Consider the following 107,270-nt stretch of genomic DNA (forward strand, 5'->3'; position numbering starts at 1 on the left):
TGTAGGTGTTCGCTTCAAATCCAGTGGGTGACTCATCGTTACAGCGCGTTCTCTCCCAGCTGCTCACCTCCTGCAGGAGGAAACTTTATATGCACAAGGCGTTTTATCTTTTTCTTCTAATCACCCGAAGACTAAAGGAGCATAGTTACTCGGTCAGAAAAAAAAAGTACAACCCTCAAAGGAAAATGCATTAGACCTTTGTCTTGAAGGTGATTGGGGCCGGGTGTAGAGGGGCTCGCGGTGGCTCCAGGTTTTCTTGCAATTGCCTGTGTGTTTATATCAGAGCCCCCAAGGGTCTGATCATTGCTGTTGAGCTGTCCTGTATTTTTTCTGCCCACCAGGCTCTCTGCTTTCCCCAGATTTCTGAATGTTTACCGCCAAGGAGGGCATGAGGCTGCCCTCTGTTATTCTCCAGAGCACAGATTTCTCTTTGACTGGTCCCCCCCTCTGCACAGCCCTCCTGCAGACCAAAGATGCAGATGGGCAAATTGAGAAAGGGATGGCTAAGCAGCTCTCTGGGGTCATGAGCTACAGCCAAGGGAGAGTTGAGACTCCTCAAAACATACAAGAAGTGGTAGGGCCAAGGGTAGGACTTTGGCTGCAGAGTCGGACTGCCCTGCCTGGAATCCTGGGTCTTCTGCTTAGTAGCTGTGTGACCCTCAGTCTCTAGAAAGTGAACACAATCATAGTTCCTCTCGCAGGGGGTTGCTGAGAGGCTTAAATGACTTAGTGCAGGTAGATCAGTTAGACTGTTGCCTGGCACAAAGTGAGTTCTAGCCACGGTTGTTATTTCAACTATTGTACTAAGCAGTTCCCGCTTTAAATGCCCCAGAGTGCCCAATGGCGCCCATCACCCTAGATCAGCAATAAGGAGACCTCGTCGGGGGAAATGAAGCCTCTCCCCCCCGCCTCTCAGAGCCTTCGTGAAGGGAGCTGGTCTCTGAAGGTGATTGCTCCTGGGTGCTGATGGAGCCGTGCTTGTGTTTTCCTCCGGGTGAAAAACTGAAAAGATCTCCTCTCCCAGGACTCACGGTTGGTCATGCCTCACTTGTGTTGGTATCTCATCAAGTCCTGGGGGGCTCACTGGACACTGTGGGGGGCTGTCAAAGCAGACCTGCAGCCGGAGCACTCACACTTTGAAGCAGTGTGGGAACAGTTGGATAATGTAAAAGGCAGCGTCTGATCAGGCCTCCCCATCGTATGGTGGGGATGGGAGCGCCCGGGTGCTCAGGGCAGAAAAAGATCAGCGCAAACAGCTCGGCCCTGGAACCGTAACACCTGCCCTACAGACCGCTCTTCTCAGGGCTAACAGGCTCCTCTCTTCCCTTTTCTTTCTCTTCCTCCTCTTCTTCTTCTTCGAGAATTTATTTGAAATATGTTTCCGAGGAAGACCCAGCATATTGAGGTGGTATCCAATATGATGTCACAGTGGATTTCACAGTGTGGTCCTCAAGTTCCTGCTGGAAAATGATCTGGTGTGCTCATTAAAGCTGCTGAGGGGCTTCCCTGGTGGCGCAGTGGTTGAGAGTCTGCCTGCCGATGCAGGGGACGCGGGTTCGTGCCCCGGTCCGGGAAGATCCCACATGCCGCGGAGCGGCTAGGCCCGTGAGTCATGGCCGCTGAGCCTGCGCGTCCGGAGCCTGTGCTCCGCAGTGGGAGGGGCCACAGCAGTGAGAGGCCCCCGTACCGCAAAAAAAAAAAAAAAAAAAAAAAAGCTGCTGATTCCCAGGACTATGAATTTTTAAGAAACTGCTCAGATGCTTTTTATGCACAGTTTAGTGTGAGAACTGGTGACTTGGAAATGGTTTAATCTAGTGTCTTGATATTGCAGATGGGGAAACTGAGGCCAGGGAAGGGAAGCAGCTGTCCCAAAGTCACCCAGCTAGCTAGCGGTAGTTGCAGAAGTCCGTAGGAGAGGAAACTCGGGAGTGTTCTCACCGCAGAGAGGACTTCAGGCCCTCCGGATGAGAGACCTTCCCAGACAAGCAAATACAGAGTTCTGTTTCCTCTCCAGCTGGCATCCAGTCCTGGCCACAGCCATAGGAGACTTATTGCCATATTTTACAACAGACGTAAATTCTGTGTTTCCAAATAAAACTCAAATCCAGTATATGCCCAATGAAAATAAATTAATTTTAATGAGGATCTCACAGTGTTTATGGATTTTGCATGTTTCATTTAGTATTTTCATGCTATTTTTCCTTGAGTGTTGATATTGAATTGATGAAGTGGGTTTTTTTAAGATAGGAAAGAAAAGACCATAAATATAACTGTATTTCCCAGCCTTTTATATTAGACAAGAAGTACTAATGCTAACACAAAACTATGTAAAGTAGCAACGAGTAGATCATGACAGAGTTGGGAAATGTCAGGGATAAAGGGGGAGGGTGGGGAAAGCATAGCTACAATACAGGTGTCTGTATCTTACCTCCAAGTCATGATGCTTTAGAGACTCGTGCGTTTGTCATCAAATTGGAAGTAATTCAAGGTCAGAGTCTGTGACTGTTGTCTTCTTTATACTGTCCTGCAACACTAAGCTCAGCCTCATGGAAACACTCAAAATATGTTGCCCGATGAATGGAAGAGGGAGTTGAGGTGAAGGTGAAATAGTGGGAGAGGAGATATATGAAGGTGAGAAAGGAAAATGAAATCAAGGCGTGGAGGAAGCCTTTATAGGATTGGTGTGTTTGGAAGGGGATCGGTGTCACAGAGAAGAGTGGCATGGTTTGGCAGGCAGGCCACAATGAGTCCAAGGAAGCAGAGATGCTAGTAGGACAGATGCGGAGAACTGGAGTGATGGAATTTAAGGCTGAGGCCCATGAGAAGCTACCTATCCAGCTTTACATTGAAAGCATCTCAGATGGCTGGCTGGCTGGCTGGCTGTTCTCATTTCATTCATTCATGTTTTATTTATTCACCAATTCATTCAATGACTCCAAAAAAGAGTTGTTGCTTTCTAATAATACCGGTAATAATGACTACCAATTATGGACTGCCTACTCTGTGCCATTCCCCCTTCACACAGCAGAGGAGCTGGGGCTCAGAGAAGCTGGGTGACTAGCCCAAGGTCACACAGCTGGGATTCAAATCCAAGCCTGCTCCCTGCCAGCTCTCCTCTGAGTCACTATAAAGTTGTTTAAAGTGAGCCCTTATTCAGGCAGGTTCAGGTGCAGCTGCTACGAACTCTTCCCGCTGACTCTTCCCTCACTTCCTCCAGAGGCTCTGGCTCTGCCCAGCTCTGCCTCCTACTTGCTGTGTGATGTTGGCCAAGTCCCTTCGTCTCTAGGGGTCGTCTCTTCATCAGCAAAATGCGGGGACTGAGTAGGTGATTCCCAAACTTCCTTGTTGCTCTAGCATTCCACGCGTCTGTTACTGGACCCTCATGCATCTCAGCTGGGCGAACATTTATGAAACCTCACATTCCTCTCATGACCTCCACGGTCTCCTCTAGGCTGTTGCTTTGTGTGGTAGAATCAGCCCTCACCCACCTGATACACATTATTCTTAGTAGAAGAATCCTTGACTTTCTTCAATGTAGCAGTGCGCGCATCTCAAAGGCTACATTCCCAGCTTTACTTAAAGCAAGAGGCACCTCTTGCCTAAGCTTTGACCAATGAGATGGAAGTGGGTCGGGCTTTCAGGGGAGTCCATTTCACCTCCCTCTTCTTCCTTCCTGCTGAAAGACAGAAAGACAGCTTTGATGACTGGAGCCCCAGCAGCCACCCGGGGACAAAGGCAACTCTGAGGATTGAATGGTGGCACAGAAAAGAGAGGGAGAGTGTGGGCTCAGGGGACCATGACCCACCAGACCAGCCCTGGACTTCCGACCTCCAGACTTCTTTTAGGGGAGAGAAAAGTAAGCCTTTACAAATTTAAGTCTCTGTCTTCAGATTTTATTTTGCTATATGCCCGCAAACTCTCACAGATATACCTACAAACTCTTCATTCTTTCTCTCTTTCCCTCTAGCTGTAATATTTCCCTTAAGTTGTAGTGTTAAATTTGCTACATCCTGCTGGACAAATTCATGACCTGCTGGCCCCTCCAAATCCATATGTACAATGCCGGATTCATAATCATCCCTAGAAACTTTTTCTCCTGTTCCCTTTTGCGGTAAGTGGCAGGGCCACCTTTTTCTGTCACTAGTGTTCAAAAGCCTCCATTCCTCTTAATCAGTTATCAAATCCTATAGTTTCTCCACTCATTGGTCTAATGTTTTGAGGGCATATTATCTCAAGAGATGCTTGGCACTGGGGTACGATGGTAAGCCAAACAGGTATTAATCTATTCTCGTGATGCTTACAATCAAGGGCAAACATTTATCTGTTCTCATGACGCTTATAATCAAGGCAGGCGTCAGTTGGAAAAATAAAACACAAACAAGCAAGTGTTACACACACAGAAAAAGGTGCTGAGGACACACAGGGAGGGCCAGGGAAGGCTTCGACTGAGCTGAAACCCAAAGGATGAGTGGGACCTTGGGTATGGGGGCCCAAGGAAGGAAGGGCAGAGGACAGTCCATGAGCTGAAAGAAGGCTGTTGGCTGAAGCACCAGGAGCCTTGAGGGATCCAAGAGGCAAAGGCAGGGTGCAGGCATATCAATGACTTTTTTTTTTTTTTCGGTACGCGGACCTCTCACTGTCGTGGCCTCTCCCGTTGCGGAGCACAGGCTCCGGACGCGCAGGCTCAGCGGCCATGGCTCACGGGCCCAGCTGCTCTGCGGCATGTGGGATCTTCCCGGACCAGGGTACGAACCCGTGTCCCCTGCATCAGCAGGCGGACTCTCAACCACTGCACCACCAGGGAAGCCCTGCCAGCATTTATTAAACACCCATTGTGTCTAAGTTATTACATATTCCAAAGGCTACCTGTATGATAATGTATGAGATGTATAATAATACACTGAAGATGCAAAAAGTACTTTTAAACGAAAATGAAAAATAATTTGATAAATAGAAAAGAGGACTTTACTAGGACATTTTAAAAATTATGGAATTAGTATAGATATTACTGCCTGATAGGTAAAATTGTGTGATGTTAATTTAGCAAGTTAGTAGTCATAAATTCAAAGTCATAGTTTGCTATGTATTGATTAAAATGTTATAGTACAAACATAATCTTGGCACTGCCTGGCAGTAAACAAATGTATCCTGTGGAGATTCAATATCTCATGTGTAAATATTATTAGATCTATATTTAATGTATCAAAACTTATTATAGATTTTCATATTCACTGCTATTACATTTTAATAAACTTTTTTTTTCTTAGTTTGGAATAAACTTCAATTTCCAGAAAAGTTGCAAAGATAGTACAAAGAGTTTCCATATTTACTTCATCTAGTGATATTACCATAATCATGATATATTTGTCAAACCAAGAAATTATCATTGACTGCAATGTCATTTTCTTGAATGACCATCTGTAAAAACCTCCTGTCCTTCAAGATTCTGCTCCAAGTCAACTCTTTCCCTGAGGTGTTGCCGGCTTTCCCATCCCAAAGCCATCTTTGCTCCTGTGTCTCTGAGCTCTGTACCTGCTCCTTACCAGGAACTTGTCACTCTCTGCATTTGAGCACAAGGCTTATCACCCAAAACACCTTGATGGGAGGATCCTAGCTTCTCTTCTGCACCCAACAGGTCTCACTGTGCCCCATTGAGAGCAAGGGGCTCAGCAAATGGCAACTGAAGGAACAGATGAATGAAACTCAAATAAGCTTGCAAACAGCATCCAGGGTCACACTTTGCAAACTTTCTCTGAAGTCAAGAAAAATGGCACATCTGCACAGCGACCCTGGTGAGATGCAGGGTGATTTCGGAAACAGATGATCTGGGTTCAAATCCCAGCTCTACCACATACTACCTGTATGACCATGAGCATTTTACCTCACCTCTCTGTGCCTCAGTTGCCTCATCTGTAAAATGGGGATAATAATATACCTATCTGGTGAGGTAAGTGAGTTAACTCACATGGACACTTAGGAAAGTGCCTATTACAGAGGAATTACTCAATAAAATCTTCATCATCGCCCTGTCACGATGACTTAGAAGGACTCTCCCTTTGTGAGAAATGCCTTCTGTGACCCAGTGACCTACAAAATGGCACCTGGGGACAGAGCCCTGGGCAGCACGACTCCCCACAAGCTGTTCATCGGGGGCGCCTCCCAGCAACTCTGTAACTTGACGAAATAAACCTGGCAGGTCTTTCATCTTGTTTCATAGACTTCCAGTTTGTGCTGTTTCAGCCTGTGGACTGAACTCCTGAAGGGCAGAGACCATAAGAGCACCAGCCAGTACTATACAATCGTTAACACACACCAGGCACTCACTGTTCAGAGCATTCACCAAAAAAATTTCATGAGGCAACTAGGACACAGAGAGGTCAGGTGACCTGTCCAGGGGCACACAGCCAGCATGTCAACCCAGGTCATCTGGCTCCAGGGGCTCTGGGCTTTACCAGGCCCCTCCACCTCCCCTCTGCGTCTCTAACACCTGGAGCATAATAGGCACTCAATACATGTTTGCTGAATGAAGGAATCCCAGTGGAAGGGAAGCCTTCCAGTATTTTCTCTATACAGGATTTCTGACTGGCTTACTCTCTCACTGACCCTTTTTTTAAACTCTCCAATAGCAGCTGGAGAGTGAGCCTGCCGTTTTCAGGAAACCCTGCTCGGCTGCTCGAGGGAGTCACCCGCGATCGCCCCACCAAGGTCCACCCCCAGCCCTCTTCTCACTTCCTCTTTCTTAGAAAGAGGATTTTAACTGGAGTTTGTTTTCAATAACTTTTTATTCTATCAAAGTTGTGTGTATTCATTGTGGAAACTTTGGCTGCTGCAAAAGTGCATGAGAAAGAGAATTTTTTTTTTTTTTTTTGGCAGTACGCGGGCCTCTCACTGTCGTGGCCTCTCTCGTTGCGGAGCACAGGCTCCGGACGCGCAGACTCAGCGGCCATGGCTCACGGGCCCAGCCGCTCCGCGGCATGTGGGATCTTCCCGGACCGGGACACGAACCCGCGTCGCCTGCATCGGCAGGCGGACTCTCAACCACTGCGCCACCAGGGAAGCCCGAGAAAGAGAATTTTAAATGGAGAATATTTTTGCTCTTTATTCAAAATCTTCTTCAATGTTAAATGATCCTTAGGGCAAGAAAATGAAAAGAACCCTAGTGATTAGATATTATGCATTATGGGGAGAGAACATCTTTCCTGGTCTGCCTCAGTCTTGTTTAGCTTCTCAGGGTCCTGACGATCGCCTTAGCCTCCCCTGCTCCTGTCCTGAACAGTAACTTCATCCACAAGGTCTGTACAGAGTTCCAGAAAATGCCCTGCTTCTCCCATAGTCTCCAAGGAGAGAGAGGCGAACTGCCTGGCTTACAGGAGAGCATGTAGAAAAATCTATATATTCTGCCTTATGGAGCAAGTTTTTGAAGGTCTCTTACCTTTTTCTTTTTTTCAGTATCCTTTTTCCTACCTACAAAAAAATGGTCCTGGTCATGTACACCTAAATATAGTCAGTCAGCTTTGCAACTAAGTTTCAAAAGACATTTATGCAGCAAGAATATCAGACCTAAAATTAGGATTTTTCTATGTTTTGGTTCCTAATAGTTCTGCCTTGGTTAATGAAAACTTACCCACTCTGTTCTTTTTTTAAAAAAACTTATACTACAAAGGTAATAGATATTTACTGCAGAACATTTAGAAAAGACTTTAAATGCACAAAGAAGGATGTGAAAAGCATCGGTAAATCCACCATCCTGAGAACCTGGATGGTTCTGGAGCTCTGACTCTCTGCATGGATAAATGAGTGGAATGGAAAAGAAAAGCATACCTAGTAGTAAATAACTGTATACTTGGCTGGGCCCGGATGCCCTTCATCTGGTTGCCACGCTCTGATTCCCCTTGGAAACTGCTTCCCCCGCATCCTCTTCTCCTCCACCAACCAACTAACCAACCAACCAACTAGTCAACCACCCACCTACCCATCCACCCATCCACCCAAGCAACCAGTGCATGCACACACATGCACAGACTTCAGCTTGTGGCCAGAGAAAGAAATGTCCATCGCAGTCAGTCCCAATCCCCATTTTCATGGGGTTAGACATAAAACCCAGATGGTCTAAAATACTTCCTTCTGGGGGACTTTTCTTAATTTGATGCAAGGAAAGAGATTCCCTTCTACTCTGATGGACAAGATGGAAAGATGAGCTCCCTGGAGCTACTAGCTGCAATCGTTATAGCCCTGTGGAGAAAGTTGGTCTCAGAATGAAGGATAGAGAGAAAACTGGAAGCCTGGTTGTGTTGCAGTCCCCGGGCTGGCGTCCCTCTTTCCAGACACTCCTGGCACTGGCTGTCTTCCTGCCTTTCCCCAGTTTGGGTCCAGGAGTCCCTAAGTTTCTTGGTCTGGGCCAGTTTGAGTGGGACATTTTCTTACTGGAAACAACAGTCTTGTTTAAACAAACACACCAACATTTAAGAAAAAAATAAATTAGGAGAAGTATGTTTATTAAGGGTAATTTTTTTGTTTATTCAAAGGAAAGCATTGGGCCTTGCCCTGTCCACACCTCATGTCACCGCTCTGGATCTGGCCAGAGACATAGGTGGCCTGCCCCCTCCCTCAGGTGGCCCTGTCAGCTCTGACAGGAGTCGGGTATATGCCCTGTGCTGTGGGGACACTAGTCCTAGCCCAGGGTCTGCTGTTCATGCTGTCTCCCTGGAGCTGGTGTCCCTCACCTGACAGGGAGGGTGTGCAACTCTGGCGAAGAGAAAGCATTAGCTCTTCGGTATCTTTCCCGCCCTCCCACCATTAGGCCAGGCTGACCACCACTCCCTGTGCATCCAGGGGCCAATAGAGGCAGGCTGTGGACATCTCGGCTCCACTGTGGAATCACCCAGAGCCCCTCATCCCACTCCCATCCCTTTCTAGCCCACTTCTAACTCCTGCCTCTAATCTGTGTCCCAGGCTTTGACTCCTCTCCTGCCTTTTTTTTTTTTTTTTTTTTTTGCGGTACGCGGGCCTCTCACTGTTGTGGCCTCGCCCGTTGCGGAGCACAGGCTCCGGACGCGCAGGCTCAGCGGCCATGGCCCACGGGCCCAGCCGCTCCGCGGCACGTGGGATCTTCCCGGACCGGGGCACGAACCCGCGTCCCCTGCATCGGCAGGCGGACTCTCAACCACTGCGCCACCAGGGAAGCCCTCTCCTGCCCTTTTTTGATCTTCACAACGAATCCTGGTTTCTCCTGTTTAACCAGAGAACTCCCTAAGAATTTTTTCTCACATTCTCCCCCAACCCCCAGCCCACTAAGTTCTCCTTGCTCACTTCCCAGCCCCACTGAGAACACAAATCCTGACATTAATCCCTGTGGCTGCTTCCTCAGGTATATCTATCCCAACTCCCTGAAGATGGAAGTTGGGTCGTATAAGCACAGAGGAAGAATGGAGGTCCATCTGGAATGAACAGGGGCGGGGATACATTCACACCAGGTAAAAAGTCATCAGTCACCACTTGGAACGAGATGGAGACATTTCTGTCCAGATTCATGGAAGTGTGAAATAAATGGGTCTCCTACTTTACTATCTCGCCCCGTCAACTGGCTTGGCTGCCTTCACCGACATCCGGCGCTGGCTGGAGAACATCTCGGCAAGAACGTATAGCACCTCTTATCTAGTTAATCTGTCTTCCTGCCCAGAGAAGAAACAACCCATATCTTGTGCTTGTATCATCACCTTAAATAGATTATTTACTCTTTGATTAATAAAACCTGTATTTCTTTTCTCCATGGACCCTCCAGAGGGCAAAGAAGAGAAGCCCAGAGCTGAGGCAGAAAGAACTGTGGAGAGGATCTTAATGATCTGCTGGGCTACTTCCCCAGGATTACTTCACCCTCCAAATTGGGGCCACTTTATCTCCTCCAGCTCCACTTGCTTGTTCAATTATGATTGTTCTCTGCCTCCTTCCAGAATAGATTTAAGGTAGCTAAAAATAAAACACACATACAATAGGACAATTTCAAATAAAGATAAAAAGTGATATCAGAATCCGCTAGATGGAAGGTGAGAAAAAACAAACTGGGAAACTTGGAGAGAAAATGGTGATGGAAATTGAGTAATTCTTTGGGTTCTGCTCTCTCTGCTGATAAAGACTGACTAGGTACCAGAGTAAGGGTAGTACAGTGACGTTTAGCTCAGTAGGCGATTGGTTTTTGCATGATTATTGAGCATCTACTAGTGCAAAACACCGTTTGGGATACACTTGCCTGAGACTTTTCAACTCCTATCCTCAAGGTGTTCACAACCAATCCAGTCCCGTCATAACCTTATGTACTGACAATAGTCATAAACTTCTATGTGTCTGACCCACCCACAATCTGTTCTGTGCCACGGCTCATGCCTCATGAAGTGGGTGAAACCAGTTCTACCACCTACCAAAAATTATTGGACCAGGGATGTATGTCTAAGGCAAAGACAGCCATAGGGGCACTGGCTTCAAGAGATGTCATATATTCCTGAGGACACTTGATGTGAGACCACCTAACATATTTCCTCTGTAATGCTTAGGGCTACACCAATTTGGGCAGATCGTATTTTCCAAAGATGCCTACAGCATATCTCTTATCTCACTTGTCTTCTCACAATGTGACCTTGGCAACCCTCCCACTGAGGGGTAGAGTGTATGTCCTCTCCACCTTGAACTCTTTACTGTCTCAGAGTATGACAGAAGTGATGGAATGTGACTTCTGAGTCCAGCTTAGTTGCGGCATGCACGTGGGATCTAGTTCCCTGAACAGGGATCGAGCGTGGGCCCCCTGCATTGGGAGTGTGGAGTCTTAACCACTGCACCACCAGGGAAGTCCCGATGCTTGGCTATTCTGAAAGCCAGGATGACTGTGACTGTGAAAGAGGTGATATTTCATGCTATTTTAAATTCTTTCAAATTCTAACATCAACACCCATTCTTAAATTGATTTTATTTGTTTATTTTTGGCTGCATTGGGTCTGCTTTGCTGCGCGCAGGCATTCTCTAGTTGCGGTGAGCAGGGGCTACTCTTTGTTGCAGTGCGCAGGCTTCTCATTGTGGTGGCTTCTCTTGTTGTGGAGCACGGGCTGTGGCACGCGGGCTTCAGTAGTTGTAGCACGTGGGCTCAGAAGTTGTGGCTCACAGGCTTAGTTGCTCTGCAAAATGTGGGATCTTCCCAGACCAGGGCTTGAACCCATGTCCCGGGCATTGGCAGGCAGATTCTTAACCACTCCGCCACCAGGGAAGCCCCCAACACCCGTTCTTGAGAGTATCTGGGCACGTCTCTCCATTGCAACCTTCAAGAGCATACCTGCTATCCTGCTGACCTCAGCTTCAGCAAGTGGGAACTTCATTTTTTTCCCCAGATGACCAAACCCTTACCAGTACCTGGGTCCAGAAACTAGGCTTTTTCCTTTTCACCCCTATTCTAAGACCTGGCCTTTTTTCTCAGCATGATACACCATTTCCACTGGCTCTGGGGTCTTGCCTTTACTGCCATGCTGCAGCTTCTGTTATTTATCTCAGGCAGTGCCCATCTTCAGGCCTCCTTGACAATGATTAACACCTTCTGAAACATTTTCCTATTGCTTGTAGTGGGGGGAGGCAGTGTCAAACAGCGGTCTTAAGAATGTGCTTTGCAGTTGGGGAGACCTGAAAAGTATACTGTGAGCATTAAAATGAGATGACATATTGTTTATCACCTATGGCCAGGATTGCTACTCCATCAAACGCCCAATATTCTTTCACTGCTTTGTGAAACAGAACTCTCACTGTTGGGTGTGATAGGTTCCAACCATAGAGACTACACTTCCCCGCTGCCTTCCAGATGGGTTGGCCAACGAGATGCAGGCCGAGTTGTTTCATTGGGCTGGTGGGGAAAAGTGGCTGACCTAGTTTGGAGCCTCACCCTCGCCCTGGTTCCCTCACTCCCCTTCTTGTGAATATCATGCTGGAGCTGGGGCAACCATCTTCGATCACATGCTGACCCCGTGGATGGAAGCTCAGCACTGATGGACATGGGGGAGAGTCAGCAGAAGCCCGGGTCCCAGATGACCATGGAGTTACGATACCAACTTACCTCTCTACTCCTTCATGTGTGAGAGAAAAACCATCTTGTCAAAAACAATTTTATTAGAGGCTGAACTTAATCCATATCTGATACACATAATAAATGCTAGTCGAAATTATTGTTCTCTCTAAGCATCATTTCCCTAACTCTGTGAAACTGTGGAAACTGTGTGCTCTTTGGGGCCAAGTCATCTCCAGGCAGATCGGTCCATCACTTCAGTTGCTCGGTCATTCCAGTTAAAATAAGAAGGAAATTTACACTGCAGCAGACTCTAGAGGCCTATCGATGCCATAACTGACCAGGTTTACTTTATTTATTTATTTATTTAAACAGTTGGTAGTGTTTAAAAAAAATATATATATATTCTTTTAATTTGGCTGCACCGGGTCTTAGTTGCAGCACACAGGATCATTGTTGCCACATGTGGGATCTTTAGTTGCGGCATGTGAACTCTTAGTTGCGGCATGTGGGATCTAGTTCCTTGACCAGGGATCGACCCCGGGCCCCCTGCATTGGGAGTGTTGTCTCTTAGCAACTGGACCACCAGAGAAGTACCTGACTAGTTTTACTTTAATTGGGACCATGAGGAGGAATCTTTCTGCTCATCATTTGTCAATGTACTGACTAGTTTTTGTGACCTGCAAGAATGCATCCCCATTCAAAGAAGTCTTCGTGTTTTCTACGGCACGAACCTGCCAGTCGGCCTTGCTGTAATTGTTACAATGTCAAGGTGTGGAAAATGAGATTAGAATTAAAGGCATGAAGAAAAGTGAGTAATCAGGAAAAAGAGAAGGTTTTATCTCTAAGATTTTTCCATTTTTACTAAAAATATTTTTAAAAATTACATTCCCATAGACAATTAAAATTTTATTCCTCAACTTAAAAACACTTTGTAAGAAAGAAAAAGATAAGAATGGGTAATAATACCTTTTTGATATGCAGATAATCCAATTAATTTTTCGTCTCGACCATTTTGCATAAAGCAGGTTCAATGCCATGAGAATTTTTTGCATTGATATTGCTTCATTTATTTTAAAGACGTATATGGATCAAAAGAGTACGACTATGAAGGTAACAATCCTTTTTAATAGTCATGGAAGTTAAGTTAAAAGGATTTTCCTTTAGAAAGATGCATAATTCACCTCTTTATACTAAGTCATCAACATTTTAGCAAACAAATATCTTATTTTCAAATAAACATTTATTCTAAATATTGGTATACATTAATTACCTGCATATTAACGTAGAAGGTATTCTTTCCTCCTATCTTGTAGAGCTTTTACAATTAAATTTAGAAATGCTTTTCAGTCTATCACTGCTGAATGAGCAATTTGGCATATAAACATATACCAAAAACCATGCAGCTGAGAATAGAATAATATATATATATACATGTATACCTGACATTTATGAAGCCATAAGTCATAAAGAAAAAATATTATTATATATATCATTCTCAGCATGCAAGGTAGGAGAAAAAACCTGAAACCTTCAATCACTCTTAAAACTTTGATAGTTTTGCAAATCAGTTGCAGTCATCAGCAATGGGACCATTTCTTGTATGAGGCTTACAAGGTAGAATTTATACGTTGGTGGGACAAAAACCAAGTGATAAATATGACATCTGATGATCTTAGTGACCTCCTGAGGAAATACTTTACGTTGCTTGAAAAATGAGACCATCTAACACAGTATTTTTTTTACATTAATCTCACTTTTAACTTTAAAAGCAAGATATACACATACTAAATTGTTGCTGATCTATCAGATTGTTTTTTAACTTGTTGAATCACTACAATTCTTGTTCTTTCTGAAAGCTGACATTTATTAAACATGCAGTTTTCCCATGTTCCTTATGTTATTTATAATTTCAGGGGTTTCACCTAAGTCAGACTAATACAGTGATTACTCTCAACTGATCTTTTTTTTTTTTAACATCTTTGTTGGAGTATAATTGCTTTACAATGTTGTGTTAGTTTCTGCTGTATAAAAAAGTGAATCAACTATACGTATACATATATCCCCACATCTCCTCCCTCTTGCGTCTCCATCCCACACTCCCTATCCCACCCCTTTAGGTGGTCACAAAGCACCGAGCTGATCTCCCTGTGCTATGCGGCTGCTTCCCCCTAGCTATCTATTTTATATTTGGTAGTATATATAAGTACATGCCACTCTCTCACTTCGTCACACCTTATGCTTCCCCTTCCCCGTGTCCTCAAGCCCATTCTCCACATCTGCGTTTTTATTCCTGTCCTGCCCCTAGGTTCTTCAGAACTTTTTTTTTTTTGGTTCCATATGTGTTAGCATAGAGCATTTATTTTTCTCTTTCTGACTTACTTCACTCTGTATGACAGCCTCTAGGTCCATCCACCTCACTACAAATAACTCAATTTTGTTTCTTTTTATGGCTGTAATATAATATTATATATATATATATTATATATACAATGTTCCATTTATATATGTGCCACATCTTCTTTATACATTCATCTGTCGATGGATACTTAGGTTGCTTCCATGTCCTGGCTGTTGTAAACAGAGCTGCAATGAACATTGTGGTACATGACTCTGAATTATGGTTTTCTCAGGGTATATACCCAGTAGTGGGAATTGCTGGGTCGTATGGTAGTTCTATTTTTAGTTTTTTAAGGAACCTCCATATTGTTCTCCATAGTGGCTGTATCAATTTACATTCCCACCAACAGTGCAAGAGGGTTCCCTTTTCTCCACACCCTCTCCAGCATTTACTGTTTCTAGAGTTTTTGATGATGGCCATTCTGACTGGTGTGAGATGCTACCTCATTGTAGTTTTGATTTGCATTTCTCTAATGATTAGTGATGTTGAGCATCCTTTATGTGTTTGTTGGCCATCTGTATATCTTCTTTAGAGAAATGTCTATTTGGGTCTTCTGCCCATTTTTGGATTGGGTTGTTTGTTTTTTTGATATTGAGCTGCATAAGTTGCTTGTATGTTTTGGAGATTAATCCTTTGTCAGTTGCTTCATTTACAAATATTTTCTCCCATTCTGAGGGTTGTCTTTTGGTCTTGTTTATGGTTTCCTTTGCTGTGCAAAAGGTTTTAAGTTTCATTAGGTCCCATTTGTTTATTTTTGTTTTTATTTCCATTTCTCTAGGAGGTGGGTCAAAAGGGACCTTGCTGTGATTTATGTCATAGAGTGTTCTACCTATGTTTTCCTTTAAGATGTTATAGTGTCTGGCCTTACATTTAGGTCTTTAATTCATTTTGAGTTTATTTTTGTGTATTGTGTTAGGGAGTGTTCTAATTTCATTCTTTTACATGTAGCTGTCCAGTTTTCCCAGCATCACTTATTGAAGAAGCTGTCTTTTCTCCACTGTATATCCTTGCCTCCTTTATCAAAAATAAGGTGACCATATGTGTGTGGGTTTTCCTCTGGGCTTTCTATCCTGTTCCATTGATCTATATTTCTGTTTTTGTGCCAGTACCATACTGTCTTGATTACTGTAGCTTTGTAGTATAGTCCAAAGACATGAAGCCTGATTCCTCCAGCTCTGTTTTTCTTTCTCAAGATTGCTTTGGCTCTTTGGGGTCTTCTGTGTTTCCACACAAATTGTGAAATTTTTTGGTCTACTTCTGTGAAAAATGCCATTGGTAGTTTAACAGGGATTGCATTAAATCTGTAGGTTGCTTTGGGTAGTAAAGTCATTTTCATAATGTTGATTCTTCCAATCCAAGAACATGGTATATATCTCCATCTGTTGGTATCATCTTTAATTTCTTTCATCAGTGTCTTATAGTTTTCTGCCTACAGGTCTTTTGTCTCCTTAGGTAGGTTTATTCCTAGGTATTTTATTCTTTTTGTTGCAATGGTAAATGGGGGTGTTTCCTTAAATTCTCTTTCAGATTTTTCATCATTAGTGTATAAGAATACAGGAGATTTCTGTGCATTAATTTTGTACCCTGCTACTTTACCAAATTCATTGATTAGCTCTAGTAGTTTTCTGGTTACATCTTTAGGATTCTCCATGTATAGTATCATGTCATCTGCAAACTGTGACAGCTTTATTTCTTCTTTTCTGATTTGGATTCCTTTTACTTCTCTGATTGCTGTGTGTAAAACTTCCAAAACTGTGTTGAATAATAGTGGTGAGAGTGGACAACCTGGTCTTGTTCCTGATCTTAGTGGAAATGGTTTCAGTTTTTCACCATTGAGAATGATGTTGGCTGTGGGTTTGTCGTATATGGCCTTTATTATGTTGAGGAAAGTTCCCTCTATGCCTACTTTCTGGAGGGTTTTTTAACATAAGTGGGTGTTGAATTTTGTCAAAAGCTTTTCCTGCATCTATGGAGATGGTCATATGGTTTTTCTCCTTCAATCTGTTAATATAGTTTATCACATTGATTGATTTGCGTATATTAAAGAATCCTTGCATTCCTGGGATAAACCCCACTTGATCATGGTATATGATCCTTTAAATGTGCTTTTGGATTTTGTTTGCTAGTATTTTGTTGAGGATTTTTGCATCAATGTTCATCAGTGATATTGGCCTGTAGTTTTCTTTCTTTGTGACATCTTTGTCTGGTTTTGGTATCCGAGTGATGGTGGCCTCATAGAATGAAATTGGGAATGTTCCTTTCTCTGATTTATTTTGGAAGAGTTTGAGAAGGATAGGTGTTAGCTTCTCTAAATGTATGATCGAATTCGCCTGTGAAGCCATCTTGTCCTGGGCTTTTGTTTGTTGGAAGATTTTTAATCACAGTCTCAATTTCAGTACTTGTGATTGGTCTGTTCATATTTTCTATTTCTTCCTGGCTCAGTCTCTGAAGATCGTACTTTTCTAAGAATTTGTCCATTTCTTCCAGGTTGTCCATTTTATTGGCATAGAGTTGCTTGTAGTAATCTCTCATGATCCTTTGTATTTCTGCAGTGTCAGTTGTTACTTCTCCTTTTTCCATTCTAATTCTATTGATCTGAATCTTCTCCCTTTTTTTCTTGATGAGTCCGGCTAATGGTTTATCAACTTTGTTTATCTGCTCAAATAACCAGCTTTTAGTTTTAGTGATCTTTGCTATCGTTTCCTTCATTTCTGTTTCATTTATTTCTGATCTGATCTTTCTGATTTCTTTCCTTCTGCTAACTTTTTTTTGTTATTGTTGTTGTTCTTCTTTCTCTAATTGCTTTAGGTGTAAGGTTAGGTTGTTTATTTGAGATGTTTCTTGTTTCTTGAGGTAGGATTGTGTTGCTATAAACTTCCCTCTTAGAACTGCTTTTCCTGTATCCCATAGGTTTTGGGTCATTGTGTTTTCATTGTCATTTGTTTCTAGGTATTTTTTTGATTTCCTCTTTGATTTCTTCAGTGATCTCTTGGTTATTAAGTAGTGTATTGTTTAGCCTCCTCATGTTTGTATTTTTTACAGACTTTTTCCTGTAACTGATATCTAGTCTCATAGCATTGTAGTTGGAAAAGATACTTGATACGATTTCAATATTCTTAAATTTACCAAGGCTTGATTTATGATCCAAGAGATAATCTATCCTGGAGAATGTTCCATGAGCACTTGAGAAGAAAGTGTATTCTGTTGTTTTTGGATGGAATGTCCTATAAATATCAATTAAGTCCATCTTGTTTAATGTATCATTTAAAGCTTGTGTTTCCTTATTTATTTTTATTTTGGATGATCTGTCCATTGGTGAAAGTGGGGTGTTAAACTCCCCTACTATGTGTTACTGTCGATTTCCCCTTTCATGGCTGTTAGCATTTGCCTTAGGTATTGAGGTGCTCCTACGTTGGATGCATAAATATTTACAATTGTTATATCTTCTTCTTGGATTGATCCCTTGATCATTATGTAGTGTCCTTCTTTGTCTCTTTTAATAGTCTTTATTTTAAAGTCTATTTTGTCTGATATGAGAACTGCTACTCCAGGTTTCTTTTGATTTCCATTTGCACAGAATATCTTTTTCCATCTCCTCACATTCAGTCTGTATGTGTCCCTAGGTCTGAAGTGGGTCTCTTGTAGACAGCATCTATATAGGTCTTGTTTTTGTATCCATTCAGCCAGTCTACGTCTTTTGGCTGGAGCATTTAATCCATCTACGTTTAAGGTAGTTATCAATATGTATGTTCCTATTACCATTTCCTTAACTGTTTTGGGTTTGTTATTGTAGATCTTTTCCTTCTCTTCTGTTTCCTGCCTAGAGAAGTTCCTTTAGCATTTGTTATAAAGCTGGCTTGTGGTGCTGAATTCTCTTAGCTTTTGCTTACCTGTAAAGCTGTTAATTTCTCTGTCCAATCTGAATGAGATCCTTGCTGTGTAGAGTAATCTTGGTTGTAGGTTTTTCCCTTTCATCACTTTAAATATGTCCTGCCACTCCCTTCTGGCTTTCACCGTTTCTGCTGAAATATCAGCTATTAATCTTATGGAGATTCCCTTGTATGTTATTTGTTGTTTTTCCCTTGCTGCTTTTAATACGTTTTCTTTGTATTTAAGTTTTGATGGTTTGATTAGTATGTGTCTTGGCATGTTTCTCCTTGGATTTATCCTCTATGGGACTCTCTGTGCTTCCTGGACTTGACTACTTCTTTCCCCATATTAGGAAAGTTTTCAACTATAATCTCTTCAAATATTTTCTCAGTCCCTTTCTTTTTCTCTTCTTCTTCTGGCACCCCTATAATTCGAATGTTGGGGCATTTAATGTTGTCCCAGAAGTCTCTAAGACTGTCCTCAATTCTTTTCATTCTTTTTTCTTTATTCTGCTCTGTGGTATTTATTTCCACTATTTTATCTTCCAGGTCACTTATCCGTTCTTCTGCCTCAGTTATTCTGCTATTGATTCCTTCTAGAGAATTTTAAATTTCATTTATTGTGCTGTTCATGATTGCTTGTTTACTCTTTCGTTCTTCTAGGTCCTTGTTAAATGTTTCTTGTATAATCTCCATTCTATTTCCAAGATTTTGTATCATCTTTACTATCATTACTCTGAATCCTTTTTCAGGTACACTGCCTATTTCCTCTTCATTTTTGGGTCTGGTGGGTTTTACCTTGCTTCTTCATCTGCTGTGTGTTTATCTGTCTTCTCATTTTGCTTAACTTACTGTGTTTGGGGTCTCCTTTTCACAGCCTGCAGGTTCCCATTGTTTTTGATGTCTGCCCCCAGTGGCTAAGGTTGGTTCAGTGGGTTGTGCAGGCTTCCTGGTTGAGGGGTCTGGTGCCTGTGTTCTGGTGGATGAGGCTGGATCTTGTCTTTCTGGTGGGGAGGACCGCGTCTGGTGGTGTGTTTTGGGGTGTCTGTGAACTTATTATGTTTTTAGGCAGCCTCTCTGATAATGGGTATGGTTTTGTTCCTGTCTCACTAGTTGTTTGGCATAGGGTGTCCAGCACTCTAGCTTCCTGGTTGTTGGGTGGAGCTGGGTCTTAACGTTGAGATGGAGATCTCTGGGAGACCTTTTGCCATTTGATATTACATGGAGCTGGGAGGTCTCTTGTGGACCAACGTCCAGTACTCAGCTCTCCCATCTCAGAGGCACAGGCCTGACACCCGGCCGGAGCACCAAAACCCTGTCAGCCACACGGCTCAGAAGCAAAGGGAGAAAAAAAGAAAGAAAGAAATAAAATAAAAAGAAATAAACTTATTAATTTTTTTAATTATTAAAAATAAAAAAAATTTAAAGTAATTTTAAAAAAAGAAAGAAAAAGAAGAGAGCAACCAGAACAAAAAAAAAAATCCACCACCAATGATAACAAGCACTAAAAACTATACGAAAAAATAAATAAATGGACAGACAGAACCCTAGGACAAATGGTAAAAGCAAATCTATACAGACAAAATCACACAAAGAAGCATACATATACACACTCACAAAAAGAGAAAAAGTTAAAAAATATATATCTATATATTAAAAAAAAAGAAGAGAGCAACCAAATCAATAAACAAATCTACCAATGATAATAAACTCTAAATATTAAACTAAGATAAACATAAACCCAGAAACCAGTCAGTCACATACAGCAAACCCCAAGTCTACAGTTGCTCCCAAAGTCCACTGCCTCAGTTTTGGGATAATTCCTTGTCTATTCAGGTATTCCACAGATGCAGGGTACATCAAGGTGATTGTGGAGATTTAATCTGCTACTTCTGAGGCTGCTGGGAGAGATTTCCCTTTCTCTTCTTTGTTTGCACAGCTCCTGGGGTTCAGCTTTGGCTTGGCCCCGCCCCTGCGTGTAGGTCGCATGAGGGCGTCTGTTCTTCGCTCAGACAGGATGGGGTTAAAGGAGCAGCTGATTCGGGGTCTCTGGCTCACTCAGGCCGGGGCGAGTGAGGGGGTATGGATGTGGGGCGAGCCTGCAGCAGCCGAGGCCAACATGACGATGCACCAGCCTGAGGCGCGCTGTGTGTTCTCCCGGGGAAGTTGTCCCTGGATCACGGGACCCTGGCAGTGGTGGGCTGCGCAGGCTCCAGGGAGGGGAGGTGTGGAGAGTGACCTGTGCTCGCACACAGGCTTCTTGGTGGCGGCAGCAGCAGCCTTAGCGTCTCATGCCCGTCTCTGGGGTCCGCGCTGATAGCCACGGCTCGCGCCCGTCTCTGGAGCTCCTTTAGACTGTTCTCTGAATCCCCTCTCCTTGCGCACTAGGAAACAATGGTCTCTTGCCTCTTCGGCGGGTCCAGACTCTTTCCCGGACTCCCTCCCGGCTAGCCGCGGCGCACTAATCCCCTGCAGGCTGTGTTCACGCCGCCAACCCCAGTCCTCTCCCTGGGATCCGACCTCCGAGGCCCAAGCCTCAGCTCCCAGCCCCGCCTTCCCCGGCAGGTAAGCAGACAAGCCTCCCAGGCTGGTGAGTGCCGGTCGGCACCGATCCTCTGTGTGGGAATCTCTCTGCTTTGCCCTCTGCAGCCCTGTTGCTGTGCTCTCCTCCACGGCTCCGAAGCTTTCCCCCTCCGCCACCCGCCGTCTCCGCCCGTGAAGGGGCTCGTAGTGTGTGGAAACCTTTCCTCCTTCACAGCTCCTTCCCACTGGTGCAGGGCCCATCCATATTCTTTGTCTTTGTCTCTTTTTTCTTTTGCTCTACCCAGGTATGTGGGGAGTTTCTTGCCTTTTGGGAAGTCTGAGGTGTTCTTCCAGCGTTCAGTAGGTGTTCTGTAGGAGTCGTTCCACATGTAGATGTATTTCTGATGTATCTGTGGGGAGGAAGGTGATCTCTATGTCTTACTCGTCCGCCGTCTTGAATGTTCAGTCAACTGATCTTTACACTGGAAAAGATGTCACCTACTGTTTGTAGTATCTAGAGATCATTATCTTATTCCTTTCCATGCAGACCAAAGAAGTGAAAAATGTGATGAATAGGCTTTTTGTAAAAGTCTAGTTATTTATTTATAACCTATCAAAGGTCAATGATAATAATATGATGGCAATGAAGGAGGATGATTAACTGAGCCTTCTGCACCTGGAGACCAGTTGGCACAGGACTCCATCCACCTTTGGTTGTCTTAAGCAGTTCAACATATATTTCTAATCTTGTACAGCAATGACATTAAAGTCCTTATGTTACTGTAAGTACTTTGGTTTAAGAATTTAACTTCTTAAAATATCATTTTAGAAAGGGCTTAGAGTATCCATAGAGGTGATTTAAAAAGTTTTATTTTATATAATTGTATGGATTGCTGTCTCATGAACATGACGTATTATTTAGAAAAGGTAAGAGGGCAAAAAACAATACAAACCCCACCAGATATCTACAAAAGGACTAAGAGGAAAATAAAATTTGGCTACTAGACAAGACAGTATCAAGGCAAGGTGAAAGAGCTGTTCAAAAAAATAAATAATTCAGGCAATTGGGTGTTTGGTTTTAGCAATTATTAATAACCAATTTGACTACTTCCACACCATACTAATATACGGTGATCTTTTGGTTATTGTAAGAGTAAAGAAATGTAATCTATGAATGAAGCTACTCTGGACCACCTATTGTAGATATTAAATAGACAGGCCAGAATTCATCCTGAGTGTGAAAAAGCAGCATGTGTAAATTTAATTCAGTAGAAAATGTCAATGTTTTCCTCACAGTGAGAATTTCAGCCATGTCTTCCCAGTGTGAGCCATGTCTTATTGCTCTACTATATTCAGAATATGTACTAATTCTGACAGAAGTTGAAACTAATGTGTACACTTTATGTTTACTCAACATAAGGGCCTTCTTACAGAGATGGTGAAAACTGATAGTTTAAACAACCAAAACAAATGAATAGACAAAAGTATTTTTTAAAGCACCCGTTTACATTGCTAGAGCTACAAGGGTGATCAGAAGCATCTGTCACCCCATGGATGTCAAGATTGATCCATGCTATGTGTTCGCTGTTTGGATGACAATGACCTTCCCGAGAGAGGAGTCACATCGCTGAGTTAAGACTGAGATTTTCACATATTTATTACAACAAGTTTCCTGAGGAGTTCAACAAGGCAATGTTGCTAACTTAGCTTACTTAATATGTACAAAAATACGATAAAATTTACACATTTGAAAATATCCTAAAGTTAGATTTTTCTCTGATTGGCTACCCAATTAGGGCAAATTATTAAGATTTTTACGAACAGTAATCTGAAACATAAAAATTAAGATTAGGTTTAAATACAATTCTTGGAATGATCATAATCTATGATGCCTCTTGACTGGACAGTAATAAAAAGATACAGAGCACTGAACTTTGGCTGTTTTGACTCATACTAATGTCATATATCTTGCCAGAGTAAACTCTTTTTTTAAAGTGCTTCGCACATGATGCAACTATAGAGGTTAGTACATTTTTCAGATATAAACACAATGACATACTGCTGAAGCTTGCTTCTTCTGGAATTTGAAGTCATTTCAAATACCGAATGAGAATATATGTACCATATCATAAACTATCACTTCATCAGAGTGAGACTCCAAGACCTCCTATCCTTCTCTGAGCCGCTAAAGTCCATTATTTGATAGGGTTGGATGACGCTTACGGGCCTAAAAGTTCAGCAAAAATCTTAGCTACCTAGAGAAAGAAGAGACTCTTTACAGAGTCAAAATGTGGATGAGAAACAAGGTAACAAAACAGCCAGAAACGATGATTTGGGAAGTAGGGATTTTGGCATAAATATCTTGAGAGTCACTATGGACCACAAGTTGAATATGAATATGCAAAACGGCAAGGAAAACAAAAATGCCATATCAGGATGTGCTAAAGAGAATACAACAGACAGCTCTGTTGTGCTTCTGTACCATGAAGACTGTCTTTTGCCAAAGCTCTTTGCAACCCCGGGATGGCATAAGAGCAGTGGTTAAACACAGCCAGATAGTTCTATCTTTCACTGCGGTGGAAAGACCTCCCTGGCTTGGAATTCTGCCTTTAAACTTGTGGGCATAGTTCAGAAGGCAAGTGCTGGTTAAAGGGATTCTGAAAAAAAGGACTGTTTTCGTTATGCATTAAAGCAGCCTTTCAAACACAAGACCCCAAATAACAGCAGCAAATATTTGGTGAACCTCAACCCCTCCTCCGTTTATATGCGGGGAGTAAGATACAGTTCTCATTCTTGGTTTCTTTCCTGGAATAAAACATTAGGTGCCGTGGAAGAGCTGAGGGCTCCTAATTTCCTAGATTGCTTTAAAGGTCAGAATTGGAAAATTAAGGATTAAATGGTGATTGATTTTACGTGAGTGGGAGTGATAACTAGGCCCTTCTGCATTTTGCACCATTGCTTCTAGCAGGAGGATGTCAACAAATATCACGTAGAATGTCATCTCTGATGACCGGTGGTGGCCTCCTGGGAGCTGCGTTGAGGACACGAGCCCTGGTCAGGCTGGCAGGAAAGATCCTGAGTATGACGAAGGGTACCTGCCTCGGGCACAGACAGAGCCTATTGCTGGTCTGTTTGTTCCAAACAACCTTAAAGATCTCAGAGACACAGAAGGTGGCAGAGGAGGCCCAGCTGAACACATCTATCCATACATCACACGCGAGGGAGTTGTGGTGAGGGCAGGGATGAGCCGTGGGGAAATGTGAACAAGCAGCTGATTTTCTCTGAGAAGGAAAACAGGTGCTCTTTCACTGAGAATTCCATTCCTCCCTCACCTGGCTAACTCAGGGTCAACACGTCCCCAAACAGCATCCCTTCAGGACTGTGGGCTCTCACACTGTGTCTCATGGCAGGTGGAAATGAGCTTACCCACCCCCTGGGATGGGGTCCACATTGAAACACTTGCTTTGTTTGCTGTCTATTCCATGACATAACTCACCTTGAGCAAAGTTCCCACTGAATGTAATTGACCTATCAGAGAACTTAACTCATGAGAGGAAATTATCCAAAGCTAGCTAGGTCGCAAGTTGACCCAGAAGGAAACCATAGACAGCTTCCTGATTTGTACCCTGAGGAATGAAGCAGAAAGGTAACAAGGGCTTGAGAGCGTGGCCAGGGTGATGGTACAGTCATCTAGAGGTTGGCTGGGCGGAGGAAACACCCACTGATAAGCGCTGACTGCATCTTATGGTTCCTCCACCCTCAGCGATGGATGGCAGCCACGCCTTTGCCCAGCACTTCTCAATCGAGCATTCTTCCAAGTACAGGTGATGCACTGGGCGTTGGAAGAGTGGGCGCTGGAAGCAACAGCAAAAGGTTCTTGTGTTTACATTGATTTGAAATTAATTAAATTCGGATCCTCTTCATCCTCTGCTGGCAGGCCCAGCAGGCTCCCTCCGGGGCTGCCTTCTCTTGGAAAACATTAGCACCATTCAGTTTCAGGATTCATTGTCACTGCAAAAAACAGAACAATAGTATATTTCCAAGAAGCTACTGAGAGCTGGTCACTCGGCTATGGAGGTGACTCAGGATAACATAGCAGTCAGGGAGCCGACGGTGTCCAGATTACAATTTCTGAAACAAAGGTCAGTTCAGTTTGGATTTTATATCTGAACCCTGAGGAGGAAATCTAGGAAAGCCAAGAAGTAATCCCTAGCTCTAGTTGTAATATCTTCCCCAGGGCTGATGTGGAGAGAACCAGATGGAGCCGGGGTTCCCCCTTTAAAGAAATCGGGTCCCATTCTCTATGGATAGATGACAAACCGCCTTTTCTTTTTCCTTAAAAAAAAAATTTCGATATGTTATTTTCTCTCAAGGGTCTGTAGTCCTGGCGTATTTTCAAAAGCCCATTTTTCTTCCCAGGCACAGAGGATCTGGAAGTGCCTTCTCAGTGTCATTTAGAATTCAATCATCAGGCATCTTCAGGTGTGAGTAGACATAAATTATGGACATGGTGTGTGGACATAACCATGCTAGCGGGCTAATTTCTGCTTTTGTTTCTCACTTGGCTCTCTCAGCCACGGGTCTGGCTCTATAGCTCTTTCCCAGTGAGACCATGTCTCCACCCAAGTCTCGTGGAAAGCAGACTACTTGACCTCCCGCACCTCCACCCACTTTGTAAAAATTTTGTGTCCTTTCACCCAAATTCTAGCATGTCTCCACTCGAAGTGACCTGTGTTTCCAAGGAAGTGCCTGAATGACGATCAACAGGACCTGGTGTCTCCTTAGCTCAGAGGCTCGTAGAGGCTGCAATAGACCATGTTTTTCTGACTCCTACTTCAGTTCTCGCCTGCTCAGTGACACACCAGGTGTTTCCAAAAGGTCTCTGAAACAACTTGATAGATGATAGAGAGCCAGCTAGCTAGCTAGATGATAAAGAGCTAGCTAGATAGCTAGATGATAAAGAGCTAGCTAGATAGCTAGATGATAGAGAGCCAGCTAGCTAGATGATAGAGATCCAGCTAGCTAGATGATAGAGAGCTAGCTAGCTAGATGATAGAGAGCTAGCTAGCTAGATGATAGAGAGCTAGCTAGCTAGATGATAGAGAGCTAGCTAGCTAGCTAGATGATAGAGAGCCAGCTAGCTAGCTAACTAGCTAGATGATAGAGAGCCAGCCAGCTAGCTAGATGATAGAGAGCTAGCTAGCTAGCTAGATGATAGAGAGCTAGCTAGCTAGCTAGCTAGATCTAGCCAAGAAAGAGGAGGAGAGACATTGTGTATGTGTTTGTGTGTCTGTGTCTGTGTTGTGAAGACAGGGGGAAGAAGCTGTGACCAGGAAGGCTGACCAATGGGAAAGAAAGGGGAAAGCAGACATGGACAAAAGGACAACTTGTATAGGAAAACTTATTTAATGGAAACCTGACTGCAAATGAAGACATTCTTTATCTGAAGAACGAACGTAACAACCTGTTTCATAAGTCACACTGAACAGCTCTTAAACTGGGCAAGGAGGCTTCCTTTCTTGGAAATTGGGTGGTAGCAAGATAATATTTCTGAGATCCAGGAGTTCATCTCTATGGAGCATAAGTCCCTGAAGTGCATGTTTTCCTTCTGTGGCTTTATCTTGACATTTCAGCTACTCTAAGCAGACCAAAATACAAGGCTGTACAGCAATGGGCACAATTCCTCGTTTGTCCACAACGTTAATCTGTGTCCAGCAGTTAAAATAGACATGATTTTTAAAGTTAATTATTATAAGACCAGTCCATATTCATTGTTGAAAAAATACAAAATACAAATAAGCCAAATAAAAATACTAACAACCTCACTACAGTTAACATTTTGGTATTCTTCCAAACTTTTTTCTGTGATAATGATATATATTCTTTTTGTACAAAAATGGAATTATGTTATGCATATTGTTCTGTAATCTGCTTTTCTCACTCTCATTCATATATAGACGTCTTTTCTGGCTAATAAATACACCATATCTTTTTAATTGGCTATAGAGCACACCATTGTCTCACATTGTCTCACCAAGAACATTATTTTTAGGCATCTCCTTATTGTTAAACATTTAAGCTATTTCCAATTTATAATTTTTATTTATTATAAAAATTGCTACATTTTTGCATGCTTCCAGTTGTTACCTTTGCATAAATATCTAGAAGAGGAATTGCTAGGTTAAAATGTATGCAATTTTAAAGCTTGACCAGCCCATTATCCAATTACCCCCCTTCCCTAGAAATTTACCTTCTCTTGACACTTTCCTTTAGGGAAATATCCTTTCCCCAACATTCTAATACTGGATATTATTATTTTTAGCTTTTGTAAATTCAATAGGTGAAAATAATCTAATATTTACCTTAACATATTCTTGGGTTACTTTTTTTTGTTACTAGGAAGACTAAAGTTTTTTTCAGAGCTCTGTTGGTAATTTTAATTTCTTCTTTTGCCAAACTGCTTATTAATATTCTTTGCCCATATGGGACATTATCTTTTTATTGATTTATGTATTAATAATAATTCCTTGTTCATCATACATATTGCATATACTTTCCCCCAATTTGTCATTTTCCTCCTAATTTTATATTGTGTTTTTGGAAGTATAAAAAATTTGAGTTTTTAATGTAGTTAAATCTATCCTTTTCTGATATGGTTTCTGACTGTGTGTCATGTTTTCAACCAGACCTCACCTTACAGTTATAATATTTATCTTTAATTTTTCTGGATTTTCTTTCTTTCTTTTTCACATATAAACTTATCCGGAGTCTATTTTAATCTAAAGTGTGAGGTCGAGTTCTAAATTTTCCCTCCCAATGTTAGTCAGTTGTTTTAAGACTATTTACTGAATAATCCACTTGCTATGAATTGCTACTTTTATAATATATTAAATGTTTACATATACTTGAGGCTGTTTTGAATATACTATTCTATGCCAGTAATACTTATTTGGTTCTGGGTATACACAGTTTTAATTATTGGAGCATGTTCCCTGCAAATCCACCTCCCCACACACAATTGTTCTTTTTCCTTCTTTTAGAATTACCCTATCTGCGCACAATTATTCTCCCAGATGAAATGCTCATTGGGATCTTTAAAAGACTAAGTTGAATTTAAAAGGATAATTTTCACACTGTTGAGTCTTTCATTCAGAAACAGTACGTCTCTCTCCATTTGTTTATATATTTGATGTCCCTCCATAAAAATTGGAACAATTTCTTTTTATATTATCCATACATTTTTTGATTAAGTTTTTGCCTAGGTATTTCTCTTCTTGGGCTGCTTCTATGGTTGAGCCAAATGCTGGCGTGTGCTCATGGTGGCTTTTTGAGCCCAGGGTCAGGTGGGCAGAGCTTAAGTCAGGGCTCAGCCACTTTCTCGCTGTGTGACCTTGAGCAAGTTCACATTTCTTAGCCCATCTCATCTGCAAAACATGCATAATAATGCCATGTGCCTTAGAAGGCTGTTGGAAAAAAATCAATGAGAAAATGTAGGCGAAGCTCTATGCCACGGGCCCGACCTCCAGACACATGAACGGGCATTCTGATTTTGCTAGATTCTATGCTAGTAAATGTTCAGTTAAACACAAGCTTGAACATTGCTTCAAATATCCACAGCCTTTAAGAAACCATCTTCCAAAACAAACTTTCAGTTTCTGAGGACAGTGTAACCTCAATGCGGTTTGTTTAGAACACTCTACAAACATTATGAAGGCTTAGAGTGTGACACTGCCCACCAACCAGAACCCATTCATTTAAAGCATCAAAGAGCACAGGACCTCATGCATGATACGTGTGGAACTTATGTGCTTATAGATCTGGCCACTGACAACGTGCTAGGCCCGCCACACCAGAGACAGTCCCAGTGTGGGTACGAGTTGCTTCAGCAGTGGGTCAGCAGGTCATTCCTAGTGTCGCAACTCTCACACGCGATTTTCACCGGTGGTGTGATGGCCAACGTGCCTGTTAGTAAGTCAGCAACCCGGGACCTGGCTCCCCACCCATGCCCGAGCCTGGAGGCATTATTCTCCCTCACGCTCGTTCCTTTATTGAGTTAGATGTGTTCCCTGCTATCTTTGTGGCGATTTATCATCTCTGTGAAGTGATCGAATCAGCCCTGATGTTTCCAGCTCTGGCAAATGCTAGAATTCCCTGGTAAAAATATCTTGGCAAACTGCCACAGAATTGCAACAAATAAAATCAGTGATCCCGCTTCAAACCTCTGTTGTTTGCCTTGATGTTAATTCATACGGCTTTGGTCACTTATCTGTGACAGCAGCATGAGTGAGTGATTTTTCTCAGAGGGTTATGTGTAGATATTTTAAGAATGTGGGGTAGCTTTCCAAAAAGCTGTATAGTAACAAGCCTCCAAACTGTAAAAAACCAATTGAATTGATTAAAAAGCATCATCTGATGATTTTTAAGAAAGCATTTAAGTGGAACGCCACCAGTTAAATGAGGAGGTGCAATTGTAACACCTGGTTTCATAACTGCCCCTTGGTTGCAGTCAGGATCAGATAAGCCATCTTTGTCCTTCTGACCAGTTTACCTTGTAACAATCCCTCTTTCTGACCACAGCTAATGTTGCCTGCCTCCCAAGATGTAATAAACCTATGCTAAACCTTTCTCTAATGATGATGCTCTCTAACTTGGTTTGGGGAGGAGTGCAAAGTTCAGTTTAGCACAAAGTCACGGAACAGTTAGATCATGCTCTCTTCCGCGTCATCAGTAGAACGTCCCTTCTCCTTCCCGTAAGAGGCCTGCCCAGGTGGAATTATAGAGACGAGAATCTGGCTGCCATCAGAGCCAGGCCCAGAATTGGTCCAAGACACATAGATCATGCCCACGGTGTAGACACAATCTGGGCTAGTATTCAAACGAGGCTGTGGTGTATTGAATTTAGTGCATCTTCTCTCACCCACCACAGACAGGCATAGACACACACATATACACACACCCCTACATGTTAACCATGTCATTTGAGGTTAGCATCCTGCAGGATTATAAACTGACTTTGTATCCCTCATGATACTTAGCTCGGATTTGAGGGAAATCAGTTGGCACTTAATATACTTAATATTTAATACTTGTTGACTTTTAAATGACTAGAGGGACTGGAGAGAAAAAGAGGAAGGAAACTCATAAAGTAATTGGAAGCGGCCACAGAGATTTACTGGAGTGGAGAGGCCAGAACGGTTCACACAAAACTGCTGTTTTCTTGCAATTCATGGTTCAGTCTTGTCAATGTCTGCACTGCATCAGCCACCGAAGACTTTCATAGTTGGCCTCATGGTGGATGGCTTTCTTGCTACTAAGGGTTCTTTTTAAAAGTTTCTAATTTGTCTTTTCATTTATGGAATATCTCTTTTATTTTAACTAATTAGTCAAAGAAAATGAAAATCCAATTTTAAACTCTTCTCTAGATTGAGCTTCATCAAAAACTTGCTGTGCAAACTTGGACAAATCACTTAACCTCTCTGATTTCCAGGTTTACTCAGATGGATTGCTTCATTTTTAGCTGGTTGTCTTGGCATGATGTGGACAATGCCAGGCACATATTAGGCACTCAATAAGTATATTTGAAAAATTACACTGACGATCATACTTTCTCCAAAAAAACACAAAGAGAAGGGAAGAAACAGGGAGAAATTCAAAAAATTCTCTATTAAGTTAACCTGCATTTTCCTGAAAAATACTAAAGTGATACATTTTTATAATATTATTGAGCTCAGACATGAATCATAAAATGAACAATGGAGGGCTTCCCTGGTGGCGCAGTGGTTGAGAATCTGCCTGCTGATGCAGGGGACATGGGTTCGAGGCCTGGTCTGGGAGGATCCCACATGCCGCGGAGCAATTAGGCCCGTGAGCCACAATTACTGAGCCTGCGCGTCTGGAGCCTGAGCTCCGCAACAAGAGATGCCGCGATAGTGAGAGGCCCGCGCACCGCGATGAAGAGTGGCCCCTGCTTGTCACAACCAGAGAAAGCCCTCGCACAGAAACGAAAACCCAACACAGCAAAAATAAATAAATTAATAAAAATACATTGGTGTCTGAGTCTCACACCCGAGATTCTTAAAAAAAAAAATGAACAATGGAATTATTACAAAAGCAGAACAGGTATACTGTTACTTACCTTCTTTGACTTGGTTAATTTCCTAGGTAGTAGTAGCTAGGTATCTGGTATCTAGAATAAGTGTCTTATTATTGTTGTTATTACTGTACTTTCAAATTTATAAATTGACTTGGATGAAATCTAATTCTCCCCCAATCTTTCCCAATGCTGTTACTCAACATAAAATCATCACTGTGGCCAACAGGCATAAAGGGAAAGAAGACGTGCGCTTGGCTAATATTTGCAATTCCTTTTCTGTGGTTATTCACCTAAGCTTGCAGAGGCAGAAACACCACGCTTTCAGGAAATTGTCTAGTTATAAAGGCCTCAGGAAGAAGGAAGAGACTGCCCAGACTGTAAGCACCAAGATGAAAGGAATTCCATCTTGTTTTTGCCACTGTCGAGTGGCATTAGAGAAGGTATTGTAAGGATGGGGGTAGACAATAAGGGAGTGAATTCTTTCAAGACAATTTAAACAATAATAAAACCAACAAAATGGATCTGTTTTTTGTTATCAACACACGCTGGCAAGGCTGAACAATGTCGGTGATGAAATTCTCTTCAACTCTAGGGCAGACCTCAGCTCCACCCTGACCACCCCTTGGACACTGTTCCACTGACACTGTTCCCGGTACCCCATACGTTGCCTGGCACATAACATGTACGAATTATAGGGAAAAATGCTAAGGTGGGAAATAAGGATATAGAATTCCCCTTCCCCCACCATTCCTTTGCTGTCTTTTCCCACTGATTTTTTTGAAAACATGAAAACCATACTTTAAACTTCCCATGGTACTTTGCACATCCCTGGCCCTTATTAAAATCCTGTGCTAAATTTCAGATTCCACAGCTCAAGGAAAATGTCCACTCAGTGAGGACAAGGCAAAGTAATGAGGAACTGCTGGCTAATGGGATGTGTGGGAAAAGTCCGGAAAGACCTGAGATTATGGACCTGAACAAGAGAAGGTGAAGGGTTGAAGTCTGCACACAGTGTAGTGCATTAAGTGTAGGATGGTGACCGGATCACCTCGTTTTTCCCAGGATCAGAGTGGACTTTATGGATAACAGAGGCTCAATGTCACAGTGTCTTTCTAACATCAAGAAGTAAATGGATTCCAGGAGTCTTAGTTCCCCATCCTCCTGCTAGTCCAAGCAGGATGGGGAAGTGTGTTTTCCACTATGTTCAATCTGCAGTGACTGTTATATACTTTCTGAAGCATTAGAGTCACCCGTATACTGCTTAGACAGTAGAGGAAGGATGATTCACAGAGGTCAAAACCACTGGGGAACTTTGGACGTAATGATGTGTCAAAATAGGTTAACCGATTGTAACGAAGGTCCCGCTCTGGTGGGGGGTGTCAACAGCGGGGAGGGTTGTGCATGTGGGAGCCAGGGGTATGGGGGACTTCTATGTACTTTCTGCTCGATTTTGCTGTGAATCTAAAACTGCTCTAAAATAGAAAATCTTTAAAAAAAAAAAAAGTCAGTTGGAGAGGATGGGGAGAATTATTGCCAGAGCATAAAAGAATTCATTTCATTTGTGTGGTGCTTTAAAACTTACAAAGTTTTTTTCTCTCTTGGGATCCTGTGAAACTAGAAGGACAGGTGGCATTATATCCATTTTACAAGATGAGGAAACTGAAGCTTACAGAGTTAAAGTGACTTGTCTTAGTACAAAGAATAAATGATCATCCAAGTCGGGTCTTGAAACCAGTCTTCTGATTCTAAGCCCAGTGACCATTGCACTCACCACCTGTATCTCTAATGATTCACAAGCTTTCAGAAAAAAAATCTTCTATCTGTCCTGGATTCAAGGTTCAAAGTAAATGTTTCATCAATTATCAATGTAATTAAGACAATAAGAGAAAGAAATGTAAATAAAATCACGACAGAAAAGATTATCCAAACTACAAGATAATCCAAACTACATACCCTTTCAAAAATTCCGGACGGCTGAGAGGACTATTCTGAAATCACCAGCATATTACCTGCGCTGGTAATGGATGGGGAACCTAAAGGCTCCAGATCATTACTAGGGGATGAAACAAATTCATAATTTCTCAGGATTGGTAAGCGCCAAAAAGAAGTCCCCAGGGAAACCAGGAGCAAAAAGAATGCTCCACATACTAGATGTGCCTGGACCTTAGGACACAGGCTCATTCACCCAAAAGGCAATAAGTTTATGTATATCAATTCTAACTTTTTATAATAATTAAAAATAACTGATACTTATTGAGAGTTAATTTTGTACCAGGATTTGTTCTAAGTGCTTTGTACTTTTCTGAGTTTTTAGTGAATAAAAATTAAATTTGCTCTGCAATATCATGATACCCTTTGAAGTAATCAGACAGTGTCATCAGCACCAAAGACTGGGGACTTGCCACTCTTGGTTCTATAACCCTGGTCCTGGCTTCATCAAGAGGGAATGAGGTGACAGCTTGACAGTTGTCCTGTGAATTAAAACCAGACCAACAGAGGAATGTAGACATTCCCTTTAAAATCAATAATTTAGCATGAAGCAGCTCTCCGAACAGGTTAAGGCTTTTTGCCTTAGAAGCGGAAATGTGGTAGAGCTTACTTCAGAGACCAGCCTCTCGGTATTTCAAAAACATGATTTCTAAGACGCTTTTAGCACCATACAATTCTCTAACGTTAAGCTTCTTCTATGTTGCCAATAATTTCAAGGAACAAGAGCAGGTATATAAACACCAATGACATCTCACATCTTTTGAGGGTGCACATCAGAGATGCAGTAATAAGATATTTATAAGGTTTTGGGGGGTGATCTGAGCCCTAAACTGGACACACACAGATGTTCATTTTTAGGTAAAAATGCAAAGGAAATAATTCCTTCGTAATGTCCTCTGTGATACTCCCACGAGCATTCTTTTTTTTCTTTCATCTTCTTGTTAATGCCTGATAGCTCCTTTAAATAGGATAGACTCTTTTCTGAACCAGTGGTGAATTCTAACATGCAAGTACCCGCAGAGGTAACAATGACTGACATCAACAATAAGGTGCATATCCTGCATCAGAGCGGAGGCTCACCTCAGTAAGATTATGGTGGCACGACTTCTCAGGTAAGGCTTAGGGGAGGAAGCAGAACAAGGGTCTGGAAGACAAACAGCTGACTGCCCCAATCACTGTCTAATAATCAGTCTTTCCTCGCATCGCTCTGGCTTCAGGAACTGCTTGTGACAAGTGACTGCGCTCTGGAAACATTTAAGGTGACAGGGCCTCTGGTTAACTTGGAAAGAGAGACGGTGGGTGGTCTTTATCCTGCTTTGAAAATGTCTTCTGTTTATTCCGACAGAAGTGTAATATCTCAGTTACAGGCTCAGTCAAGTTCCCTACTCGTCGGTCATCTCGGAGTCACCCCATCAGCAATTCTGTGCCCCCCAAATCACAGCAGTGCTCTGTGGAGCAAGTCCCTGACTTACTGAATCATCAATCCTATTTCCTGCGAGCATGTCCCAGGTCCTGACCAAAGGATTCTCTGATCAAAAACACCCAGACACGGTAATTTCTATCCTCACAAAAGATAATATAATTTAAACAAGACTGTGGAAGGCTAAAGGACGCACAGGCCCCAGTGCGCTAAAATTTTCTATTAAGCAGAGCCACCTAGTGGTAGAATGGAGTATGGGTTTTTTAAAAATTCTCATTTAATTTCTCTCATATAACAATCCAATTCAGGCGGGGTTTTCTTTTGTTTTGTTATGTTCATTTTACTCACTCTTGTTTACAGTTACCCCTTTGAGATTGTCACCTCCATCTGTTTTCCTTACCAAACATCTACTCATCCAAGGTCAACAAACCTACAGTTTGTCATAATCAGAAAGTTTTAGGACTAAAACAGAAGCCGACTCAACAGTGTCTCTTTAGAAGGGCAAAAAAATGTCACTACTAATTTATTTCTAAAGATAAAGAGTCACTAGGATATTTAATTTGTACCTTTCTATTTTCCACAACTCACACTTTCGTTTCTCCATACACCCATGAAAACTGTCACATAAAATTTATAGGCACAGGGACTTTCCTGGTGGCCCAGTGGTAAAGAATCCACCTTCCAATGCAGGGGACATGGGTTCCATCCCTGGTCAGGGAACTAAGATCCCACATGTCGCGGGGTAGCTAAGCCCGCACGCCACAACTACTGAGCTGGCGCCCTGAACTACAGAAGAGAAAACCCGCACACCACAACTAGAGAGAAGCCCGCGTACCACAACAAAGAGCCCACGTGCCAGCAACTAAGACCCGATGCGGCCAAAAATAATAAAATAAATAAATGAATAATAAAGAAATCTTAAAAAGAAATTTATAGGCACAGAGAAGGTGAGCAAAAGTCCTCAACTGTGGTCTCCAATCTCCTCCCCCCAACCATATATAATCTGTGGTAGAAATTAGAAGTACCTTGGGTTGCTGTGGTTTGGTTCCTTTTCTTCCTCTAAAGTAGGTAAACACTCATAGTTGGCTAGGACAGAATAAAAGCAAGCTCATTGTTAGTCACTAAAATTCTGTTTTTTATCTACAAAACTCGTGCAGTTGAGTATCACATTTCTCTGATCTGTATGGTTAGTTGTGCAGAAATGGCCTCACCAGGGAGTTTCAGAGGTTAAAAGATTAATGACGGCAAGGCTCTTGAAATGGAAAAAGCACTAACAGCACAGATACAAGACTTCAACGTGCCTCTGGCCCCGTTGGAAAGGGCACAATTCATCACTGCTTGGTTATTCAGTCCCTGAGGAACACCACTGGGGCTCCAAAGGCTAGAGTCTGCATGGATCAGAGTAGACACAGGAATAAAACGGCTTCACCCAAGGTCCTGATGTGTCTGCAGAATGATTTCAGTCTGGAGGCACAACAGGAAAGAAGCAGGTAAAGTGGGGAACAGTCGACCTTGTTAAAGTCATCAGAATTCTCTCCTATTACACGACTGCTGTTTCCAAGGGGGAGAAAAATCCACTGGATCTATCACCTGTGTCAAAGCCACTCTCTGCTTTAGCTGTCAAATGGAAATGCCTTCTTCCAGATTTCTGGTTTTAGTGAGTGTAACAGGATCATGATTTTATATTACAATTATCTGAGTCACAAAAGGAAATACACCAAAATATTAAGAGAGATTGGTTCTGGGTGGTGGAACACTTTTCTTTTTTTTTTTTTTTTTTGCATTTTCCAAATTCTACTGTGTACGTATATTATTTTTATAAACTAAAAACAACAAAATGAAACTACTTTAAGGACTATCTCAATGACCCACCCCATCCTCAAATGCTTTACAGAACCATTCTTCCCTCAATATTGGACTATGAAAAACTGTTCAAAATTGTACAATTTAGTTAAATGGTTCTCATCTTCTGGAAAGCTCATCTCGATGAGCCTCTGGTACAAAAATTCTAACACCAAGCCTCTGGATTTGAGAACTCCATTGTAGATTGTTGACTCTGACAGCTCCCAGGGTATTTTCTTTAAGATAAATGTTAAAAATACAAGTGATAGGATAATATAAATAGTAGATTGTAGTAGTTTAGCATGAGCATTAAAATAATTTATTGATTTTTTAAAGGAATCAAAAATAGAAAAAACAGCTGTCATCATTTTTACATCTAAATGTTGATTTAATGAAAAGTAAGGGACATATACTACAATTACTGCCAGATATCAATTGGAAACTAAGTTATAATTGGATATTTATATTACTATCTCTATTAGTGCTGTCCAGTAGAACTTTCTACAGTGAAGGGAGTGTTCTAGATTTGCACTGTCTGATATAATAGCTGTTAGCCACAGGTGGCTACTGAGCCCTCAAGATGTGGCTGGAATGAGTAAGGAACAAAATTTTAAATTTCATTTAATTTTGTAAATTTTAAGTTAAATAGACATATATGGCTAGTGCCTACTAGACAGACAGATCTATGTAAACCATATTTGATAAAGTTTTATATTTATATACAGATTAAAATCACAGATCTCTAGATTCTATAATATATCAGATAATGCCAGATGGTAACTTTTTCCAGATAGTTTGGTTTCAAGAGATTTCCTTGCTCGAAAATAAGATCATTTTCAAGAAGAAAAAGACCATTTGAAAAACTTGTGCAAAAATACAAAAGAGGGCTTCCCTGGTGGCGCGGTGGTTGGGAGTCCGCCTGCCGATGCAGGGGACACGGGTTTGTGCCCCGGTCCGGGAAGATCCCACGTGCCGCGGAGCGGCTGGGCCCGTGAGCCATGGCCGCTGAGCCTGCGCGTCTGGAGCCTGTGCTCCGCAATGGGAGAGGCCACAACAGTGAGAGGCCCATGTACCGCAAAAAAAAAAAAAAAAAAAAAAATACAAAAGAGTAGCAACCATTGATGCAATAATTAAACTGCATATTTAAGGATGGTCAGACACCCTGCTTACTTCGTGCATGTGCCAGATGTAATGTGGGTGGGCTCACAGGGTCCCTCTAGGACTCATGGCATAGTTACAAATTGGGGGCAGCCTTCTCTTACCACAGAGCACAAAAAAACCCACCTTAGGTTATTCCACACCACATACCATTTCTATTCATGCTGTTCATCCACTTATCAAGCTCTTCCATTTCTATTTCCATCACAGAGGGTGTGTCTTCCTCAAAAATAGGGCTGGAGAGAGAAAATAAAGAGCTTGTTGGAAAAAACAAAACCAACATGTGTGATGTGCTGAATTTCGTTTGAGGAGCGCCTAGGATGTTGACCGTTGGCTGTGAGGAAGACGAACTTGATTCAGTGTCTTACACTCCAGGGTAGGCTGGGGGTTTGCCCTATTCAAGAGGACCAAACTCTAATAGGAAAAAAGGCAAAAACGAAAATAAACCGTCATCCATTACTGATGATGGGCTGAAAGGCAGCCCAGGAGACTCTGCTCCTCCGGAAGGTACCAAGCCCGAGACTCCTCCGGGGAGTTGCCACATTTAGCATTTTAGCCTTGCTCAATTTCACTTCCCTTTCTTTGGGGGTTTTTCATCAGTGCTCCAGGTCCAGAGGCCACGGTCAACAGCCTACTTTCATCACCTCGCCCTTCCATTCCCAGGCTTTCCTGCCTTGAAGAAATGGAGCCCTTGTGCTAAAAAATCCACCGTCCTCCCTAGCCGGGGCTCAGCGCGCAGTTCAGGGGAGAAGCCCAGGTTAATGTAGGTGGGGTTGGGGGAGGGGACCACCTGCTCTGACCGCTGTGCTGCGTAGGCGCCACCCTGCAGAGGAAGCCAGCCTAGTGTCCAAATAACCGGGGGGGGGGGCGGGGGGGTGACAGAGGTGGTGGTGACATCGCCCCAGGCCACTCCTCCGGGTGTCATCCTCTCTTCCTCTCTCTCCTCCACCCCCTCCCGCCACCTCCATTCCTCTTCTCGCCCCCTCTCCCCACCACGCACTGCTTCTCAACATACAAACCTCAGGCTTCTACCAGGGCTCCCCTCCCTTAATAACCAGCTAAAGTCTCTTCCCTGGAGATAAAATTTTTAATCAGAATAAATGAACGGATGTCCTTGAAATACACCCAGCGTCAGCATACTCAACCAACAATGCATTTGGAATCAGTGGCAGTCAGAAAAAAAGTTCTTTTCTGAACAAAGGACCTTGCCCTCCTCTCAGATCTCCCCTGGGGTGAGGTGTGGGCACTCGGGCACATCCTCCTGGGGCTGGGGAAGCCAAAGGTCCCCGGAAGGGGTGTCGAACCCCAAACTCTTGAAAAGCCGGCTCTCTAGTCTGTTCATCCCCCGACATCCTGGCCCATCCCGAGCTGGACTGGAGGCAGTGGGGAACTTACAGTTTCATGTTTTCACTTCCCAGGTCATCTAAAAGAGAGTAAATATAAAAGTCATGTTAACTTTCAGTGTGTGTAACCACTTTTTATTTCCAACAGCTGAAATCTCCTCTACAAAGAGAGGAAATTACTTCAAGTAGATAACGTTTTGAAAGGAGCAGTAGTTAACCTCTATGTCAAACAAGGGCAGACTGCCATATTGAAATGAGGTCCCATCCACGTGAAATCTGTTCTTTTAGATCTGGTGGCCCGCTGAGAGCGCTCACTTCACAGTGGATGTCCATCCCTCTTGACTATTTTTATCCATAGGAAGAGGAAAACAGTGGTAAGATGGAGAAAGGAGGAGTTGAAAAGAGGGCTTGTTCTTGGGCTGCCAGATGTGACAGTTCAGACCACTGCTGTCTCATCTCCTTGCAACACACTGTCCCTTTGTCCCGGAGTAGGACGTGGGTTATCAATCACCAGCTCCCCCTGGAACTCTCCTCTCGCCCTGCTCTTTGCGTGGGTGGATCTCTCACAACCTTCTGGTCTCAGTGAAACCAAGTCCCCCCTAAAACAGAAGGTCCCCTACCAAGTTTATGATTAATCTCTCTATCCAAATCTTCATTCCCCTTCTTGTTCCCTCTGACCTCAGTCCTGTGCTAACTGAACACTAACCAACCAGAGTCAGATGACTAAAACTGCTGTTATCGATAACATCGTTAATGCACTAAAATTGCTGTTGTAGATCTCATCATTAAAGCACAAACTCAGGTTGTTTCTCCAGGGCAAGGGGTGCTCACAGACCCCCAGCCATGGACCACCTCGTCAGAGAATCGTAAACCAGAAACGTCCTGACTCCCAGAATCACGATTAAGAAATGTCACAGAGGGCTTCCCTGGTGGCGCAGTGGTTGAGAGTCCGCCTGACGATGCAGGGGACACGGGTTCGTGCCCCGGTCCGGGAAGATCCCACATGCCGCGGAGCGGCGGGGCCCGTGAGCCATGGCCGCTGATCCTCCGCGTCCGGAGCCTGTGCTCCGCAACGGGAGAGGCCACAACAGTGAGAGGCCCGCGTACCACAAAAAAAAAAAAAAAAAAAAAAAGAAAAAGAAATGTCACAAGACGATGATTAATCGCAGCTTCTTTGTTCTTCTTTAAAAACACCCCTAACTCAGTGATCAAGTTGGACTGGATCTGAGGCTTGTCTCCCACCCCCTTGCTTGGCGCCCTGCAAAAAATCCTTCCTTTGCTGCAAACTCTGGCTTCCTTTGCTCTTTCAGAGCCTGGCTTCCTGCACCCTGGGCACTCGAGCCCTTTTCCCAGTTACATCAGCTTATACTCTTTCCTCAGAGAGGCCTCCCCTACCTCCTCTGTCTGAAGTAAGGCCCATCTTTCCTACTGCTTCCCAGCTCAGATCCTCGTGTGCTCCTCCATAGCGTCTGCCACAATTTGTCATTGATCAGTTTCTCTGTTTAACTTTTTTGTCTGTCACTCCCACTAGACCATAGCTGCCAAAGGGCGGGGATCATGTCTGCCTTGTTCATGGTGGCATGCCCCAGCCCTACCCCATCCAGTTTGCACGGTACCTGACAAACACCCCGTAAATATTTATAGAATAAATGAATAGGTCTTAATCTGGATTGTCCAGCCCTGGGGTTAAATTTGTGCCCAATGTTTTGGATTTAACATTCTCATAATAGTGAAACTTCCAACAAGCCTGCTTTTTGTTGCTGTTAGTTGAAGTGAGTCAGGTAACAGTTTGCAAAATGGCTTGAATGCTGACCAGACTCCAGATGAACACAGGCAAGAATTAGAGCCCAGGGCTCAGACTCTGTTTTGTTTGGCAGGGGAACCAATGCACCCAGAGAAACGAGGCAATGATGGCCAGCGAGTGGATAGCACAGCCCCACTGCACCTTCTATGATGTGAAAACCACTGGGAAGCAAACCGCTTTGTAGAGGTCCACTGAATAGTCAAATGGTCTCGATCCTTAGCCATCAGAGGCCGCCTTTGTCTGGCAGGCAGAGGTGCAGGTCCTCAGCGAGGGAACACAACCAGCAGGCACCTGGAACTGAGCTCCTGGCAGCCGGGAGCTGCTGTAATTTCCTGTGGGTTGGCAAGCTTTAATGGCACAGCTAACCCAGGAAAGTTGGGCACAGATGTCAGTTTCATGCCATCACTGCTTCCCTTCGAGGGGCTGTAGGTTGTGTCCTCCTGCCTCTCGGTAGGAATCTGAAGCTTCCTGCAGGTGCCTGACTCCTCAGACACTTCAGTTGGGAAAAGGGAAGTATGTTCATCTCATTTTATATCCATGCATTTTTCATCTAAAATGTACAGGCTATTTCCTTAAGGGATTTTACTATAAATAAAGCCCCTATACAGCTGAACCTCCCTTACAGGTGACCCATAAAAATGCCCCTGTTTTGTCCCTCTCGCCCTCCCCTCCCTCTTTCCCTGCTTAATAACCCCTTACAGCCCCACCGTGGGGGGGGGATTTATCTTTCTAATCTGGGTGCCCGCAGGCTTCGCGGTGAGTCAAAGCTAGCCCTGCATGCGGATGACAGAAAAGTTTAAAAACCCATTACAAAAGTGCTCCAGATGCACCAAACGCGAAGCTCCTGTAATCAGTATTCAAAGAGAGCAAAAAGCCTCCTGTGGCCTCGTCTCCCCTGCTCCACGGCCATTACCCCTGCCCCAGTCGCCATGGCAACGGGAAAACATCTGGGAGAGCGCCCAGGAGCCGAGCATTAAACTGGGAGGGAGACCAATTACCCGTCCTCAGCGATCAGGCCCTGCCCGCTCCACTCCACCTGGCTTCTGTCTCTTTATTAATAACCACCTACTCCTTCTGCACCGGGAGGCAGACGCAGGTCTCACACAACCCACGACCCGCACTTGATTCCATTTTCCCTCCCACAGCCCTGCCACTTCCTGTCGGCCTCCACACTCCCTCCGCCTCCTTCAGTTCCCCCCTGACACCCACTTAGCCCCACGAAGCCCCCTGCCGGCTAGACTCCCGGGTGCACTTGACGGTAGGATTGCAGGGTAGAGGTGGGGACGGGGGACCCAGCAGGACGCCGGCTCTCTTATCTGGTCTCTGTGCTGAACAGTGAGCAAAAGAGTCTTTCTGGAGCTTGAGCCCAGCCAGGTGTCCTGTAGTTAAAACCTGTTTAAAGGGATGCTTTACTGCCAGCTGTTTCCCCTGCAGCTCTTTCCCAGAGATGCAGCACATCAGGACACCTAATAAATGTTAAATAATAACAACTGCAAATCTAATGCCTGCAAGTCTAGGGAAAAGAACAATAGCACATTAAGTCACTACACAGCCTTCCCTTTCCTGGACAAGGAACGGACAGGCCCAAAGAAAAAAGGTAATTTCCAAACAGGTGAAGTGTTCTTTCTACAAATATTGGCCAAGTGCTCCCCAGTTGTCAAATTTAAAGACATTTCTTGGTGTGGAAGAATAGAGCAGGCTCTATTCACCTGAGGACAGAAACAACGTGTCTATTCCTAACCTGAGACATCACCCATGCCCTCCCACAAAACATTCCTTTGGGAACTTTCCAAGCAAAATGCTGGTCTGACGCAGTATGACAGTTTTATTTTTCCTGGAAAAATAAATTAAAAATATATTTAAATCAAATTCCGTTAATTTAAATATATTCTCCTTTTATTGACTTGCATTATAATGCTAAATATGAATGGGGGGACTTCAGTGGGCAGTGGTTGTGAACATTTTCTCTGTCAGTCTGTCTGAAGAGAGAGTCATCAGTTAACCATCTGAATCTATATTAAAGGAGTGGCAAGTAAAAGAAAATATTCCAATAAAGCGCTCTTTACCAAAAACTTTGGTGATAAGCAGTTGCTTTGAAATTCTAAGTTTTCCATTTGTGTTTTCTTAAAGTGAGGCATATTTAAAGTAAAAACGATATGCCAATTTGTATTAAGAATAATGTGCAAATTTACTTTTACCTCTGAGAATAAGTGTTCTCTAAAAAACGTTCTCACATTCTTTCATCAACTCATTCCTGCAACACATTTATTGAGCAGCTAATATATGTGTTGGGCTAGGCATTCTGTTAGATAAAAGGGATAATAATAATTAGCTGACACAATATGCTGGGTACTGTTTTTTCTAAGTGCTTTAAACAGATGAATCCACTTAATTCACGCAACAGCTCTATGAGGTAGGTGCTGAGTTTGCCCATTTGACAGATGAGGAAACTGAAGCAGGGGTCATAGAGCTAGGAAAGGCAAAAGCCAACTAGGCAGAGTATTCCAAAGTCTGTCCTTGCCACACTATTCAACAAGATAAATAAGACAAGTTCTTAGTTCTCTCGGACCTTAAAGAGAACATAACCTCGTAAGAAAGAGAGACCAAAAAAAGGCAAGTCACCAACTTATGCCAGTGTAAATACTGTGCACAATAAGTGTGAACAGTCAAGAGGTGGTGATTAATTTTGCCTGGGGTGTGATTACTCAGCTCTTCATAAAATCTTTAGAACTGGGCATTGAAGAAGGGGGTGGCAGTTTGCCAAGCAACCAAGAAGGAAATTCCAGACAGAAGACATAGCATCAATCAGGCATGGAGGCATCAGGAAAGGGAACAGCAAATACTGCCTGGACTGTGTCTGAGGTCAGTTCTCACTTGTGAATGGCTTTTGAATTTTGAGATTCTCCAAATAAAATTCAGTGAAAAGTCCCTTTCTGGATTTAGAGCCTCAGAGCATGACCATTTGACTAATCAACCCCGACCTCTCCCTGACCCCATGACTACATTAGGTAAGATCAGCTACAGGTTAGGGTTTGGGCAGGAAATTCTTACTTTCCCTACTTAAAAAAAAAAAACGGGTCCAGGCAGCTCTGTTTGCTTTTTCTCTTTCTCTAGCTTACAAAGGAGCTCCCACGTGATGACTGTTATTAGGTCACCCTGAAATTGCAAGCAGTGGAGAAACATATGTATATCTTCTACTTTCTTGGAATCTATTACCCTGCCATGAAAGGTAATGCTCTTCTCTGCTTCCTTCCCAACTCGCATTTGCCCTACCTGCTGGCATAATGGAAAATGACTATTTACAGCTCCACGAGAGCTTAAAGCCTCTCCTGGTACTAGGATGGTGAGGGGGCCCGCAGGCCAAGGGCATGATCTCAAAGCCAGAGGTGCCCTGTTAGTGGATGTGAAGTACACAGAGTGAGTTTTGTATGCACATATAAATATGTATCTTGTCACCCTTGAGTGACTTTTGGAATCCCTAAAGGCTTCCACTTGAAAATCTAATTGGGGCTTCCCTGGTGGCGCAGTGGTTGAGAGTCCACCTGCTGACGCAGGGAACACGGGTTCGTGCCCCGGTCCGGGAGGATCCCACATGCCGAGGAGCGACTGGGCCCGTGAGCCACGGCCGCTGAGCCGGCGCGTCCGGAGTCTGTGCTCCGCAACGGGAGAGGGCACAACAGTGAGAGGCCCGCGTACCACAAAAACAAACAAACAAACAAACAAATCTAATTGGAGTCACTTTTACCAGCACAAGCCAAAAGAAACCAAGTCTGCTTTGGACTCAGAACTATCCCGACACCTAGTATTTGATAGTCCTGGCATTGGAAGTGAATCCTCTCAGAGTGTATCTCTGACCCCGGGGATGTTCTATCAGATTAGTTTTCCATTGATGATAGTTATCTTTAGCCAATCAGGGATTTCATTGTAAAAGTTAGCATAGATTTAATAGAAATAAGAACCATGCTTCACCCAGGCCTTTTCAAGATTAAATGGGGATGGGGCATAGGACAGAAAACAGTATCTGTGACAAAGCACAGATGGAAGAATCCTCTTCTTGTGGCGGTGAGCCCAAGGACTCCAGCCTTCCCACCCTGTCCGCAATCTGACCCACATCTTCACCAGCCTAACTGTTTCCTCCAATGGTTGGGAAATGTTACGTTGACCTATTGGCCAAAATTACACAGTGCCCTCATCTAGATTAGATACAGAGATGGCAGCTGTGTATTTTAATTTTCAATTTAGGCTGAAAGCATTCTCTCTCTCTCTTTTTTTTTAAATAGGAAGGAATATGACATTTATAAACTCTGGAAAACTTCATTGAAACAAGTCATTCATCACGTATTATTTTACGTAGTTGCTTCACTTAAAAACCTCTCGGTTTCTTTTCCCACACCATCCCAACTCCAGGCAGGTGTTAGGATAATACTCACTTGTCTGTAAAGCACTCTGAGATCCTCGGCTAGAAGGCTCTGTGTGGAAGCAAAAAGTATTGTGTTTTATCATTTATTCATTAACATATGAGGCAGTTGTCTGGAAATGGGAACAGGCAAAATATTTACCTTGTTTATTCCTTTTTCTTTTACGGTATATTACAAAGAGTATCACGGGTAAAAGTAGGACGGCCAATAAAATCACTGGGATCAACCCCATTAATATAAACTGTAATTGGCCTGCATCTTCACTAATAAGGGTAGGACTCATACTGACAGTGAATATTTCTGTGGTCACCGCAGCAAATATGCTCGGAACCGTAGCCTCTTCATCACTGCTTCCCAATTCTGTTGACAGTTCTGTTTCTTCCATTTCTGTGGGAACACACACAAAATTGAGATTGTCATGGAGACAAAGTTAATATGGTATGTTTTCAATGATTTGAAATTTATCCGACATGCATCCAGTGATAAACTTGATCCGCTGGCTTTGGTCTTCCAGTTCAGTGTGACACAGAATACTATTGATCGAACATAAATGGAGCTCAACCTGGGAGTATATTGAACATGGATCAGAGCCCAGAGATAAACCTCCCACAAAGGCTGGCAGTTTAGATGCACTTAAGCCAAGGGCGTTGAGAAGCTCTGTTGTGTCAAGGGCGATATTCCAGGATATCCTATAGGGTATTTTAATAACATTTCTGAATAAATCTAAATTCCCTTTTACTGAGAGTTAAGCACTTGCCATGTAACACTTTTAGGTAAAAGGATTGCACTGTGTGCTAATTTTTTTTTTTTTAATAAAAGTTTACCTACCAATGGAAAAGAATTCTTTGAAATCAGGGTGACTGATCAGATGTCAGTGTAGGCCTCAGTTCTGCAGAGAACTAAGTCGTCTCTGAAATGATCCTACAGAAATCCTCCTGGACTCTAAATAAAAGTATAATGTGTATCTCATTTGTACAGTGAAATTCTCAAGGGGAAGTTCCCTTAGAAACTAAGGAAACTACACCAATATTTAAATTTATTGAATAACATGCATCTTTAGAACTTTCCCTATTAATAAGCTATATGCATGTTTATTCTGTTGGGACTTCAGATTGCGTTCGGAAACATCCATGGTTCATCACAGGATAGGAAAAGACTAGTAGCTAGATGATTATTTGAAAAATCTTTCCTCACCCGGCTCTGTAGTGACCATGGTGAGGAGAGCCCAGGTTTTCTTCCCATCGTGGTACAGTGTTGCCTATCATTCAGGTGGGGTCCAATGAGAAAACCAGCATATGAGCTGAGGCTACAGACAACTTATCCAATGGGATAATTTATGTGAAACTTCCTTCTAAGGTGAAAGTTACTCTGCAAAGGAAGATGTCCACTTCCTGAAGCCATGTTCAAGCACATTAGGCCACCACCCAGAGGGTGACCGACTGGGCATGGCAGGGTCAATTCAGTCCTTAGCTCTCCACATGACCGCATGACAATGATTTATAAAAGTATTCCTTTGATCACAGTCTAACTTTTCAGTTATAGAAACACTTCAATTTCTCCGAAGGCCAGGGGATCCACTTGGTAATCATATCTGTCAATGCCACCCCAAACCCTCAGAATCAATTACAAACTGCAGAGTCTAAGTAACTGGTGTTCTTCTCGTGTATATACTGAAAGCAGGATTAAAAAATATCTACCACTTATTGACCTCTGCCTTCAGGGTTAAGTGACTTTGCCCTATATTTATGTCTTTGAAATAAGGTAAGTCAATAACGTATTCACACATTTGTTAAAAGCTTTGATATATCACATATCACTCTGGACCAGGAAAAGATATTTGTCCACCAGGACAATCTCCTCCTTAAAATCACCCTGCTTGCAGAACTACTGGGACCAAACAGCATTCTTCACTGGTAACCCAGGCCAGCAAAGACTGGATACATTTGGGGGGGACAGGTGGGCAGTGGGAGCAGTGGCACACACACAAATGCAGTTGGTGACAATGGCCCTATTCCTTGAAGTCAGTGCTGATGGACCTTCCTCCAATAACCAGACCTCCTTTTTATTTCTTCTGTTTATTTACTTCTGCTACTGCTATAGCTGCTGCTATGATTTCAAGTTACCTTTTCAGATAACTTATTAAGAGCCAAGCCCTGTGCTCTGCCTTGTACCCAGATTATCTCATTTTGTCCCCACCATTTTTTCAGATAGAAACCGGGCAGGGAGCTTATACAACTAGCACACAACCACAAAGCTATCACAGGGGAGTGAAGATTTAAACCCAGGAGGGATGATTGCAGAACCTGAGCTTGGAACCTCACACAATATTTTCCTTCCCATCAGGCAGGAATGGAATGATTACGAATCATGAAGTGGTAACCAAGAGAGGGAAACTTGTGTTCTTGCCCCTCAGCCTACAGGAAGGTGGATTTCTGGCACAAAGGCAATGAGGGGCTCTCATTGGCCTCTTGCTAAGCTCCTCAGCCCAGGCAGCTGTGAGCAGAGCTGCCCAGAACAACAGGATCTTTCCAGCCTCTCCACGGAAGGCGAACAATTTCCCAGTAGAATACTCAGAGCTCTGAGTCACACTTGACCTGTTGCCCCAGAAGAGGAGAAAATGGGAAAGGAAATAAGCTAGCAAGAATAATGAGGGTGTTTGGACAATCAGGCATGAAAGAGAAATGGAGAGAAGCACACAGATGGTCCCGGGTTGTGCACATTTATTTCTCAGCACAAGGGACAATGCTGGTCACAGGTGGCTCTTAGTGGCATTTTGGAGTGAAAAGGACTGGAAATTTTCTCCACAATATCCCTCTTACACACACCCTAACATATGTTTTCCATGTTAACCATCATTTAGTCTCTCTGATTCTCTAGTGACTATTTAAATAAATGAGAGTCAAGGGTTCTCTGCGTGTGTTTTATTTTTCTTTATTCTGCAAGCCTTCATCTCCAGACGCTCCTGTGCCATCCTTCCTCACATCCCTCCGTTCCCAAACAAGACCATAATAGCTCCAAATAACAAATAACAGTCATGTATCAGATGCTGATAGTACATGCTAGGTACTAGGATAAACATGCACCGTCTAACTATCTTCACAACAAGTTCATTGTTCACAGTACAAATAAAGAAACTGAGTCTCAAGTGTCTCGCCCTGTGGTACAACCCTGATATTTACACTGTCGGCTCTACCGATACACAGAGTTCTTTTTAAATTTTATTGAAGTACAGTTGATTTGCAATGTTTTTCATTTCTGCTGTACAGCAAAGTGACTCAGATATAGATAGATATATAGATAGATAGATAGATATACACACACACACGTATAATATATATATATTCTTTTCATATTCTTTTCCATTATGGTTTATCACAGGATATTCAGTATAGTTCCTTGTGCTATACAGTGACCTGGGAAGAGCCTCTCTCGCCTCCAACCCTCCCTTTCCTTTTGTTGTTTATCCATCCTATATATAATAGTTTGCATCTGCTAATCCCAAGATCCCAATACTTCCCTCCCCCACTCTCCTCCCCCTTGGCAACCACAAGTCTGTTCTCTACGTCTGTGAGTCTGTTTCTGTTTTGTAGATAAGTCCATCTGTGCCGTATTTTAGATTCCACATATAAGTGATGTCATGTGATATTTGTCTTTTTCTGACTTATTTCGCTTAATATGATAATCTCTACGTCCATCTATGTTGCTGCAAATGGCATTTCATTCTTTTTTATGGCTGAGTAGTATTCCATTGTATATATATGCCGCACTGTCTTTATCTATTCATCTGTTGATGGACGTTGAGGTTGCTTCCATATCTTGGCTATTGTGAATAGTGCTGCTGTGAACATAGGCGTGCATGTGATATGTAGGGTTTTGAAGCTGCGTTCCCTTGAGCATAGGTGCCAGTGACAGTGAGGGTTCTAGTCACTTAGTGGTTATGGAAATTTGGGCTCAATGTTCTAATCTGTACAACTAAGGAATGAGACCCAAGATCCCATCTATTTCCACATCTCTATGTTGATTCTAAAGCATTTATCTTGTTTTTAATTAGACTTTTTGAACAGGCACTACACACATGGCACTAAGCTCAGAGAGGACATTTCACTACACCCTTTCCCCAGCCACTCAGTTTTCCTCCCCAGAGGTAACCACTGTTTCTGCCAGAAAACTCTCTGCATGTACAAGTGTAAGTATCATTTCCTGTTTCCTTTTTTAACACAAATGGTAGCAAAATTTATATACTGTACTGACCCTTGCTTTTTTCACTTAAAATTAGATCTTGAAGATTATTCCTTGTCTGTATACAGAGAGCTGCCTTTTCCTTCCATTATTTGTATATATCACAACCTATTCCTATTGATGGGGACTTAGGTAATTTCTTTTGTATTTGTAGGTTATTTCTTTTGTGTTTCCCATGATGCTGCCACAGTGGTCCCTGCACACCTGTCAGCTTGCACATCTGCAGTGTATCTCCAGACTAGGGAGAGGAGGTTGGGTGCAGCACCAAACTGCTCTTGGGGGTTCTGCCCTCACAACTGCTCCAAGACAACTCCAGCCAGTCCCAGCGCAATGAGAATCGGCAGAAACTGAGTTGGAGAAGGGCTGGGTACGCAGAGGGTCTGTGATGGAAAAGTTGAAAATGTTGGGGGTCAGCCCAAGAGTCTGTGCCAAGAGCATCAAATGTCATCAAAGGGTGAGCCGGAAAACCAGGGCAGGCCAGGCATCTCTAACCAGGAGTGAGTCGCCAGGGGGACAGGAATCCCAGCTGTGAAAATGCTGTGTGTTCCACAAAGGCCCACGCTCATGCCTGGCGTTGGTAGTTTGCTATTTCCTCCGTCCTCTGCCCACTCTGTTTCCCCATCTCTAGACTGATCTATTCTCTGTTGCCCAGGAGACTAATCTTTCCGGTATAACTTCTTCATTTTGTCTTCTTATCTAAATGTGGACATATTTCATGGAAACAGGGGTGCAGCCAGGGGTTGGGGGGTGGTACAACTGAAGAAGCTGCAGAAATAGAAAGAGGACCAAGCGTGAGAGTGGAGAGATGGGCGGCAGCCAGCGAAGTGCACAAGAGAAGAAGCAGAAGAAAGAAGGAGGACCATTGTCGAAAGCAGAAGGGCTGTGTGAAGGGCAGCGGGCGTGGCTTTGAACCCCCCCTGCACTGGTGTAGGGGCTTGAGGGCGGGTCTGCCGGGACCCCTCTTCCCTCCAGGGGCCTTAGTCACGCTCTCTCCAGTGACCCCAGTGCAAACCTCCCGGGATTCTCCCTTTCACTCTCTCCCTCTCTGCTCAGATAATGGAGCATTAATAGCAGATAATGGGAGTGGTCATGTGAGCGATGAAATTAAGCTGCAATACTTCCCTTTACTTTTTTCTTATTTTATTTTTTTGCGGTATGTGGGCCTCTCACTGTTGTGGCTTCTCCCGTTGTGGAGCACAGGCTCCGGACGCGCAGGCTCAGCGGCCATGGCTCACGGGCCTAGCTGCTCCGCGGCATATGGGATCTTCCTGGACAGGGGCACAAACCCGTGTCCCCTGCATCGGCAGGCGGACTCTCAACCACTGCGCCACCAGGGAAGCCCTTCCCTTTACTTTTAATCCTAAAATCCTAAAATGGCCAGATAATTAACTGCACAGTGTAGAGAGTCACTTAGAAACGACTATTGACAATATCCATGCAAACACAGCTGGGATGTGTATTTCACACATCTGGTGGGTACCCTGGGAGGGATCCTCATAAGTGGGAAAAGAGGGAAAATGCTTGAGGTGAGCCTGGCAGCCCAGCAACTGGGTGGGCACCGCGCCCCTTTGTCACCACTCCGAGCATCATCCCCCAGTGGAAGTGACTCTGTTTCTCGGTGAAGCAAACTAGCTGACTTCTCCTTTTGAAAATGGAACAAATGTGCGACCAAGCTCTAGTCCTTAAAGTTAAAATAAAAGTCTTATATAGCAACTGCAAGGTTGCCACACTGATATTACAATGTAAACTAAAACAATGAGGAGAGAATGTGATTAAACTCAGAATATCGGGAAGCATGTTGGACCTCAATCAGACGCTCCATTCTTTCACTTGTTATGTCGACTCCATACACAGACTGTTGAAACTATCTTATAATTCAGGCAGTGAAACGAAGAAAACATGGCAGGCGTCAGGTATTCAAATGCTGTCCTGCTCGGTGGAGAAACTGGATTTAATATGGATTTCAAGATGCTCAAGAAACCAAACCCAAGAAGCCTGCCCACTTTCCATTCACCCGTACCTCTGTCTACAGCAAAGAGATTCATGTTAGAAGGAAGAGCAAACCAAACCAAGAAGTCCTCCAGTGCTTTTCAGCCTTGGCCGTACACTAGGGTCACCTGGGGCCCTTTCCAGCCTCCCAATGCCCAGGGCACACACCCAAACCATTACATCCGAATACCTGGCGTGAACCCAGGCCTCAGTATCTTTTACAGAGTCCAGTGTGCAGCCAAGGCTGAGAACCAGGGCTCCAGACCCTGCCCGCTCCTGGCCCTCCCCTGTCTACCCCTCTTTCTCTCTGTTCCTTCTTGGTGAACTGGAGGAGAATCAGGCCAGGGATTTGGATCCCAGCTCCCAGCAGCTGCCCACTCTATCACAAGAACACAATCGTTTAAAAATCATCACTGAAGGGGCTTCCCTGGTGGCGCAGTGGTTGAGAGTCCGCCTGCCGATGCAGGGGACACAGGTTCGTGCCCCGGTCCAGGAAGATCCCACATGCTGCGGAGCGGCTGGGCCCGTGAGCCATGGCCGCTGAGCTTGCGCGTCCGGAGCCCGTGCTCCGCAACGGGAAAGGCCACAACAGTGAGAGGCCCGCGTACTGCAAAAAAAAAAAATCATCACTGAAGTCTTGAACCCCTGAGAGCCTCTGGCCAGGATATATTGAGAGACAGCTGTGACAATCGTGCCTTATTATTCGAATAAGTTTGAATAAGGGACTTATTAATAACAGAGATTGTGCTGGAACTTAAAAACCACGTCTCCAGCAAAGGTCACTGCTGGCAGAGAGGCTTGGAGGTCTGAACCAGCAGTCCACCCACATTGGTGTGTTCCAGAATCATCGGGAGGGCTCATCCCACACACATGGCTGGGCGCCACCCCCAGAGCTTCTGATTTAGCAGGTCTGGGATGAGGCCAAGAACTTTCACTTCTAACAAAATGCTGATGCTGCTGGTCTGGGGGCCATACCTGGAGAACCATGGGTTTGAGTGGCCCAAACAATCTCATGGAGTTGTGTTTAATTATCAGTCATACCTATTGCTGTTTACAGCACTTACTGTGCACCAGCATCATCTGGTATTTTAAGCTCCACCCAGATCAGTTACTTGAGGACATCCGAGGTTGTGGCCCTGAGCAACGGAATGTTTTTAAAGCTCCCTAGATGAGTCCATTAAGTATTTATGCTGGGTTGAAAATTACTGAGTTAAATCATAATTCAATTGACTTTAATTTGCTGTTATTCATGAACATAGTCCTATTAGCTTTAAAAATGACTGGGGAATCCTACACAGAAAGAAGCCTTTGGGAGCAAAATTAATAAGGTGTATTTTGGCATTGAAATTGGAAGGAAAGAGTAAAACTCTCACTATTTGCAGATCACATGACACTTTATATAGAAAACCCTAAAGTCTCCACCCCCAGACTATTAGAACTAATAAATGAATTCAGCAAAGTTGCAGGATACAAGATTAATATACAGAAATCTGTTACATTTCTATACATTAATAATGAACTATCAGAAAGAGAAAGTTTTTAAAAATGCTGTTTAAAATTGCATCAGAAAGAAGAAAATACCTCAGAATAAACTTAACCAAGGAGGTGAAAGACCTATACTCTGAAAACTATAACACATTGATGAGGGAAATAGAAGATGATACAAAGAAATGGAAAGATATCCCATGCTCTTGGATGGGAAGAATCAATACTGCCTAAAGCAATCTACAGGTTTAATGCAATCCCTCTCAAAATACCCATGACATTTTTCACAGAACTAGAACAACTAATCCTACAATTCATACGGAACCATAAAAGACCCAGAATTGCCAAAGCAATCCTGAAGAGAAAGAACAAAGCTGGAAGCATAACCCTCCCAGACTTCAGACTATACTACAAAGCCAGAATAATAGAAACATGGTATTGGAACAAAAACAGACACGTAGATCCATGGAAGAGAATAGAGAGCCTAGAAATAAACCCAAGCACCTACAGTCAATTAATCTAAGAGGAGACAGGAATATACAATGGAGAAAAGACAGTCTCTTCAATAAATGGTGCTGGGAAAACTGGACAGCTACATGTAAAAGAATAAAATTAAAACATCCCCTCACATCATATACAAAAGTAAAGTCAAAATGGTTTAAAGACCTAAATGTAAGACCTGAAACCATAAAAGTCCTAGGAGAGAACACAGGCAGAATACTGTTTGACATAAATTGTAGCAATATATTTTTAGATCTGTCTCCTAATACAAAAGAAATAAAAGCGAAAATAAACAAATGGGACCTAATTACAAAAAGCTTTTGCACAGCAAAGGAAACCATCTACAAAACGAAAACACAACCTACGGAATGGGAGAAAATATTTGAAAATGATATGGATGACAAGTGGTTAATATCCAAAATACATAAACAGCTCATACAACTCAATATCAAAAAACAAATAACCCAGTCCAAAAATGGGCAGAGGACCTGAACAGACATTTTTCCAAAGGAGACATAGACATGGCCAACAGGCACATGAAAAGATGCTCAGTATCACTATTAGAGAAATGCAAATCAAAATCACAATGAGATATCACCTCACACCTGTCAGATGGCCATCATCAAAAAGTCTACAAATAACAAATGTTGAAGAGGGTGTAGAGAAAAGGGAACCCTCCTACACTATTGGTGAGAATGTAAATTGGTACAGTCACTGTGTAAAACAGTCTGGAGGTTCCTCAAAAAACTAAAAATAGGGCTTCCCTGGTGGCGCAGTGGTTGAGAGTCCGCCTGCCGATGCAGGGAACACGGGTTCGTGCCCCGGTCCGGGAGGATCCCACATGCCGCAGAGTGGCTGGGCCCGTGAGCCATGGCCGCTGAGCCTGCGCGTCCGGAGCCTGTGCTCCGCAATGGGAGAGGCCGCAACAGTGAGAGGTCCGCGTACAGCAAAAAAAAAAAATCTAAAAATAGAACTACCACATGATCCAGCAAGTCCACTCCTGGGTATGTATCCAGAAAAAATGAAAATCCTAATTCAAAAAGATACATGTACCCCAATCTTCACAGCAGCACTGTTTACAATAGCCAAGATAGGGAAGCAACCCAAGTGTCCATCAACAGATAAATGGATGAAGAAGATGTGGTAAATATTGGGGGGGCCAAAAGGTTCATTCAGTTTTTTCCTCAAGATGGCTCCAGCAACACTTGGTCGTCTTTAACTTCATTCAAAACAGTTTTGTTAGATTGTATAGTGACAGCTGTCCTATCAGCATGCATTTTAAAAAAGACTTACCAAAATTGGTGAATTTTTGTGTAGCCATTTTAATATTGAAGATGGAAGAAAAAAAGCAACATTTTCAGCATATTATGCTTTATTATTTCAAGAAAGGGAAAAATGCAACTGAAACGCACAAAAAGATTTGTGCGGTGTATGCAGAAAGTGCTGTGACTGATCAAACGTGTCAAAAGTGGTTTGCAAAGTTTCATGCCAGAGATTTCTTGCTGGACGATGCTCCACAGTTGGGTAGAACAGCTGAAGTTGATAGTGATCAAATCAAAACAATGATTAACAACAATCAACGTTATACCACGCAGGAGATAGCTGATATACTCAAAATATCCAAATCAAGCATTGAAAATCATTTGCACCAGCTTGGTTATGTGAATTCCTTTGATGTTTGGGTTCCACATAAGTTAAGCGAAGAAAACCTTCTTGACCATATTTCCGCATGCGATTCTCTACTGAAAAGTAATGAAAACGTTCTGTTTTTAAAACAAATTGTGATGGGCAATGAAAAGTGGATACTGAACAATAACATGGAACGGAAGAGATCGTGGGGCAAGCGAAATGAACCACCACGAACCACACCAAAGGCCAATCTTCATCCAAAGAAGGTGATGTTGTGTGTATAGAGGGACTGGAAGGGAGTCCTCTATTATGAACTCCTTCTGGAAAACCAAATGATTAATTCCAGTAAGTGCTACTCCCAATTAGACCAACTGAAAGCAGCACTCCATGAAAAGCATCCAGAATTAGTCAACAGAAAAGGCAAAATCTTCCATCAGGATAATGCAAGACCAGGTGATGTAATGATGACCAGGTGAAAACTGTTACAGCTTGGCTGGGAAGTTCTGATTCATCCACCTATTCATCAGACATTGCACCTTCGAATTTCCATTTATTTCAGTCTTTACAAAATTCTTTGAATGGAAAAAATTTCAATTCCCTGAAAGACTGTAAAAGGCACCAGGAACAGTTCTTTGCTCAAAAAGATAAAAAGTTTTGGGAAGATGGAATTATGAAGTTGCCTGAAAAATGGCAGAAAGTAGTGGAACAAAAGGGTGAATACATTGTTTAATAAAGTTCTTGGTGAAAATGAAAAATGTGTCTTTTATTTTTACTTAAAAAACTGAAGGCAGTTTTTGGCCCATCCAATATATACAATGGAATACTACTCAGCCATAAAAAAGAATGAAATTCTGCCATTTGCAGCAACATGGAATCACCTAGGCAATATTATGCTTAGTGAATATAAGTCAGACAAAGACAAATACTGTATGAGATCACTTATATGTGGAATCTAAAAAATAATACAAATGAATCTATATGAAAAACAGAAACAGACTCACAGATACAGAAAACAAACTAGTGGTTACCAGCAAGGAGAAGGCAGGGGGGAGGGGCAAATTAGGGATATGGGACTAAGAGATGAAAACCACTATGTATAAAACAGATAAGCAGCAAAGATATATTGTACAACATGGGGAATTATAGCCATTATCTTGTAATAACTTGTAATGGAGAATAATTATAAAAATACTGAATCATTATGCTGTACACCTGAAACTAATATAATAATGTAAATCAACTATACTTTAACAACAACAACAACAAAAATAGGTGCATGTACCTGTCAAGCAGTCTATCTCTTCAACTCTGACATTTTTTTTTGCGGTATGTGGGCCTCTCACTGTTGTGGCCCCTCCCGTTGCAGAGCACAGGCTCCGGACGCACAGGCTCAGCGGCCATGGCTCACAGGCCCAGCCGCTCCGCGGCATGTGGGATCTTCCCGGACCGGGGCACGAACCCGATCCCCTGCATCGGCAGGTGGACTCTCAACCACTGCGCCACCAGGGAAGCCCTGACATCTTTTTACAAAAATCAGTTGTTCAGTATCTGTGACATCTGACTGTGATGCGGCCAGGGGTAAAACCGGAATACAACAGGAACAAACAAACCAGACTCCCCAGGCCCAAGCTGGGCTGCAGGAGGATGACTGTGCTGATGCAGGGGGTACTAACGCCGAGTGGATGGACCACCTCCTCGGTGCTGGGGTGCTGGCGTGGACCAGACGGTGCCACCGGGACACCATCCTGCATAAGGCACAGGGGGAGCTCTGAAGGGTTCTGCCCTTTCTCTAGTTTACTTGGTTTTGAAACAGTACTATGAGCTGTTAATTACCTGAAATGATTTCCTCCTTGTACTATTTGCTTATTGTCTGTGTCCTCCTTTGTTCTGCTCTGTATCTATCTCCAGCCCCGGGAACCGTGTCTGCTGTATGGTTGCTGTTCACTGAACAGCTATTTAGGAAAAAGGCCAGATGAGCCGGAGGTAAAGTGCTAGACAGGCCTGTCGCCTTTTTATCAAGAGACTGATATCTTCCTCCCTCAATCAACCTAACCCCCTTCCAGGAACACACACAGTGTGTTCTTAATCACAGAGAGAAAAGGGATCTACGGTGGTTGTCTCAAAAACTTATCTGAATTTTAAAGAAAACACTGGGAAATGAGAGGAATTGTTTAGAGAAAAGATAAGAATCTCTAATGATGAAATTTCACGTTTCTAGCTTTTTGGGTTTTCTTTTTGTTTGCTGGTTTTGGTTTTGGTTTTGGAATCAGGTGTGTCACAGGGTTCCTCACGTATATAGTCCAGGCACCTGAACTCTCTCTGGGGTGCAGGACTAGTGGGGGTGGACTGTTATTTCCTCTGTAAGCTCTGTTGTACTAGGCATCTGACCATCTTTATTAAGTGAATATGTTCACTTAGTATGTTTTTTTCTGACATTATAAATTAGTTGGGTGAACAGGCTCAGTGCAAAATCAGCGAAGGTTAGTGGCAGATTGTAAGCACTGAAGGGCAGTCTAGGTAAAGTAGTGCCTGTGTTTCGTACACCCTTCCCCTTCAGCCATCAGACGACGAAAGGTGACAATGCCTTATGTAGAAAGATCATTAAGAAATGCCTCTTTTGCTTATTTTGAGCAGGGTCATCTGATAAAAGGCTTTTATACAATAGTCTGCTCTGGAAAGCACCTGTGAAGCACCATTGCCTTGAGAAGCACCCTGCAATTGCAATTTACTATCAGATTACAACATGCCTATCATATGATATCACTCATATGTGGAATCTAATTTTTAAAAATGATACAAACGCACTTATTTACAAAACAGAAACAGACGTACAGATATTGAAAACAAACTTATGGTTACCAAAGGGGAAACGTGGTAGGGAGGGAGAAATCAGGAGATTGGGATTAACATACACACACTACTATATATGAAGTAGATAACCAACAAGGACCTACTGTATAGCACAGGGAACTCTACTCAATACTCTGTAATAACATATATGGGAAAAGAATCTTAAAAAGACTGGATATATGTTTATGTATAACTGAATCACTTTGCTGTACATCTGAAATTGACACAACATTTTAAATCAACTATACTCCCATAACATTAAAAAAAAAGAAAAGAAAGGAAAACATGTCCCACCATGGAGGCCCACATGCTCAGATGCATTTTTCATTTTATACTTTTTATTTGGTGTCTTTTTCAGAGAAAGCTTGCTTGTTTCGAAGCAGACTTGCCCAGACCCTAAGGCTGTCTCTGGTTTGAAGTTACTCACCTGGAGAAACTGCATTTTTGACCATCTGAGTACCTTTTCAAACACTGGAATCCTATCCTGGCCTGTCAGTACCTGGCAGTTTTAAGAAATGTATATATTTTTATGACACAGAATACACTTTTAACATTTAAAATTTCTTCCTACCATCAGTGGGATGATAGATACAAAAATACTTTATTTTTTTTAATTTTTATTTTATATTGGAGTATAGTTGATTTACAGTGTTGTGTTAGTTTCAGGTGTAGAGCAAAGTGGTTCAGTTATACATACACATACATCTATTCTTTTTCAGATTCTTTCCCATATAGGTTATTACAGAGTATTGAGTACAGTTCCCTGTGCTATACAGTAGGTCCTTGTTATTTTATACATAGGAGTGTGAAAAATACTTTAAAATGAAAAAAGAAAGATTATTAAGTGATAGAAAAGTATTCAGGTTAGTAATGATAATTACTACTTTTATTATATTTCTACCTCTCTTTTGAAGCCAATTTCAAAATTACAATGTAAAAGAGTAACGTGAAAACAAATGTTCCTCGACCTGCCCTGCCCTCCCTGGCTGCTGTGTCAGCCTCCCTCTGGGTGGATAAATGAGGGGAACTCTGGTGCAGGTCACACAGGTCTCTGTGCTGGCCTGGCCTCCTTGCTCAGGTCAGCACAAGCTCAGTGTTACCAGAAGCCACTGCAGGAGAGACAAACCAAAACCTAAATGGTAGATGCATACTTGTGATCATCAGAGAAGAGGAAGGCAGGGGAAGGAGATGTGGGGCCCAGGAGCTGCAGGAGGGAAGGGGGGAGGGTATAACCAAAAGTTCTCCGTGCCAGCCTTTGGGGCAGCAGAGGGCCAGAGTGTGTTTGCTGTTGGAAGTTGTCTTACAGGAGGCTCAAGAAGGAAGCAAGATCGTGAGGTCTTCCAAGTGGCATCTGAGTGGAGAAAACGGTGGATGGGATTTTCTAGGGTCAGCAGAGCCACTTAGCAAGTCTCTAAGGCTGGCCTGGCTTGTGATGCTATTCTACCTCCAAAGAGAATCAATCCTGCCCTTGCATCCAAGATCCTTGCCCATCCATCTAAGTCCTCAGAATTTCAGTATCGCAGCTTGAGCTTCTGGGCTATTCTCACTCTCTTTTGTGAACCTCTTTTCTGCATTTATTAATACAATCCCATGACTTTTTTCCCAGTTAGTTTTTTAAAAATTTATTTATTTATTTATTTGTTTTATTTTTGTCTGTGTGGGGTTTTGATTGCTGCGTACGGGCTTTCTCTAGTTGCGGTGAGCTGAGCGGGGGCTACTCTTGGTTGCAGTGTGCGGGCTTCTCATTGCAGTTGCTTTCCTTGTTGCGGAGCACGGGCTCTAGGCGCATGGACTTCAGTAGTTGTGGTGCACAGGCTCAGCTGCTCTGTGGCACGTGGGATCTTCCCGGACCAGGGATCGAACCCGTGTCCCCTGCATTGGCAGGCGGATTCTTAACCACTGCGCCACCATGGAAGTCCCTCTCATTTAGTTTTTGATGTGACAAATTACATGAATAGATTCTCTAAAGTTGATCCACTCTTGGATTCCTAGTTTTAGTCTACTTAATCACCAGGGGTTGGTTTGTTTGTTTGTTTATTTTTTAGTGATAATTCCTTGTTATTTGAATGACTGATCTAGGACTCAACTTAGATATTCTAATATTTGTTAACTGGCTACATAGCCAAAATGTGTCTGGTCTTAGTGAGGCACCAATACAGCAATGGTCTTTGCCCGCCAAAAGATCATCATAATCATAAATAGAGTTACTAGACAAAATACAGGACACCTGTTAAATTTGAATATCAGGTAAACAACAAATAATGTTTTAGTATAAATGTGTCCCATGCAATATTTTATGTATACTTACATTAAATTGCATGGGATGTACAATAGTTATACTAAAAAATTTTTGTTTATTGGAAATTTACATTTATCTGAGTGTTTTATATCATTTGCTAAATCTGGCCATCTGAATCATAGACAAATAAATAAGCATAATTTTTAGAAAAGAAGAAATAGATGTTAAAATTAATAAACAATGTTGTCAGGGGAAAAAATGTCAACAAACCCTCCTAACAAGTAGACTCCTGTTTCTGAATGCCACAGTGGGGTAGGGAAATAAGAAATAATAAAGATTGTTTTAATTCATATAAAATAAAGAAACATAGAAAAAAATTCAGATTGCACCAAAAAAACTAGATTCGCTGGTTTTGTTTTAAGGAAGCAAACGCAAAACACCACAACCCATGAGATCCTGCTGGGGTGGATAGCTCTCCTTTCCAACCACCTCCTCTAATTTCTCAGGAAATGCTTCTATGCTGTCTTAGGCACCAGAGGCAGACTTTTCTATTCTCTTCATGTTACATAACTTTTTTTTTCAAGTTTTCAAATCAGCTCTTACTGGCTTGAAATTTCATGTCTATGAAACTAATATTCCCCTTTTTTTTTTCAAAAATACTTCCCCAGGGACTTCCCTGGTGGTTCAGTGGTAAGGACTCTGTGCTTCCATCGCAGGGGCACATGTTCGATCCCTGGTCGGGGAACTAAGATCCAGCATGCCGCGGGGCACGGCCAAATAAATAAATACAAAAATAAATATGTAAAAAAAAAAAAAGTACTTCCCCAAAATGTCTGTAACTACCTGGCTTTTCTGCGAATTGTCATGCTGCTCAATGCCTATCTACTGGGTCTGAACTTCCTCTACATTCTGAGAGGGAGACGGACAGAAGGCTCTCTCGGAACTACTCATAGGTACAGCCACATAGCTTTCTCTACAGGAGAGGGAGCTATAGATGTTCCCTGTTTGGTTTGAGGAGCCAGAACTGAACTATTCACACACAAAATGGTTTGGGAGACTTTTAACATTTCAGAACAAAATAAAACTAGATTAACGAAAAGTCATATTTATCCAGGTATCACCACAGTTTCATTGCATTATTGAAATGATTATAATTTTGTCACAAACACAAGTAAGTCTTGGGCTATAGAATAAATTTCATGTCATTCATTCCTTTAGTCAGTGAGTTGTGTGCCTGTCATGTACCAGGAACTATTCTAGAGACGTAAGGGTGAATGAGACCAGGCCCCAACCTCCCTGGGAAGTGACTGGTAAGTAGGGACAATGGCATACAAATCAATAATTACATTACAGTTTCATAAAAGCCATAATATGTTTGGGCACAGAGCATCATGAGGATATGGGAGGGGAAGGCATTCATTGCATCCGGGGTGGAGGATTCAGGAGAACTTCCCAGAGGAGGTGACCACTGAGTTGAATCTCAGGAGTTCGTCAAGCAACGATGGCAAGGAAGGCACTGCAGCTGAAGCACGGCTATAGAAAGCTCCGTGGCCCGACAGAGGTTGGCACATTCAAGTACTTATATCATAGGATGCATGGTGGGAAGTGTCTAGTAGGACAGGAACACAGCACAAGCTTACAAGGGGCCTCGTAATGAGGCTGAGGGGGCTGGAATCTATCCGAAGGAAATCAAAAACCACTGAAGGGGTGAAAACAAGAGAAAAATAATCACAGTTTTGTTAGAGAACCATCACTCTGGAGGTTATGTGAAATTGGGTTGGAGAAGAGACTAAAGGCAAAGAGACTAGTTAAGAAGTTAATGAAGTAACCTAGGTGAGAGTTAAGAAGGGCCTAAACCAGTAGGGAGCAGAGAAAGAGTTCCGTTTTGGCCAAGCTGAGCCCAGGGCTCCTGGGACGTCTCCAAGGAAGACTGATGATGATGAATATGTAGGGCTGGAGCTAAACAGACATCCCTGATTGGAATGATTTGGGGAACCATCAGCCTAGGAGGGAGATAAAAACGATGAAAGTGTGTCACGACCCTGAGATGATGTAAGGAGTGAGAAAAGAAAAGATAAATACAAAAGGAACAGGTGGAAGAGAAAGATTCATAACTCCAAACGGGAAAGGAACAATCAGAGTCCTAGGAGACCAAGAAGAAAATGGCCTCATAAGACCCAAGGAAGAGGAGGGTTTCAATAATTGATTATGTTAAGTGCTACAGAGAAAAACAGAAGATAAAGATGGAAATGGGTCCTTCGGGTTCGGCTATTAGAAGGCACTGGTGACCCAGACAGAGCAATTTGAGTGCGGTGCTTGACATGGCAGCCAGATCGCAGGGGCTTGAGAAGTGAACGGAGAGTGAAAATGAAGATGTGTTGGCTGTCTTTCAAAGAGACTGGGAGTTATAGAAAAGAAAGAGGGAGGAGAGCTCACGGGGACTCAGGAGAGTTGGAAAAGAGCTCACAGGCTCTCTCACTTTTCATTATGAACGTATACCTACCAAAGGGAATAGAGACGAATGTAACAAATAACAGGGGACCCACCCTAATTATCTTCTATTTCCCCATAATGACTAGAGCAGAGGTTGGCAAACTTTTTCCTAACAGGCCAGAGAGTAACTGTTTTAGAGCTTGTGGGCCAAGAGGCAAAATACTGGCTATTATCTGTTTTTATATAACCATTAAAAATATAAAAACCATTCTTAGCTCAAGCGTTGGAAAAAAGCAGGAAGCTGGCTGAGTTTGGTCCATGATTCTTGGTTTGCTGACCCTGGACCACCATGTATTTTTCTGAAAGAAACATAACATTGTAAACACAGCTGAAGCCCTCCTTCCCCCAATCTCTTTCAAGTTACCCGCTCTCCTCAATTAACACGGATCAGTCCCACACTTTCCAAATACACCCGTGTCCCTAAGCAATAGAAGCAGAATTTGGAGTGTTTTAAAAACTTTAAATAAATGTAATTATTCTGTACTTATTAATCTTCCACTGGTTTTTTGGTCAACATTACATTTGAGACTGATTTATCTTAATACATTTGGCTGTAGTTCATTAAGTGTACCTGCTCTATGATATCTCATTCTGTGACTATACCAAGTTTCATGTATTTTTCTTTTGTTAATAGATATTTAGATTGTTTCTATTTTTACAAACAATGCTACAATCCACATCCTTGGCCATGACTCTTTGCGGTCGTACATTTGTGAGTGATCTGACAGTGAACTGTTGTAGTTGTAGGGTATGAACATCTCCAGTTGACTAAATATTTCCAGATTGTTCTCCAGAATGGTTGTATCGAAAAAGATTCCTTTTCCAATAACCTCATATAGTTAGTAACCTGAAAAATTTGCCCAGTATGCAGCACCTAGAAATACTGGATGAAATAGAAGAAACAACTTCTTAAATGTATAAAGAAATAACAAAAAAGCAAGGAAATCCCAAGGGCCCAGAAAATATGGAGAAAGAAAAAAAAAAACTTGTAGAGGAAATTTAAATTCAGAGCCATACCTACCCACCTATGGGGACTTGCCCGAATCCCACAGGATATGAGAAGCTATATAGTACTCTCAGGCATTCCTGTCCACCTACTGGGTCAAAAGTGAAAGCTAAAACACCAGTTCATGGCTTTAAAAAAGAAAGAAAGGAAAAAGAAAAGCGGCTGCAATGATTCTGGCAAAGTTCAAAGTCAGCTGCTCTTCCCCCAGGCTGACCTCACCATCATCCTGACACTGTGGACCCCGGACCCACGGCCTGGTTTTGAATTTGGTTTTGTCTACTTCGTTCTCCTTGGCAGTCACTTTGGTCTCTTGGGTCACCTGCTTCTGGTTACCGGCTTGCCTCTGATGGCCTGCACCTCTAATGAGGTTTTGGTACCTCACACAGCGCTTGGAGGTTAATCACTGAGGTCTCCCTCTCCCCAACCCGAGGCTGGGGTTTCAGCCTGAGGTCCAAGCACCCGCTCTCCTCAAGCCCAGAGCACACCCCTATCTGAGTTTCTTCCAAACCCTATTTTGTGGTGACAGGACTGAGGCTGCCCTGGGAAAGTATTTACAGTAGCTTGGTGACAGGATCAGAAAATCTGGGGTTCTGTTAAATAGGGTGGGCCAAGCTCTGTGTGCTGGGTTTTGCCCTAATTCCCCCAAGATTTTCATCATGATGGGAGGTGACAGATACAAGAAGCAACAAGATTCGATCTACATAAACTTCAGATAAAAATGATCAAATAGTGAATAGTATGTTTAAAGACATAAAAGAAGGAATAAATAAGGAAAAATAAAACCAAGACTCTCTCTATATATTGTACAATATTCTAGGATTTTCTAGAAATGAAAAATATGGCAACTTAAGTTCAAAGCCCAATGCATGGGTTCAGCAGCAGGAGACACTAGAGGACTGCACGGATCTGCCCTCCCATGGGCGGTGCCTGGTTCCTGTTTCTCCACATCTTTGCCAACAGTTGAGGGTGGAGCAAACTATATACACAGGTAGGCAAATTGCAGGTTGCACTGTTTCTTTACAGAACTGAGCCTATCCCAGCCAAAGTCCTGCCCTCTCCTGGTTTCCTGGGTCAGCCTTTTAGACACAGAAGAACTTTAAGCCTTAATAAAACCCTCTCTGCTTGTTTGTTTTTTTTCTTTTCTTTTTGGCCCTGAGGGCTGTTTGGTCCTTGGGGTCAGTTCTTAGCAGGGCTCTCCCATGGCAGTGACTCTGCCTGACAGAAGGCTGGGCTTTCTCTCCCTGGTTCCCACACCCCAAAGCCTCTTACCCAGTGACTTCAACATTCTGTTTTTCCTGCTTCTGGTCTTAACTATGCTAATCCCCAGATTCTCTGTCGCTCACTCTGTACCTTTCAGCCTCTCCCTTCCCCTCCACAGGCCAAAGTTTAACCCAACTCCACTATCCCTTTTCCTGTCAGCCAGTCTCTGACCCAATCAAACAAATACAGCTCCTTTATGAACATGTGATCAACTTACAGCCCAGCCAAGAGTTTGTGTGATACACCTACACAGTCAGGAAGGCACCAGAGACATACTTTTCCAAACCTAAAACTAGACACAGAGCCTGAAAACCCAGAGGTAATACAGTGTATTGTTAGAGCGTGGACTCCTGAGGCTGAATCTTACTTAGATCCACTACTTAGCTGTGTGACCTTGGGCAAGTCAGTTAACCCCTCTGTGCCTGTTTTCTCATCTGTAAAATAGTAGCCACTGTATAAGATTTGTTATGAGAATTAAATGAGTTGGTCCTGTGTTCAGAACAGGCATATACTGAGCAGTATCTATGTTGGCCATCATCATTTTTACTACTTGAAATTGGGACTGTCCCAGGAAATAGCAGGTGGCAGTCACATTCACTGAAATAAGAACAGTATCAGAAAGTGCAGTTTCATCTTTGCAACCTGTATTTTCTTCTCTTCTTTCTCTCCTTCTGAAGGTTCGTCCAATAATTATATGATCCTTACTGTTCTGAAACAGCCCAGAAAAATCTCCTAGTCCTCTCTGTCAAATTCCATGTTTAGCTCTGGTCACCAAAACAGTTACAGAGGCCTTATTTCTGCCTTGTGACTTTTTGCTCTTTTTTCTACAGACCGTTCTGCTTTTAGCAGCTAATAAATCCCGTGCTTTTGGTATCTGGAAGTTGCTTTTAGCTTTCTGATAGTGTTAAGCTGACACTGAGAGGGCACAGGGTAAGGAATGAGGTGGCCCTTCATTCCACGGGCAGAATGTTGCCTTGAGTCTGAACTTTCTTAGCATCCTACACTGGCCAACATACCTAGGCCCAGAGCTTTTCTTTAATTATTCTCATCTGTTTTGTCAAAATCCCAGAAAAGCTATTTTCTCATTTCTCTCACTTCTAAGTGGATTATTTCACTTGTGATAGTAATCAGTTCTGCACCAGACTCTATCTACATAAAGCAAAAAAGATGCTGACTCAACCATAATGATGCTGGTCTCAGGTAACTGCAGTTATTAAATAATGTTGCCTATTTGTGGTTAATAAAGGCTTGACTTGAGATAAACCTGGATTATGCTTGCAAAGGAGAATCAGGCTGTTCGGTAGATCGGATTCTTTTACCAAACATCTCCAAGGTATTTTTTGAAGAATTCAAAGAAATAGATACAACTGTGACACCTTTAAACGAACTCACGTCCTAAAGTCTTAGGCACCATTAGCTCAAAAGGATATACCTTATTTAATTTTACCATATATATTCAGTCCTTAATTTAGAACAGCCTTTCCCTTGGCTAATCTCAAAGTAGTAAGCTTTGATTATACAGCTGCTTGCAAGTGGGCAGTTTTGCACTTTCAGGCACTGGGAATGGAGACAGGTGAGTGTGTGAGGTGATTCAGATAATCCCTGTGCCCCCCTGAAATGCAGCTTTGCATCTTCCACTTCTCCTGACATCCTAACACTACCTGCTCTCAGGAGCTCATCAGTCTTCAGTGATCAGTCTCATATCCATTCTAGGACGATTTTAGTATTTATCAAGAATAACTGAGTTCCTAATTTATGATGACCCCTTACAAGATTTGGGGAAATCAAAGATGAACAAAAGGGGATTTTCTTTTCCCTGGAGGTGCTCACAGCCTGGTGGGAGGCATGGACACAGACACAGTTATGATTCCAGGTGGTTAGCTGGGTTTACAGAAGTTTAGGTCTCTGGGGGCACAACAGGCAGCGTGCCAGGGAAGGGGCAGTGAGAGAGACACCAAAGAAGAGGTAACATTCAGTCTGAGCATAGGCATAGGCATAGGCATTCATTCAGTAGAAAAAAAATGGAACTTGTCATCACTTGTGGCCAGAGCCCCAGAGGCCTGGAGCATACACTCTGTACCGTGACTGAGGGGCTGCAGCTGGGGAGCAGAAGGGAGACAGAAGGAGATACCGTGGAAAGGAGGTTGCAGTGAGACACTAGGGGCCATAAATGAGGAGCCACCGGAGCTCTTTCAGGGGAAGAGTCACTGATCAGATACAGGTCTCAGAGGGACACCTTTCACTGAGTCCTTTGCACCTCCTGAATTGCAGACACTTTGAGTCAATCATCTTCAGATGCTCAAGAAACTACTCAGGCAGGTTAAATGTCATTCTCAGGAGCGTGTTTGAGGCAAGTGTGGTGGCTGTGAGAGTTAAAAGAGGTGAAGAGGGGTAGCTGGGCCCTGCTCCCGTGGGTGCTGAGGGACGCCCCTCAGGGAAAGGAATATGGTCCAGAGGTCCGGGCAGGGGGCGTGGTCGATCCCCTGCGGGGAGAGGGGAGACCCTGGAGTCTAAATCAGGAGAGCCGACTGTCGGTGGGTCTCACCTTCCTCCACCTCAGTTTCTTCATCTGCACCCCCAGAACAGCTGTACACTCAGTATAGCTGCACCCCCACTACAGCTCTACACTAGCAGCAGGCACTAACAGGAACCACAGGCAACTAGCTTACTTACCCAAGGGCAAATCCACACAACTGTAAGAGGCAATGGAGGGTGATCGTACTTGTTGTCAGGGAATAAATCAACGGCTGCTCTTAGCTCATAATTATGAGATTTAATATTTTGTCTTTTCTGGTACCTTTGATTCACTACAGTCACATTACTTTTTTTTTTTGTCACATTACTTTTTAAAACAAAGCTTCATTTGTCGCAATCAATGCAAAGAAAATCTCTCCCAAAGTAACAAGATCAAAGGAAGGCAGATGAAAGACTTAATAAGTTACAGTGGATGCCTGGTAATTCCTCAGATAATTTCCTGTTTACTTTTTTTTTAATTTAATTACGGTGTTTCTTTAGTCTACTTTCCAGTAGTAAATGTCCATACCCCAGTTTTCCAGGAATTTTTGGAACCAGCAGACTTCTCAGCCCACATTATTAAAAGTAAATTCGTAATTTCTCTGTTTCAGCCGATTGAAACGTTCTTTTACAGGAACTGCCAAAGAGTTGATCATTTTCTTAATATGCCCATTAAAGCCGGTAAATGACTGGGACCGGTAAATTACATCTTAGAAAACAAAGACTGCGGGAAGGGGGTCAATTCAGTGAGTGAGCTGGAGCTGGATTAGCCGGCTGCAAACGAAGCCAAGTCCCTCCTCCCTCCTTCCCCCCAAAAAAGACAGTTCGACTTTTCTCCACTTTTTTCACAGGAAGGCTTAGATTTTTCTGGGTGTTACCCTCCCCGGCAGAGTTCTGTAGCCTCGGCACGAGACAAGCGTTCATTATCCTCCTCGCCTGGAGTGGAAAGCCTAGGGGTGCTTACCCTGCGCCTGGCGGGTGGGGAGGAACGCGATGACCAGGGCGAAGATGAGGGCGGCGCGGCGAGCCTCGGGATACGCGCGCCCCGGCATCGTGATGCTGCGCGCAGTTTCAGCCCCGCAGAAACGTAAACGTTTCCTGTTTCCTGCTTGTTTGGGTCGGTGCTGACTTGAAGCAGAGGTGTTTGCCTGTTTTTTAGGAAGTGATGTAATTCGGCAGGAGCCTGTCAGACCAGCAAGAATTGCCAAAGAGAAGTCGCTCTTCAAGCACTGATTTAGTTAACACGCCTCTCAAGCCCTTTTCTGTCCCAGCCCCTCATGGGCCTCCGTCTTTTGACATTGTCCCCGTGGAAGCAGTGTCCGTTGCTCAGATGTCATTCAGAATCTGGGACTGGGGGTCGGTTCTCGATTTGTGATTTTATTGATCCTCAGACTCCAGGTCAGCCTCCGGGGCTGCCTGGAGTCTAGAGCAGCGCTCTCCGGTAGAACTTGCTGACATGATGGAAATGTTCTGAATCTGAGAGGTCCAATACAGTAGCCATTAGCCACATAGGCTGCTGAGTACTCGAAATAGGGCTAGTGAGAAGTGAATTGTTAGTTTTTATTTTTTTAATGTAAATTTAAGTAACTCCATGTGGCTAGTGGCTACCATATTGGACACCAGACAGTAGGGACACCTGTGCTGTCAGGAAATGGCCATCCCACTTCTCTCTGGTCGGGCACATGCTCCTCCTTGGGCCCTGAATGCCCTGCCCCCCACAGCTCATCAGAAGGGAAAGGACGATGCTACACCCATGCCTGAAGGGTGTGCTCTTCTTCTCCAGAGAGAAATCATCTTTTTAGGTTTGGTTGGTTTATCTTTTTTCATTATAAAGACTTTAATTTTTAGAGCAGTTTTCAGTTCACAGCAAAATTAAGAGGAAAGCACAGGGATTTTCCATGTACCCCCAGTCCCCAAACATGCACAGCCTCCCCCATTATCAATACCCCCTGCAGAGTGGTACATTTGTTACCATTGATAAACTTACATGGGTACATCATAACCACCCCAAGTCCACAGTCCACATTAGAATTCACTCTTGGCGTTGTATATGCTGTGGGTTTGGACAAAGGTATAGTAATGATAGGTATCATCATTATAGTATTATACTGAGTAGTTTCCCTGCCCTAAAACTCCTCTGTGCTCCACCCGTTCATGCATCCCTCTCCACCACTGCTGACAACTACTGATCTTTTTACTGTCACCACAGTTTTGCCTTTTCCAAAATGACAGATAGTTAGACTCATGAAGTACGTAGCCTTTTCGGACTGGCTTCTTTCACTTAGTGAAATGCATTTAAGTTTCCTCCATGTCTCTTCCTGGCTTGAGAGCTCATTTCTTTTTAGTGCTGAATAATATTCCATTGTCTGGATGGACCACAGTTTATTTATCCATTCACCTACTGAAGGACATCGAGGTTGCTTCCATGTTTTGGCGATGAGGAACAAAGCTGCTAGAAGCATCCGTGTACGGCTATTTGTGTAGACATAAATTTTCAACTCCTTTGGGAAAATACCAAGGAGCTCGATTGCTGGATCTATGATAAGAGATAAATGATCTTTTAAGGGGCCTATTTCCAAAGCAGAATATGTTCTCGGGGGGAAAAAATTCTGTATTTTACCTTTCTTCCTTCTTGAATGACTATTTTCTCAGAGGTTGTTAACAACAAACAAAATAGAACTGAGTTGGATTAGAATGGGGGTGGAAATCCTACCCAATTGAAACAATACAGGAAGGAGGTGATAGTTCATAGCAGTGTTTGGGGCGATTAGAGTAGGTTAGGTTTTCTGTGTCCTATTGAAGTCCCCTTGGTTTAGGTCTAGGTCCTAAACACTGCAGAATGGAATTTCATCATAACTGTTGAGTATTTATCTCACAAATATCATAAGACCGTTTTGAGAAATAAAGTTTATAGAAAAACCACAAAAAAAGAATGGAATTTCATAATCATGTTTGTTATAGTGCCAAGAGAGACAGGCAGACAGAGAGAGGCATCAGACACCCATCTCATCTCTAACCCTTTGCCGGCAGCCTATCGTGAGTCACCAGCTTCTGGTCCATACCATCTTCACTGATCCAACTGCTGTGAGCGCACGAGGTGACTGGATTCTTCAGCCCCTGACATGGCCATTAATTTTTTGTTTAGTGAATTTGCTGCTCTTCACTGTCATTCGTCACCGCTTATCTCAGTTCTTATCCACAGAAGTAGGTTGAAGATTCACGTACTAATCCGTGTTAATGGATTTACAGTCTGCATTTCGATATTTTAAACTGGCAGTTAAGTCAATTCCTGATAAAATATGCTTTTGCACTCTAGGTGACAATACAGAACAAACAGAAGAAGAAAAGAGTTCAAAACTGGACGATCGATTTGAAAACAATGGAGGAAGCCCTGTTAAGCAGACTATCGATGAGCAAATGAAAAGACCACTGGCTCCAAGACCCTCTAGTGCTAAGTTTGAGGGCGATCACCCCTGCACTAGCGGGCATTTCTCCCGCTGCAACGCATGTGTGCCAGAGAGAAGACCCAGGGCTGGGGAGGCCTCTTCATTTTGCCATTTACGCTCTATTAAAACCATCTTGGATCCCAGGCTTGAGGCATGTGTTTGGCAACAGCAAGGCGTGAGCCTTGGTTTCTTTGATTTTTCTTTGATTTTAAAATACAGCTTGCTGGAGGCTTTGCAGAGTCAGGTGTCTGCGGCTGGAGCACAGACCTCCGTGGAGCCCACACCCTGCCAGCCAGTGTCTCAGTCTCTCTAAGGGTGCCCGGTGTTGCTTCTGAGCGGGAAACACTACATCACTTAGAATGATGTGCAAAATAAGCCGCAGAGAAACCCTGCATCACCCTGTCCTTTTCTCTTGACTCCTGTGCGCTCTAAGACCCTTCGAGTGATAAGCTGATCTCCAGGGGAAGAAAATTACCATCATTGATCAGAAAATTGTGGCACCTCTGTGATCTCTTGGCTGCAGTTAAATCCCAGGGTGACTGTGCACTAGGTAAAGGGCTGTTTACCTTTGTTTGTTCTAATTTTACCCACCATTCATTTTGGCAGTGGCCACCTGGCCTCAGATTAAATCCTGATACACTCGCGGCAGGAAGTCAGGGCCCCAGTCACAGCTGTGAGGCAGCGGGGAGCCTCAGAGAGAACGGCAGGCACACGGGCCAGGGGTGAGGTCAGCGGTGCCTGCCTTCGGCTCTCAGTGCAGGTAGGAGGAGGGGAGGTAAGGAGGTAGGGTGCCTAGGAGGTGCCCTGAGGCCCCCTCCTGCTCAGGAGGGCAGGAAGAGAAGCCCGTTATTGGTTGGAGGTGCTCTTTACGACTTTCACACAAGAGCCTGGCTTTTACAATCAACTCTCATCCAATTCCTCCTCCCTTCCCTTCTGCCCCTCCTCGTCAGCTCTAAAGGAGGAGGGACTCCAAGGGAACAGCCCAGAAGTGATAAGATCTTGCAGGGAGTGCACCCGCCCCCCTTCTCCCCCTCTAGCTGCCAACCTCGCCACGTCCAACACACAGGCACACCCCCTACACATGCTTACACACACTCACGGACGCTGTGGAAATACAGGAAGGCCAACCAAATGATGGCAAAGGCCATTTATCGAGAGCTTGCTACAGCAAGGGAGTCGGCCACCGTGACTTGCATTACGCAGAAACCCAAAGTCTACCAGAGGAGTGGGAAAGCTCTACAGTGGAAAAAAGGGGAGGCTTCAGTGCCCTGATGGGAGCCGTTGGCATGGGGAGCTAGAAGCCAGTTCTAGTGACTGGTTCCAGTGGCTGGTTAGGCGTTACATATCTGGCTTCTCCTAAATTAGGAGCAGAGGAATAATTAGGGGCCACTCTTACTGGGATCGTTGCTCAGTTTCTTGGACCAGTTGCTGAGTTCTGTTTTCATGTACATATATATGCCCTGGCCGTGGTCTGTATACAGTCTCTCAACACCCACCCACACGAACACTCACAAATGTACATGCACGTTCACATACACACACACAAACTCACACTTGCACACACTTTCTGGGGCTCCTTTCTCTGTCTAAATGCTAGCTGGTAGTAATTAAAGACTGCACTGTTTGCTTAACAAGGGGGTAAGCCCTCAGACAATGTAACAGTAACATCAGGTGGGGCCTGTAGATCACTCTAAAGCCAGCTAGGAGGGTACAGGTTAAGGTCCCAGGGTCTAAAGGAGTGCCCAGAGAGATGAGTGGGCAGGGCAGGGGCTGGGGCAGAACGCCAGAGCACTCAGGGAATCCCAGCCAGGAGAGGGCCTGACAGCACTTCCACTGTGTCTCAGGCAGCTGGGCTGCCATGCAGAATACCATAGACTGGGCAGCTTAAACAACAGACACATTTTCTCATAGTTCAGAGGCTGGAATTCCAAGATCAGAGGCCAGAACATCGAGTCCTGGTGAGGACCCCCTTCCTGATCTGTAGACGGCGGCCTTCTTACTGGGTCCTCACACAGCACTGAGACAGAGCGAGCTCTGTAGCATATCTTCTCACAAGGACACTAATGTCATCATAAGGGCCTCACCGTAACAACCCCATCTAATCCTAATCACCCCCCAAAGACCCTGTCTCCAAATACCACCATATGGGAGGTTAGGGCTTCCAATCTGAATTTGCTGGGACATGAGCATTCAGTCTTTAGCACACTGCCTTTGAAGCTGGGAGTCCACACTGCCAGGTTCATCTTGACCAGCCCCTGTGACTCATCAGAACCCTCAGTGGCTCTGTCCCTGCATCCTGGCTGCTGACCCTGGTCACTCACCCTTCAGCTGGTCACTCCGAGAAGCTGTTGCAGGATTTGGGGAATTCCAGCAGCTTCAGCCTGGACCTCCTCTGTTACTGAGTCTAAGGTCATACTGCTGGCTGCACGACAGGCCAATAATCGAGAGACGAGTTGCTGGGGCAAGGAATAATGACTTTATTTGGAAAGCCAGCAGACCGAGAGATGGTGGACTCATACCCCAAGGAACCATCTTGCCTGAGTTAGAATTCAGCCTCCTTTTATACTAGAAGGGGAGGGAGTAAAGTCAAACACTTCCTGGTTCCCATCAGCCTCCAGAGGGGAACGTGTTCATTTCTTCCTTCCTGCAGTCATTCACTGGTGGACCTGGTCAGGATGTTTCCTGTGAGCCAAACAAAGGTATTTTAGCTTGATGCTCATTACCTGGGAGGCAGGATTCCCGGAGATGGGCCATTATGTATAATTTAAGCTTACAGGCAACATCCCTTTTGTGATTAACTTGCAATAGAGTACAAAAGATTCTTCCCTATTACACCTCCACGACAGAGTCTTCAGGGCCTAAGCAGATGGTCTGTTCACCAAAAACGAAACTGAGAAGGTTTGAAGTTAGGAGCTGAAGTGGCGCGTGGGCTCTGGTCTGGAGGGTCCTGTGGGGAGCGCCTGAGGAGAAGAAGCTGGCTGGTCTGGAGATTCAGGGCCCTCCTCTCAGTGATCAGCAAGCCCCTGCGGGCAGGAGGCTTCTCTGTCTGGTTCTCCAGTCTAGCCACAGCGTTTAGGACAGTGTATGTCTTGTTCTGTTTTTTTTTTTTTTCCGGTACGCAGGCCTCTCACTGTTGTGGCCTCTCCCGTTGCGGAGCACAGGCTCCGGACGCGCAGGCCCAGCTGCCATGGCTCACGGGCCCAGCTGCTCCGCGGCACGTGGGATCTTCCCGGACCGGGGCACGAACCCATGTCCCCTGCATCGGCAGGTGGACTCTCAACCACTGCACCACCAGGGAAGCCCTGGTTTGTTTTTTTGAATGAATGAGTAGGCAGATAAAAAATTCCCTTTACGGCAGTATTTTTTAGGTGGGCTGGGGGTGGGGGCACCTACCCCAGAATTATTCGGGGAGTTTGTTCAAATGCGTAGCCTTGGACCCCACCCCAGCACTGCTGAGTCTGAGTCACTGTAGCTGAGCTCCAGAACTCTGCATTTTTGATGATGCTTGGGGGCATTTTCACACACGATAAAAACTAGAGAATCACTGTACTGGCGTTTCATTTTTGGTTCCTAGAAAGTTATGTCCCCTTTGTCACACAGTAAGAAATAAATAGCACGATGTATTTTTGTTTTTGTCTTGTTTGCCAAAAACCTGGAACTAGAAGTAAAGCTTGGGTGTAGAACTTTCATTAGCCCAGGTTTCCTTACCACTTCTATGGACATTCCTTTCCCTGGCTAACTCTCATCCTTCAGGACTTAGTCTAGGAGACATCTCCACCAGGGAACCTTCTCAGAAGCCTCCCCCTGCCCCCAGCTGGCCTAAGGGGCCTTCCCCCACCTCATCCCACAACACACATCAGAATGTACCAAGAAGATCCGGTTGGTCAGTCTCCCCACCTGACTGCCCTGGCAGCCTCCCACACCTGTTAAAAGGAGTTAAACTTCCATCCACTGCTGTTTCAGTTTTGATCAAATCATATCTTGATAGCTTTTCTTTCTAAGTCCCTTCAAGTATTTTTGAAGTAGGACATACATCACTAATAAATACAGAGTATCTATATCAAACCCCACTTGAGAATGATAAATGCAGATGAGTGACCTCAGCGCTTGTTCTTTTATTTCTTTTTCTGTTTAATTTGACTTTCCAGATTCACAGTTGATGATGTACTGGCCAACTAAGTCCTCAACACCAATGAAACTAGAAAATACAAAGGCACGAAGATTTGGGGGAAATAGTAACTTATAATGGAATAAAGAAAGACACCACGAGGAACAATTCCAGTGCCAAGGTATGTGGGTCATGCCAAAAATAAGCAAAAACTGGGAGGATTTGAATCAAGTGGGAGAGAGTAGGGGAGGCTGGGAGGTAATTGTTTTTAAATTAAAATAATATATTTTTAAATTACAAAAACAGTACATGTTTATTGTGGAACTTTTTTTTTTAATAAACTTATCTATTTGGGTCTTCGTTAATGCGCGCGGGCTTTCTCTAGTTGCGGCAAGTGGGGGTTACGCTTCGTTGCAGTGCGTGCGCTTCTCATTGCGGTGGCTTCTTTTGTTGCTGAGCACGCAGGCTTCAGTAGTTGTGGCACGAGGGCTCAGTAGTTGTGGCTCATGGGCTCTAGAGCGCAGGCTCAGTAGTTGTGGCGCACGGACTTAGTTGCTCCGCAGCATGTGGGATCTTCCCGGATCAGGGCTCAAACCCATGTCCCCTGCAATAACAGGCAGATTCTTAACCACTACGCCAGAAGGGAAGTCCCTATTGTGGAACAATTTTAAATGCATATAAGCAAAACAAATGTATTTCATGTTTAAATCCTTCAGATCTTTTTCTATAGATATTAGCTAGCAGTATCACTTCTACTTCCACTTGCAGCACTAGCCATTCGTGTCGTTATCCTGCCAACAGACTGTAGGTACAAACTCGGGTATGGAAAAATGGTAATTTGCTCTATTTTTCTATTATAGCATCAATTTCAAATTTCAGTTCTGGTCGTGGTAAACTGAATACAGTCACAGATACAACCCGTCATCTCTCTCCCTCCATCCTCCAGCTTTCTCTGAGATTGCCTTGGGAATGCCAGAGCTGGTAGGGAGGGCTGTCTCCTTCCCTGGGCCTTTAGAAGATCACAAGTGATTGACTCTTTATCTTTGCATTTTAGCTGAGTTCTCCTTTTCCTAGACCAAATAGTAGCCTAATTTGCTAGTTATGGGGTCCTTAGGCAGGTGTGTAAATGGAGTCCAGAGCCCCCGCCCGGTCCACATATTTTTTTAATTTCATCTAGTATCCTGCCACCATGTTCATGATAATTTCAATAACAGTGAAACTAACTCCCTTGGAGGAAGGATGGATGTGGTGGGACACTGGCTCCACTGGACTGAGAATCCCAAGTTCAAGGCCCCAGTCTTAGTTCTTTCATGAACTAGATTCTCTGGCCTCATTTGCTTTGTCTGTGAAAAGTGGGGTTGACTAGATGATTGCTAAAGCCCATATTCTATGAGTATATGAGGTTCTTTTGAGAGCATGCTCATTTAAAAGTTCTTAGTGGAGGGCTTCCCTGGTGGCGCAGTGGTTGAGAGTCCGCCTGCCAATGCAGGCGACGCGGGTTCGTGCCCCGGTCCGGGAAGATCCCACATGCCGCGGAGCGGCTGGGCCCGTGAGCCATGGCCGCTGAGCCTGCGCGTCCGGAGCCTGTGCTCCGCAATGGGAGAGGCCACAACAGTGAGAGGCCCGCGTACTGCAAAAAAAAAAAAAAAAAAAAGGCTCCACCCTCATGACCTAATTACCTCCCAAAAGGTCCCATCTCCAAATAAAAATAAATAAATAAATAAAAGTTCTTAGTGGAGAAGTAGACCTCAACTTCTAAAGACAGGACCTGCAACAAACAACCCAGCCCATTCTCAAGCCTGTCCTTCATCAGTGAGCTCCAGAAATGTAGGCAGGTATTTACAGCAACGTTGCAGCCCTGGGCTGAATGAGAGAGGAGGGCGGAGGACCTCCAGAATTGCCAGACAGCTGAGTAAGATGAAGTTGAAATGGAGCAGCTATTAACGTGGGGGTTGGAGCAGCATGACAACTGTGGATCTGGGGCAGGAGGAAGGAAATAAACAGGCAAGTAACACCGAAAAGAAAGATGATGTGTTTCCTTCACTGTTTGTGAAGCAGCAGGTGCAAAACTTATCTGAAGGCAGGGACAAACGTCTTCAAGTCTCTACAGTGATGATCATTTCAGCTACAACCACGCAGGGGCACTGGCACTGGTGTCTCAGCACCCACGGGTCCGCAACAACTCCACTACATGGAAAGAGGTCACTTCCTTCTAGATCTCACACTTGAGGAGAATGGCAATCCCTTATAGCTGATTAGATAGGAATGACAGGAATTTCATCCATGCCCTGTAACTCGGCAGTTTCTCCCACTCATGTAGGCAACATTTACTGCCCCGCCTTCTCGATCTTGACCCAGGCCACGTATGACTTGCTCTGACCAAAAAAATACGGGTGGAAGAGACAGTGTGGGCTAAATTCTTTGAGAGCCATCACACAGTCTGGCTCGCCGTCTCGTGTTCCCGGGATCTTGCATTTCTGTGATCTGAGATCCTGAGCCCCGTAATGCAAAACAGACCTCAACAGGATCAGCAATGTGGAATCCGGTCCAGCTCAGCCCGGATCAGCCAGATCTCAACTGACTGACAGATCCATGAACATAAATGTTTACGGTTGTGAGCTATGGAGAGATTTAGGGTTGTTTTCACATAGCATTAGTGCAGCAATAACTGACTAATATAGCTCGTAAGATTCTTCATTCACAAGTTGCAGACCTGAATAGAAAATGTCAGAGAGGAGAAGTCGTGAAAGCACTGAGAAATGTGGCTGTCACATCATCCTGTAAACAGTAAAGATAAGGCTTGTGGAGATAGAGCTGTTTACACTTAACTCGCCACTGTCATCTTCCTGCCGGCCACCTGTGGGGGCCAGTGTTCAGTCCAGAGCCAGCAAATGTACATGGCTGAGTCGTGCTGTGCAATATACATGGCTGAGTCATGCTGTGCAATATACATGGCTGAGTCATGCTGAGCTATCACCCATGGCCTTCCTGGATCTCTGGGTCCCTGGACAATTGTGCTGGAAACACTGTTCATGGCAGTATTTATTGGAGAGGAAGTATACTGATAGCATCCCCAGCATGTTAGCTGTACTCGTGACCTTTATCACATTATATTTGGATTATATAATTTTTTTTTTTTTTTTTTTTTTTTGCGGTACGTGGGCCTCTCACTGTTGTGGCCTCTCCCGTTGTGGAGCACAGGCTCCGGACGCGCAGGCTCAGCGGCCATGGCTCACGGGCCCAGCCGCTCCGCGGCATGTGGGACCTTCCCGGACCGGGGCACGAACCCGAGTCCCCTGCATCGGCAGGCGGACTCTCAACCACTGCGCCACCAGGGAGGCCCTGGATTATATAATTTAGACAATCTCTTTCTGCCCTGATGGACCATGTGCTTCTGGAGAGCAGGATCCATGTCTGAATCAACTTGATGACTTCCATCTCCTCAAAACTCTGCCCCACAAGACAGCCTAAAACTACTGCATACATGTTGAATGAACAGAGGAATTAGAGGAAGAATCTAAAAATGGCCCTTATTCAAATGGGATTTTTAAAACTCTCTTCTTTGCCCTTGGACACCTGCATTTGTAAACAGTCATGAGTTACTGAATCAGAAACATCTCCCAGCCAGGAATTTAATCCGAGAGGCTTTTCAAAGGAGCACAGTCCCTGGAATGAGCCCCAATAACACCCTGCCTAATTCTCCTCCTCTGGTGTAGCTATTTTTTGCCATTGCATAAACCTGTCTGTCCTCTCTCTTCAGGCTCCTTTGCAAAACATGTTGCTTCTTTAAAAAAAAAAAAAGAATCAAAGAGAATGGAATGGAGGTCTTCATGTGTGGGTTAGGGTGTGAATACCTGAAGGGGTTCGCCAGGCCTTGTTGGGCTACCCAGTGGTTCCGGCGCATGTGGCTGCTCCCGTGGGGCTTTGGCAGGAGTGGACTCTATTGTCGATACCTGCAGAGCACTAGTAAAAACCTCCTCTTTGACCATCTTTAGGGATGGAGAATTATTCTGGCCAGACACAGAATAAGAGAAAACTCATCGTCATCGTATACAAACATTAGCACGTTGAAAAAGCAGTGAGAAAAAAATATGTTTGCATCTGGATAGAAAACTGGAGGATAAGATCCACCAGGAATTAACAGTTATCTCTGGAGAGGGACAGTGAAATCCGGGCAGGAGGGGGCAGGAGGAGGGGGAGGGGAAATCAAGGGGACAGATCTCCTTTAATACACTTTGGTACTATTGGAAACAATGTAATACATGTATTACCTTCTTAATATTAACAAACAGAGCAAAACAGATGTGTGAGGAGAAAAAGAGACCCACAATGATGGAATGACTTTTAGGCCTGCAGGTAGGTTGGAAAAAACTTGGATTTTTAAGAGAAATTGTGTGTCAAAAGTAGAATTGTCTAGTAAACAAAGATGGAAGGATGAGTTAGAAAAGAGGAAGTGTTTTTGAGTTCAGTGTCCAGAAAATGCAGTTTTCTTCTGGGAGATTCTGTGGACAGAATCCAGAGAAGCTACTAAGTCTGCACATGGATAACTGCAAAAACATCTTTATAAAAGGTTGGCAGAGAGTGGGAGAAGGCGTCGGACATGGAATTTTTAAAAGCCTTGTTTATCTGATGATGAGAAAAGACTGTGAATGGGGCTAGAGGGAACAGTTTAGGGGGAGACATGGAAGGGTGACCAGAATACAACTCTAAGGACTTCCCTGGTGGTCCAGTGGTTAAGATTCCATGCTTCCAATGCCGGGGGCATGGGTTCAATCCCTGGTCAGGGACGTTCCACATGCCATGTGGTATGGTAAAAACAAAAACAAAAACAAAACAAAACAAAAGAACACAACTCTAAAAATTCATACTATACCAGGCGTTCTCACCAGGGGCACTTTCTCCCCAAGGACAGTTGGAAATGTCTAGAAACATTTTTGGTGATGCTACTGGCATCTAGTAAGGAGACATCCTGTAACACACAGGCCAGCACCACCACCAAAGGGACCAGCCACCCAAGATGTCAATAGCACTGAGGCTGAGAACCCCTGTACTAGACTAAAGTGAACATTGAGATTGAGATGTGAACACCTCACCCTGGGTGTGCTTTACAGCTTACAAGGTATTTTCACACCCATTTACTCCTCATCTCACACCCCGAGGGAAGGAGGGCCGGCATCCTTATTTCCCTGAGGCAGCTGAGGAACGGAAAGTCTGGGACCGACCCAAGGTCACGGAGATTGGAATCCAGGTACTGGGCCTGGGCTCCATACTCGTCCGACTTTCTCGTGGAACCCACATGACACACCGAAGTCCTCTTGGAACAAAATGGTTGAGTGAATATGTGCTATACTCCAGGAAAGGGGCTGCCATTGAAGCACAAAGTAGGGATGTCCCAATTCCAGGGTGTAGTGATCGGAAGAAACTGATGGAAAATTATTCAAGTGTCAGTGAAACAGCTGCAGAGTTTTCTCCTTAGTAGTGGCTCTTAGTCACGTTTGTTGTACACCCGCAAAAGGAATTTTTGATATACAGAGATCTGAAAGTGCTCGGCTAGCTCAGGGAAGCGCAATCTCACATGGTCAGAAAGTGGGGTGTATCAAGAGACGTGGTGGGCAATAAGGTTAGAGACGAAGCTAGGATGAGGGCTGGAGACGGAGTGAGGAATGGAATTGGATTCTGTCGGTGACAAGGAACCCTGGACGTTGTTAAGGGCAGTGGTGACGCAACTTGACTGGTATTTAGTAAGCCTGCTCCATGAAGAACATTGTCTTTTAAAGAACATTTATTGTTCCTGCCCATATTACAAAACAGGTTGCTTTTGAAATCATTGCATTTGTTGTTGGTGGGTTTTCATTGAGGACTGGGTGCTTTGCTGCAATTTGGATGAAGCCACTTTCTGAGAGATTGGAGGCAGATGAAAATAGCATCTTGCACAGCTGTCCGTCTGGGTGCCTTTTTAAGTACATAGTAAGTGAAGTCATAGCACAAATACTCACATGACTAACCATCATCTGAACTAACCCAAATGGGTTTATTACTCTAATTCTAAATTCAAATGCACCAAAATAGGCTCCAGTGTGTTCCCAGGGTATGTAGTGTCATTTACACGTGCTAACTCTGGAATGGAGATCATCATACTCAAAGGCATTAGAAAAGAGAGCCCTTATTTACTAACTTATGGCACTATGCTGGCTACTACACCAAATAAATTGCTGTCTTTGCCTTTTAATTGCTTCCAATTCATATGTTAATACAACATTTATATATTTCTCAGGTGATACATTCTCACTGTAGAAACATTAGAAAATGCAGATAAGTAGATGGCAGAAAATGCATCACCCACTATTTCTTTCTAGAGTTTTTTTCAAATTAATAAAGATAAGTTATCATTTTTTTCAAAGAATAATTCTGAAATTACACTTGTGTTTTCCTGTTTAAAAATTAAATCTTGGGACTTCCCTGGTGTCCAGTGGTTAAGAATCCGCCTGCCAGTGCAGGGGACATGAGTTCGAGCCCTGGTCTGGGAAGATCCCACATGCCGCGGAGCAACTAAGCCCGTGTGCCACAACTACTGAGCCTGCGTGCCACAACTACTGGAGCCCGTGCGCCTAGAGCCCGTGCTCTGAAATAAGAAAAGCCACGGCAATGAGAAGCCTGCACACTGCAATGAAGACCCAGCAGCCATCAATAAGTAAATAAACAAATTTATTTTTTAAAAAACTAAAATCTTCCATTTAAGTAAGTACATAAACCTAATCTATCCTCCAGGTAACTCTTTTTCTTCTTGGTGAGGTTTATGCCGATGTGATAACCTCTCTGGGAGTATAATTTCATGTACAAAAGTATTTGCCCTTAAAAAAACTACAACATTGCCTCATGAATTGTTTTTATTTTTAACTAGTTAATTTAACATTTCTAAATATTCTTAGTCTTTCAGAAATTATGACATTGTGGATTATTTGTTCCTATAGAGCACACTTTTGTTTCAGCCCTGATAATTCAATTTTCATTTCTTTTCCCCAAAACAGGTTAAAAATCATTGCTGATTCTAAAAGAGAGACTTTGATTCAATATTACTTCGTTCTTTAAACCTGCGGTGGGGGAATCAGTGTGTGTCACTCATTCACAGCTCTCCAAGACACGGAGGCACAGTTAGTACCGTGAGGGTATCACAGCAGTGACTGAAGATTCTAGTTCTAGAGTTGTTTTCTAAGTCATCCTTTTAAACATGCAAGGCATGGTGCCTTTCACTCCTAACTTCCTCTTACAGTTTCTGGGAAGATATTTTATTGTCTTGAGGTTGTCACTGTCATTGTCACTCTAGGGGGCCCTTGATCCAACGCTGTCCAGTGACCCATAAGGTAGTGGGCCTGAGGGCTTTTGCCCTGTAAATGTGATCACAAGCTAATCAAACTTTGCTCCTCTGAAATGAGGACTAAATGATTTGTGGCCCTTTGGCCAGTAGGTAGTGAAAGGAGAAGGCAGAATTCACAAGCAGAGAAAGAGAGGCCTATGCAGGAGACCACGTGGGTCAGAGAAGCTGGAGGCAAGGAGAGGATGGAGGAGCTGTGAGTGGTCCATCCACAGGCATCCTTATAATAAACCACCTTTCTCTTTAAGGGGATCACATGCCTTGTTTTTGTTTTGAACAATCAAAAGTGCTCCATGCTTATTTTCATTCTAGAGTTCATGGTGATTAGCATAAGCTTGACACAAAGTGAGTCTTAATGTTTATGGAAATAAATAATTCATTTGTTCTCTCCAACAACATTGTATTCAAGACCTTAGAAAAACTCCACATAAAATGTCATGATTCTGAAAGACAATATGAAAAGAATTGGCAGACAAGACCCAGACTGGGAGAAAATACTTGCAAAAGACATATCTGATAAAGGACTGTTACCCAAAATATACAAAGAACTCATGAAACTCAACAATAAGAAAACAAACAATTAAAAAGGACCAAAGACCTTAACAGACACCTTACCAAAGAAGATATACAGATGGCAAATATGCATATGGAATGATGCTCCACATGTGTCATCAGGGAAATGCAAATTAAAACAAAGAGATACCACTACACACCTATTAGAATGGTCCAAATCCAGAACACTGACAACACCAAATACTGACAAAGATGTGGAACAACTGGAATTTTCATTTATTGCTGGTGGGAAAGCAAAATGGTCTAGCCACTTTGGAAGACAGTTTGCCAGTTTCTCACAAAATGAAACAAATTCTTGCCACGTAATTCAGTGATCGTGCTTCTTGGTATTTACCCAGAAGAGTTGAAAATTTTATGTCCACAAAACAACCTGCACATGGATGTTTCTGGCAGCTTTATTCATCATTGCCAAAACTTGAAAGCAACCAAGATGTCCTTCAGTCGGTGAATGGATAAACTGTGGTCCATCCAGACAATGGAATATTATTCAGCACTAAAAAGAAATGAGGTCTCAAGCCATGAAAAGACATGGAAGAATCTTAAATGCATATTACTAAGTAAAGGAAGCCAATCTGCAAAGGTATACATACTTTGTGATTCTAACTATATGCCATTCTGGAAAAGGCAAAACTATGGCGACAGTAAAAAGACTGGTAGTTGCCAACGTTTGGGTTGTGGGGGGATGAATAGGTAGAGCAGAGAGGAGTTTTTGGTTTTTTTGTTTGTTTGTTTTGTTTTTTTTTGCGGTACGCAGGCCTCTCACTGTTGTGGCCTCTCTCGTTGCGGAGCACAGGCTCCGGATGCGCAGGCTCAGCAGCCGTGGCTCACGGGCCCAGCCGCTCCGCGGCGTGTGGGATCTTCCCGGACTGGGGCACGAACCCGTGTCCCCTGCATCGGCAGGCGGACTCTCAACCACTGCGCCACCAGGGAAGCCCCAAAGAGGAGTTTTAAGTCAGTGAAACTACTCTGTATGATACTATCATTGTGGACTTATGTAATTTACATTTGTCTAAACCCATAAAATGTACAGCATCAAGAGTGAACCCTAATGTAAACTATGGTCTTTGGGTGATAATGATGTGTCAATGTGTGCTCCTCAACTGTAACAAATGTACCACTCTGATGGGAGATCTTTTAACAGGGGTTGGGTGTGTTATACATGTGTGGGGCAGGGAGTATATGGGAAATCTCTGTACCTTCTTAATTTTGCTGTGAACCTAAAACTACTCTAAAAATATGAAGTATTTTCTAAAAATACAAAAAAAAACATCATTCCTGATCTCAAGGAATTTTTGAGATATACACACAAATATCTGCAGACAAATAAAAATATAGTAATTTTAAGATGGCTAAAATAACATATAACATTTAGGATGCTTTTGACCTCAGCAAACAGAAGACCTAACTTAAATAGCTTAAACAAAGAGAATCTCACATAACCAGATGTCTGGAGATATGACACCTCCAGAGTTTGTTGGTTCAGTGGCCCAAGGACATCATCAAGGAAGGACGTGGGTGCCTCCCATCTTTGTGCTCTGCCATCTTCAAGGTGTTGACTTTGGTCCTGAGGCTTGTTCCCTCATAGATGTCAGATGGCTATTCCTCCTCCAAGTATCAAACCTCATATAACAGTCTGAAGACTGGCACAGAGAATGTTCCTGAGTCCTGTTCCAAGGGAAATTTTCCCAGAGACCTACCAGCTGACTTCCCTTCACATTTATTGCCATTTTTTTATACCAGTCACTGGCAGGGGAAATGGAATTACCTTTATTGGTTTAGCCTAATCAAGAGTCCTACCTGATTATACTGTATTACAATAATTGAAATTTGCCAAGCAAAATGTTCTTTTTCCCTCCCTCCCTCTCCTTCTCTCTCTCTCTCTCTCTCTCTCTCTCTCTCTCACACCCACACACACACACACACACAAGATAAGTATATAAGATGACGGATGTGTTAATTAACTAGATGGGAATTATTTCATAATGTATACATATATCAAATCATCACAATATACACGTTAAGTATCTTACAATTTTATTTGTCAATTACACCTCAATAAAGCTGAAAAAAAGACTTTAGAGGGGCTCAGGAAGTATATGACTATCCAATCCCTCAACCTAATAGGGGTCTAGTAAACAGGAGGTAGGCGGTGTAAAATGACTCTTGAGTGGGCGAGAGCGTCTGTCACGTGGGTCAAAAAGGCAAGTTAAAAATACTGATAGAATAAAATAGAGGATAAATTAAAGGTAGTAAGGAAAATCTAGATAAAATATAAATTAAGAAAAAAGATTAAATACAGCATAGTTTAATGAGAAGAGGAAAATAAAAGCTGAGGAAAATTAAGATCTAACTGAAACAGTAAATCCAAAAAACTAAAAGACTGAAAGGATGATATGGTAAAACAGGTTAAGACCAGCAGTTCTCAGAGTAGGTTCTTGAACAGGCAGCAGCAGCGTTACCTGGGAACCTGTTAGAGGTGCAGATGATTGGAACCCACCCCAGGGTTACTGAATCAGAAACTCTGGGGGTAGCACCCAGCACCTGTTTTCACAGGTTCTCCTGGTGATTCGGATGCAGCCAAAATCTGAGGATCCAAAGGGGAAATAGACGTTTTCCAACATTAAGAATGATAAAACCGAAAAGATCAATAGGCAAAAGGGCAAAATAAAAACGAGCACCGGGACCAATTCCAGGGTTCACGGTCCTCTGATTCCCTCTAGCACAGCCGCCCTTTACCATCGCTTCCGGACCGACCACCCATTTGGTTGCCCAGCCAAATCAGAGGTTCTCCCCCACTACCCTTTAGAATCACCTGGAGAATATTTAAATGATGTTATATCTCAGATTCCACCTCAAACCAACTAGCTTGGAATCCCTAGGGGTGGGGACCTGTCATCAGTATTCTTAAGAAATCCTTAGGTGATTCTATTGTACACCCATAGCTTTGAACCACTGGCTGAGAGCCTCCGGGCTGAGAGCTGAGGGTCAGAGAGGCTTCCTGCTCTCCGTGGCTCCCTTGGCCTCACGTTTGCTGCTCATATCCCCAACAACCTGACTAAGAACATTTGGGAAAAGATGAAGCAAGCATGCGTGCAGCTCATTCCTCCAGCAGGTCTACACATCCTGCCCTACCAAATAACTCCATTTGGATTCTGGGTTGCTCAGTGTGGGAAAGCACAGGCCGATGCTGGAGTCCTTTATGTCTTTTGTGTTTTCTAAACACCTGCTGTGAACACAGTGTCCTCCAGCTAGGCAGCATCCCATCAGTGCAGCTGCTTTGGATGGGCAGAGCTTGGCCCCCACGGAGGCTGGGCGTGGCAGTTAAAAGCAAACCACACTGGCCAAAAACTCATCCAAGCACTCCCTCAAAGGGCGCCCCTCCCCAGGCTGATCTGGTGCTCTGCTCTCTCACCGAGAATGCGGCAACACTTTTATCTCCATCTTGGGCAGGTGTATTAGCCAGTTTTCCTTCCTGGCTCATTTTCGTCCCCTCTCTGACATGGATCGCTTGATCCTTCAGCCTAATGCAGTGGACTCTAGGGGCCCATGGCCCACACCACTGACCCCTCATTGAATCAGCAGTGCCTACAAGGTAAGACACTTCCTGTTCACTTGGAGAAAGATTTCTGGAGTCCTGAACATTAAAGGACCACAGTGCAGGCCTCTGGTCCATTCTTGAATCATCTCCCTGAACTTCACATCTCTACAGACAGATCCCTTCTCCTCTGCACACCTTAGTGCCTGTCTGCCCTTATCCACTCTGCCGATAGGACCTGTTGACTCGTTTCCCCTATGTGTCCTTCAATCAGCAACCTTGACCCCCACGGTCCCCTCATCATACATCTTAAATATCTGAATCAGTGATTCTCAGTCATGGCCAGACTCCCCTGAGAAGATCATATACATACATGGGACTTCCCCGGTGGTCCAGTGGTAAAGAATCCGCCTTCCAATGCAGGGGACATGGGTTCGATCCCTGGTCAGGGAACTAAGATCCCACATGCAACGGGGCAACTAAGCCCGCACACCACAACTACTGAGCTCACGTGCCTCAAAAAGAGAGACTGCATGCAGCAAAAACTACAGAGTCCACGCGCCCTGGAGCCCACGCGCCACAACTAGAGAGAGAAAAGCTGCATGCCACAACTAGAGAGAAGCCCGCGAGCTGCAACTAGAGAGAAGCCTGCACGCCACAATGAAAACCTGACACAGATAAAAAAAAAAAAGAAGAGAAATAAAGAAGATTATATATATACATATGGATAGTGCTTTGTGGGGGTGATGCTTCTCAAGAGGGTGAGTGCAGAGAGGAATCAAAGAAGGGTCTAAGGAAGGAGCCTAAGGGAACCTAAGGAATTTGTGTGTGTGTGTGTGTGTGTGTGTGTGTATATATATATATATATATATATATATATAATTATAATATATAACATATATAATGTATAAAAGAATTAATACAATACGTATGTAATGTATGTATAAAGGAATTTATATATGTTATTATAACATATAATATGTAAGTTCATATATATAAAGGAATTTACATATATAATATAATCAAATACAATATATAATCATATATAATTAATATAGTATATATTATATTGATTACAATATTATATAAAAATTCCTTTATATTTATATACTGTATGTAATTATAGTACATATGTATGAATTTCTACAAAATTTTATTATATATATTTACATACAATATAATATCCTATTATATTATAATTAATATAATACATTATATATTATTTATATATATTAAATTACATGTTCCATGTAATTATATTATATTAAATCCCTTTATATATTATATGTAGTTATTATGCATATACCTATATATAAATTCCTTAGGAATTCATATATATGTAAACTATTATAATTAATATGATATATAATATTGAAAGGAATTTATATATAATGTAGTTAATATATTATATATTAATTACATATGATTACATATTATGTGCAATTATATATAAATTCTTTATATAAGTTCATATATTATATATAATAATATATATACATTCCTTTAGTTATATGTAATTATTTTATATTATATAGATATATAAATTCCCTATGTTCCCTTCTTAGAGATTCTGATTTATGTGGTCTAGGTCGGGGTCTGAGCATTTTAGAAGCTTGTCAGGTGATCTTCCTGCACAGCCAGGGTTGAGAACCACCAATTTAGAATGAAACCTTTGTAAACTCAGATTTCTAGGTAAGGTAAATATAACACTTTTAAAGCAAAAGGGAGAAATACAGCTAACAAAAGTCCCCAAGCAATTCATGTCCAGGGGAAGAAGCCCTGACTGGTCACCTCCTCTGCCCTCAACCGCTTGAGAAGCATCACCACAAAGCACTATCAGTGGCCCCTGAAGCCACACGAACTCCTCCACTGAACCTTCATCTTCCATCCTGGCCCAAAGTCTTCGCTTGCCCTCCCCCCACCCCCCACCCACCGACCTCCACACCAGTAGGGAGCTCAGTTCAATCGCCTCTTCACACCTGCCTCTACTGCTAAGTCTCCCTGGAACCAACCACACAGGTGAAGCTCCTGAGGCTTCTTCTCGTCTTCAAGACCATCTTTGCTGAACCTCCCAGCAGTGGCAAAGCAAGACACATGAGAGGAATGCCCCACAAGGGCCAGCAAGCGGCAGTTCAGCAGAAAAGAGGACTGGGAGGTAAGTGACCAGCTGTCCTGGCTTGCTTGTTTCAGTGCTAAAACTGGGACAGTATCAGACAAACCAGGTCAGTTGGTCACCCTACGGCTTTGTATCCTTCTGGAATGGAAACTCAGGTGGGGCAGTGAAGGTGGGGCACCTTCCTTAACACAAGCATCTTCTGTCTTCTTTGTTGCCCTGTACCCATGCCGGGAGTTATTTTTCCAATTTTATTTTTTGCTTTTTCAAAAAATTAAGCAATTGATGTGTCAATCATAGAAAAATTTAAATATCCAGAGAAGCAAGAAGAAAACAAATGAAATCGCTTGTAATCTCATTCCCCAAAGTAAACGACTTTTGAGATTTTAGCGTTTCTCCTCCCAATCTTTTTATGCATATATATTCTAAGTTTCTATGCATATATAAATATGTTAAATTTATTTTTCTATTAGAGAAATCAAAGATGTCGAGAGAGTAGAAAAGATCATTCAGCGCAAATGAAAGATGGCGCACCAAGGGAAATGAAGATGAAAACATGAATGACTCGGTAAGTTTAAGTGGAGAGCATTTGAGCTTTGCCAGAGCCATGGTTTTGTTCTGAGGCATCGGGATTGTGCTTTGTCTGTGAGGGAGGTGGTTAGAGCCATGAGGTCATGCTCCTGGCATCCCCTCTGATGGTGACCAAGGCTCTGTGTACATCCTAGGCTCCAGAACTCAAGGGGACTGTATGACACTTTCACAAGAGGCAGTTGCTATAGCACATGGAAAGGGCTCAGAGAAGAGAAACAGGGATGGCTAAAGGGAGCACGATGAACCCTGCGAACAGAGGTGAAAAAGCAGAGCTCTTCAGCCTGAAAAGAAAGAAAGTGAGGTGCAACTTAATAGCACCCTTCATGTAGATGAAGGGTTTGCCCCACAGGCTGACCTGCTGTTCTCCATCTTCACTAAGGACCAAAAAAGGAGAACAAATAACAAATGTTCCTCTCCTGTGTAAGGGCTTTTACTTTGACCAACACCTTTCATTCCCATTGGTTGATATCATCCTCAGAACATCTCTGAGATGCTGAAAGAGCTCACACAAGGGATTTAGTTTATACAAGAGAAAATTATGTGAGGGTTGTTAGAGCACTCAATGAGATTTTCCATGGAGGTCACAGATTCTTCTTTTAAAGGTCAATGAAAACAGAATCATTTTTCATCAAGTACGGATGCTTTATACATCACCCTGCCTAAGGACAGGGAATAATAAGTATGCCTTCCATTTATATAATACATTTAAAAAATATCTTTCGCCTTCCTAAACTCATTCTTTCTATGAAAGAATCATTTGAGGTCACAAGGAGATATTAATTTTCCAGATGAGAAAATGGAGGTTTAAAGAAATGAAGTGGCTTGCCCGAGGTCCCATAGTGAATTGGGGAGGTAGAGTATATTCTAGACCTAGTGGTTCTTGGTTTCCAGGTCTCTTGCCACACTAGTGGTCCTCAGCCTTTAACACACATCAGAATCTCCAGAAGGGCTTGTTAAAACACAGGTCTCTGAGCCCCCGCCCCCCCCGCCCCCCCTCCAAGTTTCTGATTCAGTAAGTCTGAGAATTTGCATTTCTAAATTCCTGCTGGCCAACTAGATTAGTGATAGAAAAAAATGTCAGTAAGGCCTTAGACCCATAGAAGCTGTGTTTAACTTCAGAAATTGTCTCCATGGAAACCATTACCTTCTGACTGCCTTTACAGCTGGCCCCTATGTCATCAGAGCAAAATAGCACATATGTCTGCTCACAGTGTAGGGGTCCAGCTCTCCTTCCCAAACAGTGTCTCAGAAGAATACAACCCAAAGGGTAGAAGTGGAGCCAGAAACTAAGACATTTTGGGCACCTATTCTTTTTTTTATTATTATTTTTAATTTATTTTTAAATTAAAAAAAATTTTTTTTTTTAATTTACACCTATTCTATTCTGTGACAAGCACTCTTCAGGTCTTTTATAATAACTTACTTTACGTTTGCAGTTACTCTTTGACATAGAAACAATTATTCCCATTTTATAGATTAAGAAAGTGAGGCTCTGAAAAGCTATGCAACTTGCCTAAGAAAAGAATTAGAATTTTCAGCTTCGAAACTATATTTTTCTTTGACATCATAGATTTAATTATTTTGGATCCATTACCTGATTTCCATTACACTCAGCCTAATTTTTTTAGGTCCTCAGCATATTACACAATGGTTCTTTCCCCTACTCTACATGATTAGTTATTTTCCCCAGCCTATGGCATTATACTTAATTTCTTTTTAGTTCATAAAGTTCTTTTCTGGACCTTGGAGCCAGAATCATTTAGGATTTGTTAGTTGGCTGATTAGTTTGATGCAAAAGACATGCCTAGGAGGGAATTAGTTGGGATATTGTGGTACATCCATACGATGATGTTTTATTTAGTACATATGGACACGAAGATTGTCATGATATATTTGATTTTTTCAAAAGAAAGTTATAAAACGTGCACAGAATGCTGTTTTTGTAAAAAAAAATTGTATGTAAACACACACATGTGCATATGCAAATGCACATACTCACATTCCAACATATACACTCAGAGCGAACATCCAAACATTAACAGTGATTAACTCAGAATAAGGGGATGATGGGTGACTTTTTAACTTTCTCCAATTTGCTTTTCTGAATTTTATAATTTCTCTTCCATGGGTATATGTTATTTTGTGTAAGAAAGTCCTCTTTGCCCACCCTTAAAATTTCCCTCTTCTCTCCCCACACTAAGTTCTTTATGTGTTCGGGGTGTTTATTCTCCTAATTAAATACTTAGCTCTATGTTATTCTCTATACCAGGAAATAATAGTTCTTTGGGAGCAGAAAGAAAAAAACCCAGCCTCCCACCCATGTCCCATTCAATGAGACGGAAGGCAGCTACTAAGTCTCCCCTTGGACTCCCCTTTTGCACGTGCAGCGAGAGTGCTACTCAAAGGCATCTAAGAAGAGAACGTGTGTAATAATGATTTCTTCAGGATTCCAGGGCTCTGGAGGGTATGCCTAAGAATTTATTAATTATTTATACTTACCAACTTGTAAATCTAAATGATCAATATCAACAGCAAATACACCATAATAAATACTTCTAGGACTCAATGAACAAAACTTGCATGTTGCAGCAGTGCCTAAACAATTAATAGCTGATGTTTGAAGCCCTCTGTAAAGTAGTAAATTCTCTGGCATTTCTCTGCCCAAGTGACTCTGTTTGAGACCCCTGTACAATGGGGACCAAAGCTGTGCAGGTTTGAAGAAGGAAGATTCTGCAGTGTGAAGCCACTTGAGGAACAAGCCTCGGGTCCAGGCCTCTTCCAGTGAAGGTCTTTCTCCAGTGAAACAGGGACCACAGGTGATGCCCTGGGTTGGGGAGTACTCACTCTGTCACACCCGATGCCCTGGGTCAATCCACCCACCCAGTTAAAGGGAATGGATCCTTAAGGACACAATCACCTTTGACCGCTAATGTCTCTGGAGCCGGAAAGGGAAGGAATGTGTCTTCTTTCATGTGAGCTTCTAGAAAGGACAGGATCAGCAAGTGGGGAGTGAGGGGACAGGGAATCATTCACTGCACAAAGACAAATATTTGAAACTAGGACATCTCTAAGCCTGCAAGTTAAAAAGAAATCTATAAATCTTCGGAATAAGATCATGAGAGTGAAAACATCCTCTGGTCCAGGTCCCAAACCCCTCAGTGCTGCGTTGGGACAACCCTCCTAAGGAAAACAAAGGAGTGACCCATCAGGCCTGCTGGGCCCAGCCTGGGGGCTGGTTACTTAAACAATGACTGTCTTCTAACGAACTCTCAGGGAGAGCAAAAGTCACACAAGCATCTCAAGTATTCTATCTGGGAGAGCCAGCCTCTGGCATTCTCCACACTCACCCTGCACCTTATCTGTCTTGTCACCATTAAACAGGTGATGTGGGCAAGGGGTATACAAAACACAGAACGACTCACAGGCCCTGCCTGCGGGTTAGGGATCCAGGCAACTCTTTGCACCTGGGTACCTGGTGGCCAAGAACGAGGTGCCCTGTCGCTGCATTTCCACTGGGCGCTGGCTGAACGATTCCTTCTGCCTTCTCTCCTGGCCCTGTTGCTGAACAAAAGTATCCCAGACTTGCTTCCTCTCCGGGGTGATCTTTGGGAACAGATGTGCACGGAAGGCGTCTGTTCCCGGCCTAGCCTGCCTGCCTCCAGTGAATTAAATCTATGTTTCAGTCCACCCTCAGCGATGTCGGGGGCTATCCACAGCTTATTCCTTCCCCACCTCCCAGCACTCAGAGGGTCTGTGCAGACTGAGGCCCCAGAAAGGAGGGCCGAGCAGGACAGCAGGGAAACGGCCCAGCTGGCGGCCCCTCACACCCTGAGCCCTCTGCCCAAACAGCGCTGAGTATGTTTCTTGAGCAGCCTAAGTTAAGAGGTAAATACACAGTGGTCCTGGGAATGCCTCTGCTCCAGCAGAGAAGCAACACCATCACCTTGTACGTGCAAAGGGGGAGAGAGCTCTCAGAAAGATTCTTCAGGAACCTTGACAAGAAGCCATAAGGCACAGTCGTTTTCTAGCCGCATTTTTTGCAGTTCTGTGCTGTGTGTTTATAACTCCCGACCACGCGCTTTATCACTCTGCCTCCTTCCTCTCCTCCAGAAAGGCTCAGGGAAGCAGCATCTCTCCGAGGGCCTTCCAGAATAGCAGAATGTTTCTTGTCTCCCACAGGCTGACAGTACCTTTGCTCCTGTAACCGAACCAGGGCCCCTTCTCCCTTCCTGTCCTCCTCCGACTGGTAGAGTCACTGAGAACACGTTCCCTCTGCCTTTCTACATTATAACTAAACACGATGACACTGATCTTTCTGATCTGCTCCCCCCTCCCCACCAATTTCTCAGGCGCACTGTTTCACTCTGAGTTTCTAAAACAGCTTGTGTCGGCAGGTACAAGAACCCTATTGTGCAGACAGCCTCAAGCTCAGCTACTAAGAATGAAGCTAGAGCAAGACATCTGAATGAGCCCCTGAAAAGCTAGGTGGATGGCAAACAAGCACATGAAAAGATGCTCAGTGTCACTTGTCCTTAGAGAAATGCAAATTAAAACCACACTGAGATACCACCACCTATTTGAAGAGCTAAAACTAAACTAAACTAACCACACCAGGTGCTGGTGATTATGTGAAGCAACAAGAAGGTTCATACACTGCTGATGGCAATGTAAAATGGACAACCACTTTGGAAAACTTCAGAAGTTTTCCAGCTTCTTATAAGATGAAACACATACCTTACCATATGACCCAACAATCCCACTCCTAACAGAAATAAAAACCTATGTTCACATAACGAACTTTATTTGAATGTCTACAGTAGCCTTATTAAAAATTGCCCAAAGCTGGAAACAACCTAAATGTCCTTCCACTGGGAACAGATAAACTATGCTTCATCCGTACAGTGAAATATTACTCTGCAATGAAAAGAAAGGAACTGCTAATATACATGCCGCAACATTGATGAACCTCAAAAACATTATGCTGAATGAAAGAAGCCAGGCCCAAAAATCCACATAATGGGGCTTCCCTGGTGGCGCAGTGGTTGAGAGTCCGCCTGCCGATGCAGGGAACACGGGTTCGTGCCCCGGTCCGGGAGGATCCCACATGCCGCGGAGCGGCTGGGCCCGTGAGCCATGGCCGCTGAGCCTGCGCGTCCGGAGCCTGTACTCCGCAACGGGAGAGGTCACAGCCGTGAGAGGCCCGCGTACCGCAAAAAAAAAAAAAAAAAAAAAAAAAAAAAAACACACAATGTATGTTTTTTCCATTATCATGATATTTTTGTGAGATTCTTGCAAAGGCGAAATTTTAGGGGCAGAAAACAGACCAGTGGTGGCCAGGGACTGGGGGTGTGGAGGGGTTAACTACAAAGGGGCGTGGGGGAATTCTGGGAGTGATGGAGTGTTCGAGATCTTAATTAGGGTGGTGGTTACACTACTGCACGCATTCATCAAAGCGCACAGAACTATACACTGAGGGTGAATTTTACCCTACATAAACTATACCTTAGCTTTTAAAATACAAAGCCAGAGTCTCCAGGCAGCCTGTGTAAATGCTTACGATGTCACCTTTCCAGTCAGCCTCCCATGAAGGGCCATGCCACTGCTTCTCTCCTCTCCGTCTGTATGAGAAATGTCATCTCAGAGCCGCTGAAAAGGAATGTAGCTTTGCCACAGGCTTTTCCATCTCTGGAGGAAATTGCTGTTGCTGCTTCGTTGACAGAGGTGATGCTGGTAATGAAAGTCAGCTTGTGGAGCTGGTTAACTCCAGCTGGGAGGGGCGCTGTCAGGTCTGCCCTTTATACACGTCAAGTCATCAGGGGTCATGTAGGACACGGCCACCACGAGCCACTGAGCACCCAGGATGACCGCTAGGGTGAACGTGACAGGAGGCAGCCCTGCCTACCCTGTGGTCAGCACACGACAATCTCAAGCAGGTCCCCAACCCAGGTTACCCCCCATGCCTCCCCTCCCCGACACGGTGCCCAGTGCCGGAGGTAGGCGCAGGGGCAGCTGTAGTGGTGAGCAATGCCTCACTCTGCAAGCAGAAAGCTGCCTGGCTCTGGCTTAGAAAACCGGGTCCCCTGGTCGCTGGTTACCCTGATGAGCGAGGTCTAGCTCTGAGCCAGTTTGAGGCTGTGGGTTCCCTCCACACGGAAAGCACGTGTTCCTGGGAGCCAGCCAGCTGCTGCTTCTGGAAAGACTCCTTTGGGCCCGAGTTGAACTGGACCCTGGATGTTTCTCCCAGGTGAGTTCCTCTCCAGACTGCTGAGCCCGGGCGGGTCCCTAGCGAGGCAGGCCAGCCCCGAAGCCCGTGGAGGGCAGGATGAGGACTCACCTCGCCCCTGGTTTCTGCCTCGCCCTGGCCCCAGGCCTCTCTCCACTGGTCTTTCTCCTCAACGTTCTTTCCTGGCTCTCGGTTATTCTGGCCATCAGCTTCTCTCTGTCAAGCAGCTTCTTCGAGGTATAACTGATACACGATAAGCTGTACACTTTAAAGCTCACAGTTGGATACATTTTGCCATGTGCCTACATCCAGGAAACCCTCACCAGAATCAGGATAGAGAACCTACATACCACCCTCCAAAGCTTCCTTGTGCCCCTTGGCCATCCCTCCTCCTGCCGTTACTTGCCCCTCATTCCCAAGAACCACTAACCTGCTGTCACTATAGGTTAGTTGCATTTCTAGAGTTTTACATAAATGCAATCATACAGAATTGCTCTTTTTTGGGGGGGTGGGTCTGGGGAGGGTCTGGCTACTTTCAGAAAAATTATTTTAAGATTTATCCATGTTGCCGCATGCATCAATAATTCATTCCTTTTTATTGCTGAGTAGCATTCCACCGTGTGGCTACACCACAATCCACTTATCCATCCGTCTCTTGATGAACGTTTCAATTGTTTCAAGGTTTGGGGCAGCCTTTTTCTTAAACCAGTCAGGCTGACAGTTCTCTAGGAAAAACCCAGAGCTCCTCACTCTGGCTTCTTGCTCTGACCCCTCCTGACCTGCCCAGTGGGAGCGGCAGGAAGTCATTCTGAGGTAGGAGGTAGATAGGCCTTGGGAAAACCTGCTGACGCCAGTTTCATGCTGACCCTTTAACATAAACTACCAACGGGAACAATGCGCCCCGACTGGGGGAAAGACAAAGCAGCCCACCGCAGCCTCCTCATTTTTGTGGTTGAGAGGATTTCCCAGTCCAACACATGCACAGAAGGGGTCTCAAGTCATCCTCTAGTAACCTTGGCTGCATTGTAATATCATTATAATATCATTAGCATTGCGGTTTTGACAGCCCCCCTCCCTGTGGGTTTTTCTTAGGTGCTCACTGGAAAGATTCAAAATGGCGCCTGGTGGAAGCCCAAATAAGGAATTATAGATGACATGATCATAGGGGAGGGAAAAAGGGAGTCATCCTCATCTAAACCCCTGAAGACTCACCCCATATTAACAAATTAAGCTACCCCTACAGGGTGCAACTCACTCTGCAAGTTCTCGTGTGTGTTCTCCCACACTTACTGTGCTTCTAATAAACTCTGTGACTGCTATGCAATCTTGGTCTCTTTGCTGAATTCTTTCTTCAAAGAAGACAAGGACCGGGCTTCCCTGGTGGCGCAGTGGTTGAGAGTCTGCCTGCTGATGCAGGGGACACAGGTTTGTGCCCCGGTCCAGGAAGATCCCACATGCCATGGAGTGGCTGGACCCGTGAGCCATGGCCACTGAGCCTGTGCGTCCGGAGCCTGTGCTCCGCAATGGGAGAGGCCACAACAGTGAGAGGCCCGTGTGCCGCAAAATAAACAAATTAATTAAATAAATTTTAAAAAGAAAAGAAGACAAGGACCTTCACTTGCTGAAAACAATTCCACAGAGCATGGGAATTATGGTGCAGAGCACTGACATCTCCTTATGGCCCTCCTCCTTCCCACCGCCCCTTTCAAGTGGCCTCTCAAATCTCAACTGCCCCTTGATTTGAGCCAGAAAGAGAGGGGAGAACTGGGAGGAATGGGGTAGTTCAATACTGACACCTTCTCTCCGTTTGTCTTTGAGAAGAAGACAAGTCTCTGCAGAGTAGTTGGTTGCTGACAGTTTTTATAATACCGGCTCTTGGAACATGTTTTGTTTTTTGTTTTTTGCGGTACACGGGCCTCTCACTGTTGCGGCCTCTCCCGTTGTGGGACACAGGCTCCGGATGCGCAGGCTCAGTGGCCATGGCTCACGGGCCCAGCCGCTCCGCGGCATGTGGGATCTTCCCGGACCGGGGCACGAACCCGCGTCCCCTGCATCGGCAGGCAGACTCTCAACCACTGCGCCACCAGGGAAGCCCGGAACATGTTTTTAAGAGCCCAATATAGAATGTCAATGGCAGTGCTTCTTAAACTTCGATGTGGACACAAATCATTATAGGATCATGCTAAAAATACAGATTCTGGTTCAGTAGGCCTGGGATAGAGACCTCAGATTCTAGATTTCTAGCAAGGTCCTAGACAATTCGATACTGGTGGTCTTCAGACCACACTCTTGGGAGGGTCAGTCACAGGTGTTTAATTATTTAGTAATTGCTTTTAACAAGCATTTAATCACTACCTATAAAACTCCACTAACTACAGGCTGATTGCAGTCTGCCTCTCTCCTGGAGATCCTACAGCTCTTCTGATCCGGCCAGGGCCTACTGAACACCTCCATTGCTCCCTTGAAGCCAGGAGGAAGAAGGACTAGATGGTGTCAGATTCTAGAGGGTCAAGAACAGCATCTCTTATTAGCAAAATATCTACTGCTTCTCTTGTGTTCTGCCTTGTACATTAGTTCCTGGGAAATACTAAGTTCAGGAACTAAGACTGCAGAAATGGGTTATGGGACAGGCTGAAAGACTGGAAAAAAGGGGAAAGGAAACAAGGGTATTCAGAGGAATGCAAGGAGGAACTCCTAATTATGTTCCCCAGGCAGATCCAGCTTAAGGCCCAGGACCAAATGGGGAATCTGAGATGTGCTGTTAGTTTAAAACCTCGATCCCCAGGAAAACTTTCCAAAAGGGCTCAGCTGCTCCACTATCCCCATGAAATGCCCCTCCCCTTCCTTTCACTGGCCCTGAATAACCCCCACGTTTGAGAAACGGTTGCATTCATTTGGCTCATTCTTTAGGCTGTATACACTTGGCCCAGAGCCTAAACCTAATGGAATCTTTTTTCCGTAGGGACCAACTATCGCAGACCTATCTCGAGTGGAAATGAGCTGGTAATGGTAACTGTGGAGATCACAGATCTCTGGGTGAAAAGTTTCAATCAAGTGATTCACTCAGTCATGCAAATGAATATCCATCTCCTATAATGTGCCAGACACTGTGGACACAGCCCCATCCCTCAAGGGAAGACGAGATATATACTGATATATCTACACTCCTTCATGGGGGGAAGTACAAACAAGCTTCTTGGGAGATCAGAGAAGGTCACTTCTAACCATGGTGTACAGGGAAGGCGGCCCCGGGCAGGTGGCACTTACCTGAATGATCACTAGGAGCTGGTCAGGGGAAAGCTGGGGAGAGGGTTTTCCAAGACAAAGTCACAAAGGTGAGAATGCCCGCTGTCTGTGGAGAAAGCAAGTCACCTGGTCTTTGTGTCGAGAGGAATGGAACGTGGAGATGTGCAGGGACGCCAGAGGCTCACCTGCTGTACTTGGTGGCTAACTGAAGGTACAGAACAAAAACTGTTCTTTAATGTTGATTGGCCCCAACGTGCTTGGATCAGAGCGTGGGTGAGTCGGGAAGTGAGGAGAACCACCTTGTCAGTCTAGGTGGGAGGGCCTCGGCCAGGATGGGGTTCTGGGAACAGAAATGTGGTTCAGACAAGCGGGTAGGGAAGGAGGACACCCCAGGATCAGGTGGCTGCATGTCAGAAGTGATGGAGAGCAGGTGCAATTCTGAGTCTTTCTGGGAGAATGACAGTTCCAAACCGTGGGTTTGGTTTTAGTTCAATTAAGACATGTATGTGAAAATGTCCAGCAATCTGCAGCTTTGAAAGCCAGGGCCTCCCAGAGACACGGGCTTAGGTTACTCACACTGAGGTCCTTTAACAGTCAAGCCAACAAAATCTCATGTTTGTAAAGGAAACAGGCCCTCCTGCAATCACAGATCCCAGGGCTGAGGGCCATCCCCAGCGGAGGTATGTGCAGAGCTGTGGGAACACAGCTGGCCAAGGGGTGTGAGGGAAGGACAGGCTCTTTTCTCTCAGGCCTACATTTTCCCAGTGTTTACAACGACCCAGGCACTGGGCTGAGCACGGCAACGTGCAGACTCGTGCCCGCTGCACTATATTGTCCCACTAACTAATGTCTGCCTAGGCAGAGGAGAGAAACTAGTCAGAGGAGGAAATGGAAGGGAACAGTCCCAGGGGTAGGAAATCAAGATACTGAGATGCCCGGAAGCCAAAAAGGAAACAATTCCAAGTGATAGCCGTGCTCGTCCATGTCAAATACTACCAAAAAGTCAGGAGGAGAAGAAGAACTGAACAGAGGTGACTGAATTGGGGACTTAGAGGTCACGGTGACCTTTGGCAGCAATTTCAATTAAGACGCATCAGAGAAAGTCATATTCTAAGGGATTAAGGCAGGTGGAGGAACACTGAGTGTAGATGCCTTTTTAGAAAATTTTGGTAATAAAAGGGAAGATGACTGCTCCTGGTTCAAGGTGAGAGCAATGTAGGATTCTTTTTTTTAAGATAAGAGAGGCTGGGGCAGGACTTCCCTGGTGGCGCAGTAGTTAAGAATCTGCCTGCCAATGCAGGGGACACGAGTTCGAGCCCTGGGCCGGGAAGATCCCACATGCCACGGAGCGGCTAAGCCCGCACGCCACAACTACTGAGCCTGTGCTCTAGAGCCCACGAGACACAACTACTGAGCCTGTGTGCCACACCTGCTAAGCCTGTGCTCTAGAGCCCGTGTGCCACAACCACTGAAGCCTGCGCGCCTGGAGCCCGTGATCCGCAACAAGAGAAGCCACCGCAATGAGAGGCCTGCGCGCGGCAGCAAAGAGTAGCCCCCGCTCACTGCAACTAGAGAAAGCCCACGTGCAGCAACGAAGACCCAATGCAGCCAAAAATAAATAAATAAAAATAAATAAATTAAAAAAAAAGATAAAGTACTTTCCCTTTAAAAAAAGAAAGGGAGAGCCTGGGCCAGGTTGGTATTCAGAGGAAGAAGGAACCAACAGGGTGGTAATGTTCAAAGATGAAGGAGATCATTAACGCACTAGATTTGAGAGTGTAAAAGGTCTGGGCTGCCCACATCTAGGGGCCCTGTCCTCCCCTCGGCAGCCACCAGCCCCTCACCGGTACCTGCAGCTCTCAGCGGGGAAACGGGGCCCCCGTCATCAGCATTCTGGTTGGACCCTGAGTCCTTCTGGAGCTGCCCTGCTCTGATCTGTGGTTTCTCTCTTCTGCTCCATTTCCCTGACAGTGAATCATTGGCCTAAAGCCCAGTTTCCTAGTGGCATTATTTCTCCGTGTTCTCACCTGTAAAAATAAAGTTCTGTCCAGACCCAAAGACCTCAAGAAACTGGTTTTCCTAGTCCTGGACACCAGAATCCCCTGATACCCAATGACAGCTCTGTTAAGTGCTGACCATTTGTCCACCTAGATTTCTATGCAGCCCAGCTATGTGAACTTTGACACTCAGGATTTAGGACTCGATTTGGAAATTTTGGTAGCTGTCCTTCTCCCAAGAGATGTCATGTGGAAAAATGCCTTTCTTAACCCATAGCTATCAAATTACTTGCTTTATTTGCACCAGATAACCAGTGTTCAGCTTTCTCCAGTTTAGGCAGCCTGCTGTTGCTTCAGCTTCAGGGTTGAGAACGGGAGAAACTGTGCTAACAGGCGTGGGTGTGGGGCATGGGGTGGGGGGCACGTCCTTCCCTCCAGGAAGTTTAAAATTAGTGGAGAAAGCTTGGGGAGTTCCAACAGGTCAGCCTGGAGCTCCCCAGTCTCCAGCCACAGAGCCATCCTCCTGTCCGTTCTTCTTTTTTTTCTTTTTTTAACATATTTATTGGGATATAATTGCTTTACAATGGTGCGTTAGCTTCTGCCTTATAACAAAGTGAATCAGCTATACATATACATGTGTTCCCATATCTCTTCCCTCTTGTGTCTTATTCCGCCCCTCAGTCATCCACTTCCCTGTCTGCCGGTCAACAATGCTCGTGAAACACCCACAGCATGCCGGGCTCCAGAAACAAGAGACCGAGAAAGCCTCAGGAAAGACTGCAACTAGCCCATCAGTGACTCAGAGACCTAGACACGCCCAAACCGCTCTGCTTTCTGCCAAGGAGAAAGGGGAAAACCTGTTTTATTTGCAGTCTCAGTGCCGGAGCTTCCCTTAACCAATTAGGACAGCAGGCCTCACACCCCACAGTCCTGCCTAGGAGGTGGAAGCAGACCCACCCTTTGGCAATGCTGGGTAGTATGGCCCGCACGGGGTGCCAGGCATTTAAAGACCTCGCCCCATTGCCCAATCCGGAGGTGAGGATGAACGCTACCTGCCTGATAATTCTTGCTATTAATCATAGCGATAGGAACATGAGTATTTTTAGCATTTGAAACTCAAATCGAACACCAGGCCCTGCTCCAGCAGAAGCCCCATTACCAGCTGCTTCTCCTGTTCAGCAGTTAGGGACCAGCAGCGGCTCCCACAGCCCGGTCCTACCTGGAGACGCCTGCTTCTGCCTCCACTGCCTTCCCTAACAAGACGCATGGGACCCACAGTCCTTCCAGCTCCATCTGCTCCTCCAGGACCAGAGCAGAGCCCAGCCTAAAGCCAGGGAAAGGAAGATACAGGGACATCAACTCAAGGGAGGAGTGAAAGAAAAGACTTTAACAAACCAGCAGGAAGCGTGGCCTACCTCACCCAGCCTCTGTCAGACATGGGAATCAACAGGCCTCTAGCTACGTGATGTTCGTTTCAAAATAGATTCGTATTTTTTACTTTTCTGATTAAAAGCAAAAATACTGTTATGGTGGAAATTTATCAAACATTAAAAAGGATTAAGAAGAAATCAGAGTCATCCAGAAATAAACACTGTTCACGTTCGGTCTGTTGCCAGTCTTGCTTTGTCTACATATATGTTATATGTTCCCAAAGTTGTCTCCTTTGTAATCGGCTCTTTTTTTCACTTCATACATCATGTCCACTTCCTCACATTTTCAGATATTCTTCGACACCATATTTAATGGCCATGTTGAATCCATGGAAAGAATAATAATAATGACAGCAGCTAACACTTAGAATAGAGCAGGCACTTTCCACAGAGTAACTCGTTTCATTCTCACAATAACTTAACGGGGCAGATGCTATAAAATTATCCTCATTTTACATATGAGGACACTGAAGCACAGAGAAGCCACACAGCTAGTAAGTGGAGAGGCAGAATTTGAACCCAGGCCGTCTCAGTGTCCATGCTCTTAACCACTTAATCATACTGCAGCGAAATTTACTGAACCTAAATTCCCTCTTGATGGAGATCACTCCAGCTCAGGGGCTTTTTTACTGTCATAAACAATACTGAATTGAACATCCTTGAATACACAATTTTGTACACAATTATTTCTTTATGACCATTCCTAGGCCAAAGGGAAAAATCACGTTTAAGACTTTTGATACATATTGCTGAATTTCAGAAACATACCAAATTATATTCTGCATTTATGAAAGTATGACTTTTTAAAGAATGCTTACCAATGCTGGGTATTTTTTTTTCTTAGCAATTTATTTGGAGGAAATGGTTCCTTATGACTGTTTTAATGTGCATTTCCTTGTTTACTAGTTTTATAGAATTTTTTTTCATAAAAGTATTGGCTAGTTGCATTTTTTTCTTATAAATAACCATTTTGTTTGTTAACATATTTTTTCTATTAGGGTATTCTCTTTTATTTTAATTATAAGTGTTCTGAGTATATTAAGATTTTAAGTCTTATGTCAGGTACGTGTGTTGGAAACATCATTCAAGCTTGTCATTTGCCTTTTAATGTTGTTTACAGTAGTTTTTAAAAATATATAGACATTTTTAATTTTTAGTTTTTACTGTGTCCAATTCACTGATCTTTTCCCTTATGTTCTATTTTTAATGTTCTATTTTTAATGCCATGTTTAGAAAGGATTTCCCTACCTCAAGAGATTAATATTCACTTATATTTTCTTGCAGTTCTTTCCAAACAATATCATTTAATGGCTTTATGATCCAGTGAGGAAAACTGCAGAAAATCAGAACAACTTGTCCAATGACATGATTGTTTGCCCAGCTCAATACCTACTTTGCTGCCATTTAAAAAAATGTCCCTCTTGGGAAAGGACAGGACTCGGTGCCATTTTGTGGGCCTCCTGGAAGCTGCCTATCATTCCAACTCAGGGACTTTAGTTCCCCACGTACCCCAAGGCTTCATTTCCTATCTCAGAGGTTGCCTGCTTGAGTCAAGATGATTTCTTAGCTGCTGTTGATGGGAGCCGTGGGTTTACCATCTGTGTGCACTTGGACGACTTTCTTTCCTCTCCAGGCTTCTCCAAAGAATATGTTTAGGAAAAATAAACACCTAGAGCTCCCAAAGACATTGAGAAATTGGTCCAAGGACTCCAACATTTCCTTTCTTAAAAAAAAAAAAAAGATCATTGCCTTTGTAGATGCTCGCTAAACCTTCTCCCGGCAGGAATACCCCACCCAGGGGACCACTTCTATCTGGCTGTGACCCTTACTCAGTAAAGTTGTTTTTCAAGCTCCACTGAGCATTCTTGCTGAGTGACAAGAAGGCTTGGGGTATTCAGCTGCACTGCCTCAGCAGCCACCGGAAGTAAGAAAAAGATAATTTAAGCGCCCGAGAGTCACACACTGCTGGTACAGAGTGTCTTTCTAGACAAACTTTACCAGGTGGGGAATGACCAAGCTATATTCTAAACGCCTGAGCAAGAAGCTGACAGTCAAGGTGACAGTCATGAGAATAGACCCACTTGTGGATGAAGAGCCGCTGTATTCCCGATTCTTATAATATTTCTCCCCCGCATTGTAAGAAAAAGTAAAGAAAAATATTTTCTCTGCATAAGTTGTCTTCATCCCCTCATTTCACCATCTTTTTTTCCCCCTTGTATTACAATTACTAAAGAAAAAATACTTTCTCTGCATAACTTACCTTTATCCTCTCATTTCACCATCTTTTTCTTCCCTGTATTACAATTAATACCAGGGTCTTTTAAGAGTTCTCACAGAGAAGAGTTTTGTCCCTACACGGACAAAGGTAGAAATGAAAGGCACCTCAGCTGAGGCAGGGATGGAGGGACTTGGCCCAATCTGACCAGATTCTTAGAAAACAGCATCGCTGTGCTAATCACACAGTTCTCTCCCCACCCTCCCTGCACCAGAAGATACAGGTTTCCTGCAACCCTGAAGCAGAGACTAGCAGTGAGTCTGAAGTTAGCAGCAACCTGTTCCTTCTCTTGAAACAGTGGAGAGAAAAAAGTGCCTATGAAATACCACCTTTCAGTCACTTTCAATTTCTTCTCTCAGAAACACTTAAACAGTCTTTACTGAGAAGTTCAGGCCTGCTGGGGGCAAAAGAACGTTACAAGTAGAAATGAGAAATTCTAAGAAACTCAGTTCAGCATACTATCACACTAAACCCCAAAACCAATAGTTTTGTTTTTCTAAATACACTTTCCTTCTTAGATTTACAGAATTTACAGTTTTAGATCTACAGAATTATTGTGAAGAGAGAGTTCCTATATACCTAGATTCTCCTATTATTAACTATTAACATCTTACATTAGTATGGTACATTTTTTACAGTTACAGAACCGATATTGATACGTTATTATCAAAATCCATATATTATTCACGTTTTTTAGTTTTTACCTAATATCCTTTTTCTGTTCCAGGATCCCATCCAGGACCCCACATTACATGAATTTGTCATGTCTCCTTAGGCTCCTCTTGACTGTGACAGTTTCTCAGACTTTCCTTGCTTTGTTACGAGGACTGGTCAGGTATTTCGTAGAACGGCCCTTAGTTTGGGTTTGTCTGATATTTTTCTCAGGATTAGACTGGGTTACTACATTTTTAGGAGGCAGATGACAGAGGCAAAGGGTCATTCTCATCACATCAGGCCAGGGACACTTACCATCAATATGCTTCACCACTGTTGACATTAACCTTGATCACCGGGCTTGAGGTGGTGTAGGGCAGGTTTCTTCACTGCACAGTTGCTCTTTTTCGCGCCCTTTCCATCATGCTCTCAGGAAGAAAGTTGTTATGCTGAGGCCACACTTCAGGATGGGGAGCTGTGATCTGTTTCGTTGAGGGCAGGGTGTCCACATTAATGATTTGGAGTTCTTCTTCCACACTTATGTATTTATTTTATGTATATCACTATTGATTCATGGACATTTATATTATCATATTATAATATGTAAGTTCTATTTATATACATTATATATGTTATAATTATAGTATAACTTTAGGTTATAATTCCATATGACTTTAGCCAATAGTTCTTTTTTCTTTTGCTTTTTATGACAAAATATTTTGAATATATACAAAAGCAAACAAAATAGTGTAATGAGCCCTCATGTACCAGTCATCCAGCCCTAATACCCATTACACCATGGGCAATTCTGCCCCCCAAACACCCTCAGGTATTTCTATATGTATCCCTAAAAGACAAGGATTTTTAAAAAATAACTATGATACAATGAGCACAGCTAAAACAATTAACAATAAATTCTGAAAAGCAAATCGTCAAGATTTAAATTTTGCATTGTTTCATAATTGTATATTTTACAGTTTTTCTTGTAAATCAAGATCCAAATCAGATCCACACATTGTGATTCATGTGTCCTTTAAGTCTTGTTTAATCTGTAAATTCCCTTTTTATCTCTCTCCTTTTTTTTTTTTTTTTGTAAGCTTTGCAATTTATTTGATGAAGTGATCAATTGTACATCCTGAGAGTTTTCCAGGCTGGATTTTGCTGATGGTATTGCTGGGGAGAAGTTCGAGATTCCTCCGGCCTCTGTAGTTCATTCACATTGGTAGTTGATCTAGCACCACTGCTGGTTTTCAAAGCTTACATCAATCGTCAGTGAATAAGGAGACAGAAGTCATCTGTCCCTGCTAGTGTAACCAAGAACATGGAAGCTGGTCTGGGCGGGGCCACGTTCGAGCCTTGGACCAGTGTTACCTTGAGGTGGGTGCATGCTGTGCGCCTCCAGAACCCCGTCTTCACCTGAAGCTGCCTGAAGGATGCCCGCCGGCCGGCTGTGAAAATGACTGCATGCTAACTTGGCATGATTTGCAATGGAATCCCCACAGGATTCAGGTCCAAAGTGTCCTGTGCAGATCTCAATCTCCTGTTTCTATTAATTTTTAAAGGTTTTTGAGGTTCTTTATAAGCAGCTGCTGATGCACTAAGTTTCTTATCTATTAAAATTCCTGAGCCCTGTGATCAGAAACAGCTACATAATAGGTAAGAAGCCGAGGTATGAAGAGGTGGAGTCCCTCGTTCCAAAGTATTTAGAGGCACTTCCCTGGCGGCCCAGAGGTTAGGGCTCTGAGCTTCCACTGCAGGGGGCACAGGTTTCATCCCTGGTTGGGGACCTAGGATCCCGCATGCCCTGCAGCGCTCCCCCCCCCACCAGAAAAAAAGACCAAAGTATTAAGAATTTCAAGACAGCAATAGCAGAGCATTAAACCAAGCACTGGGCCCTTCTAAGTGTAGGATCCTGTGTGACTGCAGGGCCTGGGAAGCCCGTCCTGGCCGTAACACTCATCAGGAGTTAAACGGGAAGATGGATACTTTTATCATCTCTGCCCCTTACACAGGCCGAAGGAAAGGCACCTCTACGGAACAGAGCACTTCCAACTAGAGCTCTCCAAGTGCTTTTTGGAATACCCTAGGACACCGACACACACATCCCCCCATGACAAATCCCTCCTCATCTAACTCAGGGACACCAGCAGCAAAGGCCTTGGCTCGACATCCAGGGCACGATGGGACAGTTTCATGGCAGGTTACACTGCCTGGCATCAGGGGAGTTCAGATTCCAAGAGCCCGATCTCCAGTATTGTGGTTATGTGGGAAATGTCTCTTATTCTTAAGAGATACATGCTTAAGTATTTTGGACTGAAGCATCAAAATGCCTGCAACTAATTTTTAGATGGTTCAGGATATACGTACACTACATATACATGTGGTGGTAAGGGAAGGCCACTCTAAGAGTGCGTCAAGTGGAAATCTAGGGAAAGAACGTTCCAGAACAGAGAACCACAGGAGCAAAGGCTTGAACCAAGGTGCCCTTGAACCAGGCAACCAGCCTGGCAGAGCTAAAAGCTTAAATTTGGGGTTCCGAAAAGAAACACTATTCCATCTATCACTGTAGGAACTCATCCTGCTCTGTCATTTGTTTGTTTCTCTCTCC

The 107,270-nt window shown here is 43.7% G+C and overlaps 1 protein-coding gene across 6 annotated transcripts; it reads right to left on the bottom strand.

Moving 5' to 3' along the window:
- Positions 1 to 21,114: 21,114 nt before the first annotated feature.
- On the bottom strand, positions 21,115 to 68,215 carry TMEM154 (transmembrane protein 154). 6 transcript variants are annotated; one of them, XM_060147793.1, is made up of 7 exons: positions 68,064 to 68,215; positions 45,036 to 45,281; positions 44,907 to 44,945; positions 38,725 to 38,752; positions 37,480 to 37,565; positions 35,355 to 35,415; positions 21,191 to 21,309 (listed from the first exon to the last, which is right to left on the bottom strand). In XM_060147793.1, exons 1-7 carry the CDS (start codon positions 68,149 to 68,151, stop codon positions 21,294 to 21,296), a joined length of 564 nt encoding a protein of 187 aa, XP_060003776.1. In that variant the 5' UTR covers positions 68,152 to 68,215; the 3' UTR covers positions 21,191 to 21,293. The 6 variants fall into 6 exon arrangements, with proteins under 6 accessions (XP_060003777.1, XP_060003776.1, XP_060003774.1 ...); XM_060147791.1 differs by having other exon boundaries at positions 21,279 to 21,362; XM_060147792.1 differs by lacking the exon at positions 21,191 to 21,309 and adding an exon at positions 22,303 to 24,838.
- Between the last annotated feature and the right edge of the window lie 39,055 nt (positions 68,216 to 107,270).

This window comes from Lagenorhynchus albirostris, chromosome 4, assembly GCF_949774975.1.
Source record: "Lagenorhynchus albirostris chromosome 4, mLagAlb1.1, whole genome shotgun sequence".
NCBI classification, from domain to species: domain Eukaryota; kingdom Metazoa; phylum Chordata; class Mammalia; order Artiodactyla; family Delphinidae; genus Lagenorhynchus; species Lagenorhynchus albirostris.

What these genes read in the sequence shown, in the direction of transcription:
- TMEM154 (XM_060147790.1), bottom strand. Translation starts at nt 68,151, where the DNA reads ATGCCGGGGCGCGCGTATCCCGAGGCTCGCCGCGCCGCCCTCATCTTC. An exon ending in AAGAAAAAGGAATAAACAAG is followed by an intron (nt 44,946 to 45,035) that starts GTAAATATTTTG and finishes GCTTCCACACAG; the next exon opens with AGCCTTCTAGCCGAGGATCT. An exon ending in TCAGAGTGCTTTACAGACAA is followed by an intron (nt 38,753 to 44,906) that starts GTGAGTATTATC and finishes ACTCTCTTTTAG; the next exon opens with ATGACCTGGGAAGTGAAAAC.